Source organism: Saccopteryx leptura, chromosome 1, assembly GCF_036850995.1.
Source record: "Saccopteryx leptura isolate mSacLep1 chromosome 1, mSacLep1_pri_phased_curated, whole genome shotgun sequence".
NCBI lineage: Eukaryota > Metazoa > Chordata > Mammalia > Chiroptera > Emballonuridae > Saccopteryx > Saccopteryx leptura.
This window is the reverse complement of record NC_089503.1, coordinates 252,826,415-252,970,593: the sequence shown is the minus strand read 5'-3', so window position 1 is coordinate 252,970,593 and position 144,179 is coordinate 252,826,415. Positions and strand designations below refer to the sequence as shown.

The 144,179-nt window shown below is 41.9% G+C and overlaps 1 protein-coding gene across 1 annotated transcript; it reads right to left on the bottom strand.

Moving 5' to 3' along the window:
• Positions 1–64,120: 64,120 nt before the first annotated feature.
• On the bottom strand, positions 64,121–120,170 carry LOC136379542 (zinc finger protein 699-like). Its single transcript, XM_066346924.1, has 7 exons — positions 119,723–120,170; positions 76,283–76,377; positions 72,817–72,869; positions 71,472–71,598; positions 68,364–68,486; positions 67,430–67,613; positions 64,121–66,222 (listed from the first exon to the last, which is right to left on the bottom strand). Exons 3-7 carry the CDS (start codon positions 72,823–72,825, stop codon positions 64,260–64,262), a joined length of 2,406 nt encoding a protein of 801 aa, XP_066203021.1. The 5' UTR covers positions 72,826–72,869; positions 76,283–76,377; positions 119,723–120,170; the 3' UTR covers positions 64,121–64,259.
• Between the last annotated feature and the right edge of the window lie 24,009 nt (positions 120,171–144,179).

The following is a 144,179-nucleotide window of genomic DNA, read 5'->3' as shown; positions in this document are numbered from 1 at the left end:
CCTGACAATAAAAAATAAAACTTATTTAAGATATTTCCATATTGTTTCTTGATTGATGTCCACACTCGCAATATTTTTCACCTATGGACAGAATAAACATTACTACGGGCACTTAGAATATGCTGTTGAGTAAATAAATATTAAAAAAGAGTAAGAAATGTAAATATGTGATATCCACATTGGGAAGCTGCCCAGGCACTCAACTTAGAGAGAACCTTGATTACAAGTGCCATTTTAACAACCTGTTCACCAAATTCAACAAAAAAATTAGGTATTGGTTCTGCCAAAACAGGTGAGAACTGGCTGAATCCCACCACTGCCCAAAGCGATGTCTGAAACTCAGTCTTCCTTGCTGGGGTCCAGCCCCGGGGGGAATCCAGGGGTCCTACAGGAAGAGACGGCATCGGCACGAATCGAGTGAGAGAGCCAAATTCTTTTCATTCTCTTTATTCTCTAGTTAGCATTTACTGCCAGGCATCTCTGTCAAATGCTAGTATAGCTTCCTTTTTATACACACACACTAAATTACAATTACATGGTGTTAATTATTGCTTTTGTTTTGTTTTTTTTTTTAAATAAATTTTTATTAATGGTAATGGGATGACATTAATAAATCAGGATACATATATTCAAAGAAAACATGTCTAGGTTATTTTGTCATTAAATTATGTTGCATACCCCTCGCCCAAAGTCAGATTGTCCTTCGCCACCCTCTATCTAGTTCTCTGTGCCCCTCCCCCTCCCCCTAACTCTCCCCCCACCCCTGGTAACCACCACACTCTTGTCCATGTCTCTTAGTCTCATTTTTATGTTCCACCAATGTATGGAATCATGTAGTTCTTGTTTTTTTCTGAATTACTTATTTCACTCCTTATAATGTTATCAAGATCCCACCATTTTGCTGTAAATGATCTGATGTCATCATTTCTTATGGCTGAGTAGTATTCCATAGTGTATATGAGCCACATCTTCTTTATCCAGTCTTCTATTGAAGGGCTTTTTGGTTGTTTCCATGTCTTGGCCACTGTGAACAGTGCTGCAATGAACATGGGGCTACATGTGTCTTCCCGTATCAATGTTTCTGAGGTTTTGGGGTATATACCCAGTAGAGGGGTTGCTGGGTCATAAGGTAGTTCTATTTGCAGTTTTTTGAGGAACCACCATACTTTCCTCCATAATGGTTGTACTACTTTACAGTCCCACCAACAGTGAATGAGGGTTCCTTTTTCTCCACAGCCTCTCCAGCATTTGCTATTACCCGTCTTGTTGATAATAGCTAATCTAACAGGGGTGAGGTGGTATCTCATTGTAGTTTTGATTTGCATTTCCCTAATAACTAAAGAAGATGAGCATCTTTTCATATATCTGTTGGCCATTTGTATCTCTTCCTGGAAGAAGTGTCTATTCATGTCCTCTTCCCATTTTTTTATTGGATTGTTTGTTTGTTTGTTGTTGAGTTTTATGAGTTCTTTGTAAATTTTGGAAATTAGGCCCTTATCTGAGCTGTTGTTTAAAAATATCATTTCCCATTTAGTTGGCTGTCTGTTTATTTTTATATCAGTTTCTCTTGCTGAGCAAAAACTTTTTATTCTGATGTAGTCCCATTCATTTATCTTTGCCTTCACTTCTCTTGCCATTGGAGTCAAATTCATAAAATGTTCTTTAAAACCCAGGTCCATGAGTTTAGTACCTATGTCTTCTTCTATGTACTTTATTGTTTCAGGTCTTATATTTAGGTCTTTGATCCATTTTGAATTAATTTTAGTACACGGGAACAGGCTGTAGTCGAGTTTCATTCTTTTGCATGTGGCTTTCCAGTTTTCCCAACACCATTTGTTGAAGAGACTTTCTTTTCTCCATTGTGTGTTGTTGGCCCCTTTATCAAAGATTATTTGACCATATATATGTGGTTTTATTTCTGGGCTTTCTATTCTGTTCCATTGGTCTGAGTGTCTATTTTTCTGCCAATACCATGCTGTTTTGATTATCGTGGCACTATAATATAGTTTAAAGTCAGGTATTGTAATGCCCCCAGCTTCATTCTTTTTCCTTAGGACTGTTTTGGCTATTTGGGGTTTTTTATAGTTCCATATAAATCTGATGATTTTTTGTTCCATTTCTTTAAAAAATCTCATAGGGATTTTGATGGGAATTGCATTAAATTTGTATATTGCTTTGGGTAATATGGCCATTTTGATTATATTTATTCTTCCTATCCAAGAACAAGGAATATTTTTCCATCTCATTGTATCTTTTTCGATTTCCCTTAACAATGCTTTGTAATTTTCATTATATAGGTCCTTTACATTCTTTGTTATGTTTATTCCTAGGTATTTTATTTTTTTTGTTTCAATCGTGAAGGGGATTATTTTTTTGAGTTCGTTTTCTAATATTTCATTGTTGGCATAGAGAAAGGCTATGGACTTCTGTATGTTAATTTTGTATCCTGCGACCTTACTGTATTGGTTTATTGTTTCTAATAATCTTTTTGTGGAGTCCTTCGGGTTTTCGATGTATAGGATCATATCATCAGCAAAAAGTGATACCTTTACTTCTTCTTTTCCGATATGGATGCCTTTTATTTCTTTGTCTTGTCTGATTGCTCTGGCCAGAACTTCTAGCACCACGTTAAATAAGAGTGGAGAGAGTGGACAACCCTGTCTTGTTCCTGATTTAAGGTAGAAAGTCCTCAGTTTTATGCCGTTTAAAATGATGTTGGCTGATGGTTTATCATATATGGCCTTTATCATGTTGAGATATTTTCCTTCTATACCCATTTTGTTGAGAGTCTTAAACATAAAATTGTGTTGTATTTTATCAAAAGCCTTTTCTGCATCTATTGATAAGATCATGTGGTTTTTGTTCCTTGTTTTGTTGATATGGTGTATTACGTTAACCGTTTTGCGTATGTTGAACCATCCTTGAGATTCTGGGATGAATCCCACTTGATCATGATGTATTATTTTTTTAATATGTTGTTGTATTCGGTTTGCCAGTATTTTGTTTAGAATTTTAGCATCTGTATTCATTAGAGATATAGGTCTGTAGTTTTCTTTCTTTGTGCCATCCTTGCCAGGTTTTGGTATGAGGGTTATGTTGGCCTCATAAAATGTGTTTGGAAGTATTGCTTCTTCTTCAATTTTTTGGAAGACTTTGAGTAGAATAGGAACCAAGTCTTCTTTGAATGTTTGATAGAATTCACTAGTATAACCGTCTGGGCCTGGACTTTTATTTTTGGGGAGGTTTTTAATAGTTTTTTCTATTTCCTCCCTGCTGATTGGTCTGTTTAGGCTTTCTGCTTCTTCATGACTCAGTCTAGGAAGGTTGTATTGTTCTAGGAATTTATCCATTTCTTCTAGATTGTTGTATTTGGTGGCATATAATTTTTCATAGTATTCTACAATAATTCTTTGTATATCTATGATGTCTGTGGTGATCTCTCCTCTTTCATTTTGGATTTTATTTATTTGAGTCCTGTGCCTTTTTTCCTTGGTGAGTCTTGCCAAGGGTTTGTCAATTTTGTTGATCTTTTCAAAGAACCAGCTCCTTGTTTTATTGATTTTTTCTATACTTTTTCTGTTCTCTATTTCATTTATTTCTGCTCTGATTTTTATTATCTCCTTTCTTTGGCTGGTTTTGGGTTGTCTTTGTTCTTCTTTTTCTAGTTCCTTAAGGTGTGAAGTTAAGTGGTTTACTTCGGCTCTCTCTTGTTTGTTCATATAGGCCTGAAGTGATATGAACTTTCCTCTTATTACTGCTTTTGCTGCACCCCAGAGATTCTGATATGTCGTATTTTCATTTTCATTTGTCTGTATATATCTTTTGATCTCTGCGCTTATTTCTTCTTTGACCCATTCATTTTTTAGAAGTATGTTGTTTAGTTTCCACATTTTTGTGGGTTTTCCGCCCTCTTTTTTGCAGTTGAATTCTAGTTTCAAGGCTTTATGATCAGAAAATATGCTTGGTACAATTTCAATTTTTCTAAATTTGCTGATATTGTCTTTGTGGCCCAACATATGGTCAATTCTTGAGAATGTTCCATGTACACTAGAGAAAAATGTATACTCTGTCGCTTTGGGATGAAGTGTCCTGTAGATGTCTATCATATCCAGGTGTTCTAGTATTTCGTTTAAGGCCACTATCTCTTTATTGATTCTCTGTTTGGATGACCGATCTAGAGCCGTCAGCGGAGTATTGAGGTCTCCAAGTATGATTGTATTTTTGTTAGTTTTTGTTTTAAGGTCAATAAGTAGCTGTCTTATATATTTTGGTGCTCCTTGGTTTGGTGCATATATATTAAGGATTGTTATGTCTTCTTGATTCAGTGTCCCCTTAATCATTATGAAGTGACCATTTTTGTCTCTGAGTACTTTTTCTGTCTTGTAGTCAGCATTATCAGATATGAGTATTGCTACACCTGCTTTTTTTGGGGTGTTGTTTGCTTGGAGTATTGTTTTCCAGCCTTTCACTTTGAATTTGTTTTTATCCTTGTTGCTTAGATGTGTTTCTTGTAGGCAGCATATAGTTGGATTTTCTTTTTTAATCCATTCTGCTACTCTGTGTCTTTTTATTGGTGAGTTTAATCCATTTACATTTAGTGTAATTATTGACACTTGTGGGTTCCCTACTGCCATTTTATAAATTGCTTTCTGTTAGTTTTGTATCTAGTTTGATTCTTCTCTTTTGTTTTTCTATCATTTGTTTCTGTTTGTTTGTGTTCCATACTTCTTTCCTCTGTTGCTACCTTTTTTAAGTCATGTGTTTTTGTGGTGGTTTTTTCTAGGGTGGTTACCATTAAGTAATGAAAAGGGTACCTACCATATTCATTGTAGTACCCTATCTTATAAGTATTTCTGCACTTCATCGTCCTTTGCTACTGTTAATCTCCATTCTCTCCCCCCTTTTTTTTCCTTTGTTGTCACAGTTTAAGTTTGGTTTTATTGTGTTCTTGGTGGAGCTGTTACTTGTGGTGTTGTTTTCTTTTGTTCTTTGAATCTGGTTGGAAAACCCCCTTTAGTATTTCCTGGAGTGGGGGCTTTCTGGTGATAAATTCTCTCATCTTTTCTGTATTTGTGAATGTTTTTATATCTCCTTCATACTTGAAGGATAGCTTTGATGGGTATAGTATTCGTGGCTGAAAGTTCCTCTCTTTCAGGGCTTTAAATATTGGGGTCCACTCTCTTCTAGCTTGTAAAGTTTCTGCTGAGAAATCTGATGATAATCTAATAGGCTTTCCTTTATATGTTGTACTCTTCTTTTCCCTGGCTGCCTTGAGAATTTTTTCTTTGTCATTGGTTTGTGTCATCTTTATTATGATGTGCCTTGGAGTGGGTTTGTTGGGGTTAAGAAAACTCGGTGTTCTGTTTGCTTCTTGAATTTGATGCTTTAGTTCTTTCCACAGGCTTGGGAAGTTCTCGTCTATTATTTGTTTGAGTATATTCTCCATTCCATTTTCTTTCTCTTCTCCCTCTGATATACCTATTATTCTTATGTTATTCTTTCTGATGGAGTCAGATAATTCCTGTAGGGCTTTCTCGTTTTTTATTATTTTTGAGTCTCTTTCTTCTTCTCTCTGTTGTGCCTCAAGTTGTTTGTCTTCTATTTCACTAATCCTATCTTCAATCTGGGTTGTTCTGCTAGCTAAGCTTGTTACCTCGTTTTTCAGCTCGTGAATTGAGTTTTTCATTTCTGTTTGATTTGTTTTTATAGTTTCAATTTCCTTGGTAATATATTCTTTGTGTTCATTGAGTTGTTTTCTGATCTCCCTATATTGCCTTTCTGTGTTTTCTTGTATATCTCTGAGTATTTTTAAGTTTTCTATTTTAAATTCTCTGTCATTTAGCTCCAAGGCTTCCAATATGTTAAGTCTTTTCTCCATAGATTTTTCCACATCTATTTGTGTTACCTCTCTTTCTTTTGTATCCATAATATTCGATTTCCTCTTTCTTATTGGCATCTGAGGGTGGTCTTGTTGATAGCACTAATTAGAATTAATAAAGAGTAAAAAGTAAAAAAAAAAACAAAGGGTAAAACACCCCACAAAAAAAAGCAGTAATAATTTATTATTTCCTCCTTTTTTTCTTTCTTCTCTTTCCCTCCTCTCCCCTCCTCAGGGAAATATCATGCCTATAATGGAGGGCCTGGTTTGCAGTGAAGAGTTCAAGGGGCAAAAAAAAAGGGGAGTAGGGACCTACTAAATGCAAAAAAAAAAAAAAAAGGAAGAAAATCTTAGAGAAGCATAAGATGATCTGCCTGCGGGTGATGGTCAACTAAGAGATATAATGAGAGGGATAAGAGGGAGCCAGAAAAAAGGACAAAAAAAGGAGTAATAACGAAGAAAAAAAATAAAAATAATAAGTAAAAATCTGTTGTATTAAGTGGAGCGAAGACCAAATACAATGGAGACCTTGGGTTGGGAGGACCCAAAATGCCACAAAAATAAACAAACAAGAAAAAAACAAAAACAAAAGCGAAAAAGAAACATAAAGCCAAAAAAAGCCTTGAGTCCCAAATTAACTAATTTGTTCGTGATTGAGGATTAAATGGGAGGAAAGTAAAACGAGAAAAGAAAAGACGAATAGAAAGGAAAAAATAAGAAAAAGAGAAAAACGAAGGAAGAAATAAAAAAGGAAGAGAAAAAAACAAAATAAAGCAAAACAACAACAACAACAAAAAAAAAGAGGAGAGAGTGAGAGTTAAGTGTCCTGGAGTATAACCCCAAAGGAGGGTGAGGATGAAGAAGAGAAATAAAATGTAACACTTATGGGTAGTGTAGTTCAAGAAAAGGGAAGCATAAGATGGGCAGAGAATAGAAGGACCGAGGTGGAGGAAATAAAGGCAATAAGATAGAAGAAACAAACAACAACAACAAAAAAATAAATTAGTGGAACAAGTTGTAAAGTCTGTGGATTTTTCTTGATTTTGAGATGTTAACTTCTTCCTTTTTCTTTTCTCTCCCTCTTCCTGGTCGGTGACTCTGTACCCCAGGCTCTGCCCCTGTGTCACACTTAGGTAGGGATTTGCAGTTGATGGGATTCTATGGCAATGTCATATAATTGGATTTAGTCTTGCTGGTAGTCAAGGCTTGTTGGCGTTTGCAGGGTCCAATGATGAGAGAGTTTGCTTTCCTGGATTCTCTCTCCTAGTCCCCCCTTCCTGAATTAGGAGCCTGGTGATCCAGCTATAAGGCTGCCACTGCTTCTGCCTGGGGAGTAAGAGGCTCAAAGAGCTGGGAAATCCCCACTCTATCCCCACTCAGTGCAAGGCTTTGGGAAAGGCTCTGGCAGTCAGGGCCTCCAGTGTAATCAGGCGGGGGTGGGAGTCAGTTGTTGTCAAGGTGACTGTTCAGCGCCTAGCATTCAGTTGGACCTCTCAACCCAGGCTTTCCACACTTTGTAGCCTGTTTTGGCTGGGAAGAAGAGGCACTAGTCTCTGCTTGCGACTAGTGTAGTATAGATCTTATTATCTGCCAAGTCCTTCTTGTTAGCGTTTATCCCTGAATATGGAGGCTCTATCAATCAGAAGTTGCCCCCGCCCCTTTAGCGAGAGGCACTAAAAAATATCACGCCTCTTGTCTTGGGTCGGTGAACTGAGAGAGATCTTATCAATTAGAACCGAGGGTGCGCAGATTTCAAGGGTTAAGTTAATTTCAGTAATTGGGTCGCAGCTGTGCTCCCGAAGGTATTTCAGGCTGCCTGCGCGCGCCCCTCCCCCAACGCTTGATTGTTAGCTTGAATGGCTGGGTGAGGTGCCCCGCCCGCGGAGAGAATCTCCCAAGTAGGGAATACCGCCCTGGGGCCTCTCCCGCTCCCCGTGCGTGGGCCGCTGGGAACGTTAGCGGTGCTCGGTCTGCAACCGGACTGGGCGCTGCTCGCGCCTGCTCGCGGCGGCGGTGCTCGCTCTGCAACCGACCCGGGCGCTGCTCGCGGCGGCGGCTCGCGGCGGCGGCTCGCGGCGGCAGCTCGTGGCCTCCAAGTGCGGGCTGACTCACCACAGGCGCACTTCCTCGCGGCTTGAATGAACCTCCCTGTGGTAGCTTCCTCCACACCCTCGTCTCTCAGATTCAAGTGATAACAGTCCTTTCGCTTTCAGTTTGTGTGGAACTCCGGGATGCTCCGAAGATAAATTTTCCTGTTTCTAGTTGATAAATTTGTTGTGATTTTAGGGAGATCTGTCGGATGCGCTGCTCACGGCGCCATTTCCATGACGTCACTTATTGCTTTTGTTTTACTATGGTTACGCATTTCCAGATAACAGTTAATTTATATCTATAAACTATAAACCAGGTAGCAAATAATTCAAAGTACAACTACAAAATAACTTGAATAGTGATAACAACATTGGTAAAAGCTTTTAAAGTATTAGTATTAACAATTAACTCAACTTTACTGCTGTTGTGAGTCAAGGGGCAGAGAGAGATTAGCAGATGAAATCATTAAGGACTAACAAAGGACCACCACTTGCTCAGGTAAATGGCCTTGAGTTTATGCAGTGTCCTACTTTTTCTCACAAGATTCTAAAAGGCTTGCCCATAAGGAAATTGACATAACATTAAGAATAGCTTTAACCCAAAGATATACAGAGTGCACTTGCAAGATAGCCTAGTAGCAACATAATTTCAGAAGACATTAACTGTTATTACTTCCATGTATTCCCCCACATTCCTCTCATTATCAAAAAATCTTGGAAAGTACATAAATCTCATGAGAACATCTCACTGAGAAATCCCAGCAACTGCCTTCAGTCATAAAACAATTCTCTTAGCAAAACATTCTTTTCATGCCAACTGCACTCCCATCCTAGGCCACACAATGGGCCATTCTACTACACCTTACCTAAGATTCTATTGTCTAGTCAAATATTATTTATTTACTATATTTATACACTAGTTAAGTTCTAACTCTATTCTTCTCAGAGTGTACCACTATCTGCAGATCAGATAAGCAAGAAGAAAGGAATGTTTCTCTACTCTATCACATGAAAAGGCTAGGGAGGAAAGATGATGAATTAAGTGAAGGCTGAAAGGTGCTCTGTGCACATCCACTGCCTCCTACCCATTCACAAGTCACAATCTATTCTTTCTAGCATGATTAATAAGAAGAAATTCTCCTACAAACTTAACCCTTTATGAGGGATATTACAGCCAGCCTCTTATGTTTATGAGCCCAGTTCAAGGGGCTCACAGGATTTTCTGTGGAACTCACACCCTCTGTCTCATTTCCAAAGAAATTACTATGAATCTACAGGGAAAGCACGGTATCCCTGTGCCATGAATAATAGCACACACCCAGAAAAAGGGGGGAATATAAGGCCAGATTAATTCAAAAAGTCAAAGGGGGAAGTATTTTTGTGCCTCTCCTTTGGGTGACTTTGTCAACCCGCAGCCATTGGTCTTCACTGCAGTGACTCTGTCAACCAGCAGCCGTTGGTCTTCTCTGCTGTGACTTTGTCAATCAACAGTTTTTGATCTTCTTCTGCTGTGACCTTTTCAGCCAGCAGTTGTGGGTCTTCTCCTGCTGTGACCTTGTCAGCCAGCAGTTGTGGATTGGTTCCTGACACTTCCTAGCCTAGTTAAGAATGTTTTATGTCAAATCATCCTAATAAGAGAACCTACAGTTCTTCATATGCTAGGTCCCAGAGGACAACTTGAGACTGCCTTTCTCCAGGCAAGTAGCAATGGGAATTAATTTGAGAAAATGCAAAATGGAAAAGCACAGCAAATAATATAACAAAAGCTTGGACAATTTCTACATCATTAAAATAAAGATAAAAATAAAACCTACTTTTTAGGATTGTTGAAAGAAATTAAATTAAAGCAAATATAAACCAGTAGCTATCACTCCCAATTGGCCATTATAATCACCTGTGGATCTTTTAAAATCTACTGATGCTCTATCCACAGCCTAGAACCAGTTAAATTAGACTGCCTACATGTGAGTCAAATGGTGATCTAACGTGCAGCCAGAGCAGAGAGTCATTGCCTTAGAACATTTCCAGCCACTTAGTGAAGGTCTCATTAATAATATTTATTATTTAGGAAGACAAGATGGTGCTGGAGTAGGCGGATGTGCCAACATCCACCTTCTAGAACCAAAGTGGATTACAAACTAATTTTATGAACTATCATCTGGAAAAACCAACCTTGGACTAAATTAAGAGGACTCTTCAACCAAGGAACACTGAAGAAGCCACACCAAGACTGGTAGGAAAAGCAGAAATGTGGAGAGGGCTGCCCAGCTCCCCAGAGCGAACAGCAGCCAGGAGAGACTTGCATGGTGGGAAGTGAGTTTAGCAGAGAGGGGAGGGTCCTGAGCCCCAGGGAAAAAGCCCCAACCTGCAGCCCTAGAGCCCAGAAGAGGTATAAGGACAGTATTTAGCTGGAAACAAGTCAGGATACTGTTTGTGAGAAAGAGTCTGATTTCTCAGGCCCAGGATTCTTCTTAAAGGGACCACGCAGAACACCTCTCTCACAACCACTCACCCAGGGCTCTGAGGGTCTGGGAGAGAGGAGAATACCAGAGTAGCAGGAAGAGAGTGTAATCTAGGAAGCACAAGGAGAAACATTTTGGGAGACAGCCACCCTAACCCCTGGGTCAAGTCACTCCCGAAATCTGAAGTGAATATTTCCCCTGGAAACAGCAATACCAGCAAAGGGAAGCAGGAGAGCAGCAAAACAAGCTCCCCTGCGGCACTCAGAGCAGAGTTGCTTAGAAGGAGGGAGCTTTCGGTTCTACAGAAGTGAGTGTTAGGGTCTGAGCTGCAGCACCCGCACCCACATGGCTGAGGGTTCCCGGAGGGCGGGCAGCGGTGAAATGCAGAGGAATGGTTCTATTGGTGGGGTGGAAGCCTGCTGGCCACCACTGGGCTCACGTGTGAGCTCAGTCTTGCCCAGCTTGGGAGGAGTAGGAGTGCAAAAGCGGTCAAGCCCAGCTGCTGGCAGCCTGTAATCCAGCCCACGGGAGAAGGGAGGGAACCCTGGAAGGGGTGGAGACCAGCCCTTGAGCAAGGGAGCAGGAGCACAGCCTTGCCCCACCCATGGAACTGAGGCTTGTGGCTTGACTTGGGAGCCAGATCCTCCCAAAAGGGTGGAGCCAAAAGCCCAGAACAGGCAGAGTTCTGCTACTGAGCTGAGCATGGGCATGCAGTCCTGCCTGGCCAGTAGAGCCAAGGCTAGCAGCGGTTCCACGAGTGTGCTCCTCCTGCAAGGGCAGGGTGAAAGCCCAGAAACAGGCAGAGGCCTGCAGCTGAGCAAAGGTGCTCGCCACTGCCCTCAGGGCCAAGCATAATGCCAACCCATGGGGGTGGGGCATAGGCCAAGACCACCAAGGCTTGTGCTCCCAAGCACGTGAGCACAGCCACTCCCATGAAGGAGAGGTGGAAACCACAACAACAGCCCCAATGGGCAGGCACTGGCAACGCCAAAACCCAAACGCCCTAGGCAGCAACAGAAGAGGGGGTGGCGGGCCTACAGACAGACCATACCTAGGGAACACAGAGGCTACACACAGTGGACTCCAGGGGCCAAAACCTTTCTTTACACACAAAAAAAATGTGGAGGCAGAGAAATGCAACACAAATGAATGAGGAGAAATCCCCAGAAAAGTACCTAAATGAATCAGATATAACCAAATTACCAGATGCAGAGTTTAAAATAATGATTGTTAAGATGCTCAAAGATATTAGAACAAGAATAGATGGTCATTACGAAAACCTAAATAAAGAGATAGCAAATATAAAAAAGGACATTGAAATAATAAAAAAGAATCAGTCAGAAATGACAAATACAATATCTGAAATAAAGAACACAGTGGAAGAAATTAAAAGCAGGATGAATGAAGTGGAGAATCGAATCAGTGACTTAGAGGACACAATAAATAAAGGCACAAAAGCAGAGCAGAAAAAAAAGAGGCTCAAAAAGTCAAAGGAAACTCTAAGAGAGCTATGTGACAACATGAAGAGAAATAACATCCACATCATAGGGGTTCCTGAAGAAGAAGAGAAAGAACAAGGGATAGAGACATTGTTCAAGCATATCATAACTGAAAACTTTCCTCAATTAGGGCAGGAAAAGATCTCACATGTTCAGGAAGCACAGAGAACTTCATTAAAGAGAAATCCAAAGAAATCCACACCAAGACACATCATAATTAAAATACCAAAGCTAAATGATAAAGAGAAAATATTAAAAGCTGCTAGAGAAAAAAAGACTATCACCTACAAAGGAGCCCCCATAAGGATGACTTCTGACTTCTCAACAGAAATACTTGAGGCCAGAAAGGAATGGCAAGAAATATTCAAAGTAATGCAGAACAAGAGCCTACAACCAAGACTACTTTATCCAGCAAAGCTATCGTTTAAAATTGAAGGAGAAATAAAAAGCTTTACAGACAAAAAAGAAAAAACTCAAGGAATTTACTACAATCAAACCAAGGCTGCAAGAAATGCTAAGGAACTTCTTGTGAACAGATAAGAGGAGAAAAAGAATATAGCAAAAAAGAAATACAGTTTTAAATAATAAAATGGAAATAAACAATTACATATCAGTAATACACTTAAATGTAAATGGATGAAATGATCTGATCAAAAGACATAGGGTAGCTGCATGGATAAGAAAACAGGACCCATACATATGCTGTCTACAGGAGACACACCTTAAATCAAAAGATGCACAAAGACTTAAGATAAAAGGATGGAAAAAAATATTTCACGCAAATGAAAATGAAAAAAAAGCTGGGGTAGCAATACTTATATCAGACAAAATGGACTTTAAAACAAAGACTATAGTTAGAGATAAAGAAGGTCACTACATAATGATAAAGGGAGCAATCCAAAAGGAAGATATAACCATTATAAATAGCTACGCACCTAATATAGGAGCACCTAAATATATAAAGCAGACTTTGATGGATTTAAAGGGTGAGATCAACAGCAATACTATAATAGTAGGGGATTTCAATACCCCATTAACATCATTAGATATATCCTCAAGAAATAAAATTAACAAAGAAACAGCAGACTTAAAGAAATATTAGATCAACTCAATTTAATAGATATCTTTAGAACCTTTCACCCTAAAACAGCAGAATATACATTCTTTTCAAGCACTCATGGTACATTCTCTAGAATAGAACACATGTTAGGACACAAAAGTGGTCTCAACAAATTTAAGAAGATTGAAATCATATTGAGCACTTTCTCTGATCACAATGGCATTAAACTAGAAATCAACCACAACAGAAAAACTGAAAAATACTCAAACACTTGGACACTAAATAGCATGTTATTAAATAATGAATGGGTAAACAATGAGATCAAAGAAGAAATTAAAAATTTTCTAGAAATAAACGATAATGAGCATACATCAACTCAAAATTTATCGGACACAGCAAAAGCAGTCCTGAGAGGGAAGTTTATAGCATTACAGGCATACCTCAAGAAGCTAGAAAAAGCTCAAATAAAAACTTGACCCTACATATAAAAGAACTAAAAAAAGAACCGCAAGTAAAGCCCAGAGCTAGTAGAAGGAAGAAAATAAAAAGAATCAGAGCAGAAATAAATGACATAGAGGCTAAAGAAACAATACAAAAAATCAATAAAACCAGGAGCTGGTTCTATGAAAAGGTAAACAGGATTGATGAAACTTTAAAAAGACAAAAAAAAAAAAAAGAGAGAGGAATCAAATAAATAAAATTAGAAATGAGAGTGGAGAAATAACAACTGACACAACAGAAATACAAAATATTGTAAGAAAATACTATGAAGAACTGTACACCAAAAAACTAGACAACCTAGATGAAATGGACAAATTCCTTGAAACATATAATCTTTCAAAAATTTATCTGGAAGAATCAGAAAACCTAAACAGACCAATTACAACAAATGAGATTGAAACAGTTATCAAAAAACTCCCAAAAAAGAAAAGTCCTGGGCCTGATGGCTTCACAAGTGAATTCTACCAAATATTCAAAAAAGAACTAACTCCTATCCTTCTCAAGCTATTTCAAAAAATTCAAGAGGAAGGAAGACTTCCAAGCTTCTTTTATCAGGAGAGCATAATTCTGATTCCAAAACCAGGCAAAGACAACACACAAAAAAAAGATAATTATAGGCCAATATCCCTGATGAATTTAGATGCTAAAATCCTGAACAAAATATTAGCAAACCGGATCCAGCAATATATGAAAAAAAATCATACACCATGATCAAGTGGGATTTATTCTGGGGAGGCAAGGCTGGTACAATATTCGCAAATCAATCTATGTGATTCATCACATAAACAAAAGAAAGGAGAAAAACCACATGAAAATTTCAATAGATGCAGAAAATCATTTGATAAAATCCAGCACCCATTCATGATCAAAACTCTAAGCAAAGTGGAAATACAGGGAGCATACCTCATCATGATAAAGGCCATCTATGACAAACACACAGCCAATATAATACTCAATGGGCAAAAATTAAAAGTAAACCCCTTAAGATCAGGAAAAAGGCAGGAGTGCCCCCTTTCACCACTCTTATTCAACATAGTTCAGGAAGTCCTAGCCACAGCAATCAGACAAGAAAAAGAAATAGAAGGCATTCAAATTGAAAAAGAAGTAAAACTATCATTATTTGCAGATGATATGATATTGTATATAGAAAACCATAAAGTCACAGTCAAAAAACTACTAGACCTGATGAATGAATTCAGCAAGGTGGCAGAATATAAAATCAAAACTCAGAAATCATGGCCCTGGCCGGTTGGCACAGTGGTAGAGCATCGGCCTGGCGTGCAGAAGTCCCGGGATCAGTTCCCGGCCAGGGCACACAGGAGAAGCGCCCATCTGCTTCTCCACCCCTCCCCCTCTCCTTCCTCTCTGTCTCTCTCTTCCCCTCCCACAGCCGAGGCTCCACTGGAGCAAAGATGGCCCGGGTGCTGGGGATGGCTCCTCGGCCTCTGCCCCAGGCGCTAGAGTGGCTCTGGTTGCAACAGAGTGATGCCCCAGAGAAGCAGAGCATCGCACCCTGGTGGGCAGAGCGTCGCCCTCTGGTGGGCGTGCCGGGTGAATTCCGGTCAGGCGCATGCGGGAGTCCGTCTGACTATCTATCCCCGTTTCCGGCTTCAGAAAAAAAAAAAAAAAGAAATCAGAGGCACTTTTATACACTAACAATGAACTGTCAGAAAGAGAAATTAATGAATCAATCACTTTACCATTGCAACCAAATAAATAAAGTACCTAGGAGTAAATTTAACCAGGGAGATTAAAAACTTGTACTCAGAAAATTATAAAACATTGATAAAAGAAAACAGAAAAGAAAAAAACAAGTGGAGGCATATTCCGTGCTCATGGTTAGGAAGAATAAACATCATTAAAATGCCTATATTACCCAAAGCAATTTATAAATTCAATGCAATACCTATTAAAATACCAATGACTGACTTCAAAGATATAGAACACATATTCCACAAACTTATATGGAACCAAAAGAGAACACGAATAGCCTCAGCAATCTTGAAAAGAAAGAATAATGCGGGAGGTATCACACTTCCGGATATCAAGTTATATTATAAGGCCATTGTACCCAAAACAGCCTGGTACTGGCATAAGAACAGGCAAATAGATCAATGGAACAGAACTGAGAACCCAGAAATAAACCCACACTTCTATGGACAACTGATATTTGGCAAAGGCGGTAAGAGCATACATTGGAGTAAAGACAGCCTCTTCAACAAATGGTTTGGGAAAATTGGACAGCTACCTGCAAAAAAATTAAACTAGACCACCAACTTACACCATTGGCAAAAATAAACTCAAAATGGATAAAAGATTTAAATGTAAGCCATAAAACCATAAGCATCTTAGAAGAAAACGTAGGCAGTAAGCTCTCTGACATCTCTCGCAGCAATATATTTGCTGCTTTGTCTCCACAAGCAAGTGAAATAAAAGACAGGATAAACAAATGGGATTTTATCAAACTAAAAAGCTTCTGCACAGCTAAAGACAATAAGAACAGAATAAAAAGACAAACTACACAATGGGAGAATATATTTGACAATGCGACTGATAAGGGGTTAATAACCAAAATATATAAAGAACTTGTAAAACTCAATACCAGAAAGACAAACAATCCAATCCAAAAATGGGCAAAAGAAATGAATACACACTTCTACAAAGAGGACAGACATATGGCCAATAGGCATATGAAAAAATGCCCAACATCACTAATTATTAGAGAAATGCAAATTAAAACCAAAATAAGATATCACCTCACACCAGTCAGAATGGCACTCATCAATAAAACAACCCAGAGTTTTAAAGAACATTTTATGAACTTGACTCCAATGGCAAGAGAAGTGAAGGCAAAGATAAATGAATGGGACTACATCAGAATTAAAAGTTTTTGCTCAGCAAGAGAAACTGATATCAAAATAAACAGACAGCCAACTAAATGGGAACTGATATTTTCAAACGACAGCTCAGATAAGGGCCTAATATCCAAAATTTACAAAGAACTCATAAAACTCAACAACAAACAAACAAACAATCCAATAAAAAAATGGGAAGAGGACATGAACAGACACTTCTCCCAGGAAGAAATACAAATGGCCAACAGATATATGAAAAGATGCTCAGCTTCATTAGTTATTAGAGAAATGCAAATCAAAACTACAATGAGCCCTGGCCGGTTGGCTCAGCGGTAGAGCGTCGGCCTAGCGTGCGGAGGACCCGGGTTCGATTCCCGGCCAGGGCACACAGGAGAAGCGCCCATTTGCTTCTCCACCCCTCCGCCGCGCTTTCCTCTCTGTCTCTCTCTTCCCCATCGCAGCCAAGGCTCCATTGGAGCAAAGATGGCCCGGGCGCTAGGGATGGCTCTGTGGCCTCTGCCTCAGGCGCTAGAGTGGCTCTGGTCGCAACATGGCGACGCCCAGGATGGGCAGAACATTGCCCCCTGGTGGGCAGAGCGTCGCCCCTGGTGGGCGTGCCGGGTGGATCCTGGTCGGGCGCATGCGGGAGTCTGTCTGACTGTCTCTCCCTGTTTCCAGCTTCAGAAAAATGAAAAAAAAAAAAAAAAAAAAAAACTACAATGAGATACCACCTCACCCCTGTTAGATTAGCTATTATCAACAAGACGGGTAATAACAAATGTTGGAGAGGCTGTGGAGAAAAAGGAACCCTCATACACTGTTGGTGGGAATGTAAAGTAGTACAACCACTATGGAGGAAAGTATGGTGGTTCCTCAAAAAACTGCAAATAGAACTACCTTATGACCCAGCAATCCCTCTACTGGGTATATACCCCAAAACCTCAGAATCATTGATACGTAAAGACACATGTAGCCCCATGTTCATAGCAGCACTGTTCACAGTGGCCAAGACATGGAAACAACCAAAAAGCCCTTCAATAGAAGATTGGATAAAGAAAATGTGGCACATATACACTATGGAATACTACTCAGCCATAAGAAATGATGACATTAGATCATTTATAGCAAAATGGTGGGATCTTGATAACATTATACGGAGTGAAATAAGTAAATCAGAAAAAAACAAGAACTACATGATTCCATACATTGGTGGAACATAAAAACGAGACTAAGAGACATGGACAAGAGTGTGGTGGTTACCAGGGGTGGGGGGAGGGAGGACGCAGGAGGGAGGGAGGGAGAGCTTTAGGGGGAGGGGGAGGGGCACAGAGAAAACTATATAGAGGGTGACGGAGGACAATCTGACTCTGGGCGAGGGGTATGCAACATAATTTAATGACAAGATAACCTAGACATGTTTTCTTTGAATATAAGTACCCTGAATTATTAATGTCATCCCATTAACATTAATAAAAATTTATTTAAAAAAAATAATAAAAAAAATAAAACAACCCAGAATAAGTGCTGGCGAGAATGTGGAGAAAAGGGGCCCTGGCCGGTTGGCTCAGCGGTAGAGCGTCGGCCTAGCGTGCGGAGGACCTGGGTTCGATTCCCGGCCAGGGCACACAGGAGAAGCGCCCATTTGCTTCTCCACCCCTCCGCCGCGCTTTCCTCTCTGTATCTCTCTTCCCCTCCCGCAGCCAAGGCTCCATTGGAGCAAAGATGGCCCGGGCGCTGAGGATGGCTCCTTGGCCTCTGCCTCAGGCGCTAGAGTGGCTCTGGTCGCAACATGGCGACGCCCAGGATGGGCAGAGCATCGCCCCCTGGTGGGCAGAGCGTCGCCCCATGGTGGGCGTGCCGGGTGGATCCCGGTCGGGCGCATGCGGGAGTCTGTCTGACTGTCTCTCCCTGTTTCCAGCTTCAGAAAAATGAAAAGAAAAAAAAAAAAAAAAGAAAAGGGAACCCGCCCGCTGCTGGTGGGAATGCAGACTGGTGCAGCCACTGTGGAAAACAGTATGGAGATTCTTCAAGAAATTAAAAATCAAACTGCCTTTTGACCCAGCTATACCACTGTTAGTAATATACCCCAATAACACCATAGCACTGTTTGAAAAGAAGAAATGCCACCCCCATGTTTATGGCGGCATTGTTCACAATAGCAAAGATTTGGAAACAGCCCAAGTGTCCAACAGAGGATGAGTGGATTAAAAAGCTTTGGTATATATATATACTATGGAATACTACGCAGCCATAAGAAATGATGACATTGGATCTTTTACAACAACATGGATGGACCTTGATAACATCATACGGAGTGAAATAAGTAAATCAGAAAAAACTAAGAACTATATAATTCCATACATAGGTGGGAAATAAAAATGAGACTCAGAGACATGCACAGGGTAGGGGGAGGAGAGGGAGGCGTTTGGGGGAGGGGAGGGGTACAAAGAAAACCAGTTAGAAGGTGATGAAAGACAAATTTATCAATGTCGCCCCATCAAAATTAATAATAATAAAAAAAGAATGTGTCTCACGGCTAATTCAGGCAGTTAGAAGAATAGTATAAGGATGCTAATTCTGCTTCTCAGGCCACATCCTGCAAAAAAGGCCCCAAGCAAAGTGATGATTTGGCTCCTCTGATTTTGCCAATTGGATTTAAAAAAAAAAAAATAGGTCAGGAATGCACTGAAATGGGACTAACAATACATGAGCATAAATTTAAAGGACTTTTAGATACTGGAGCTGATGTGTCTGTTATTGCTAAGCTACTTTGGCCTCCTTCCTGGCTCACTCATGCAGTACCCACAGAAATACAAGGTATAGGGCAGAGTAAATCCCCTCAACAAAGTTCTAGTTTTCTACATTGGTAAGATTAAAAAGGTCATTCTGGATTTTTTTAAATTTTATTTTATTTATTTATTACAGAGAGAGTGAGTCAGAGAGAGGGATAGACAGGGACAGACAGACAGGAACGGAGAGAGATGAGAAGCATCAATCATTAGTTTTTCATTACGCGTTGCAACACCTTAGTTGTTCATTGATTGCTTTCTCATATGTGCCTTAACTGCGGGCCTTCAGCAGACCGAGTAACCCCTTGCTGGAGTCAGCGACCTTGGGTTCAAGCTGGTGGACTTTTTGCTCAAACCAGATGAGCCTGTGCTCAAGCTGGCAACCTCGGGGTCTTGAACCTGGGTCCTCTGCATCCCAGTCTGATGCTCTATCCACTGCGCCACCATCTGGTCAGGCCATTCTGGATTTTTTAAGCCTTATGTGCTCCCAGGATGGTCAGTTAATTTGTGGGGTAGAGATGTTCTAAAAAATATGGAAGCATTGCTTGTCAGTCCTAATGGTTTATTCAGTACTCAGATGCTTGATCGGGGATTTTTGCCCACCAAGGGACTAGGGAAAGAACAGCGAGGAATTCTCACCCCCATAGAAATGACACCCAATACCAGAAAGTGTGGATTAGGATATCAAAATTTAGCATAGGGGCCTTGGTAGCTCCTGCTACCTCAATAATGCATTGTGCAGACCCAATTACTTGGAAATCAAATAATCCTGTACAAGTAGACCAATGGCCTCTTTCTCAGGATAAACTTAGGGCAGCTGCTCAATTGGTACAAGAGCAGCTACAGCTTGGGCACATTGAACCATCTAATAGCCCATGGAATACACTTTCATATTTTGATCTTGTTGCCTCCTGGATTATCAAGGGGCATAGGCAACCCTTAGAGCTTATAGGTTTTGAGCCTCAAAATTATTGTTGTTCCTTTTTTCAAAGGATCAACAACAATGGCTCTGGGAAACTTCCATTAAATGGCAAATCGCTCTTGCAAATCAATGGACAACTTCATACTGAAACTGTCAACTTAAAATCATCTCAAAGTCTAGAATTATATGCCATGATCATGGCTTTTCAGCATTTGCCATATTCCCCCTTTAATCTATATACAGACAGCAAATATTTACTTATGGTTGTTTCCACTATAAAGACTGCTGTCTTAGGGACAAATGCTGATAAACTATTTCAGCAGTTACTCCTTCTTCAAAGACTTGTATGTCAACATAGAGCTCCATGTTTTATAGGACATGCTCGAGCTAACTCCATGCTCCCTGGAGCTTTAGCACAAGGGAATGTCCCCCCGCCCTTTTTTATTTTTGTATTATTCTGGGGTTGGAGACAGGGAGGCAATCAGACTCTCCAAATGCGCCCGACCGGGATCCACCCAGCACGCCTACCAGGGGGGGATGCTCTGCCCATCTGGGGTGTTGTTCTGTTGAGACCAGAGCCATTCTGACACCTGATGCAGAGGCTGCAGAGCTATCCTCAGCACCCAGGCCAACTTTGCTCCAATGGAGCCTTGGCTGCTGGAGGGGAGGAGATAGACAGAGGAGAGGGAGAGGGGGAGGGTTGAAAAAGCGGATGGGCCTTTCTCCTGTGTGCCCTGGCCGAGAGTCAAACCTGGAACTCCTGCATGCCAGGCTGATGCTCTACCACTGAGCCAACTGGCCAGGGCCTAGGAATGCGCTTGTTGATCAAGCTATCCAAAAGAAAATTATTTGGAGCAACCATCACAGATTGAGCAATTTAGTCTCATACTATTCATCACCAGAATGCTGCAGCCCTGTGTAAACAGTTTTAACTTTCTCAGGAAGCAGCACAGCAGATTTGGAAAATCCTGTCCAAGGGGTCCTATAATACAATCTGCCCCTTCATTTGGAGTTAACCCTCAAGGACCCATACCAGTACAACTTTGGCAAATGGATGTTACTCATATACCTACATTAGGCAAACAGTCCTATATCCACGTTACAGAGGATACATGTTCTGGATTTATAGTAACCTCTGTCAGAACAGGAGAGGCTGCTAAGTATGTTATAGCTCATTGTCTGTATGCATTGTTCTATTATTGGATTTCCTAAACTGGTTAAACTGACAATGCTCCTGCATATGGAGCAAAAGCATTCACTGTATTTTGTCATTCTTACAATCTTTAAAGTCAAGGTATTATTAAAGTGTACCCAGCAAATATTTTAAGGTCAATTTAAAAAAATTTAAAAGGGGGAGTCATATCCTGGAACTCCTTTTGGGTCTACCACATCATACTTTTCACTTAAAAATTTTTTAAATTTCTTTTGAATGCTAATGAACAGGAGACACCAAATCTTTTTCTCCTGCAAACTACTAACTTCTTTATTTGATCCAGCTAATAACACTGTTTTGTCTTTTTCCAAATAGCTCCAGATATATGGAAAAGATTTATATAGGCAGATGGGGATCCTCAAACCCCTCAGTGAGATCTTCTGACCATGGCCTTTAATACCAAGAGGCAGAAAAAACCCAATAGAGATCAGGGAAACTACCAGCTTTTAGGATATGCTGTTAAAGGCTCCAGTGCCCCAAAGGGGTCTCATAGGATGCCATCTGGGTCCTGCTTCAATAGTGGAAAGGAAGGTCATTGAGCTAAAGCCTGCCAGACTTACATGCCTCTGCTGTGAGGAAACAGGGACACTGGAAGGTAGGCTTCTCCCTCGCTTCTCTAAGAGAGGGTTCAGTCTCTTCCAGCCCTGCTCCAGCCACCTATGACCTAACCTTGTCCAGAATGCTGGGGTTTGCCACTGAAGGCTGAAGGTGCCCAGGGCCGTCAGCCCCATCTACAATACTGTGGATAAGCCTAGGGTATTTCTTCCAGAAAGCAGGTAAACTGATCTCATTTGCATAAGGGCCACGTAACTATGTTTTACCTGAATAGTCAGGTTTTTTATTCTTCCCTCGAAGATCTCTGTTGTGGGTGTTGATAGTCCTATTTTCTGCTGCTTTGTTTAATATATAGTGTTTCCTTTTTTTTTTTTTTTTTAATAATTCTTTTATTTATTTATTTATTCATTTTAGAGAGTAGAGAGAGAGGGAGAGAGAGACAGAGAGAGGGGGGGGAGCTGGAAGCATCAACTCCCATATGTGCCTTGACCAGGCAAGCCCAGGGTTTCGAACCGGCGACCTCAGCATTTCCAGGTTGACGCTTTATCCACTGCGCCACCACAGGTCAGGCCTAGTGTTTCCTTTATTCCTCCTACCTCAATGCCACACTCATATTTCAGGCAGGGACCTACTCCAAATTTAGAGCTCTCTTTCCCCCTTTTGCCAACTTCTATTATGAATCTACATTTGCCACCCAGCTTAGTGTAACCCAAGGTTCCCTTTACCACACCACATTCGCAGAGCTCCAGGGAAAAGCAACCTGGTCTCATCTCTCCAGGCAGAGGAGAACAGAAGCTCCATCTTCACACATGATGCAGATGGCTTTTCCAGTCTACCTAAATCATTACCAGCTAGAAGCAGCAGTCATTGGGACTTAAAACGTGAGCTGCAAATTATAGAATTGTGACAACAATTCCAGTGCCATGCAAACTTTTCCTGGATGTGGACTTTTCCTGGACTCCTGCTTCCTGTGACAGCTCCTAACAGCCTGAACTGTGGTTGGGTTGCATTTTTCAGGGATTTGGCATGGTGATGGGGCCAACTTGGACTTGGTGAACATGTTAAGGACACTACTCTTTTATGGATTCTTGCTGTATTGGCCAAGAGTTTGCTTAAAGGCTTTTAATCACTGTAAAAAAATATATAAGACTGGATAAAGAAGATGGGGCACATATACACTATGGTATATTATTCAGCTAGAAGAAAAGATGACATCAGATCACTTACAGCAGAATGGTGAAATCATTTTTTTTTATAATTTTATTTTTTTAATGGGGCGACATCAATAAATCAGCATACATATATTCAAAGATCAACAAATCCAGGTTATATTGTCTTTCAATTATGTTGCATACCCATCACCCAAAATCAGATTGTCCTCTGTCACCTTCTATCTAGTTTTCTTTGTGCCCCTCCCCCTCCCCTTTCCCTCTCCCTTTCCCCCCTCCCCCTGTAACCACCACACTCTTATCAATGTCTCTTAGTTTCACTTTTATGTCCCACCTACGTATGGAATAATGCAGTTCCTGGTTTTTTCTGATTTACTAATTTCGCTTCGTATCATGTTATCAAGATCCCACCATTCTGCTGTAAATGATCCGATGTCATCATTTCTTATGGCTGAGTAGTATTCCATAGTGTATATGTGCCACATCTTCTTTATCCGGTCATCCATTGACGGGCTTTTTGGTTGTTTCCATGTCCTGGCCACTGTGAACAATGCTGCAATAAACATGGGGCTGCATGTGTCTTTATGTATCAATGTTTCTGAGTTTTGGGGGTTTATACCCAGTAGAGGGATTGCTGGGTCATAAGGTAGTTCTATTTTCAGTTTTCTGAGGAACCACCATACTTTCTTCCATAATGGTTGTACTATTTTACATTCCCACCAACAGTGTATGAGGGTTCCTTTTTCTCCACAGCCTCTCCAACATTTGCTAATACCTGTCTTGTTCATAATAGCCAATCTAACAAGTGTGAGGTGGTATCTCATTGCAGTTTTGATTTGCATTTCTCTAATAACTAAAGAAGATGAGCATCTTTTCATATATCTGTTGGCCATTTGTACTTCCTCCTGGGAGAAGTGTCTGTTCATGTCCTCTTCCCATTTTTTTATTGGATTGTTTGTTTGTTTGTTGTTGAGTTTTATGAGTTCTTTGTATATTTTGGATATTAGGCCCTTATCTGAGCTGTTGTTTGAAAATATCATTTCCCATTTAGTTGGCTTTCTGTTTATTTTGTTATCAGTTTCTCTTGCTGAGCAAAAACTACTTAGTCTGATGTAGTCCCATTCATTAATTTTTGCCTTCACTTCTCTTGCCATTGGAGTCAAATTCATAAAATGCTCTTTAAAATCCAGGTCCATGAGTTTAGTACCTATGTCTTCTTCTATGTACTTTATTGTTTCAGGTCTTATGTTTAGATCTTTGATCCATTTTGAGTTAATTTTAGTACAGGGAGACAAATTATAGTCCAGTTTCATTCTTTTGCATGTGGCTTTCCAGTTTTCCCAGCACCATTTATTGAAGAGGTTTTCTTTTCTCCATTGTGTGTTGTTGGCCCCTTTATCAAAAATTATTTGACTATATATATGTGGTTTTATTTCTGGACTTTCTATTCTGTTCCATTGGTCTGAGTGTCTATTTTTCTGCCAATACCATGCTGTTTTGATTGTCGTGGCCCTATAATATAGTTTGAAGTCAGGTATTATAATGCTCCCAGCTTCATTCTTTTTCTTTAGGATTGCTTTGGCTATTCGAGGTTTTTTATAGTTCCATATAAATCTGATGATTTTTTGCTCTATTTCTTTAAAAAATGTCATTGGAATTTTGATGGGAATTGCATTAAATTTGTATATTGCTTTGGGTAATATAGCCATCTTGATTATATTTATTCTTCCTAACCAAGTACAAGGTATATTCTTCCATCTCATTATATCTTTTTCGATTTCCCTTAACAATGGTTTATACTTTTCATTATATAAGTCCTTTACATTCTTTGTTATGTTTATTCCTAAGTATTTTATTTTTTTCTTGCAATTGTGAAGGGAATTATTATTTTGAGTTCGTTCTCAATTGTTTCATTGTTGGCATATAGAGAGGCTATTGACTTCTGTATGTTAATTTTGTATCCTGCGACCTTACTGTATTGGCTTATTGTTTCTAGTAGTCTTTTCCTGGATTCTTTGGGGTTTTCGATGTATAGGATCATATCATCTGCAAAAAGTGATACCTTTACTTTTTCTTTTCCGATATGGATGCCTTTTATTTCTTTGTCTTGTCTGATTGCTCTGGCTAGAACCTCTAGTACCACATTAAATAAGAGTGGAGAGAGTGGACAGCCCTGTCTTGTTCCTGATTTAAGGGGGAAAGCCTTCAGTTTAGTGCCATTTAATATGATGTTAGCTGATGGTTTATCATATATGGCCTTTATCATGTTGAGATATTTTCCTTCTATACCCATTTTGTTGAGAGTCTTAAACATAAAATTGTGTTGTATTTTATCGAAAGACGTTTCTGCATCTATTGATAAGATCATGTGGTTTTTGTTCCTTGTTTTGTTGATATGGTGTATTACGTTAACTGTTTTACATATGTTGAGCCATCCTTGAGATTCTGGGATGAATCCCACTTGATCATGATGTATTACTTTTTTAATATGTTGTTGTATTCAATTTGCTAGTATTTTGTTTAGTATTTTAGCATCTGTATTCATTAGAGATATTGGTCTGTAGTTTTCTTTTTTTGTGCCATCCTTGCCAGGTTTTGGTATGAGGGTTATGTTGGCCTCATAAAATGTGTTTGGAAGTATTGCTTCTTCTTCAATTTTTTGGAAGACTTTCAGTAGAATAGCAACCAAGTCTTCTTTGAATGTTTGATAAAATTCGCTGGTATAGCCGTCTGGGCCTGGACTTTTATTTTTGGGGAGGTTTTTAATGGTTTTTTCTATTTCTTCTCTACTAATAGGTCTGTTTAGGCCTTCTGCTTCTTCTTGACTCAGTCTAGGAAGGTTGTATTGTTCGAGAAATTTATCCATTTCTTCTAGATTGTTGAATTTAGTGGCATAAAGTTTTTCATAGTATTCTATAATAATTCTTTGTATATCTACGGTGTCCGTGGTGATTTCTCCTCTTTCATTTTGGATTTTGTTTATATGAGGTTTTTCTCTTTTTTTTTTTTTTTTTGGTAAGTCTTGCCAAGGGTTTGTCGATTTTGTTTATCTTTTCGAAGAACCAGCTCTTTGTTCTATTAATTTTTTCTATAGTTTTACTGTTCTCTATTTCATTTATTTTTGCTCTGATTTTTATTATCTCCTTTCTTTGGCTGGTTTTGGGTTGTCTTTGTTCTTCTTTTTCTAGTTCCTTAAGATGTGAAGGTAAGTGGTTCACTTGGGCTCTCTATTATTTGTTCATATATGCCTGAAGTGATATGAACTTCCCTCTTATCACTGCTTTTGCTGCATCCCATAGATTCTGATATGTCGTATTGTCATTTTCATTAGTCTCTATATATCTTTTGATCTCTGCACTTATTTCTTCTTTGACCCATTCATTTTTTTAAAGTATGTTGTTTAGTTTCCACATTTTTGTGGGATTTTTTTTCTGCTTTTTGCAGTTGAATTCTAGTTTCAAGGCTTTATGATCAGAAAATATGCTTGCTACAACTTCGATTTTTCTGAATTTGCTGATGTTGTTTTTGTGGCCCAACATATGGTCAATTCTTGAGAATGATCCATGTACACTGGAGAAAAATGTATACTCAGTCACTTTGGGATGAAATGTCCTGTAGATGTCTATCATAGCCATGTGCTCTAGTGTTTTGTTTAAGGCCACTATATCTTTGTTGATTCTCTGTTTGGATGACCGATCTAGAGCCGTCAACGGTGTATTGAGGTCTCCAAGTATGATTGTATTTTTGTCAGTTTTTTTTTTAAGGTCAATAAGTAGCTGTCTTATATAATTTGGTGATCCTTGGTTTGGTGCATATATACTAAGAATTGTTATGTCTTTGTCATTCAGTGTCCCCTTAGCCATTATAAAATGACCATTTTTGTCTCTGAGTACTTTTGCTGTCTTGTAGTCAGCATTATCAAATATGAGTATTGCATGCCTGCTTTTTTTTGGATGTTATTTGCTTGGAATATTGTTTTCCAGCCTTTCACTTTAAATTTGTTTTTATCCTTGTTACTTAGATGAGTTTCCTGTAGGCAGCATACAGTTGGATTTTCTTTTTTAATCCATTCTGCTACTCTGTATCTTTTTATTGGTGAGTTTAATCCGTTTACATTTAGTGTAATTATTGACACCTGTGAGTTCCCTCTTGCCATTTTATAGATTGCTTTCTGTTAGTTTTGTGTCTTGTTTGATCCTTCTCTTTCGTTTTTCTATCTTTTGTTTTTATTTGGTTGTATTCCATACATCTTTTCTCTGTTGCTATCTTTTTATCTCATGTGCTTCTGTGGTGGTTTTTTCAATAGTGGTTACCTTTAAGTAATGTAAAGGGTTCCTACCCTGTTCATTGTAGCATATTATTTTGTGAGTACTTTTGCACTCCATCATCCTTTGCTACTGTTAATCTCCATCCTCTCCCCCTTTCTTTTTGTTGTTGTCACAGTTTAAATTTGGTTTTATTGTGTTCTTCTTGGAGCTTTTACTTGTGGCTTTATTTTTTTGTTGTTCTTTGTATCTGATTGGAGAACCCCCTTTAGTAATTCCTGGAGTGAGGGTTTTCTGATGATAAATTCCCTCATCTTTTCTGTATCTGTGAATGTTTTTATTTCTCCTTCCTATTTGAAGGATAGCTTTAATGGGTATAGTATTTGTGGCTGAAAGTTCCTTTCTTTCAGGACTTTAAATATTGGGGTCCACTCTCTTCATGCTTGTAGAGTTTCTGTTGAGAAATCGGATGATAATTTAATGGGCCTTTCTTTATATGTTGTATTCTTCTTTTCCCTGGCTGCCTTGAGAACTTTTTCTTTGCCGTTGGTTTGTGCCAATTTCATTATGATGTGCCTTGGAGTAGGTTTGCTGGGGTTAAACAAAACTCAGAGTTCTCTTTGCTTCTTGAATTTGAGGCTTTAGTTCTTTCCACAGACTTGAGAAGTTCTCATCTATTATTTGTTTGAGTATGTTCTCCATTCCATTTTCTCTCTCTTCTCCCTAAGACATACCTATTATTCTTATGTTATTCTTTCTGATGGAGTCAGATACTTCTTGTAGGGCTATCTCATTTTTTTTTATTTTTGAGTCTCTTTCTTCTTCTCTCTGTTGTGCCTCAAGTTGCTTGTCTTCTATTTCACTAATCCTCACTTCTATCTGGCCTTTTCTATTAGCTAAGCTTGTTACCTCATTTTTCAGCTCGTGAATTGAGTTTTTCGTCTCTGTTTGATTTGTTTTTATAGTTTCAATTTCCTTGGACATATATTCTTTGTGTTCATTGAGTTGTTTTCTGAGCTCCGTAAATTGCCTTTCTGTGTTTTCTTGTTTATCTCTGAGTATTTTTAGGATTTCTATCTTGAATTCTCTGTCATTTAGCTCCAAGGTTTCCAATATATTTAATTTTTTCTCCATAGATTTTTCCTCATCTATCTGTGTTACCTCTCTTTCTTTTGTATCCATGATATTCAATTTTCTCTTCTTTAATGGCATCTGAGAGTGGTTTTGTTGATAGTATTAATGAGATTTAATAAAGAATAAAAAGTTAAAAAAATAAAAAATCAAAAAAAGTTGTGTTTTTTTTAAAATTAATAATGAAATAAAGAAAAATAAAAATTAAAAAAAAGGAAATTATTCCCCCCCTCCTTTTTTCCTCTCCTCTCCTCTCTTTCTTGAGAAAATCTTGTGGTGAACTGTGAATTATATTGTATTTAATAGAACAAATAATGCCTGTAATGGAGAGCCTGAATTGGGGAAAAGTAATAAAGGGGCAAGAAAAAAAATAATAAAAAAATAAAAAAGGGGGGTATGGACCCACAAAAAGCAAATAATGAAAAAATTTGAATCAAGAATAAAATGATTTGCGTTTAGGTGTTGGATGACTAAGAGTTATGATGAGAGGAATAAGAGGGAAACAGGAAAATGGGGGGACAAATTAAAAAAATTACTATTGTATTTAGTGGAACAAGAGCTTGATAAAATGGAGAGCCACGGATGGAAGCACTGCTAGTGATTTAAAAAGGTGAAGTAAAAACCCCCCAAAATGCCACAAACATAAGTTTGAGTCCCAGATAAGATAATTTGTTCATTATTGAGGTTTGAATGAGAGGAGACGTAAAGAAGAAAGGAAGAAACTAATATAGAGGGAGAAAAGAAAGAGAGAGAGAGAAAAAAAAGAGGGAACCACTAAAAGAAGATAAAAGAAAAAAGAGGAGAGAGAGAGAGAGCGAGTTAAGGGTTTTGGAGTGCAACCCTCATAGAGAGAAAGGAAGAGGAAAGAAAAGATAATGGGAGATGTAACACTTATGGGTAGTGTAGTTCAAGGAGAGGAGAGAGTAAGACTGGTAGAGAGTTAAACGACCAAATTGGAGGAGGAAAAAAAATCAAAGATGAATCTAAGAGAAACAAACGAATAAATATAATAAAATGGGTTAGGTTATAAATTCTGCAGATTATTCTTGATTTTGAGAGGTTATCTTCTTGCTTTTTCTTTTCTCTCCCTCTTCCTGGTTGGTGACTCTGTACCTTGGGTTCTGCCCCTTTGGCACGCTCAGGTAGAGGTTTGCAGTTGATAAGTCTCTATGGCAGTGTCATGTATTGTGCTTCAGTCTCGTTGGCAGTTGAGGCTCATTAGCATTTATAGGCTCCGACAGTGAGAGTGTCCGTGTTCCTGGAGCCTCTCTCCTAGTCTTTCCTTCCTCAGTTAGTAGCCTGATAATCCAGCTATGGGGTTGCTGCTGCCTCTGCCTGGATAGTAAGAGGCTCAAAGAGCTGGCAACTCCCCACTCTATTCCCATGCAGCACAGGGCTCTGGGTAAGGCTCAGTCAGTCAGAGCCACTAGCATAATCAGGCGGGGCTTCTGCCCACTCAAAGACCTCTGGCTCTGCCACTCTCTCTGGTAACACCAGCGGGCACCCACTTCTGGGGCGCTTGGAGGAAACTCTCGCTCACTATCTGTGTGCACAGACCAGGATGTCAGACCGGAAGTCTCGCCCTCTGAGTGAAACCCCCCGCCCACAGTGAAAAGTTTCAGCGTTGGAATTGGCTCTTGCTCCGTCCCCGTGTGTGACTTTTTCAAGACGCTGGGGCGGCCTGAGACTCCGCCCTCAGCCCACACAAAGGCCCCCAACTTTGCCCCTCCATGGGACAACACTGGCTCCCACTCCCGAGGTGCTGGGAGGAGTCTCCTGCCCATTCTCCGTGCACGCAGACCAGGATGTCCGGCCAGAAGTCTTGCCCTCTGAGTAAAACCCCCCGCCCGCACTGAAAAGTTCCAGTGTTGGAATTAGCTCTCTCTCCCTTCCCGTGCGCAGCTCCCTCAGGGCGCTGGGGCGGCCTGAGATTCCACTTTTTGGCCCACACAAAGGCCCCTGACTCTGCCCTTCTGCGGGATAACACGGGCAGGCACTGCCGAGGCACTCGGAGGAATCTCTCGCTCACTATCTGCACGCGCAGACCAGGATATCAGACCAGCGGCCTCACCCTCTGAGTGAAAACCCCACCCGTACGGAAAAGTTCCAGTGTTGGAATTAGTTCTCGCTCCCTCCCCGTGTGCAGCTCTCCCAGGGCGCTGGGGCGGCCCGGAGGCTTTCGGTCCACACAAAAGCCTCTGACTCTGCCTCTCTGTGGGGTAACACAGGCACACCCTCCCGGGGTTTTGGAAGGAATCTCTCGCCCACTATCTGCGCATGCCGACCAGGAGATAGGGTAAAATGGCTGCCCCGCTTGTCTTTCTTTGTCTGGGTTTGGTGCGAGTGTTAGCTGTATTGCCCAGATTGTCACAGGAACAGTTTTTCCTCGGCTTGGATCTCTGTGCCACAGCCTGGTTCGGCCGTTTGTGCTGCAACCTGGATCTGTTCACCCCCTTTCCCCGCCTTAGTTTCTATATTCTCAGTTTCCAGTGAAAGCCGCCCTGTTTAGGTTAGTGAGGAAGGCGGAGCATTTCTTACTCCCTATTTCCTTCGGGGTTTGGTTATATATTTAGCCAATTTTTTGCTCGATCATACCTTTGGGTGTATTGCGAAACATATGGAGGCTCCAAGGATAGGTTTTTCTGTTTCTGGTTGAAGATCTTGTTGAGTTTTGGGGGAGATTTATTGGTATCGCTTCCTACCCCACCATGACTCTGATGCCATCTCCGTGAAATCTTGATAACATTATGCGGAGTGAAATAAGCAAATCAGAAAAAAACAAGAACTGCAGGATTCCATACATTGGTGGTACATAAAAACAAAATTAAGAGACATGGACAATAGTGTGGTGGTTACAGGGAGCAGGGACAGGAAAGGAGGGAGAGGGGGAGGGGGGAGGGGCACAAAGAAAACTACATAGAAGGTGACAGAGAACAATCTGACTTTGGGTGATGGGTATGTAACATAATTGAATGACAAGATAACCTGGACATGTTTTCTTTGAATATATGTACTCTGATTTATTGATGTCACCCCATTAAAATAAAAATTTATAATAAAAATATAAAAATTAAAAATAATTATAATAATATTTATTATTATCATTGACATCCACTTTCTGTATTAAAAATATGGCCTTTCAGTAATAGTTTTGCAGAACTTATATTTTATATTCGCAATATTACCAAAAAAATTTCAGTTTTGTTGCTATCCCTGTCCCACAGAGTCAACCACTGTCAGGGAATTTGGTGGGGATATTTTTCTGCTTATACTTTTATGGTGCTAGAATTGATTTTGTGCTCATAAACAGTGTTCGTGAAAATTTAACTGTAATACTACACATGCTCTTTTGAAATGTTCTCATTAAAACTTTATTTTTTATTCCTTCTATAAATTATAAGCATCTATTTTAAACATTTAAGCTGTTGCATAATATTGCCAGAGGGATAGACTTTATTTATTTATTTTTTCAATACTTTTATTTTTTTAATGGGGCGACATCAATAAATCAGGATACATATATTCAAAGATAACAAGTCCAGGTTATCTTGTCGTTCAATTATGTTGCATACCCATCACCCAAAGTCAGATTGTCCTCTGTCACCTTCTATCTAGTTTTCTTTGTGCCCCTCCCCCTCCCCCTTTCCCTATCCCTTTCCCCCCTCCCCCTGTAACCACCACACTCTTATCAATGTCTCTTAGTTTCACTTTTATGTCCCACCTACGTATGGAATAATGCAGTTCCTGGTTTTTTCTGATTTACTTATTTCACTTTGTATAATGTTATCAAGATCCCACCATTTTGCTGTAAATGATCCGATGTCATCATTTCTTATGGCTGAGTAGTATTCCATAGTGTATATGTGCCACATCTTCTTTATCCAGTCATCTATTGATGGGTTTTTTTGGTTGTTTCCATGCCCTGGCCACTGTGAACAATGCTGCAATGAACATGGGGCTGCAGGTGTCTTTATGTATCAATGTTTCTGAGTTTTGGGGGTTTATACCCAGTAGAGGGATTGCTGGGTCAAAAGGTAGTTCTATTTTCAGTTTTTTGAGGAACCACCATAGTTTCTTCCATAATGGTTGTACTACTTTACATTCCCACCAACAGTGTATGAGGATTCCTTTTTCTCCACAGCCTCTCCAACATTTGCTATTACCTGTCTTGTTAATAATAGCCAATCTAACAGGTGTGAGGTGGTATCTCATTGCAGTTTTGATTTGCATTTCTCTAATAACTAAAGAAGATGAGCATCTTTTCATATATCTGTTGGCCATTTGTATTTCTTCCTGGGAGAAGTGTCTGTTCATGTCCTCTTCCCATTTTTTTATTGGATTGTTTGTTTGTTGTTGAGTTTTATGAGTTCTTTGTATATTTTGGATATTAGGCCCTTATCTGAGCTGTTGTTTGAAAATATTATTTCCCATTTAGTTGGCTTTCTGTTTATTTTGTTATCAGTTTCTCTTGCTGAGCAAAAACTTCTTAGTCTGATGTAGTCCCATTCATTAGTTTTTGCCTTCACTTCTCTTGCCTTTGGAGTCAAATTCATAAAATACTCTTTAAAACCCAGGTCCATGAGTTTAGTACCTATGTCTTCTTCTATGTACTTTATTGTTTCAGGTCTTATGTTTAGATCTTTGATCCATTTTGAGTTAATTTTAGTACAGGGGGACAAACTGTAGTTCAGTTTCATTCTTTTGCATGTGGCTTTCCAGTTTTCCCAGCACCATTTATTGAAGAGGTTTTCTTTTCTCCATTGTGTGTTGTTGGTCCCTTTATCAAAAATTATTTGACTATATATATGTGGTTTTATTTCCAGACTTTCTATTCTGTTCCATTTGTCTGAGTGGGGATAGACTTTATTTTATTCTTTAATTCATTATACTGAAAATTCTACACAAACTTGTATGTCTTCATATCACACAAGTGAGAATGTCAGTAAGATATATGTGAGGTATAGTTGTTTGCATTGTAACAGTGCACATTAAATTTTACTAATATTTACCTAAATTTTTCTCCAAAAAATCAAATACAATCAATTACCTGCTCTTATTGCTGAAATCTAGAACAAGGATTTCCCTGAAGTCTGTCTGGTAATAGTCATGTCATGATAGCCCACTGAATTGCTCAATTTGTAGAGGAAATATTGCTTGCACATATCAGATTTCCAAAGTGAGATGGAAAAAAATGCTATTTATGGAAAAACCTATAAACCACAATATTTATTCCAGAAAGACCCCTGTAAATTACTTGTTCTGTTCCCTTATTCACAGTTACTTCACTGAGTCCCAATAGGAGGAACCAATGATTCTGCCTCTGTTTGCTCATCTTCAACAAAGTAGGCATGAAAAAAAATTGTTCAGCCCTAGTTGAGGAACAGAGTCCTGGGTCAGGACTCAGGGGCTGAACATTTCAGTCCCACATCTTTCACACAGCAAACTTAGAGTGTGTATAAACATCACAGCCTCTTTCTGATGACATTTTTACCTGGAAATGGGAAGAAAATAGGCCCCAAAGTTTGGCAATTAACATCCAGCTACCATATTGTAATCGGAATTAAACTGTTATTGCAGTAACCACTTATTGATAAATTTAACCTCAAGAAATATTTAATGACTTCTCTATAATTACATGGCAGAGAGATCAAAGCCTTTGCTGTCCCAGGAAACTTGAATGTGGAATGACATGACATCCTGAATGTGAAATCCTAAAAGTGTCTCAGCCTATGAAGTCAGATTGATCCTGCCCTTCTCCGTCCTTTAAATTTTTCATTATTTAAAATTAATACTATTTTTGGAAAGTGAATGATGCATGTCTTATAAAAGGAAAGTAAGAGGTTCAGAGGAAGTTCATGTCATAGACACACATAATCCCTTTTGCATCTTTTCTGTACTCCTGTGAAATATTGCTGGAAGGGATGAAAGGACAGGGAGAAAAGCAGCTCTGGGAGGGAAGCCTATTTTCTACTCTGCAATTGTGTGAATGAAGGGTCTATTTAAAGTTAAAAGAGATTTCTTTGTTTTTGTTTTTGTTGCCTACTCTGTGCAAAGGCATAGGCTCTGAGGAATCAGAAATTAAAGACATTCAGCCTGGCCAAGCAGCTCAGTTGGGTGGACCATTCTCCTGATACACCAAGGTTGTGGGTTCCCCCCCAGTTTTGGCATATACAAGAAGCAGCCAGTGAATGCACAACTAAGTCTTTGATTGTTTCTTTTCTTCTTTTCTCGTTGTATTTTTCTGAAGTTAGAAGCGGGGAGGCAGTCGGACACACTCCTGCATGTGCCTGACCGAGATTCACCTGGCATGCCCACCAGGAGGCGATGCTCTGCCCATCTGGGGCATCACTCTGTTGTAGCCAGAGTCATTCTAGCACCTGAGGTGGAGGCATGGAGTCATCCTCAGAGTCTGGGCCAACTTTGCTCCAGTGGAGCCTTGGCTGCACAAGGGGAAGAGAGAGATAGAGAGAAAGGAGAGGGGGAAGGTGGAGAAGCAAACGGGCACTTCTGTGTACCCTGGCTGGAAATCAAACCCTGGACTTTCACACGCTAGGCCAATGTTCTACCACTGAGCCACCTGGCCAGGGCTATTTTATTTTTTATTAAGTGACAGGTGAAGAGGCAGAGAGATAGACTCTTGCGTGAGCTCCAACTGAGATCTAATCTGCAAGCCCTCTGTGAGGCAATGCTCTGCTCATCTGAGGTCATTGCTCCATTGCTTGACAATAGAGCTGTTTTATCATCTGGAGCAAGGCCATGGTGCCATCCTCAGCACCCTGGGGCAATTTGCTCAAGTGAGCTATGGTTGTGGGAGAGGGAGAGACAGAGAAAGGGGAAAAGGAGTGGTGAAAAAGCAAAATAGACACTTCACTAGTGTGCCTTGACTTGAAATCAAACCTAGTTCTTCTACACATCAAGCTGATGCTCTACCACTTAGCAAACCATCCAGGGCCTGCACAACTAAGTCAAACTACAAATCAATGTTGCTTTCTCTCTCTCTTTTTTTCTCTCTCTCTTCCTTCACCTCTCTCCCTAAAATCAATAAAAAATTTAAAAAAATTAATGAGATTCAGTCATTTCTTGTTCATATACTCAGTATCTACTTGCATAAGGACAGAATAGAATGTCCCATCAGAGATCCAGTGAAATGCATACCTTCAAATCACACAATATTTTATTCAAAGTGCATAAAGAGAGACTGTTAATATTAATAATAATATCTAAAATTTATTTTGAACTTTCTATGTACATTGATCACATATGAAATTTCCACTATATTTAATCTTTGCAAAAGTGCAGTTGTGGCAACAGGAATCAACTAAGATGAAAATGTTGAGGTTCAGAGACATCAGAACTTGTCCATTATTGTACAAGATTATATAGCAGACAAAATTAAACTAAATTGTAGGACTCTGCTGCTTATATGTTAAACTTCTTTACTGTTTCCCAACACTTCAGGAAGTTTAAAACAGAAGTTCAGAGGCCTTAACTGAATGTACAGCTGAGATATATGCTTTAACTGATTTTTGGTTTTTTGTGTTGTTTTTTATAAATAAAATTTTATTTTAATGGGGTGACATCAATAAATCAGGGTACGTACATTAAAAGAAAACATTTTCAGGTTATCTTGTCATTTAGTTCTGTTGCATACCCATCACCCGAAGAGAGATCGTCCTCCGCCACCCTCCATCCAGTTCTCTCTGTACCCCTCCCCCTTTCCTCTCCCTCCTTCTCACCCCCCACCACCCGTAACCACCACACTCCTGTCCATGCCTCTTAGTCTCGCTTTTATGTCCCACCAATGTACGGAATCCTGCAGTTCCGGTTTTTTTCTGATTCGCTTATTTCACCCTGCACAATGCTACCAAGACTCCACCATTCTGCTGTAAGTGATCCGATGTCATCATTTCTCCTTGCTGAATAGTATACTATGGTGTATATGTGCCCCATCTTCTTCATCCAGTCATCTATTTTTTTTTTACAGTGATTAAAAGCCTTTAAGCAAACTCTTGGCCAATACAGCAAGAATCCATGAAAGAGTAGTGTCCTTAACATGTTCACCAAGTCCAAGTTGGCCCCATCACCATGCCAAATCCCTGAAAAATGCAACCCAACCACAGTTCAGTCTGTTAGGAGCTGTCACAGGGAGCAGGAGTCCAGGAAAGTTCCCCACATGAAAAGTCCGCATGGCACTGGAATTGTTGTCACCATTGTATACTTTGCAGCTCATGTCCAAGTTCCAATGACCGCTGCTTCTAGCTGGTAATGATTCAGGTAGACTGGAAAAAGCCATTTGCAGCATGCGTGCATATGGAGCTTCTGTTCTCTGCCTGGAGAGTTGAGACCAGGTTGCTTTTCCCTGGAGCTCTGTGACTGTGGCGTGGTAAAGAGAACCTTGGGATACACTAAGCTGGGTGGCAAAGGTAAATTCATAATACAAGTTGGCAAAAGGAGGAAAGAGAGCTCTAAATTAGGAGTAGGTCCCAGTCTGAAATATGAGTGGGGCATTGAGGTAGGAGGGATAAAGGAAACACTATATATTAAGCAAAGCAGCAGAAAATAGGACTATCAACACCCACAACAGAGATCTTTGAGAGAAGAATAAAAAACCTGACTATTCAGGTAAAACATAGTTAAGTGGCCCTTGTGCAAATGAGATCAGTTTACCTGCTTCTTGGAAGAAATACCCTAGGCTCGTCCACAGTGTCGTAGATGGGGCCAATGGCCCTAGGCACCTTCAGCCTTCAGTGGCAAACCCCAGCATTCTGGACAAGGTTAGGTCATAGGTGGCTGGAGCAGGGCTGGAAGAGACTGAACCCTCCCTTAGAGGAGCGAGGGGGAAGCCCAACTTCCAGTGTCCCTGTTTCCTCACAGCAGAGGCATGTAAGTCTGGCAGGCTTTAGCTCAATGACCTTCCTTTCCACTATTGAAGCAGGACCCAGATGGCATCCTATGAGACCCCTTTGGGGCATTGGAGTCTTTAAGGGTGTATCCTAAAAGCTGGTAGTTCCCCTGATATCTATTAAGCTTTTTCTGCCTCTAGGTATCTTAAAAGCCATTCTCAGAAGATCTCGCTGAGGGGTTTGAGGATCCCCATCCACCTATATAAATCTTTTCCATATATCTGGAGCTATTTGGAAAAAGACAAAACAGTATAATTAGCTAGATCTAATAAAGGAGGTAGTAGTTTGCAGGCGAAAAAGATTTGGTGTCTCCTGTTCATCAGCATTCAAAAGAAATGTAAATTTTTTTTTAAGTAAAAAGCATGATATGGTAGACCCGTTGGAGTCATTGGCCTGGTGTGCAGGATTCCCGGGTTCAATTCCCGGCCAGAGCATACAGGAGAAGCGCCCATCTACCTCTCCACTTCTCCCCCTCTCCTTCCTCTTCGTCTCTCTCCTCCCGCCCGCAGCCAAGGCTCCACTGGAGCAAAGCCACCCCAGGCACTAAGGATGACACCTTGGCCTCCACCTCAGTTGCTAGAATGGCTCCAGTTGTAACAGAGCAACACCCCAGATGGGCAGATCATTCCCCCCTGGTAGGCATGCCAGGTGGATCCCAGTCAGGCGCATGCAGGAGTCTGTCTGACTGCCTCCCCATCTCCATCCTCAGAAAAATACAATAAATAAATAAATAAATAAATAAATACTAAAAGGGGGGGGCATTCCCTTGTGCTAAAGCTCCAGAAAGCATGGAGTGACCTTGAGTATGTCCTATGAAACATGGAGCTCTATGTTGACATATATGTCTTTGAAGAAGGAGGAAATGCTGAAATAGTTTATCAGCATTTGTCCCTAAGACAGCAGTCTTTATAGTGGGAACACCATACATAAATATTTGCTGTCTGTCTATAGATTAAGGGGGAATATGGCAAATACTGAAAAGCCATGAACTTTGTGCCCCTCCCCTCCCCCAAACCCCTCCCTCTCCTCCCCCTACCCTGTATCCCCAACACTGTTGTTCATGTCTTTGAGTCTCATCTTTATGTCCCCCCTATCTATGGAATCCTATAGTTCTTAGTTTTTTCTGATTTACTTCTTTCACTCAGTATAATGTTATCAAGGCTCATCCATGTTGTTGTAAAAGATCATATGTCATCATTTCTTATGGCTGAGTTGTATTCCATAGTGTGTGTGTATATATATATATATACCAAAGCTTTTTAATCCACTCGTCCTCTGATGAACACTTGGGCTGTTTCCAAATCTTTGCTATTGTGAACAATGCTGCCATAAACATGGGGGTGCATTTCTTCTTTTCAAACAGTGCTATGGTGTTCTTGGTTATATTCCTAACAGTGGTATAGCTGGGTCAAAAGGCAGTTCGATTTTTAATTTCTTGAGGAATCTCCATACTGCTTTCCACAGTGGCTGCACCAGTCTGCATTCCCACCAGCAGTGCAGGAGGGTTCCCTTTTCTCCACATCCTCGCCAGCACTTATTCTGTGTTGTTTTATTGATGAGCGCCATTCTGACTGGTGTGAGGTGATATCTCATTGTGGTTTTAATTTGCATTTCTCTAATCATTAGTGATGTTGAACATTTTTTCATATGCCTGTTGACCGTCTGTGTGTCCTCTTTGGAGAAGTGTCTATTCATTTCTTTTGCCCATTTTTGGATTGGATTGTTTGTCTTCCTGGTATTAAGTTTTACAAGTACTTTATAAATTTTGGTTATTAACCCCTTATGAGACGCTATGTCAAATATATTCTCCCATTGTGTACTTTGTCTTTTTATTCTGTTCTTATTGTCTTTAGCTGTGCAGAAGCTTTTTAGTTTGATAAAGTCCCATTTGTTTATCCTGTCTTTTATTTCGCTTGCCTGTGGAGACAAATCAGCAAATATATTGCTGCGAGAGATGTCAGAGAGCTTACTGCCTATGTTTTCTTCTAAGATGGTTACGGTTTCACGACTTACATTCCAGTCTTCTATCCATTTTGAGTTTATTTTTGTGAGTGGTGTAAGTTGGTGGTCTAGTTTTATTTTTTTGCAGGTAGCTGTCCAGTTTTCCCAACACCATTTGTTGAAGAGGCTGTCTTTACTCCATTGTATTGTCTTACCTCCTTTGTCAAATATCGGTTGTCCATAGAGCTGTGGGTTTATTTCTGGGTTCTCTGTTCTGTTCCATTGATCGATGTGCCTGTTCTTATGCCAGTACCATGCTGTTTTGAGTACAATGGCCTTATAATATAACTTGATATCTGGAAGTGTGATACCTCCCGCTTTTTTCCTCCTTTTCAAGATTGCTGAGGCTATTCGTGTTCTCTTTTGGTTCCATAGAAATTTTTGGAATATGTGTTCTATGTCTTTGAAGTAAGTCATTGGTATTTTAATCAGTATTGCATTAAATTTATAAATTGCTTTGGGTAATATAAACATTTTAATGATGTTTATTCTTCATAACCATGAGCACGGTATATGCCTCCACTTATTCGTATCTTCCCTGATTTCTTTTATCAATGTTTTATAATTTTCCGAGTACAAGTGTTTAATATCCTTGGTTAGATTTATTCCTAGGTACTTTATTTTTTTGGTTGCAATGGTAAAGGGGATTGATTCCTTGATTTCTCTTTCTGACAGTTCATTATTAGTGTATAAAAATGCCTCTGATTTCTGAGTATTGATTTTATATCCTGCCACCTTGCCAAATTCATTTATCAAGTCTAGTAGTTTTTTGACTGAGACTTTAGGGTTTTCTATATACAATATCATGTCATCTGCAAATAATGATAATTTTACTTCTTCTTTTCCAATTTGGATGCCTTTTATTTCTTTTTCTTGTCTGATTGCTGTGGCTAGGACTTCCAGAACTATGTTGAATAAGAGTGGTGAAAGGGGGCACCCCTGCCTTGTTCCTGATCTTAAGGGGATTGCTTTTAATTTTTGCCTATTGAGTATGATGTTGGCTGTAGGTTTGTCATAGATGGTCTTTATCATGTTGAGGTATGTTCCCTGTATTCCCACTTTGCTGAGAGTTTTGATCATGAATGGTGCTGGATTTTATCAAATGCCTTTTCTGCTTCTATTGAAATTATGATGTGGTTTTTCTCCTTTCTTTTGTTTATGTGATGAATCACATTGATTGATTTGCAAATATTGTGCCAGCCTTGCCTCCCAAGAATAAATCCCACTTGATCATGGTGTATGATTTTTTCCATATATTGCTGGATCCAGTTTGCTAATATTTTGTTGAGGATTTTTGCATCTAAGTTCATCAGGGATATTGGCCTATAATTTTCTTTTTTTGTGTTGTCTTTGCCTGGTTTTAAAATCAGAATTATGCTCACCTCATAAAAGGAGTTTGGAAGTCTTCCTTCCTCTTGAATTTTTTGAAATAGCTTGAGAAAGATAGGAGTTAGTTCTTCTTTGAATATTTGGTAGAATTCACTTGTGAAGCCATCAGGCCCAGGAATTTTCTTTTTGGGGAGTTTTTTGATAGCTGTTTCAATCTCATTTGTTGTAATTGGTCTGTTTAGGTTTTCTGATTCTTGCAGATTGATTTTTGGAAGATTATATGATTCAAGGAATTTGTCCATCTCATCTAGGTTGTCTAGTTTTTTGGCATACAGTTCTTCATAGTATTTTCTTACAATATTTTGTATTTCTGTTGTGTCAGTTGTTATTTCTCCACTCTCGTTTCTAATTTTATTTATTTGAGTCCTCTCTCTTTTTTCTTGGTGAGTCTCGTTAAAGGTTCATCGATCTTGTTTACCTTTTCAAAGAACCAGCTCCTGGTTTCATTAATCCTCTGTATTGTTTCTTTAGCCTCTATGTCATTTATTTCTGCTCTGATCTTTATTATTTCCTTCCTTCTACTAGCTCTGGGATTTACTTGCTATTCTTTTTCTAGTTCTTTTAGATGCAGGGTTAAGTTGTTTATTTGAGCTTTTTCTGACTTCTTGAGGTATGCCTGTAATGCTATAAACTTCCCTCTCAGGACTGCTTTTGCTGTGTCCCATAAATTTTGAGTTGATGTATGTTCATTATCATTTGTTTCTAGGAATTTTTTAATTTCTTCTTTGATCTCAATGATAACCCATTCATTGTTTAATAACGTGCTATTTATTTTCCAAGTGTTTCAATGTTTTTCAATTTTTTTATTGTGGTTGATTTCTAGTTTAATGCCATTGTGATCAGAAAAAGTGCTCGATATGATTTCAATCTTCTTAAATTTGTTGAGAACACTTTTGTGCCCTAACATGTGGTCTATTCTAGAGAATGTACCATGAGCGCTTGAAAAGAATGTATATTCTGCTGTTTTAGGGTGAAAAGTTCTGAAGATATCTATTAAATCGAGTTGATCTAATATTTCTTTAAGTCTGCTGTTTCTTTGTTAATTTTATTTCTTGAGGATCTATCTAATGATGTTAATGGGGTATTGAAATACCCTACTATTATAGTATTGCTGTTGATCTCGCCCTTTAAGTCCATCAAAGTCTGCTTTATATATTTAGGTGCTCCTATATTAGGTGTGTAGATATTTATAATGGTTATATCTTCCTTTTGGATTGCTCACTTTATCATTATGTAGTGACCTTCTTTATCTCTAACTATGGTCTTTGTTTTAAAGTCCATTTTGTCTGATATAAGTATTGCTACCCCAGCTTTTTTTTTATTTCCGTTTGCGTGAAATATTTTTTTCCATCCTTTTATCTTCAGTCTTTGTGCATCTTTTGATTTAAGGTGTGTCTCCTGTAGACAGTATATGTATGGGTCCTGTTTTCTTATCCACGCAGCTACCCTATTTCTTTTGATCAGATCATTTAATCCATTAACATTTAAGGTTATTACTGATATGTAATTTTTTATTGCCATTTTTTTTCTTTAAAACTGTATTTCTCTTTTGCTATATTCTTTTTTTCCTTTGATCTGTTTACAACAGGTCCCTTAGCATTTCTTGCAGCCTTGGCTTGGTTGCAGTGAAATCCTTGAGGTTTTTTTTGTCTTTAAGCTTTTTATTTCTCCTTCAATTTTAAATGATAGCCTTGCTGGATAAAGTAGTCTTGGTTGTAGGCTCTTGTTCTGCATTACTTTGAATATTTCTTGCCATTCCCTTCTGGCCTCAAGTGTTTCTGTTGAGAAGTCAGAAGTCATCCTTATGGGGGCTCCTTTGTAGGTGATAAGTCTTTTTTTCTCTAGCAGCTTTTAATATTTTCTCTTTATCATTTAGCTTTGGTATTTTAATTATGATGTGTCTTGGTGTTGGTTTCTTTGGGTTTCTCCTTAATGGAGTTCTCTGTGCTTCCTGAACATGTGAAATGTTTTCCTGCCTTAATTGGGGGAAGTTTTCTACTATAATATGTTTGAACAAAGTCTCTATCCCTTGTTCTTTCTCTTCTTCTTCAGGAACCCCTATGATGCGGATGTTATTTCTCTTCATGTTGTCACATAGCTCTCTTAGAGTTTCCTCAGACTTTTTGAGTCTCTTTTCTTTTTTCTGCTCTGCTTCATGCCTTTATTTATTGTGTCCTCTAACTCACTGATTCGATTCTCTGCTTCATCCATCCTGCTTTTAATCCCTTCCATTGTATTCTTTATTTCAGATATTGTATTTGTCATTTCTGACTGATTCTTTTTTATTATTTCAATGTCCTTTTTTATATTTGTTATCTCTTTATTTAGGTTTTCTTAATGACCATCTATGGTTGTTCTAATATCTTTGAGCATCCTAACAATCGTTATTTTAAACTCTGCATCTGGTAATTTGGTTATATCTGATTCACTTAGGTCCTTTTCTGGGGATTTCTCTTGGTTTATTTGTGTTGTATTTCTCTGCCTCTGCATTTTCTCTTCACGGGAGTGGCTGTGATCACGTGCTAAGGTGCACAAGGGTTGGTGGCCTTGGCCTTTTCCCCGCCCCCGTGTGTGACGTTATGCTTGGTCCTGAGGGCACTGGCAAGCACCTTTGCTCAGCTGCGGGTCTTCACCTGTTTCCAAGCTTTTGCCCTGCCCTTGCAGGAGGATCCCGCTCAAGGAACAGCTGCTACCCTTGGCTCTACCGCTGGGCAGGGCTGTGTGCCCAAGCTCAGCTCTGTAGCGGAACTCCGCCTCTTCTGGGCTTTTGGATCCACCCCCGCAGGAGGAGCTGGCTACCAAGTCAGACCGCAAGCCTGGGTTGCACGGGCGGGGCAGGGCTGTGCTTCTCTGCCCTTGCTCCAGGGTTGGTCTCCACCCTTTCCGGGGTTCCCGCCCTTCTCCCGGAGGCTAGATTACAGGCTGCCGGAAGCTGAGCTTGACCACTTTTGCACGCCCCCTTCTCCCAAGCTGGGCAAGATTGAGCTCACACCTGAGCCCAGTGGTGGCCAGTCGGCTTCCGCCCCTGCCAGCAGAACTGCGCTTTTGTCTCCCACTGCCACCCGCTCTCCAGTGTGCCCTCAGCCGCGTGGGTGGGGGCGTTGCAGCTCGGACCCTAAGACTCACTACTGTAGACCCAAAAGCTCCCTCCTTCTATACGACTCTGCTCTGAATGCCGTGGGGGAGCTTGTTTGGCTGCTCTCCTGCTTCCCTTTGCTGGTATTGCTGTTTCCGGGGAAAATATTCATTTCAGCTTTGGGGAGTGACTCGTCCCAGGGGTTAGGGTTGCTATCTCCCAAAATGTTTCTCCCTATGCCTCCTAGATTACACTCTCTTCCTGTAACTGTGGTCCTCTCCTCTCTCCCCCCATCCCCAGGAGCCCCAGGTGATTGTTTTTGAGAGAGATGTTCTGCACGGTCCCTTTAAGAAGGATCCTGGGTCTGAGAAATCAGACTCTCTCACAAACAGTATCCTGACTTGTTTCCAGCTAAATACTGTCCTTACACCTCTTCTGGTCTCTGGGGCTGCAGGCTGGGGCTTTGTTCCTGGGGCTCAGGACCCTTTCTCCTCTGCTAAACTTACTTCCAGCCACGCAAGTCTCTCCCTGCTGCCGTTCACTCCGAGGAGGTGGGCAGCCCTCTCCGCGTTTCCACGTTTCCGCTTTTCCTACCAGCCTTGGTGTGGCTTCTTCAGTGTTCCTTGGTTGAAGAGTCCTCTTAGTTTAGTCCAAAGTTGGTTTTTCCAGATGATAGTTCAAAAAATTAGTTTGTAATCCACTTTGGTTCTGGGAGGTAGATGCTGGTATGTCCGCCTACTCCAGCACCATCTTGTCTCGCCTGATTTTTGGTTTTTAAAAATGAAAACCAACACCCGTAATAGGTCTCTTTTAGACTGAGAAGAGCTAAGATTCAGAAATGAAGGAGGAAGAAGACAGTTCAAGAAAAATCTAGGAGTGGGGGCAAGCAAAAGTTCTGCCCTAAATTATAAACTGCTGATTTGCCTATGCTTAGCACCATGAACTCAGCTAACCTTCCTTCAGTCAGTGCAGCAGGAGGCATCTATCACTCTCCACTGAGGTCTCCTGGGAACCCTCACAGGGAGAAGGACAGTGAACAGGGGGTCTGTCTGGAGTAACCTGGCAAGTAAAATGATGAGTTATGTTTTCAGGAAAGAATACTAGCCAGGCATCTTATGTGTGGAGTCTGGATGCCTGTATTCCAACTTGAATTCACTCCCACTACAGCAAGCACTAGTTCAAGTTATGTTTGAATGCTGTGCTCCTGTATTCATACGTAAAATAAAGAAATGTGCATTCCTTTTTGGGGGGGAGCAGTTATGCAGATGAAATGAAACAAGGTGTAGAACACTCAGCTGAGGGCCTGGTATATACAAGGTCCTCAGTGACTGTTCATGACTTCGAGATCACTTTCATTTTCTACCTCCTCCTCCTCCTCTTCATCATCATCAACACCTCTTGATTTTGGAGTGTTTAGGAGACCATTTGAAGAGGCCTATTTTCTGTTAACATGGGAGTAATTTCTATGGGAGCTAGAACCATTGTGAGAGAAAAGCAGAACTGTGAATGAAAGTTCTTGGACTCCCACCAGAACCAAAAACATAAACTTCATAATGCTTGAAATAGAAACCACATTTGGTGCCCTGTAACCTGCCTACCCCAAATGTCCTGCTTGTCCTGACAATAAAAACAATGCTCCAAGTCCTTTTTCCTTCAGTGTCTCCCATGGCATTCACTGGGCTGGGCTGTGACTCTGCTGCTCCGTGACCAAGAAGGGCCAGTCTGCTGCCCCTCTTCTGCCTCCTGAGCATTGACTGCTGAGTCTCTGTCCCTGGTATTGGCAGATTGAGATTCAGGCCAGACCTCCTGACAGAGATGACCTTTGAGAGATGAGGCACAGGTGTGAATCCAGCTGGACAGGGACCAGCACCCTGAAAGCCTGGAGACACACTGATCATTTATGGTAGTCTAGCCTTGAGCACTCAATGCACAGAGCTCACAATCAGCCAGATTGATCCATGACCTCTATTCCCTGAAGACTTCACAATTTTAGACATGGGAGGAAAAAGCCAATGTCCTTGGTCCAGATCAATTATTCTGAGACCCACTCCATCTCAGGTGAAGGTCGCTTGCCTGCCTTGAGCCATGTACCAAAACAAAGGCTCGCCCCATAAAGATTATTTCCAGTTAAAAATTCACTTAAAATTGAAATTTTCTGGAATGATATTGGTGATGAAATATGCATTATCAGAAATTTGGTATATTTTATTCAAACATTTCTCATGATAGAACATGAAAATATTTTTTTTAATATTTTTATTTTTTTAATGGGGCGACATCAATAAATCAGGATACATATATTCAAAGATCAACAAGTCCAGGTTATCTTGTCTTTCAATTATGTTGCATACCCATCACCCAAAGTCAGATTGTCCTCTGTCACCTTCTATCTAGTATTCTTTGTGCCCCTCCCCCTCCTCCTTTTCCTCTCCCTTTCCCCCTTCCCCCCGTAACCACCACACTCTTATCAATGTCTCTTAGTTTCAATTTTATGTCCCACTTACGTATGGAATAATGCAGTTCCTGGTTTTTTCTGATTTACTTATTTCACTTCATATCATGTTATCAAGTTCCCACCATTTTGCTGTAAATGATCCGATGTCATCATTTCTTATGGCTGAGTAGTATTCCATAGTGTATATGTGCCACATCTTCTTTATCCAGTCATCTATTGACAGGCTTTTTGGTTGTTTCTATGCCCTGGCCACTGTGAACAATGCTGCAATAAACATGGGGCTGCATGGGTCTTTACGTATCAATGTTTCTGAGTTTTGGGGGTACATACCCAGTAGAGGGATTGCTGGGTCATAAGATAGTTCTATTTTCAGTTTTTTGAGGAACCACCATACTTTCCTTCATAATGGTTGTACTGCTTTACATTCCCACCAAGAGTGTATGAGGGTTCCTTTTTCTCCACAGCCTCTCCAACATTTGCTACTACCTGTCTTGTTAATAATAGCTGATCTAACAGGTGTGAGGTGGTATCTCATTGCAGTTTTGATTTGCATTTCTCTAATAACTAAAGAAGATGAGCATCTTTTCATATATCTGTTGGCCATTTGTATTTCTTCCTGGGAAAAGTGTCTGCTCATGTCCTCTTTCTATTTTTTTATTGGATTGTTTGTTTGTTTGTTGTTGAGTTTTATGAGTCCTTTGTATATTTTGGATATTAGGCCCTTATCTGAGCTGTTGTTTGAAAATATTATTTCCCATTTAGTTGGCTGTCTTTTTATTTTGTTATCAGTTTCTCTTGCTGAGCAAAACTTCTTAGTCTGATGTAGTCCCGTTCATTAATTTTTGCCTACACTTCTCTTGCCTTTGGAGTCAAATTCATAAAATGCTCTTTAAAACCCAGGTCCATAAGTTGAGTACCTATGTCTTCTTCTATGTACTTAATTGTTTCAGGTCTTATGTTTAGATCTTTGATCCATTTTGAGTTAATTTTAGTACAGGGGGACAAACTGTAGTCCAGTTTCATACTTTTGCATGTGGCTTTCCAGTTTTCCCAGCACCATTTACTGAAGAGGCTTTCTTTTCTCCATTGTGTGTTGTTGACCCCTTTATTAAAAATTATTTGACTATATATATGTGGTTTTATTTCTGGGTTTTCTATTCCGTTCCATTGTTCTGAGTGTCTATTTTTCTGCCAATACCATGCTGTTTTGATTGTTGTGGCCCTATAATATAGTTTGAAGTCAGGTATTGTAATGCCCTCAGCTTCATTCTTTTTCTTTAGGATTGCTTTGGCTATTCGAGGTTTTTTATATTTCCATATAAATCTGATTATTTTTTGCTCTATTTCTTTAAAAAATGTCATTGGAATTTTGATGGGAATTGCATTAAATTTGTATGTTGCTTTGGGTAATATGGCCATCTTGATTATATTTATTCTTCCTAACCAAGTACAAGGTATATTCTTCCATCTCATTATATCTTTTTCGATTTCCCTTAACAATGGTTTATAGTTTTCATTTTATAAGTCCTTTACATTCTTTGTTATGTTTATTCCTAAGTATTTTATTTTTTTGGTGCAATCGTGAAGGGGATTATTCTTTTGAGTTCGTTCTCAATTGTTTCATTGTTGACATATAGAAAGGCTATTGACTTCTGTATGTTAATTTTGTATCCTGTGACCTTACTATATTGGCTTATTGTTTCTAGTAGTCTTTTTGTGATTCTTTGGGGTTTTCAATGTATAGGATTATATCATCTGCAAAAAGTGATACCTTTACTTTTTCTTTTCCGATATGGATGCCTTTTATTTCTTTGTCTTGTCTGATTGCTCTGGCTAGAACCTCTAGTACCACATTAAATAAGAGTGGAGAGAGTGGACAGCCCTGTCTTGTTCCTGATTTAAGGGGGAAAGCCTTCAGTTTAGTGCCATTTAATATGATGTTAGCTGATGGTTTATCATATATGGCCTTTATCATGTTGAGATATTTTCCTTCTATACCCATTTTGTTGAGAGTCTTAAACATAAAATTGTGTTGTATTTTATCGAAAGACGTTTCTGCATCTATTGATAAGATCATGTGGTTTTTGTTCCTTGTTTTGTTGATATGGTGTATTACGTTAACTGTTTTACATATGTTGAGCCATCCTTGAGATTCTGGGATGAATCTCACTTGATCATGATGTATTACTTTTTTAATATGTTGTTGTATTCAATTTGCTAGTATTTTGTTTAGTATTTAATCTGTATTCATTAGAGATATTGGTCTGTAGTTTTCTTTTTTTGTGCCATCCTTGCCTGGTTTTGGTATGAGGGTTATGTTGGCCTCATAAAATGTGTTTGGAAGTATTGCTTCTTCTTCAATTTTTTGGAAGACTTTGAGTAGAATAGGAACCAAGTCTTCTTTGAATGTTTGATAAAATTCGCTGGTCTAGCCATCAGGGCCTGGACTTTTATTTTTGGGAAGGTTTTTAATGTTTTTTCTATTTCTTCTCTACTAATAGGTCTGTTTAGGCTTTCTGCTTCTTCTTGACTCAGTCTAGGAAGGTTGTATTGTTCTAGGAATTTATCCATTTCTTCTAGGTTGTTGAATTTAGTGGCATAAAGTTTTTCATAATAGTCTACAATAATTCTTTTTATGTCTATGGTGTTCGTGGTGATTTCTCCTCTTTCATTTTGGATTTTGTTTATATGAGTTCTTTCTCTTTTTTCCTTGGTGAGTCTTGCCAAGGATTTGTCAATTTTGTTGATCTTTTCAAAGAACCAGCTCCTTGTTCTATTAATTTTTTCTGCAGTTTTTCTGTTCTCTATTTCATTTATTTCTGCTCTGATTTTTATTATTTCCTTTCTTCGGCTGGTTTTGGGTTGTCTGTTCTTCTTTTTCTATTTCCTTAAGGTTTGAAGTTAAGTGGTTCACTTGGGCTCTCTCTTGTTTGTTCATATATGCCTGAAGTGATATGAACTTCCCTCTTATCACTGCTTTTGCTGCATCCCATAGATTTTGATATGTCGTATAATCATTTTCATTAGTATGTATATACCTTTTGATCTCTGCACTTATTTCTTCTTTGAACCATACATTTTTTAAAAGTATGTTGTTTAATTTCCACATTTTTGTGGGATTTTTTTCTCTTTTTTGCTGTTGAATTCTAGTTTCAAGGCTTTATGATCAGAAAATATGCTTGGTACAACTTTGATTTTTCTGAATATGCTGATGTTGTTTTTGTGGCCTAACATATGGTCAATTCTTGAGAATGATCCATGTACACTGGAGAAAAAAGTATACTCAGTCACTTTGGGATAAAATGTCCTGTAGATGTCTATCATATCCAGGTGCTCTAGTGTTTTTTTTAAGGCCACAATATCTTTGTTGATTCTCTGTTTGGATGACCGATCTAGAGCCATCAGCAGTGTATTGAGGTCTCCAAGTATGATTGTATTTTTGTCAGTTTTTGTTTTAAGGTCAATAAGTAGCTGTCTTATATATTTTGGTGCTCCTTGGTTTGGTGCATATATATTATGAATTGTTATGTCTTCTTGATTCAGTGTCCCCTTAGCTATTATAAAATGGCCATTTTTGTCTCTGAGTACTTTTGCTGTCTTGTAGTCAGCATTATCAGATATGAGTATTGGTATGCCTGCTTTTTTTTGGATGTTATTTGCTTGGAGTATTGTTGTCCAGCCTTTCACTTTGAATTTGTTTTTATCTTTGTTACTTAGATGAGTTTCCTGAAGGCAGCATACAGTTAGATTTTCTTTTTTAATCATTTCTGCTACTCTGTGCCTTTTTATTGGTGAGTTTAATCTGTTTATATTTAGTGTAATTATTGACACTAGTGAGTTCCCTATTGACATTTTATATATTGCTTTCTGTTAGTTTTGTGTCTTGTTTGATCCTTCTCTTTCGTTTTTCTATCTTTTGTTTTTATTTGGTTGCATTCCATACATCTTTCCTCTGTTGCTATCTTTTTTATCTCATGTGCTTCTGTGGTGGTTTTTTCAATGGTGCTTACCTTTAAGTAATGAAAAAGGTTTCTACTCTGTTCATTGTAGTGCTATATTTTGTGAGTACTTTTGCACTCCATCGTCCTTTGCTACTGTTAATCTCCATCCTCTCCCCCCCTTTCTTTTTGTTGTTGTCACAGTTTAAATTCGGTTTTACTGTGTTATTTTTTGAGCTTTTATTTGTGGCTTTATTTTTTTTGTTCTTTGTATCTGATTGGAGAACCCCCTTTAGTAAGTCCTGGAGTGGGGTTTTCTGATGATAATTTCCCTCATCTTTTCTGTATCTGTGAATGTTTTTATTTCTCCTTCCTATTTGAAGAATAGCTTTGATGGGTATAGTATTTGTGGCTGAAAGTTCCTCTCTTTCAGGACTTTAAATATTGGGGTTCATTCTCTTCCAGATTGTAGAGTTTCTGCTGAGAAATCTGATGATAATCTAATGGGCCTTCCTTTATTTATTGTATTCTTCTTTTCCCTGGCTCTCTTGAGAATTTTTTCTTTGCTGTTGGTTTCTGCCATTTTCATTATGATGTGCCTTGGAGTAGGTTTGTTGGGGTTAAGAAAACTTGGAGTTCTGTTTGCTTCTTGAATTTGAGGCTTTAGTTCTTTCCACAGGCTTGGGAAGTTCTCATCTATTATTTTTTTGAGTATGTTCTCCATTCCATTTTCTTTCTCTTCTCCCTCTGACATACCTATTATTCTTATGTTATTCTTTTTGATGGAGTCAGATAATTCTTGTATGGCTATCTCATTTTTTTTGATTTTTGAGTCTCTTTCTTCTTCTCTCTGTTGTGCCTCAAGTTGCTTGTCTGCTATTTCACTAATCATACCTTCTATCTGGCCTTTTTTATTAGCTAAGCTTGTTACTTCGTTTTTCAGCTCGTGAATTGAGTTTTTCATCTCTGTTTGATTTGTTTTTATAGTTTCAATTTTCTTGGAAATATATTCTTTGTGTTCATTGAGTTGTTTTCTGAGCTCCCTAAATTGCTTTTCTGTGTTTTCTTGTATATCTTGGAGGATTTTTAGAATTTCTAACTTGAATTCTCTGTCATTTAGCTCCAAGGTTTCCAATATATTAAATTTTTTCTCCATAGACTTTTCCTCATCTAGCTGTGTTACCTCTCTTTCTTTTGTATCCATGATATTCGATTTTCTCTTCTTTAATGGCATCTGAGGGTGGTTTTGTTGATAGTATTAATGAGATTTAATAAAGAATAAAAAGTTAAAAAATAAAAAATTGAAGAGTTGTTTTTTTAAAAAATTAATAATGAAATAAAGAAAAATAAATAAAATAATATTAAAATTTAAAAAAAAAGGAAATTATTCCCCCGCTCCTTTTTTTCTCTCTTCTCCTCTCCCCTCTTTCTTGAGAAAATCTTGTGGTGAACTGTGAATTATATTGTATTAAATAGAACAAACTATGTATGTAATGGAGGGCCTGAATTGCAGAGAAGTAATAAAGAGCCAAAAAAAAAATAGTAAACAGAAGGGGGGGCCCTGGCCATTTGGCTCCGTGGTAGAGCGTCGGCCTGGTGTGCAGAAGTCCTGGGTTTGATTCCCGGCCAGGGCACACAGGAGAAGCACCCATCTGCTTCTCCACCCCTCCCCCTCTCCTTCCTATCTGTCTCTCTTCCCCTCCCGCAGCCGAGGCTCCATTGGAGCAAAGTTCGCTCTGGCACTGGGGATGGCTCCTTGGCCTCTGCCCCAGGCGCTAGAGTGGCTCTGGTCACGACAGAGCGAAGCCCCGGATGAGCAGAGCATCTCCCCCTCGTGGGTGTGCTGGGTGGATCCCGGTCGGGCACATGCAGGAGTCTGTCTTACTGCCTCCTCATTTCCAGCTTCAGAAAAATACAAAAAAAAAAAAAAAAGGGGGGGGTATGTACCCACAAAAAGCAAATAAGAAAAAAATTTGGGTCAAGAATAAAATGATTTGCTTTTAGGTGTTGGTTGACTAAGAGTTATGATGAGAGGAATAAGAGGGAAACAGGAAAATGGGGGGACAAATTAAAAAATTACTATTGTATTTAGTTGAAGAAGAACTAGATAAAATGGAGAGCCAGGGATGGGAGCACTGCTAGTGAGTTAAAAAGGTGAAGTAAAAACCCCCAAAATGCCACAAACATAAGTTTGAGTCCCAGATAAGATAATTTGTTTGTTATTGAGGTTTGAATGAGAGGAGATGTAAAGGAGAAAGGAAGAAACTAATATAGAGGGAGAAAAGAAAGAGAGAGAGAGAGAGAAAGAGGGAACCACCAAAAGAAGAAAAAAGGAAAAAGAGGAGAGAGAGAGAGAGAGAGTTAAGGATTTGGAGTACAACCCTCATAGAGAGAAAGGAAGAGGAAAGAAAAGATAATGGGAGATGTAACACTTATGGGTAATGTAGTTCAAGGAGAGGAGAGAGTAAGATCAGCAGAGAGTTAATCAACCAAATTGGAGGAGGAAAAATTATATATCAAGAATGAAGATAAGAGAAACAAACAAACAAATATAATAAAATGGGATAGGTTATAAAGTCTGTGGATTATTCTTGATTTTGAGAGGTTATCTTCTTGCTTTTTCTTTTCTCTCCTTCTTCCTGGTCGGTGACTCTGTACTCCGAGTTCTGCCCCTTTGGCACGCTCAGGTAGAGGTTTGTAGTTGACAAGTCTTTATGGTGATGTCATGTATTGTGCTTTAATCTCGTTGGCAGTCGAGGCTCATTAGCATTTATAGGCTCTGCCAGTGAGAGAGTCCATGTTCCTGGAGCCTTTCTCCTAGTCTTTCCTTCCTCAATTAGTAGCCTGATAATCCAGCTATGGGGTTGCTGCTGCCTCTGCCTGGATAGTAAGAGGTTCAAAGAGGTGGCAACTCTGCACTCTATTCTCACTCAGCACAGGGCTCTGGTTAAGGTTCAGTCAGTCAGAGCTGCTTGCATAATCGGGCGGGGCTTCCACCCACTCAAAGACCTCTGGCTCTGCCACTCTCTCCGGTAACATGGGCGGGCGCCCACTCCCGGGGCACTTGGAGGAAACTCTATCTGCGCATGCAGACCTGGATATCAGGCTGGCAGTGTCACACTCTGAGTGAAACCCCCACCCGCATGGAAAAGTTCCAGCGTTGGCATTGGCTCTCGCTCTGTCCTTGTGCGCAGCTTTTTCAAGGTGCTGGGGCAGCCCGATATTCTGCTTTTGGCCCACACAAAGGCCCCTGACTCTGCTCCTCTGTGGGATAACACGGGCAGGCACTGCCGAGGCACTCAGAGGAATCTCTCGCTCACTATCTGCGCACGCAGACCAGGATATCAGGCCGGCCGCCTCACCCTCTGAGTGAAACCCCCACCCATATGAAAAAGTTCCAGCGTTGGAATTAGTTCTCGCTCCCCCCCCATGCGTGGCTTTTTAAGGGCGCTGGGGCGGTCCAGAGATTCCGCTTTCGGCCCACAGGAAGGCCTCTGACTCTGCCTCTCTGTGGGATAACATGGGCGCCCACTCCCGGGGCTTTGGAAGGAATCTCTCGCCCACTATCTGCACGTGCCAACCAGAGGATCGGGAAAAATGGCTGCCCCACTTGTCTTTCTTTGTCTGGGTTTGGCGCGAGTCTTAGCTTGTATTGCCCAGGTTGCCACAGGAACAGTTTTTCCTCAGCTTGGATCTCTGTGCCACAGCCTGGTTCAGCCGTTTGTGCCATGGCCTGGATCTATTCACCCCCTTTGCCCGCTTTAGTTTCTATATTCTCAGTTCCCAGTGAAAGCCGCCCTGTTTAGGTTAGTGAGGAAGGCAGAGCATTTCTTACTCCCTATTTCCTTCAGGGTTTGATTATATATTTAGCCAATTTTTCGCTCGACCATACCTTCGGGTGTATTGCGAAACATCTGGAGGCTCCAAGGATAGGTTTTTCTGATTCTGGTTGAAGATCTTGTTGAGTTTTGGGGGAGATTGATCAGTATCACTTCCTACCCCGCCATTACTCTGATGTCATCTCCCGAAAATATTTTCATATGTGAACATGCTTATATCTGCAAGGAGACCTTCATGTTTTTCTTAAATTAGTTTGTTTGTTTTTTGTTTGTTTTCTCTTTACAGAGACAGAGATTCAGAGAGAGGGACAGACATAAAGAAAGGGAGAAAGAGATGAGAAGCACCAATTCTTTGTTGCGGCACCTTAGTTGTTCAATGATTGCTTTCTTATATGTGCCTTGGTAAGGGGGCTACAGCAGAGTGAGTGACCCCTTGCTCCAGCCAGCAACTTTGGCTCAAGCCAGTGACCATGGGATCATGTCTATGATCCTATGCTCAAGTCAGCAACCCGCATTTAAGCTCGTGAGTCTACGCTCAAGCCAGATGAACATGCACACTCAAGCCTACATCCTCGAGCTTTTGACCCTGTGTCCTCTGCATTACAGTCCGACACTCTATCTCAGGGGTCGGGAATCTTTTTGCTTAGAGAGCCATGAATGCCACATATTTTAAAATGTAGTTCCATAGAGCCATACAATGATCCGTGTACATTACGCATTATCCAATAAAAATTTGGTGTTATCCTGGAGGACAGCTGTGATTGGCTTCAGCCACCCACACAACCATGAACATGAGTGGTAGGAAATGAATGGATTGTAATACATGAGAATGTTTTATATTTTTAATGTTGTTGTTTTTTTTTTACTAAAGATTTGTCTGAGAGCCAGATGCAGCCATCAAAAGAGCCACATCTGGTTCGCAAGCCATAGATTCCCAACCCCTGCTCTATCCATTGCACCACTGCCTGGTCAGGCCTTTGTGCTTTTCTCTTTTTTTCCTTGTGACAGAGATAGACAGACAGACAGAGGGACAGATAAGGACAGATAAACAGGAAGAGAGAGATAAGAAGCATCAATTCTTTGTTGCACTACCTTAGTTGTTTATTGATTGCCTTTTTTTTTTTTCCTGAAGCTGGAAACGGGGAGAGACAGTCAGACAGACTCCCACATGCGCCCGACCGGGATCCACCCGACATGCCCAGCACGGGTGATGCTCTGCCCACCAGGGGGCGATGCTCTGCCCATCCAGGGCGTCGCTCTGCCGCAACCAGAGCCACTCTAGCGCCTGGGGCAGAGGCCAAGGAGCCATCCCCAGCGCCTGGGCCATCCTTGCTCCAATGGAGCCTTGGCTGCGGGAGGGGAAGAGAGAGACAGAGAGGAAGGAGGAGGGGGTGGAGAAGCAAATGGGCGCTTCTCCTATGTGCCCTGGCTGGGAATCGAACCCGGGTCCCCCGCTCGCCAGGCCGACGCTCTACCGCTGAGCCAACTGGCCAGGGCTTGATTGCCTTTTTATATGCACCTTGGCCAGGAGGCTACCACAGATCAAGTGACACCGTGCTCAGCCAGATGAGCCTGTGCTCAAGCCGGTGACCTCAGGGTTTCAAACCTGTGTCCTCTGCATCCCAGTCCAGCACTCTATCCACTGTACCACTGCCTGGTCAGGCTGTGCTTTTCTTAATATGAGTTCTCATTTCTTATAGAGTGCATTCTTTGCTAATTTTTTTGTTACTAACTTAAGTGATATCATTAGTTTTATGTACTCCTAATTGATTTATATTGACATATTAGAAAATAATTAAATTGTGTATTTTCATTATCTAGCACTCTTCTTCAGGTGTTTTAGGTTGTTTTTCTTGAGTACAATTTTATTTTCTTAATATTCATTTTTCTGGTATTGTGTGTGTGTGTCTGTGTCCTAATGCATAGGCTACATCTTCCATAAACATAACAGTGATAAAATCAACTTCTATATTTGTTCACTATGAGGAAAATGACTCCAAGTTCCCAGCATTAAAACTCATACTAGTTCTAGTTAGTATATACATTTTGTTTTCTATATTCTTGTTCTGCCTAAATTTTAATCTAGAACGAGTTATAATTTACCAAATGCCTGTTTAAAAAAAAACTAGAATATAGTCTATTGTTTCCCTTTACCCTCTTACTGTGATAGTCAGAACGTCCACTTATTGATGCTTTACTGTGTGCCAAACAGTCCTAAGCACTTTAAATATATTTAGTTTTCTCCTCATATTAACCCATAAAGGAAACAATTTTATCAATAGCACCAGGAAAGGGTCAGCAAATCTTCCCAGTAGTAAATATTTCAGGCTTGGTAGCCCATGTGGTCTTTATTATAACTACTCAGCTCTGTCATCATAGCACAAAAACAGCCATCGACAACACATATGTCAACGAGCAAGGTTATGTTTCAATAAAATTTTATTTATGAAAACTGGTGCCAGGTTAGATTTGGCACAAAGATTGTAGTTTGTTAGAAGTCAGATAAAATGCTCAACATCACAGCTTGACCCAGATCATAAAGATGGCAATATCAAATTAATTTTTGGCCCTGGCCGGTTGGCTCAGTGGTAGAGCATCAGCCTGGTGTTCAGGAGTCCTGGGTTTGATTTCTGACCAGGGCACACAGGAGGGGCACCCATCTGCTTCTCCACCCCTCTCCCTCTCTTTCCTCTCTCTCTCTCTTCCCCTCCCACAGCCAAGGCTCCAGTGGAGCAAGGTTGGCCCGGGTACTGGGGATGGCTCTGTGGCCTCTGCCTCAGGCGCTAGAATGGCTCTGGTTGCAAAAGAACGACACCCCAGATGGGCAGAGCATCGCCCTCTGGTGGGCATGCTGGATGGATAGTGGTCGGGCGCATGCGGGAGTCTGTCTGACTGCCTCCCTGTTTCCAACTTCAGAAAAAAAAAAAAATTTTTTTTAAAATTCTGAAATCTTGTATTAAATAGAAATATATGGAAGTTATAAAAATGGATATCACATATGATGTAAACTTGATATATAACTGATAGACTTTATCATATGTCTAATCTTCATAACAACCTTGGATAAAATTAACCAATTAAAATACAGGATACCCATTTAAAATAGGATTTCATTTGAACACTTGAAACCTGTATAGTTTGGCAAACCATATCAACCCATTGAATTAAAAGAAAATAAATAAATAAATAATAGAAGTTGAGGTTGACAATGAAAATTTGTTTGGTACAAGTGAGTCCCAAATGCAGTGTTTGTCTGCAATTCCAATTTGGGCATGATATTTTTACTACCCAATTTAGCAGCTTTAGTTTGAAGGTAAATGCAAATAATCCCAATTTTCTGTTGGAAATTTGGGTCTCAGAGAAAAGAAGAGCTTTTTGCACACTCATGTTTATTGCAGCATTATTTACTACAGCTATAGAGTGGATACAACCTGAGTTCCCACTGACAGATGAATGGATAAAGATAATGTGGTGTCTACATGAATAGAATATCACAGGTACATAAAATAGGAGATGCTTTTATATCTTGCAACATGGATGAACCTTGAGAACATAATGCTAAGTGAGATAAACAGGTCACAGAAAGACAAATACTGCATGGTTTTACTGGTGCAAGGATTCCCAAGTAGATAAACTCATAGAAACAGAAAGTAGAATGATGGTTACCAGAGCTGAGAGGTGGGGCTGTTGGTGTGTAATTTCAGTCAGGAAGGGTGGGGACGCAGGGGTCTGGGGATTTGTTGCACCAAAATGTGCATGTGATTGACATTATACTATATACACTTGGACCCTGGGGAAGGGTGAAAGCAATGTGGTTTTTCTGTCAGAATAAAAAAAAATAAAACAAGGGAAAACAAGATAGAGCAAAGAGAGGCTTACTGCAGGAAGACAGTCAAGTGGAAATCAGAAGTAATCTGGTCATAAAATTAAATTTTCAAAGTAATTTTTTAATGTTTATGTTTTTATATAAAGAAAAGTACATAATGAACAGAGGATTCATGAGTATGTGACAAATGGAAATGTGTTTAAATGGTAACTATTCCAAATTACTCTTCAGAAGTTGTTCTTTGAGTTGGATATTGAAGTTCAAGAATGTCAGTATTCAATACTACGCCACAAATCTCTCTTTTGAACAAGGACATGTGCTGGTTATAAGGGTTGTGGGAAAATGGCCTGAGAATAGAATGTTGCCTTAAACAGGTATCATTTGTGCAGACTCAGTAATGTCGGGTCCCTGACATGATTATCTGCACAAAAAGCTTCTGTCCTGTTTGCCATTTCCTATCTCTCCCGAGTAAGTGCTTACAAACAAGCATGCCCTGATGTGCCAGAGGATGATTACCTCGTGTACTGGAGCTTTATAATAAGCAGATAAAGCAAACAAATAAATACAATGAGGACTTGCATATCAGGGTTCTCAGTCCTTGAGGCTGGGAGATCCCTGGTCCCATCTTTGCTGCATCTTGTGTCTGGAATTTCTTTCAAGTTTTGTGGCACCTTCTACTCGGGACTGTCCTTGGCAGAGTCGGTCTCTGCAAAGCGTGAATTTTTTTATTTTTCTAATGAGACAGAGACAAGGAAGGATGAGACATGAGAAACACTGACTTGTAGTTGCAGCACTTTAGTTGTTCACTGATTGTATCTCATACATGCCTTGATGGGGGGGGGGGGGGGGCACTAAAGCCCGGCCAGTGACTCTTCTCAAGACAACTATCTGGTCTCAAGCCAGCATCCATTAGACCATGTCAATAATTCCATGCTCAAGCCAGGACCCCATGCTCAAGTTGATGACCTCATGGTTTCAAACCTGGGTCCTGAGCTTCCCAGGACAATGCTCTACCCACTACACAACCACTGGTCGGGCACTAGTATGAATTCTGAAACCAGGCAGACTTAGCTTCTTACAAGCTATGTGACCTGGGACAAGCTATTTCTCTGTCTTTTTCTTCATCTGTGAAATGTGGTTCTGACAGCACATTTCTCAGAATTTTTTTTAAGAGTAAATTCATTATAGTCATAAAGTACTCTAAATGGTGCCAGATACAGAATAAGCACTCAATAAACCATAGATATTTTGGTCAAACTATCAATTTATAAAATAACAATGGGTGTCTTATACTTTGTTGACTGAATTATTTCCTTCCTTTTTAACACTCCTTCCATAACACTGGGAGCCCATATGATGTGAATGGTAGAAAAGATATCTGGTGCTTGTCTAACAGATGCCATTAACTATGAAAAACTTCCAGCTATTATTATACTTAAAGGAGTGTTATAGAACACTTTCCCCTAAGATCAGAAGCAAGGCAATGATGTTCATTTTCAGGGTTTTTTTCCATTCAGTGCTGTAAAGCAATGAGGCAAGAAAAATGAAAGATAAGGATTCGAATTTTTTTATTGATACTGTGAAGACTGTATACACAAAATCCAAAATAAGCCATAGATATCTGAATAATAAATTGAATTTATAAAGGCAACTGGAGAAAATAATCAATATACAAAAAGAAATTGCAATTCTATGTACTAGCCTAAAAAAATCAAAAAAGAAAATAAATAACTTTGGTGGTGAACACACAATAAAATATAGAAGTGTATTATAGAATTGTACAAATAAAACCTATGTAATTTTATTAACCAATGTCACAATAAATTCAATAAAAAAATTTTAAAATAAAAATATTTACAAAGTAAAATACAGTATGCACTTAGTAATAAATTAAAAATATTCAATACCTATACAATTGAAACTACAAAACACTGTTAAAAGAAATTAGATGACCTAGGAAAATGGACAATTATATTGTGTTCAACAACTGGAAGACTTACTATTATACAGATGTCAATTTTATTCAGGTTATTTTATAAAAATCAATGCAACTCCAAGCATACTCCCAGCTTTATTTTTGAAACTGATAAGGAAATTCTATAACTAATACAAAAAGAAATGGTGAATAGAGAAGACACATATAGACTCTACTCTGGTTTGTGGATGAGTGTGTCAGTACCAAGCAAATCAGTGTCTTACATTCCTGTGGATAACAATGGGCAAGTCAGACAATCAGATTCAATTACAATAATTACATTGAAATTGTCCCAAAAGACCATCACTTTATTCGCCCTGAGAATTCAATCAGGAAAGAAAGTAGTGTGGAGGTCCTGGGGCCACCATGAAGAGAGACAGCCTTCAAGAATAGCTAATGCAAGAAGATGAATAGCCAAGACATTGAGACAGAATTTACCTAGATAATACATTTTCAGTCTGAGGATCCAGCCATGCCTGAAGACAGTTACACCCAAGGACTTTCCAGTAATAAAACCAATACATTCCTATTATAACTAACAAATATGGAAACAGTGACAGACAAGCCAGAGACTAGAAAGTTTTCTGCAATATATATATATGTATGAAATACACATTATTACATATATATATATATATATCATACATGGCATATGGAACTATAGAGATGCTCATACATAAAGTAAAGAACAGGTAATAGAAGGAAACTCTTCAAATTGTAACAAAAGTAGGTAAAATACTTTAAAAAGTACCCTCATAAAAGATACCCAATCGACCAACAAGCACATGAAAAAGTATTCAACTCTGGTCGGGTGCCAGTTGGTTAGTGTCATCCTGATATGCCATGATTGTGTGTTCAATCTCTGGTCAGAGCACATGCAAGAATCAACCAATGACTACATAAATAAGTGGGACAATAAGTCTATGCTTCTCTCTTTCCCTCTCTCTCCTCTCTATTCCTTTCCCTCCAAAATCACTAAATAAATTTTAAAACATTTTTTAAGTATTCAACATCATTACACATCACATAAATACAAATTAAAACCAAAACAATATATTGCCACATTTTCGGAATGGCTAAAATCAGAGTGTGGGGGCCAAGTATCAGGACCAACTATAAAGTTCATGCATTGCATCTAGGATTGTAGGTGCAATCAGCCTTTCTGAAATAGTGAAATACCTACCGAAACTACACCCGAAGCCTACCCTGATCCACTAACCATATTCCCACATACAGAGCATTTACCAAGAGAAATAAGTGTGTATCTGCCAAAAGGACAATGGAAAGGCAGACAGACATTAAGTAGACAAGCCAAACACAGAACTGTACATGTTATATTTTAACATTTATATAAAGATCAAAGCTCTGGCCGGGTAGCTCAGTTGGTTAGAGCATTATCTTGATACGCCAAAGTTGTGTTTGATCCCCAGTCAGGGCATATACAAGACTCAACCAAGAAATGCATAAATAAGTGAAACAAGTCAATGTCTCTCTCCCTCACTCCTTTCCTTTCTCTCTACAATCTATAAATAAAAATTACAATAAAAGTAAATCAGAAAGAAGCTAATAAATTATACTAAAATTCAAAATTGTGCTTTCCTCTCTGGAGCAATTACTGAGAAGGCAGATGAATAATCTTTCTGGAGTGATGGAAGTGTTCAGTTACCAGCGTGTAAACATTATGTGCAATTCCATCAAGCTGTACACTTGGGATTAGCACACTTCTGTACAGTAGTGTACATATTCCTTAATAAAACAATAGAAAACAATGATGGGAAGTGCTATAGGTATTCAGTGTGGCTCCATGTAATGACTGGGATACATTCGGAGAAAGAAATCATTAGACAATTTTGTCATTGTGCAAACATATTAGAATTTATAGGCAATAGAAATGTCTCAGCTCATTATAATCTTCTGGGACAACCATCATCCATTGCTGATTTACGTGCTGTATGCAACACAGGACTGTACTTTTAGAGATGAGGGAAAATATAATAGAAGGAAAAAGTGCGGCAAAACGTACCTGTAGCAAAATGAATAAAGCATCATCTTAGGGAAAAAAAAAAGGTAAAATATTGTTTGAAGATGTCAAATATAAATCTTTCTCCACTAAAATGGGATGATACCATATCTGATGCTTGTCTCATTTATACCAAATTTTCCTCACAGTCCACAGCTCTTTTTGTTTTGAGATCACAGTGAACATACATAGATGTATCTTTCCACTTGAGTAATGATATCATGGGACTGGATTGTGGAAATGACAACAGTCCAGCTCCAAACTGGGGCCAAATCTATATAATCAGTTGATGTGTCAGGGGGAGTGTAACATCTGCAGGATGACAATGCTAAAACTTGTCAAAGTCTAAGAGGCTGAGTATGGTCATAATGGAGAAACTTATAGGGAAGTTTATGGAACCACTGCTTCCAAGGTAACTAACATCAAGGACTTAATGTTCTTGAGCCAGTACTGATAGGTGAGGCCAACGATCAGGGAAATGAGCTGGAAACTAGTCCACCAGGAACCTGTGAATCTGTCTCCCAGTGTCATGGCCTTACTAAACTCAAATAAGGGATTCTATCCTCTGCCTTCCAACTCACATACAAACTCTCTGTTTCAGACAACTCCAACCAGAAACTGTATAAAAACTTGGTTCTGGCCTGACCAGGCGGTGGCGCAGTGGATAGAGCATCGAACTGGTATGCAGACGACCCAGGTTGGAGACCCCGAGGTCACCAGCTTGAGCGTGGGCTCATCTGGTTTGACCAAAAGCTCACCAGCTTGAACCCAAGGTCACTGGCAAGGGATTACTTGGTCTGCTGAAGGCCCACAGTCAAGGCACGTATGAGAAAGCAATCAATGAACAACTAAGGTGTTGCAACATGCAATGAAAAACTAATGATAGATGCTTCTCATCTCTCTCTGTTCCTGTCTGTCTATCCCTGTTTATCCCTCTCTCTGACTCACTCTCTGTCTCTGTAAAAAAACAAAACAAAAAAAACCTTGGTTCTGGAAAATGGAGTCCCAGCCATGCTCAAATCAACACACAGAAGTAAACTGACTTTATTCCAGCTTTCTTATCACAAGGTCTTTTATTCTCAAAACATGAGGTGTTCCATTATCAGCCAGGAGCAAGGACAAAGAATGAAATACAAAAACATCAGATGAGACACTTCTTGAAGACCTATACACTTAACAATTTCTGCTGAAATTATTTATTAGACAGGTAAAGCTTTGAATAGTAAAAACTGATAACTTCAAAAAGAATAAAAGAAGTGAAGAATATTGAGTATGCAATTTCCAGTATCGACCATACTATGTCAAAATGAAATGACCAATTACAAAAGCAAAATACAAAAGAAATTATAAATACTCAAGGGTACATACAATGATCACTGCACACATAGCAATGAGTTAATCAGAAACAAAAAATAAAGGACCACCCATACTTGGATATGAAGAAACACACTCCCTCACTTAGTGACAGAAACATTTACATCTAAACCCAAATAAAAGCACCTCAGAATAAAATAATGGACAAGTATTAGAGGGAAAATTATTACCTTAATTATTCATATCAGAAAATAGTAACCAGACACCATTGAGCCAACTTTCCATTTTAAAGGTGAAACACTGATATTTGCTTCTGGAGCAAATATTCTTATACACTTATTTCTTAAAAATTTTTTGTGTGTGACAGAGACAGAGAGAGGGACAGAGAGGGACAGACAGGAAGGGAGAGAGATGAGAAGCATCAAGTCTTTGTTGTGGCATCTTAATTTCTCATTGATTGCTTTCTCATATGTGCCTTGACTAGGGGGCTATAGCAGACCAGTGACCCCTTGCTCAAGCCAGCGAACTAGGACTCAAGCTGGTGAGCCTTGCTCAAACCATATGAACCTGTGCTCAAGCCAGCAACTCAGCAAATCAAACCTGTGTCCTCCACATCCCAGTCCAACACTGTACCTACTGCAACACCAACTGGTCAAGCTCTTAGGAATTTTGAGTTGCAATAAGCAATATTTTTGAAGATATTACCACATGGTTTATTACACAATTGAGAAAAATTGCAAGGGGTTTCTCTCAATTGTGAGTTCTCGGGAGTCTTCAAAAAAAATGAGGAAGAATTACCTACTTTGTTAAAATCATAGGATGTTTCCACTGTATGAGATCTCACATGTTGTATAAGATTTGAAAAGCTTTGCAGATATTCCCATAGTCCTTATATTTGCATGTTTTCTCTAGTGTTAATTTTCACATGTGTTAGAAAGTAGACAAGACAAAGGCTGTCCCACACACTCATACGGCTTCTCCCCAGTGTGCGTCCTCATGTGAATCATAAGAACTGAGGAACAGATAAAAGGCTTTCCCTCATTTCTTACATTCATGAGGTTTCTCCCCCGTGTGAGTCCATCCATGTACTGTAAAGTGGGAGGAACTAATAAAGGCTTTCCCACATTCCTAGCACTAATAGGGTTTCTCCTCCATGTGGTTTCTTACGTGTCTTCGAAAGGATGGAAGAGAACTGAAGGCTTTTCCACACTCTACACAGTCAAAAGGCTTCTCTCCAGTGTGCATTCGGGTAACATGTAGAGTCAGATTTGAAGAGAGACTAAAGGCCTTCCCACACTCCTTACATTCATAGGGTTTCTCCCCAGTGTGAGTCCGTCCATGCACTGTGAGGCTGGAGGAACGAGTAAAGGCTTTCCCACAGTCCTTACATTTATAGGGTTTCTCTCCGGTATGTGTTCTGACATGTACAGTGAGTTTCGAGGACTCCCTGAAGGCCTTCCCACATTCCTTGCATTTATAAGGATTCTCTCCACTGTGCTTTCTCAAGTGTGCAGTGAGGGATGAGGGATGACTAAAGACCTTCCCACACTCCTTACATTCATGGGGTTTCTCCCCAGAATGAGTCCGTGCATGCACTGTAAGGTACGAGAAATGAGTAAAGGCTTTCCCACATTCCTTGCATTTATAAGGATTCTCTCCACTGTGCAGTCTCAAGTGTGCAGTGAGAGATGAGGGACGACTGAAGGCCTTCCCACACTCCTTACACGAATAGTGTTTCTTCCCAATGTGAGTCCGTCCATGCCGTGTAAGGTGGTAGGAACGAGTAAAGGCTTTCCCACATTCCTTGCATTTATAAGGATTCTCTTCACTGTGCACTGTCAAGTGTGCAGTGAGGGATGAGGGAAAACTGAAGGCTTTCCCACATTCCTTACATTCATAGGATTTCTTCCCTGCATGTGTCCTCATGTGAGTCCTAAGAGATGAGGCATAAGTAAAGACTTTCCCACACTCCTTACATTCATGAGGCTTCTCCCCAGTGTGAGACTGTCCATGCACTGTAAGGTAAGAGAAGTGAGTAAAGGCTTTCCCACATACCTTGCATTTATAAGGATTCTCTTCACTGTGCAGTCTTAAGTGTGCAGTGAGGAATGAGGGATGACTGAAGGCCTTCCCACACTCCTTACATGCATAGGGTTTCTCCCCAGTGTGAGTCCGTCCATGCAGTGTAAGGTAGAATGAAGTAGTAAAGGCTTTCCCACATTCCTTGCATTTATAGGGTTTCTCCCCAGTGTGGCTTCTTATGTGTCTTCGAAAGGTTGGGAGTGAACTGAAGGCTTTCCCACAGAGTACACAGTCAAAAGGCTTCTCCCCAGTGTGCATTCGGGCGACGTGTAGAGTCAGGTTTGAAGAGAGACTAAAGGCCTTCCCACACTCCTTACACTCATAGGGTTTCTCCCCAGTGTGAGTCTGTCCATGCCGTGAAAGGTGGGAGAAACTAGTAAAGGCTTTCCCACATTCCTTGCATTTATAGGGTTTCTCTCCAGTATGTGTTCTGACATGTACAGTGAGTTTTGAGGACTCACTGAAGGCCTTCCCACATTCCTTGCATTCGTAAGGCTTATTTCCACTGTGAATTCTTTTATGTTTGGATAGTGAGGAGGAGCAACTCAAGGCCTTCCCACATTCCTTGCATTCGTAAGGCTTCTCTCCACTGTGAATTCTTTTGTGCTCTGTGAGGGATGAAGAACAGCTGAAGGTTTTGCCACATTGCTCACATTCACACTTTGTCTGTCCAGAGTGAAGCTCCATATGCGCCCTGAACAATGAAGAACAGCCGAAGGCTGTGGTACACTGCTGACATTCGTAGGGTTTGTCTTCCTCAGTTTTCATATGCTTCCTGAAATAGGCGAGGAACTGGAAAGCCTTCCCACACTCCCTGCACTGGTGGGGTTTGCTTCCTGTGTGCGAACTGACGTGGGTCTTCAGGGAAACATGATCCCTGAAGACCTTTTTACATTCACGGTATTCATAGGATTGTACCTCAGCAGTTCTCTGGAGTATGTTAAGATTGGAAATTTGGCATAAGTTTTTTCCAGGCTGCTTTTCTTGGTTATATTCATAGATGTTCTCCACATTTCTTTTAAAAATAAAAAGCATAATATTAGCAATAATTACATTTTTACCATTAACAGTAACTATACATGTTCTGCAGCCTCTGGGGCTGTAAGCTGAAACTCCTCACAGAGGGCCCTACAATAGCTGGTATTTATCAGAGTTGGTTGGATTTTTAAAATTCTTTTCCAAGTAAGTGAACGGGAATAGACAGACTCCTGCATGTGCCCTGACTGGGATCCACTAGGCAATCCCATCTGTGGCTGATGCATTGCCCATCAGGAGCCATGTTCGCAACTGAGCTATTTTTAGTACCTGAGGCAGAGGCTTCACAGAGTCACATCACTTCCCAGGGGTGATGCACTCAAACCAATGGAGTCATAGCTACAGGAGTCTGAGAGAGAGAGAGAGAGAGAGAGAGAGAGAGAGAGAGAAAGAGAGAGAGAAAGAGAGAGGGGAAAAAAGAGAGGGAGTGATGGAGTAGCAGATCATTGCTTCTCCTGTGTTTCCTGACTGGGAATTATACCTGGGACATCCATACACCAGGCCGACACTCTACCACAACACCAGAGATTTTTTAAATTTTTTTCTTTAATTAAATTTAATGAGATGACACTGATCAATACACACATGGATTTCACTGAACATCTCTATAACATTTTAACTATTAATTGCATTATGTATCAGTGACTTTTTTTTTTACAAAGACAGAGAGTCAGAGAGAGGGATAGATAGGGACAGAAAGACAGGAACGGAGAGAGATGAGAAGCATCAATCATCAGTTTTTCATTGCGACACCTTAGTTGTTCATTGATTGCTTTCTCATATGTGCCTTGACCGTGGCAGACTGAGTAACCCCTTGCTCAAGCGAGCGACCTTGGGTCCAAGCTGGTGAGTTTTGCTCAAACCAAATGAGCCCACGCTCAAGCTGGCGACCTTGAGGTCTTGAACCTGGGTCCTCCGCATCCCAGTCCGATGCTCTATCCACTGCGCCACTGCCTGGTCAGGCTGTATCAGTGACTTTTTGACTTATTGTATTTTTCTCATAACTGTGTACAACGGAATTATCTCAAACATCGAACATCAGTCTCATTTGTACAAGAAAATATCTAATAAAAATTCTTTATGAAATCACAACTTTTGACAAGTTTTGTACATGTGTTCTTTATATTTTGTGACATTTTAAGATGCTCTTTTGGGGCACTTCTTACCTGTATAGGAATGGAACTCACCTCAAATGTTTCTCATGGTTTTTGTTTTTACAGTCAATACCATGGTATTCCCACTTTTTGTATAAAGTAGATGACTGTGCATCATTCCTCTTGAATCTTACTATTTCCTGTTCATTGGATACTGTTTCTTCATAAATATCTTGCAAAATGACTGATTTATTAGTCTTAAGTTGAGTGTCAGAATCTGAAATGAAAGGTAAAGGCACGTTTGAACAAAGAGCTTTTGCAGTGTGGCTATTTCAAGACTCTGCTTCTAAGCACAGGGTCAAATGATAATCAACTGAATAAGAAATATTCCATGTAGATTTTGATGGATGGTAAAAACAACAAGGTATTATAAGGAGAACAAACAAACAAAAAAAAAAACAGAAACAGGCTCTCGCCAGTTGGTTCAGCAGTAGAGCGTTGGCCTGGCATGTGGAAGTCCCAGGTTTGATTCCCGGCCAAGGCACAAAGAAGAAGCACCCATCTGCTTCTCCACCCTTCCCCTTTCTCATTATCTCTCTCCTCCCCTCCCGCAGCCATGGCTCCATTGGAGCAAAGTTAGCCTGGGCACAGAAGATGGCTCCATGGCCTCTGCCTCAGGCACTAGAATGACTCCAATTGCATTGAAGCAACACGCCAGAGAGGCCGAGCATTACTCCCTGGTCAGCATGCCGGGTGGATCCTGCTCAGACGCATGTGGGAGTCTGTCTGTCTGCTTCCCTGCCGCTTCTCACTTTGGAAAAATTAAAAAAAGAGGAACAGGGTAAAATGTACATGACCAAATACCAACTTACAAAAATAAAACAAGAAAAGTCTTTTAAAAAACAAGGAAGACTGTTAATAAAAAGTCAAACAGTAATCAATGGTGTATGGGGAAAATCGTATCACAGACAAAACAGCTGTGTTTGGCTTTCACTTGATTTTTCCAAATGAATACCCCCCAACCTACACAGTTCCTCCCAAGAACTCTTGCCTTCCTGGCGCTTCCCCTGGACAGACACTCTCTTTGTCATCTCCAGGTCCTCCTCCTGCTTCCACTGGAAGGTCAGCCAGGGTGTATGCAGTGTGTACCCTGTTAAACAGAAAGGCATGTCACATTCAGGAAAACAATAAGGAACCACAAACATTTCCAGGAGACAAGGCTGACACTTTGGTCTTCTATCCTGCAAACTTAGCTCCAACTGTGACTTTAATTGCAACAAAATGTTTAACAACAATATGTTTATGGAAGAGAAGTAGCAACAAAGCCTCTGAAGTCTAAAACTGATCTGAACCCTGGCCAGATAGCTCAGTTGGTTAGACCAGTGGTAGTCAACCTGGTCCCTACCACCCACTAGTGGGTGTTTCACCTTTCATGGTGGACAGTAGTAAGTTGTTTTATAAAGATTTATTCTGCCGAACTTAGCGAAAATTCGACATAAACTTTTTGGTAAGTAATTATTACTATATGCTTAACTTGCTGTAACTCTGCTTTATAAATTTTATAAAGTAAAGTTATTTCCCAACTTTATAAATCACTATTACCATGGAACCAGTGGGCAGTTAGAACATTTTACTGCTAACAGAGATACAAAAGTGGGCAATAGGTATAAAAAGGTTGACGACTACCCCTGGGATAGACCATAGTCCAAAGCACAGAGTTTGCAAGTTTGATCCCTGGTCAGGGGACACATAGGAATAGATTGATGTTCCTGCCCCTTTATCTCTCTCCATATTCCACTCTCACTGAAGTCAGTAAGAAAAAATTAAAAACTGATCTGACAATCATATCTAATGCTCAATATTATTAGACTGGCCTAATACAGTGTGTCCGTAAAGTCATGGTGCACTTTTGACCAGTCACAGGAAAGCAACAAAAGATGATAGAAATGTGAAATCTGTACCAAATAAAAGGAAAACCCTCCCAGTTTCTGTACAATGATGTGGCCGCATGTGTGCATGTGCAGACGATGACGTAACACCGTGTATACAGCAGAGCAGCCCACAGCCATACCAGTCGAGATGTGGACGGTACAGAGGAAAGTTCAGTGTGTTCTGTGGTTCACTAAATTCAAATCCATGACCAAAGTGCAGCGTGAATATAAGTGCATTTATAATAAACCGTCACCACATAGAAATAACATTACTCGGTCGGATAAGCAGTTGAAGGAAACCGGCAGTTTGGTGGAAAAACCCCGTTCTGGTAGGACATCAGTCAGTGACGAGTCTGTAGAGGCTATACGGGATAGCTACCTAAGGAGCCCTAAAAAGTCTGTGCATGAGCCCACATCAAACTGCATTGAATAGGTATAGGGAGAGTTTTCCTTTTATTTGGTGCAGATTTCACATTTCTATCATCTTTTGTTGCTTTCCTGTGACTGGTCAAAAGTGTACCATGAATTTACGGACACACTATACTTACAGCCAGGATGTTTTGTACTCCTGCTGAACACGAGTAAATCTCACAGAATACCAATCTTACACAAAGTTACTCTGAGACCTGGTAGAGTGAAAAACAAGGAAAAGGTCCACCCATATGGCCGGACAGTCATTCTCTTTAGAATTTATCTGAAGAAGTTGGAAACATGCCCACACAACACCTGCACACACATTTATAGCAGCTTTATTCAAAATAGCCAAAACTTGGCAGCAGCAAAGATGTCCTTCTATAGGTGAATGGATAAATAAAAACCTTGAAAATTGAATAAAAGGCATGAAAAAACCTTAAATGTGTTACTAACAGAACAAAACCAATGCAAAAAGAATACATACTGTAAGACATCAAATAGATGACTTTCTCAAAAAAAGAAAAAGATGGACACAGTAAAAAGAGCAATAGTTGCCAGGGGATACAAGGGAAGGAGGGATGAGTCAGCCAGACAAAGAGGACTTTTAGGACAGTGAAACTATCTGCATGATATTACAGCAGTGGGTATACGTCATCGCATATTTGTTCAAACAACAAAGGTACAACACCAAGAATGAAGCCTAATGGAAGCTATGGACTCTAGGTGATGATCATGTGTCAGTGCAGGCTCATCAACTGTGACAAATGCAGGACTCTGGTGGTGTGTGCTGACAGTGGGGAGGCTGTGCATGGGGTGGTAAGGGGTATATGGTAAATCTCTGTATCTTCCATTCAGTTTTGCTGTGAACCTAAAACTGTTCTAAAAATAAATAAACATATTTGTTAAAAACTTTATGTCTACCTAGAATCTCAGAATGTTGCTTTATTTGGAAACAGGGTCACTGCAGATGTAATCAAGTTAAGAGGAAGTTACACTGGATTAGGGTGAGCCCTAAATCCAATGACTACTGTTCTATGAAGAAGGAGAGACTTAGAGACAGAGAGAAGTCTGTGTGAAGATGGAGGCAGATTTAGAGAAATGCAGCTGCAAGTCAAGAATACCAGGACTGCTGGCCACCACCAGAGCTGGGAAGAGACAGGCAGGATGTTTTCCATAGAGCTTCAGGAGCATGGCCCTGCTACCACCTTGGTTTCACACTTCAAAGTTTCTTTTGTATTTAGTCACCCAGTTTGCAGTACTTTGTTACAAAAGGTCTCAGAAACTAATACAGCTTGATCCACAGATCCATCCTCCAATCACTCAACCAAAGTTCAAATCCTGTAAAATGTACCAACACCCTCTGACTGTGACATTCTTGGCTTCCTGTGTCATGTGTTTTTCTCATTTGACTGAGTAATAAACCCAACTTCTTTAACTTTTATGTTTTCCTGGTGGTCCTTCAGGAAAGGGCATTGAAGTCAGCAAAATTCTCAAGAGGTCCCAAACCATAAGCCCCCCTGTGTCCTGCAGTGACCCCTAAAGTCTATGCCCACACTTTCAATGCTCAATAAGCCTTGAGGCTTTCAATCACAGTAAAAAGGCAGTTCAACATAGATGTTTATTTTCATGGTCAAGCCACTACACTATACATTTTTTGGGGTTCCTGACTGTGTCCCTCATATTTATCAATGTATTCTTATTTCTCAGCCCAAATCCTAAAAAAAGAAATAAGGTCAATTTGTCAGATTTGATTTCTAAACAACTGAACCTAGGAATATTGCCTTTCTTACCTAGTGAGGCCAGGTTCCGGAAGGTCTCCAGCATCACATCTCTGTAGAGGCTCCTCTGAGTGAGATCCAGCAAAGCCCACTCCTCCTGGCTGAAGTCCACAGCCACATCCTCAAAGACCACTGGGTCCTAAAACATCCCAGACATTCATTTCAGAATGGTACCAATTTTGAGTTCAGACAATACTGACAATACCAGGCACAGTGAATCCATTTACATGATATTTGAAGATTGTATGGTCTCCTAACATCAACCCCGGGAATCTGCCATCAGATAGATCTCTTTCTCTTTCCCCCTCACATGCTCCTGACTGATCAAGTCCTGTATCACAGACATCACAACACTCCTAAAAAACACAATTACTATCTCCAAAATGTGGTGGTCAGCAATTCCAGTCTTATCATGATCCAGAAGAGACCAGAGCAGATAGTAAAAAGTAGAGAAAACTATATAAATGAAACAACAGGTCCTCAAATGTCTTCTTTTTCTTACAATGTTAATGAGATGCTGTGGAAACTTTACTCTTATTTATATCAATTAGTCTATGGTGAAATTGGTTTCATTATCTGCTGTTTTTCTTAAAGACACAGAACTTATCAATAATGTTAAGTAAGGACTTAGTTGTAATTTCTACCCTGACACCAACATTTTCTTGTTTCAGAAACAATTTCATCTTCTTCCTTATCTCTCACTGTAGCAATTAGTGCAACATGAAACACTGGGTCAAGTCTGGATGAGGTTTTAATGAATAAAAATATAATGTGGAATGCACAAAAATAAATTCACAATGGAATAAACATTTAAATATAAAATATTTGACTTGAAACCCTATTATTCCAGAAGAAAACACAGGTACTAAAATTTTGGGTATTTTTTATAGCAGTATATTTTTTGATCTATATTCTTGAGCAAAAAAACACCTTAAAAATAAAACCACATCAATTAAAAGTTTTTCACAGCAAAAAAAAAACCATCAACAAAATGAAAAGCCAACCCAATGAATGGGAGAACATTTTCGCCAATACTTTGATAAGGAATTAATATGCAAAAATTATAGAGAACTTATAAAACTCAACATAAAAAGAATAGACATACATTCGAGTCCTAGCCAGGTGGCTCAGTAGATAAAGAGTCAATGTAGAGTGCCAGAATATCATGAGTTCGACCCCAAGTCTGGGCGCATATGACAAGCAATGAATGAGTACACAACTAAATGGAAAAACTAAGTGACATACTTCCTATGTAGACTAACACAGAAGCAGGTTGCTGATTCCTGCTCTAAACAATCAGATCAATGAGCTGGTGAAATGTGGATATTCTCTTGGGAAATTATTAGCTCTTACCAACCTGTGTCATCTTTTCCTGGAACTCGGCAGCGTTTTTTTACTCATCCGTGTTCCCTTTATGAAGAAAGACAGAATGTTGAGAGGTTACAGCTGAGTCAGAAGAGTCATGATCCCCATAATTCGCACAATCATGAGCCTGGATGCTGCAGCACACTATAAGGGACCACTCCCCTCAAACACCACCACCTCCACCCCCACACACAATACTCTCACAGATACATACACAAGCCCAAGACACTGAAGCAAACACACACTGGTCCTGTAAGAAGGTGGTGTAATCTTACCTCATCTAGAACTAGAAAACTATTATCTGGTTCTTGTTGAGTTGTTTTTTTTTTAAGAGTTCCATTTAGCAAGTTAAGTTAAGTTCACTGCAGTCTAAAAGTTTAACTGGCACTTTGCCCATGATATTGAGAAGCATAAAAAGTATCAGGCAATACCTTCAACCTTCAGAATATACTGAGAATACACACAGCCTAAAACCCAAGAAAGCACTGACTTAAATACCATTTTGGGTGCTCCATTCCCAATATTTCTTACTTCTGCACCCCTTGGCTAACACACATTACTGCTCAGCCCATGATCAATGGGCTCCCCCCATGGGCTACAGGGTCCCTGAAACCTGGTTTTTGAAAAAGTGTATCAATTGCCTAAATTCCACACATAGGAGGCAGAGAAGACTGCCTTGCTGTAATTCTGCTGCAAAAGTTTACCTGTACAGAAGCAGCAACAGAAGAATACCTAAGTTGGCAATGTGGGTCATCTGATAGTAATATATACAAATTTCAAATAATGAAAACACAAGTGTTCCTTCTACTGCAGTGGATCAAGTATGTATTTTAAAGCCAATAAATACTGTGATATTCTTTACTATATTAATAACATGTCCCATTTGAGCAACCGTGATGGGAGAATGACTGTGAAGAGATGCCCATACCGTTGCATAGAAATTACTTATTTTTCATAGGAACTCTGCAAGTCATATTATTACTACTAATACATACTTCAGAAATCTTACAGTCAATTAACTACACACTCAATGTTACCCAGAGAGCCACTCTATCAGGTGTGTATGCAGGTTTATTTATCTTCAAAGCAGAAATGCCCAGTGAGTATATTTCTGAACATACACTTATAATTTCAAAGTTAGTGAGGACATTATTCCCTAATATTACAAAGGTCTGGCCTAGAACTTTGTTGGGAGCACTATGCAGAATAGACAAATAAATTATTCTATTCAAATGTTTTATCTTTGAATACCTTCTCTTGGCTAAGACCTATGTCTAGAACATGGTAGCTTCCCTTAAGGCCCCTACCTCCTTCTCCTTCATTTCATATTCACTTAGGTAACATCTCCCCTGATGATACCACATGCAGTCATAGGGGATATAGCACTAAACAAAACAGAAGAACCCTGAAACACATGGACTTCATTATTTCTTGAAGGAAGGCAGTAAATTAACAAACTCTCAGATGGTTGCAGATACTATATATAGTGACGCACATTATAGGGATAAGGAGCATACATATTTTACTTCAGTGAGTCAGAATTACTCAAATGGCAGGACAGAAACAGAAAATTAAAATAACTGTTTCATATAGCACTGGAAATCCACAGCTGGGGTTGTGTACATATGTTTATAGACCTATAAATATCATAAAATCCCAGAGAAAAAAGTCAGTAAAAATGGGCTAACCACGGGAGGCTGGGGAAAGAATGGTATAAATGGTTAGAAAGAAAAGTGGAAAACAAGGCACAAATAATGATACTTTAAAACTAATGAAGAGCCTGACCAGGCGGTGGTGCAGTGGATAGAGCGTCAAACTGGGATGCAGAGGACCCAGGTTCGAGACCCTGAGATCGCCAGCTTGAGCATGGGCTCATCTGGTTTGAGCAAGGCTCACCAGCATGGACCTAAGGTTGCTGGCTCATGCAAGGGGTTATTCAGTCTGCTGAAGGCCCGTGGTCAAGGCACTTATGAGAAAGCAATCAATGAACAACTAAGGTGTCGCAACAAAAAACTGATGATTGATGCTTCTTATCTCTCTCCATTCCTGTCTTTCTGTCTCTATCTAATCCTCTCTCTGACTCTGTCTCTGTAAAAAAAAAACCCAAAAAACAACTAATAAAGAAAATCAGAAAAGCCACCAATGTGTCCTTTGAAAACTAATAAAGTCGACAAACCTGTAGCAATTTTCTTTAGGAACAGAGCCCAGACAAAAGGAGATATATTGAATAAATTAATTATAATTTAAATATGTTACAGAAAGATGACAACAAAAAAAGTTAAGAGAACAGATATGAAAATGTACAAGTAATGAAGTAATTTTTGAGAGAGATATACAACTTTCCAGCAATGATCTAAAATAAACACACTTGATTATATCCAGTCATTAAAGAAAAAAATATTCAGCACTTTAAAACATACCCACAAACAAAACAGAAGTTACAAATTGTTTAACCAGTTGGCTCACCAAATAAAAAAAATTTCAACATTCCATTATAGGGGCGAAAACACTGTTTTTATGACTATTTCCAAAAACAGAGAAGCTGGTTTCTTTGGGATTTGATATTTATAGGTCTATAAATATATGTACACAACCCAAGCTATGGATTTCCAGTGCCATATGAAAGTTACAATATTTAAATTTTCTGTTTCTGTCCTACCATTTGAGTAATTCTGACTCACTAAAGTAAAATATGTGTACTCCTTATTTCTATAATGTGCTTCATTATATACAGCATCTGCAATTTAAAAAATTTATACACATTAGTACAAATATTAGTGTAGTCGACAAATGAATAATAAAGATATTAATCACAAACCTTGTACATTTTATCCTAAGAATAAAATGTGGTTAAAATGGAATCATTAATTAATAATTCACTTTATTAACAGAAAAAGATCATATCACTTATCCCCTTAGATACAAAGTAGTGACTGATCTATAATAATGTTCATTGGTGATAACAATTTAACTCACCAGAGCTAGAAGAGAACACGTTTTACTAGAAGATAAAAATCTACAAACACATACAATAAACATCATATTTAATGGCAAAATGGTAGAATAATTCCCTCTGGGATTGGGAACAAGGCAAGGATATAAATTCTATGCTATTCAACATGAACTTGATGGAGGTCCTGGCAAGTGCACTAAAGAAATACAAGGTACAAGGTAAAAAACAGCTAAAACTGGCAGATGATCATACTTTATGTGTGAAATTCAAAAAAGATCTACACACAAATGATCACAATGGATAGCTGCGTTCAGCGACGACTGTTACAAATATACTTAATAATTAGTTCACTTGTATGCATCTGGATATGATGTAGCAAATGGGTGCCCACAGGCAGGGTAACATAAAGATTAACTAGTATCTCCTGCACCAGACGGGAAGTGTGTGTGTGTGCGGGGGGGGGGGGGGGGGTCTTAGTGGAGCCGAATGCCAGCCCCTTGCTCACCGAACACGCTGAAATCCGCAGATCGGCGCAGAGACGACCAGGTGAGGCTGCCGTCCCCGGGACGGAAAAGGCAGAGATGCTTTTTTGTTGTTGTTCTGGAAAGAGAGCAAAGGACGCGTCTTGAGGGGAATTATAAATATAAGGGCTGTTCTCCACTTCCCTTTACTCTCACCCGACTGGACCCAGCTTAGAATGCCCGATTCAGGTAGTTGGGGACGAGTAACAGCCAAGGTGGAGCGGACCAGAGCTCTGAGGTAACGGCCCGCGATCGGCAATGCGGGGTCCCTGCGGCAGCCACCCTCTAATCTCTGGCTTCCCCAAAGTGGAGCTTTCCACCTCTGCCACGAGACCTGAGACAGGACCCACCCAAGCCAGGAAGATTGCGAACCCAGGTGAAAACGAAGCTCAGAGGCAAGTGACGGTGAGGCGAGAGCCAGCTCACAATTTGCGCACGCGCAAAAGCACACTTTTGCTTTGGCTTTTGCGCCACGCCCAGCGAGGGGGGCGGGGCCTCGCGAGCTGGGAAATACAGTTAAGAGTGCAAGGCGCGGAGGGACAGTGAAAGGGGCGACGGAGTGAAGTAAGAAATGGCTGGCTTCCTCCAGGGAGAGATACGGTATGGTCCTGGGGCCAGATCAGCGCCATTGAGATTGGATGGAAGTGAGACGGAACTAGGGCGGAGGTTTGATTGACTAGTCTTGTGGGGCGGGACTTAGTTGAATATTCAGCGAGGCAAGGCTAGGTCCAGGGGTGGAACTCCAGAAAATTGGTGCTACAGGCGGGGTTAGGCTTAGGGCCTCCTATCCAGGCTCTTAAGAGTCAGAGATAGAACAAAAAAAACTTAAGCCTGGCCTGACCTGTGGTGGCACAGTGGATAAAACATTGACCTGGAACGCTGTCACCGGTTCAAAACCCTGGGCTTGCCAAGTCAAGGCACATATGGAAGCTGATGCTTCCTGCTCCTCCCTCCCCCTTCTCTCTCTCTCTCTCTCTCTCTCTCTCTCTCTCTCTCTCTCCTCTCTAAAAATTAATAAATAAAAAAACTTAAGCCTGTACCAGCCCCTGAGATCTCCGTTCCATTTACTCAGTTCTTTCATTAGACCTTTAGTGTTCCCTTTCATTGCTTTGTTGATAACTGCTCATATAGAGGAAGGCAATTGATAATTATTTATGTAGGTTCATTTACCTGGAAACCTTGATGACCTTTAACGTTGTCCTTTCCTAAATTTGGATTTAATAAATAAATAAAATGTTCTGTACAGATTTTTTTTTCTAATAATTTTTTTCTTGTTTGTGTAGTGTCTCTTAAAGTAAGAAAGAAATAAAGGATTCTTTTCTTAGTAACAATTATCAATCTATTTGCTTTAGGTTGTGGCCTTTATTGAGTTAATAACGTCGCTTTTAAATCTGGTTTATGTGTACATGTTATCAATTGTTGATTAATTCTATCAAATGGTTTTGTATCTATTGAATTGATAACTTTGCTCCTTTAACTTACTTTATGATATCTGTATAAAATCTTTAATTTTATATAGTCTGAGTCTATACTTTTAAAAGAATGGTTTCTGACCTCCCATCAAGATGGCAGTGTAGGTAAACACAGTACTTGCATCCTCTCACAACCATATCACAATTACAACTAAACTACAGAACAACCATCATGCAGAGCTGCTGGATATTTAGCTGAATAGAAATCCTACAAGTAGAAATCCTACAAGCTCAAATTTCAAATAATGAAAACACAACTGTTCCTTCCACTGCGGTGGATCAAGTATGTATTTTAAAGCAAATAAAAACTGATATTCTTTAAGATAGATACGTGAATTCCAAACTGCCCTCTTGATGTTCCACTTATCTATCAGACCTCACCCTTACTGGACTATCACCCCTGAGGCAGAGGAATTTTAAGAAGCTAGCAAGCCCCCCCCCTAGGAGAAGCATTCCAGACATACCAGGACTTTTGATTCAACACTCACTTGTTCGAGACTCTCCTTGTACACTATAAATTTGTCCCCCTAGCTCAGGGGTCCCCAAACTTTTTACACAGGGGGCCAGTTCACTGTCCCTCAGACCGTTGGAGGGCCGGACTATAAAAAAAACTATGAACAAATCCCTATGCACACTGCAAATATCTTATTTTAAAGTAAAAAAACAAAACGGGGACAAATACAATATTTAAAATAAAGATCAAGTAAATTTAAATCAACAAACTGACCAGTATTTCAATGGGAACTATGCTCCTCTCACTGACCACCAGTGCCCCTTCCAGAAGTGCAGTGGGGGCCGAATAAATGGCCTCGGGGGGCCGCATGCAGCTCGCGGGCCGTAGTTTGGGGACCCCTGCCCTAGCTTATACTGATGCCCTTCTTCCCAGAGAAGTGCCCTGGCAGGTCTTTCTCCTCTAATAAAGCCTGCACACCTGGTGTTTGAGTGCCGCCTCATTCTTACATCTGGTGCCTAAACCCGGGACAGGGTACCGACTGCCTGGACAACCCCTTGCCGGCCGATCTTACAACCAGGGAAGCAGTGGACAGCAGCAGCTCATCCGGGCTAACTCCCTGATTCTGTTAGGCTGTGTGAGCACAGTTGAGTGACCGGGCAGTCAGCCCTGTCCTGAACCCCTGCTGGACCAGAAAGATAAGGAGTTTCTCCCTCCCCTTCCCCGGTTGGCCTCCAAATTTCTCTCCAAAAACACCCCTTCCTGGTCAGACGGTTTTGACTTCGGACCACATATTTACGAGTGGTCTGCCTCTACTCCTTCACTGGACTTCTACAAAAGTCTAGGCGCGCCTAGCCAGGCCACTCTCCTAAGTCCTATGTCCTGGGATCTCAGCCTTGTGGTGATGACCTCCTGTCTGAGACTCTCTTTCTACGGAGATTTTCTCCTCTCTGAAGGCAGGGACGCCCCCTTCTCTTATCAGTCTCCTCTATTATGGGCTTCTTCCAATCCAAACCATCCAGCCAGACTCCCCTTAGCTGTGTCCTCAAAAATCTTGCCAAACTTGGCCTGTCTGACCTCAAAACAAAAAAACTCATCTTCCTCCGTAATACAGCCTGGCCTCAATATAATTTAGACAATGACTCCCACTGGCCAGTGAATGGAACCCTTGATTACAATATCCTAAGAGATCTTGACAATTTTTGCCACCAGATGGGGAAGGCATCAGAAATCCCTTATGTGCAGGCCTTCTTCTATCTCCAGTCTAGACCTTCTCTTTGCTCTTCATGCTCTACCTAAGTTCTTCTGGCCAGAACTTCTTCCTCACATTCCACCCACTCTCCTCTCTCTGACTCTCCATCTGATAATTTTGACCCTCAAGACCACTCTGGGATCCCTTCCACTCCTACTCCTCCATCTCCCTCTGCTACTGCTCCACCTCCCTATCAAACATAATCACCTGAAAACACTCTATTACCTCCTTCTCCTAATTTCTCTCCTCCAATTTCTCCCCCTCATCTACGCCCACATAAGTCACCCCAGCCAGGCATGTACCCTCTCTGGGAAGTTGCAGGAGCTGAGGGAATTGTTAGGGTCACCATCCCTTTCTCCCTCTCTGACCTTGCCCAAATTGAGCGCCACCTAGGGTCATTCTCCTTAGACCCGGACACCTACATAAAGGAATTCAAATACCTTACCCACTCCTATGACTTAACCTGGCATGATTTAAGTATTATTCTCACCTCCTGTTGGCCAGTGACAAGGACCGAATATGGACCACTGCCCAACAAACTACAGATGAGGCAAACATAGGAACCACCTCCCCATGTGTCGTCTAGCTATTTCCTCGGACGATCCCAATTGGAATTACCAGCTCAATCATGCCGATCAAAAACTCAGAGATCAAATGATTACCTACAACAGGCCCTCAGCAATCTTGCCAATAAGGCCGTCAATTATGACAAAATTAAAGAAATAATTCAAAGGCCCCAAGAGAACCCTGGAGAATTCCTAGAACACCTTTCACAGGCCTTCCAAAGGTACCCTCGCCTAGACCCAACAACTCCAGCAGGAACCACACTCCTACACTCCCACTTTATCTCACAATCTGCTCCAGATATCAGGCACAAGCTTAAGAAACTTGAGAATGGGCCTGAGACTTCCCAGAGAGACCTCTTAAATCTAGCCTTTAAGGTCTTCAATAATCGGGAGGAAACGGAGAAGGAACAAGAAAAGAGGAATCAGGAGAATTACCTAATGCTAGTGAAGGCCCTAAAAGGGAACCCTACTGTGGGCTCAAAAACCAAACCCTTCCAGGTCAATCCTCCAAATCCGAGCCACCGGGTCCCTGCTTTAAGTGCCGCCAACCTGGACACTGGGCTAAGCATTGCCCTAATCCCCCTCCAACGCCAGGGCCTTGCCTCCTTGTCACCAGGAGGGTCATTGGGGAATTGATTGCCCCAGTCACCAGAGAGGGATAGGGTCAAACCTCCACACTAATACCCAGTCAGTGATTGATTTCCTAGGTCTGGCAATGGAGGATTGAGGAGGCTCTGGGACACCGGCCTCGGTATGGATCACCAACAGTGATCCCAGAGTAAAACTTCGGGTAGCAGGTAAGAAAATCTCCTTCCTCATTGACACTGGGGCCACCTACTCCACCTTCCCTGAATTCAGAGGACCTCTAAGTCCATCTAATACCTTTATAGTTGGGTTCTCAGGTCTACACACTAGCCCTCTTATAACTCTACCACTTACTTGCATACTAGGCCAGACATCATTCACACATCAATTTCTAGTTATTCCACAATGTCTCACTCCATTACTAGGATGGGACATCCTAACTAAATTCAATTCTACAATCCAATTATTTCCATTTAGCTCTACTCAGACATCACAACAACAAACTTCCAATATTCTCTCCAATATTCTCCTTTTGTTGGCCAGTGGTTTATCACCCCAACATGCCGACTCCCAACTTCTTTCTCCTCCCCTTCCTTCCTCTTTAGTAGACCCATTGGTTTGGGATATTCAACACCTATCCATAGCTAGACATCATACCCCTGTCCAAATCTCCCTAAGGACCCGTCCCTCTTTTCTAACATACCCCAATATCTCATTTCCCACAAACACTTCCTAGGACTAAAACCACTCATCACTAAATTTTTTAATGCAGGACTTCTTATCCCTACCAGTTTGCCATACAACACTTCTATCCTTCCAGTAGTCAAACCCAACAGCACTTATAGGTTTGTACAGGACCTGCGAGCCATTAATTCAGCAGTTCTTCCCATCACTCCCATAGTTCCTAACCCCTACACTATCCTTTCTACCATACCCACCAATACTACACACTTTACAGTGTTAGATCTTAAGGATGCTTTTCTTACTATTCCCTTACATCCCAACTGTCAAAACCTCTTCGCATTTACTTGGACCGATCCTGACACTTGACATTCACAACAGCTAACCTGGACAATCCTACCTCAGGGCTTCCAGGATAGCCCCCCACTTTTTTGGACAGGCATTAGGTAATGATGTCAAATCACTAACTTTGTCCCAGAGAACCATCTTACAGTATGTGGGTGATCTCCTTCTTTGCAGTCCATCCTTGGAAAGTTCTAAATCAGACACCATTCAACTACTCAATTTCTTAGCTCACCTAGGCTGCTGGGTAAGCTCCTGCTAAGGTACAGCTCTCCCTATCACAGGTCACATATTTAGGGCTACAGTTGATCCCAGGACAGAAGGCCATCACCACTGATAGAAAACATCTAATATCCTTCATACCAACACCTTCTACCAAAGAGGAGCTTCTCTCCTTCCTAGGAATTGCGGGTTTCCTGAGATTGTGAATCCCTAACTACAGTCTGTTAGCAAAACCTCTCTATGAGGTCACAAAAGGGGACCTCACTGAGCCCCTAGATCCTAAATTCCCAATACAAACACCCTTCACCAAACTCAAACAGGCTCTCCTTCAAGCACCTGCCCTACAGCTTAAACTAAGAATTCATATTCTAGGTTACAGAAAAACAAGGGCTTGCCCTTGGAGTCCTTGGACATCAAAAGGGACCCCCTTTGCACCAGTTGCTTATCTCTCTAAACAGCTTCACCCCACTTGCAAAGGATGGGCACCCTGCCTCAGAGCTCTGGCAGCCACTGCCCTATTAGCCCTTGAGAGCAAAAAGCACTCATTAGGACAAAAAGTCATCATCAAATCTCACAACCTACAGGACCTTATTACTCATAAGGCCTTAGCCCATTTATCACACTCTCAATTACAATTTCATATCACCTTTCTTGAAAATCCTGAATTCTCTTTACAGCCCTGTTCTAGTCTAAATCCGGCCACACTTCTTCCTTCCTCCTCCTTACACCCAGCACATTGCTGCATCAAAACTCTCACACGTTTCGCTACTCCCTTCCCGCACCTCTCTTCTACATCTCTTTCCTCTCCAGACCTCACCCTCTTCATTGAGGGGAGCGCACTTAAGACCAGACAACAGTCTACTCAGGCAGGCTATGCAATCATCACCGACCAACACCTCATCCTCGAGGCTCAGCCCCTACCACAGGGTACTACCTCACAACAGGCTGAGCTTATAGCTCTTACAGGAGCACTAACTCTCAGCTCTGGCAAAATGGCTAACATTTACACAGACTCAAAATATTGTTATCACATTCTTCACTCAGCTGCAGCCATTTGGAGGGAGCGCAGATTCCTTACTACCAAAGGCAATCCCCTCCAAAACCACACTTACATACAAAATCTTTTAAATGCAGCTCTACTTCCCAAGCAAGCAGCCATTATTCATTGCAAGGGACATCAAAGAAGCACCTCTCCTATTGGAAATAACTTAGCCAATCAGGTAGCCAGAAAAGTTTCGACCCAGCCTCCTGATTCACAAATTTACTTCCTCACCTCACTTACTCCACTTATTCCACTAAGGAGAAAACTATCTACTCCTCTCTGCCACAAAAGGAGGAATGGTTTCTCAAGGATGGAAAACTCCTCCTTCTGCAGTCCCAGACTGAGACCATCTTACAGTCCATACACGAGTCTTTCCACATAGGTTACCAACCTCTTCTAATCTACATCTCCTCCTTCCTCACGGGCACTAGTATTTCTGCCACCCTTAAATGCACAACCTCATCTTGCCATATCTGTACCTCTTGCACCTCACAGGAAGGAATACATTCTAAATCTTTCCCTGCCCACCAGGCTCAGGAACAACTACCAGCCCAAAACTGGCAAATAGACTTTACACATATGCCTAAATATAAGGGATTCAAATACCTCCTCACCATAGTAGATACCTTTTCAAAGTGGATTGAGGCATTCCCCACTAAATGGGAAGATGCTAGCACCGTTGCCACCATCTTTTTTTTTTTAATATTTTTTTTTTTTTAGTTTTATTTTATTTATTCATTTTAGAGAGGAGAGAGAGAGAGAGAGAGAGAAGAGAGAGAGACAGGGGGGAGGAGCTGGCAGCATCAACTCCCATATGTGCCTTGACCAGGCAAGCCCAGGGTTTCGAACCGGCGACCTCAGCATTTCCAGGTCGATGCTTTATCCACTGCGCCACCACAGGTCAGGCCGTTGCCACCATCTTAACTGAGCACATTATTCCCCGATTTGGTCTCCCTTCCGTACTCCAATCTGACAATGGCCCTGCCTTCATTTCTCACATCACCCAATCTCTCTCTTCCTACCTAGGACTCAAATGGCAGTTACACACTCCATACCACCCTCAATCCTCAGCGAAGGTCGAACGAGCAAACAAGATCCTCAAAAATCATCTCATAAAACTCATCCTAGAACTACACCTACCTTGGCCTCAGCTTCTTCCCTTAGCCCTCATGAGAATTCGAGCTATGCCCAGGAAACCCTTAAACTTAAGCCCCTTTGAAATTATGTATGGTAAACCCTTTGTTCTGAACTCCAGTCCCCTTGCACCCTCGGATCCTGCTATGGGGTTCTACTTTCCTGCTCTGGCCCACATGCGAGCCAACCTACATGCTGAGGTCAACAAGCTACTACCCCAACATTTCCCAACAACTAAGACACATTTTCCCCTCCTACCCAGAGACCAGGTATACAAGAAGACCCGAGGAAAGACACCTCTCCAACCAGTTTGGACAGGACCCCACAGTCATCCTGAGTACTCCAACAGCTGTAAAAATAGAGGGAGATACCCATTGGACTCACCTCTCTCATATCAAACCCTATATCAGCAAACCTCCTAAATCCTACCTTTTAACCCCTACAGGTCCCCTAACCCTAAAGCTCTCCCATATCCCTGAAGAACTAGGAGAATGAATAGCATTTACCTCTTAACGCTTCTCAGTCTTTTTACCCTTCACATAGTAAGGGGACAAGATCACTGGGTCTTCTTGGCTGAAGAAGAGCCTACAAATGGACATGAAACATTTCTTTTAGCTCAAGCTTAACTGCTCTCTCCAGGGCTGCCAGGAAAGAATATCTCTAACTTTACCATGGAAGAACTTTCTCTCTCTCTCACACACACACACACACACACACACACGCACGCACACACACACACCTGCTATACAATCCTCCTTATCTCTGCATTCCTGATTTCCAAACTAAACCCAGTTGTAAAGATAAGTACACTGATGGTCAGTTCTTTAAATATTGTCTCTTTTTTCATTTGACCACCTTCTCTAATCCTTGGATCTTTGATATCTGAAACCCCTGGGATAATAAGAGGTAACACCATATTTAGTGTCTCTCTATTCATCAAACTTTGGTCTTCCAGACAGAAAACTAAAAATATATCAAAAATGGGTAAGAGAAACACCCCCCTCCAAGGTTCTTGAAGAATTAACCAATTCTATCCTTACCTATGAAGATGAACTTAAAACTCAAGCATCTAATCTCTACTCTCAACCTTTTTCATGGATAGAACTCATCAAACAGGGCATCCAAGTTCTCAACCTCACTTCTGTATATAACATTTCTCACTACTTCTCTGTGCCTTCCTTAATAAGCCTCCCATCACTGCAGTTTCTTTACCCTATCCACTCAACATCACCAAAAATCCAGACCCTTTTTCTCTTTCTGGAGTTTCTCTCTTCCAAAAAGACCCCACCTTAAACCTCTCAATTTGCTACACCAATCGGCCTACCCTGTTATGTAATAAGGCTATCCCAATGAAAACTTCTCTAACCAGCCCTAACAAAACTCATTTCTGGTGCAATAGAACCATTCTAAAATCCTTAAACACCTCTTCCCCCCTGCCTTGTGTCCGGGTAATAGTTGAACCACAACTAACATATTATGGAGAGAAAGAATTTTCAAAACAGCTGAGAACAATCAGGAATAAAAACAAGCTGCCTTCTCCCTGGTCCTTCTTGGCCTTACCCTTGCCACCTCTATAACAGCTGTAGGGATAGGCGGGCTGACTTAGGCCATAGTATATGCACTACTAACCAACTGAAGGCAGACCTAGAACAACCCCTTGATAATTCAGCTATATCTCTAGCCTTCCTCCAGAGACAACTGACCTCTCTAGCTCAAGTCGCTCTACAAAACCGAAGGGCTTTAGATCTACTAACAGCCGAGAAAGGTGGTACTTGCCTCTTTTTACAGGAACAGTGTTGCTATTACATTAATGAGTCTGGCCTGGTTGAGAAGAATATCAACTCTCTCCGAAAACTTCAAGAACAAATCCGCAGTGGCCAGGCCAGTACTGACCCCTACTCTGAACAATGGTGGAAAAAACCCTTGTTCTCCATGCTAGCACCAATTATAGGAACAATATTAATTCTGTGCCTAATTTTAATGCTTGCCCCCTTCTTTATGAAGTTCCTACAGGCCCAGATGACAGAAATCTCTAGAATTACCTACAATCAAATGCTCCTACACTCCTATTCCCCAATACCCCAAGGAGAACTTCATGAGGGAAATATCAAATAGGTAGGGATGACAGCAGGAAGAAGCCGCCCCTCAGCCTCAGAAGTTCCCTCCTGAATGTTCTCTAAAACCCCTTCCTTTTTTGTTTTTTTTTTCTTTATATAATTTTATTTTTTTAATGGGGTGACATCAATAAATCAGGATACATATATTCAAAGATAATAAGTCCAGGTTATCTTGTCGTTCAATTATGTTGCATACCCACCACCCAAAGTCAGATTGTCCTCTGTCACCTTCTATCTTGTTTTCTTTGTGCCCCTCCCCACCCCCTATCCCTCTCCCATTCCCCCCTCCCCCCCGTAACCACCACACTCTTATAAATGTCTCTTAGTTTCACTATTATGTCCCACCTACGTATGGAATAATACAGTTCCTGTTTTTTTCTGATTTACTTATTTCGCTTCTTATCATGTTATCAAGATCCCACCATTTTGCTGTAAATGTTCCGATGTCATCATTTCTTATGGCTGAGTAGTATTCCATAGTGTATATGTGCCACATCTTCTTTATCCAGTCGTCTATTGATGGAAACCCCTTCCTTTTAAACCACACATATTAAGTCCTTATAAAAACTTACCCCAACAGGTTACCTGTCTCTAAAAATCTCCACATGTCCTCCCATTTGAGAGGAACCAGACCAGCATGTCTTATGAGGCTCATCCAGGAGACCATGTATCACCATGTCACTCTGTCCACTCAGCACTCACAACAAGCAATTCACAATTATTACCTCACAAGAATTTTTACTTCCTCACTCAGGTTTTTGAAGACATCGCCTGGTTCAGACCTCACAGCATAAAAACTGACAACCTCCTTAACTGGATAAGGGACTTGGCTTGACAAGGTTCTTTTCTTGAGTTCTCTCCAGAAAAAGCAATAATTTTCAAATTATTCTACCTCTTTCTCCTCATCACTCCTCACCGAATACTATAAAATTAATAACTGATAGATATGTAAATTCCAAACTGCCCTCTTGATGTTCCACTTATCTGTCAGACCTCACCCTTACTGGACTATCGCCCCTGAGAGAAAGGAATTCCAAAAAGCTGACAACCCGCCCCAAGGAGGGGCTCCGGACATACCAGGACTTTTGATTCAACACCCACATGCTCGAAGCCCCCCAAGGAGGGGCTCCAGACATACCAGGACTTTTGATTCAACACCCACATGCTCAAAGCCCCCCAAGGAGGAGCATTCTGGACATACCAGGACTTTTGCCTTGGTATCCCCTCAGGCTCTCCCAAACACTATATAACTCACCCTTAGTCTGTAACCTGCGCTCTTCTCCCCCAGGAGAAGTGCCGGGCAGGGTTCCTTTCTTCCTTTCAATAAAGCCTGTTACTCTGGTCTTTCGGACTCCCATGGATTCCAACATTTGGTGCCAAAACCCGGGACAGGGTACTAACTGCCTGGACAATCCCTCTTTGCCGTCCAAACTTACAACCAGGGAAGCAATGGGCAGCAGCAGCTCGTCCCGGGCTTACTCCCTGATTCTGTTTGGACGTGGAATTGTAGGTCCATTGGCCGGCAGTCTAACCCTGTCCTGAACCCCTGCTGGACCAGAAGGTAAGGAGTTTCACCCTTCCCCTTTCTCGGTTGGCCTCTAAATTTCTCTCTAAAAACATCCCTTTCTGGTCCCACGGTTTTTTCTGACATGCCTCACGTTTTGAGGGGTTTGATTTTCAGTCTCAGTGGACTGCATGGAAGACTAGGCACCTAGCCAAACCTCTCCACTCTCTCGGACTTCTTGTCCTTGGAGCTCCCTGACAGGTGGTGACGACCTCTATCAGGGACGCCTCCTCCACACGGAGATTCTCTCCTCTTGGGACAGTGACAAAAGGTGGGGATGCCCCCTCTTGCTCACCTGTCTCCACTATGGGCTCTTCAGAGTCTAAGACTTCTGACCAGACCCCTCTAGGATGTCTCATAAAAAACCTCACCAAACTCAGTCTCTCAGACCTCAAACCGAAGAAATTAATCTTCTTCTGTAACACGGCATGGCCTCAGTACAGACTAGACAATGACTCCCATTGGCCTAAAAATGAGACATCCGACTACAATATCCTAAGAGATCTTGACAATTTCTGCCACCGGACAGGGAGGGCATCAGAAATTCCTTACATGCAGGCTTTTCTTCTCCCTTCTCTCCTGTCCTTAATTTCTGTGCCTTCTGTTCTATACGCAGGCCGTTTTTGGCCAAAGAAACCTCACCTAAAACCTCTGCTCCTAATCTTTTCTTCTCCATGGTCTCCCAACTCTCTCCTTCTCCTGCCTGACCCCTGGGGGCACCCTTCTCTCGGGACCCCTCTCTAGCCTCTCAGCAAATCTTTTTGCTGGAGTCTCTTCCCTCCAGAAAGCCTCTTCCCTTCACTAAATCCTGTTTTCTCATTCACCAGTCTCTCTTTCTCCTCCCCTGCTGGCCGGGGGCCTCTCCCTTCTCCACTGTGTTCTTTGTCCCCTCCCCCCTCCTTAGAAGCTGTGGCTCTGGCTGCGGAGCCTGTCTCATATCTGACCTCGCTTCCCTCCTTACAAACTGCAGTTCTGTCTGTCTCCTCTCCGACCCCTCCTCCTTCCTTACAAACTGTGACTGTGCCTCTTTCCTCCTCATCCTCTCCCCTCTCCGCAGAGCTCTAAATCCTTTTGACTCCTCTGACCAAGTGGTGCCACACCAGTACTTTACCCTCTCCCTCCTCCTCCTGCAGATTCTGACTCTCCTTCTTTCCATCCAGCTGCTCACACTGTCCATCCGTCTGCTTTCTCTCTTCCTCCCCTCTTTGCTGGCTACTCCCTGCCATCTCGAAAAACTTAAAAAACAGAATTGTATATTAAGCTATGTGAGTAAGTAATCTGTCTTGTCTCATTGTTTGTCAGAAAATATTTCTAGTGAATTGAAACAAGTAAAGCGCGCTCATTTAAATTCCTTTATTCATAATATGTGAAGTCTTTGTTTAATGTGTAACTGTGTCTGTTTCTAAGGCCTTAAACCAGTAATTACCCACCTCATAAACATCCCCACGGAATCTCACTGCAATACCCCCACCCTTCCTGTTCGAAAACCTTCAGGGGTTTATCTACTTGTACAAGCCTTACACCTAATCAATGAGGCAGTAATTCCCCTCCATCCAGTAGTCCCTAATCTCTACAAGTTACTGTCACACATTCCCTCAAACACCACTCACTTCATGGTCCTAGACCTCAAGAATGCCTTCTTTACCATTCCTCTACACCCTGACTCTTACTTTCTGTTTGCCTTTACCCAGACACTAATGCAGCCCAGCAATTTACATGGACTATTTTACCCCAGGGGATCAAAAACAGCCCACACCTGTTTCGGCAGGCACTAGCTCAGGATTTAGCAGCATGCAATCTCAAAACTACTACTCTCTTACAATATGTAGATGACCTACTCCTCTGCAGCCCCCCCCCCCTGCCTGCCTCAAGGAGACACATTAGCACCCTTCTTAACTTCCTTGCTATGAAGTGATATCGTGTCCTCTCTGCTAAGGCTCAACTTTATTCTCAGTCCCTAGTCTATCTAGGCATCACCTTAACCCCCACCACCTGAGTCTCACTCTAGATCAAACTCAGACCCTCCACAGTCTCCAATCACCTACCACCACAGATCAAATCTTTTCTCTCAGTCTAATAGGCTTCTGTAAACACTGAATTCCCAATTTTGCTCTCTTAGTCAAGCCCCTCAGTGAGATCTTCTGAGCATGGCTTTTAAGGTCTATAATGACCAAGGAAGTAACAGAAAAGGCAAATAAGGCCCAAAAGAAGTCAGGAAATACCAGCTTTTGGCTCCAGCGCCCTAAGGGGTTTCATAGCATTCCATCAAGGCCCTGCTCCAGAGTGGAAAGAAAGGTCATTAAACTGAAGCCTGCCAGGCTTCCCAGCCCCAACGGTGACACATCTGTGCTGTGGAAAGAGGGACACGAGAAGGTAAGCTGCCCCTTTGCTCCATGGAGGGAGGGTTCAGTCTCTTCTAGCCCTGCTCCAGCTACCTGTGACCTGACCTTGCCCAGCATGCTGGGAATTGCCACTGAAGGCCCAAGGACATCGTTCAGGAGCCTAAGGTATTTCTTCCAAGTAGCAGATAAGCTAATCTCATTTCTTGTAAACACAAGGGCCATCTACTATGCCTTGCTTGAATACTTAAGTTTTATTTATCCCTCAAAGATCTCTACTGTGGGTATTGACAGTCTTATTTTATTGCTTTATTTAATGTTTAGTATCTCCTTTGTTCCTCTTATCTCAATGTCCCATGCCTATTATAGGCTGGAACCTGCTGGTAATTCCAACTAGAAGCAGTGGTCACTAGGACTTAAACTCGAACTGCAAAGTGTAGAAATGTAACACCCTTTCCCTAAGTACTTGTAGGTTTTATAGGTTTCTCAGCAAACTGTTCAAAGACTGTCCAAGAGGCACTTCCAGCATTACATCATCCAAGGACTGACGTTCACATGGACAGGTCCACACACCGTAATCCTGACAACTCACTCCCACTGCACCTTTCAACCTACCTCACCAAATCAGGAACTTTCTACTCGTGTGGGACCAACACCTATTGGTGTCTCCATACTAATTAGACAAAAACCTGTACCCTAATCTATCTCACCCTAAATATCAACCTAATCCCACCCCATGAGCCTCTTCCAATTCCTAATACACTATCCATCAATGTAAGGACCAAACGAGCTATACAGGTAATTTCTCTTCTTATTGCTTTAGAAATCTCTACAAAAGTAGATCTAGGGGCAGGGGGACTGGCCATTTCCTTGTCTTATTCCTACTCTCTCTCTATCTCTGAAGCCCAGCGAATTCGTAAACATGGAATCAGGGGTTTCACACAAACTGGGCATCTTACTATTGCCTTTCATTAGTCCAATCACTCTCCTATTTACTTTTCTAACTTTTAAACCCTGCCTCTTATGTTTGTTTACTAGTTTTTTACAGAACTGCATGCAGACCTTTGCCAATCAGACAACTGGAAAAATCTACCTAACTGTTGGGCAGATAAAATGTATTATGCTCACTTTGTTAAAGATGGCGCTGCCCGTGGAGGCTGTTGCCCAGGTGATATTAATGTGTGTTGGGGGCTGGCTGTGGGCAGGCAGAATCATTGTAGCTTGGGGCTTGGTTTTGGGATTAAGCCTTTCCCACCCTTTTTGATGTGGGGTGGTACAATCCAATCATGCCTCAGAGAAGTGACTGTATTAGAGACTTCCCTATTTTGTATATTGGATTAAAGGTTTTGAATCTACACTATAAAATGGGGGCAGAACGAGAGCTTGTGCTCTTGGTTCCTGAGATTAGCATGAGAGAGCAGAGAGAGCAGAGCAGAGAGCAGAAAGAGGCCATGTGGCCAGGAGAAGCAGCCAAGATGGCGGAGTGTTGAGTGGGAAGCCAGTTTGTGCAGAGTTTGTGCAGGGAGAAGGAAGGAAATGGGGAACATAGGTGAATAAGTCTGGTGAGCTAGAAACCTTTGATTCTAGGAAACTCGGATAAGTCAGTAGCTTTGTGAGCACTGAATGTGAGTGGGTTTTGGAGCGCAGTGTGTGTTTTACTTGCCCGCTGGGTGCAAGCTAGGATTAAATGTGGTGGCCCACCAGTTTTTGGCTCCTTTGTTTCTTTACCAACTGTCCGAATCCAATGCGAACCTGCACAGGCCGGGCTGCTGTGATGGTAGCCCTGCCTTCTGGCTTTACACTAACCCTACACATCAACCCTGAAACCTGCCCTCGTGAAACAGAAAAATCTGAAACCCTATGTCAGCAAACCTCCTAAATTCTATCTTTCAACCTCTACAGGTCCCCTAACCCTAAAGCTCTCCCGTATCCTTGAAGAACTAGGAGAATAAATAACATTCACCTCTTAATGCTTCTCGGTCTTTTTACCTTTCACATAGTAAGAGGACAAGACCGCTGGGTCTTCTTGGCTGAAGAAGAGCCTACAAACAGACATGAAACATTTCTTTTAGCTCAAGCTAACTGCTCTCTCCAGGGCTGCCAGGAAAAAATATCTCTAACTTTACCATGGAAGAACTTTCACACACACACCCCTATATAACCCTCCTTATCTCTGCATTGCTAATCTCCAAATACCTGCCTCTTTCTTTATTAAGTTCCTACAGGCTGGGAGGAGAGAAATCTCTAGGATTACCTACAATCAAATGCTCCTACATTCCTATTCCCCAGTAGAACTTCACGAGGGAAATATCAAATAGGTAGGGATGACAGCAGGAAGAAGCTGCCCCTCAGCCTGAGAAGTTCCCTCCTGAATGTTCTCCAAACCCTCTTCCTCTTTACCACACATATTCAGTCCTTCTAAAAAAACTTACACCAACAGGTTTCCTGTATCTTAAAATCTCCACATGTCCTCTCATTTGAGAGGAACCAGACCAGCACGTCTCATGAGGCTCATCCAGGAGACCATGTATCACCATGTCACTCTGTCCACTGGGCACTTGCAGCAAGCAACTAACAATTATTACCTCGCAAAATTTTTTTACTTCCTCACTCAGGTTTTCAGAGACATTGCCTGGTTCAGACCTTACAGCATGGAAATTGATGACCTTCTGAACTGGATGGGGAACTTGGCTTGGCAAGGTTCCCTTCTTGAGTTCTCTCCAGAAGAAGCGATAATTTTCCAATTTTTTCTCCTCTTTCTCCTCATCACCCCTCATCATATATTATAAAATTAATAACTGCCTTTCTTTTATATGTAACCACAGAGTTGAGAAATGATAGATATGTAAATTCCAAACTGCCCTCTTGATGTTCCGCTTATCTGTCAGACCTCACCCTTACTGGACTATCGCCCCTGAGAGAAAGGAATTCCAAAAAGCTGACAACCCACCCCAAGGAGGGGCTCCGGACATACCAGGACTTTTTTTTTGTATTCTTCTGAAGCTGGAAATGGGGAGAGACAGTCAGACAGACTCCCGCATGCGCCCCACCGGGATCCACCCTGCACGCTCACCAGGGGGCGACGCTCTGCCCACCAGGGGGTGATGCTCTACCCCTCCAGGGCGTCGCTCTATTGTGACCAGAGCCACTCTAGCGCCTGGGGCTGAGGCCAAGGAGCCATCCCCAGCGCCCGGGCCATCTTTGCTCCAATGGAGCCTCGCTGCGGGAGGAGAAGAGAGAGACAGAGAGGAAGGAGAAGGGGAGGGGTGGAGAAGCAGATGGGTGCCTATCCTGTGTGCCCTAGCTGGGAATCGAACCCGGGACTTCTGCACGCCAGGCTGACGCTCTACCACTGAGCCAACCCGCCAGGGCCCCATACCAGGACTTTTGATTCAACACCCACATGCTCAAAGCCCCCCCAAGGAGGAGCATTCTGGACATACCAGGACTTTTGCCTCGGTATCCCCTCAGGCTCTCCCAAACACTATATAACTCGCCCTTAGTCTGTAACCTGCACTCTTCTCCCCCAGTAGGAGTGCCCGGCAGGGTTCCTTTCTTCCTTTCAATAAAGCCTGTTACTCTGGTCTTTCGGACTCCCATGGATTCCAACAATAACTGCCTTTCCTTTATATGTAGCCACAGAGTTGAGAAATGATAGATATGTGAATTTACCAGGAATTCCAAACTGCCCTCTTGATGTTCTGCATATCTGTCAGACCTCGCCCTTACTGGACTATCACCCCTGAGGCAGAGGAATTCCAAGAAGCTGGCAAGCCACCCCAAGGAGGAGCATTCCAGACATACCAGGACTTTTGATTCAACACCCACTTGCTCAAGATTTTCTTTTTACCCTATAAATTAGTCCCCCTATCTTGTACTGGTGCCCTTCTTTTAGAGAAATGCCCTGGCAGGTCATTCTCCTCTAATAAAGCCTGCATGGCTGGTGTTCGAGTGCTGTCTTATTCTTACACTTTACTATATTAATAACATGTTTCATTTCAGCATCCATGATGTGAGAATGACTGTAAAGAGATTCCTATATCTTTGCAAAGAAATTATTTATTTTTTATAGGAACTCTGCAAATTATATTATTATTACTAATTAATAATTCAGGAATCTTACAGTCAGTTAACTACACACTCAATGTTATCCAATTAGAGAGCCACTCTGTCAGGTGTGTATGCAGGTCTGTTTATCTTCAAAGCTGAAATGCACTATGTGTATATTTCTGAAGATATACTTTTAACTTCACTGTTAGTGAGGACTTTATTCCCTAACATTTACCACAGTGTGGCCTAAAATCCTGCTGGGCATACTACACAGTGCAGACAAATGAAGTTTTCTATTCAAATGTTTTATCTTTGAATACCTTCTCTTGACTAAGACCTATGTCTATCTAGAACAAGGTAGCTTTCCTTAAGGCCCCTACTTCCTGCTCCCCATTTCATATTCACTTAGGTAACATTTTCCTGATCCTACCACATGCAGTCACAGGGGATATGGCACAAAACAAAACAGAAGAACCCTGAAACACATGGACTTCATTTTTTTTTTCAGAGAGGGCAGTAATTAACAAACTATCAGGTGTTAACATGTTATATAAAAAATGAAGTACATTATTGGGATAAGAAGATGCACACATATTTCTCTTTAGTGAGTCAGAATTACTCATATGGCAGAACAGAAACAGAAAATCAAAATAACTGTTTCTTATAAGACTAGAAATCCACAGCTGTTGTGGTGTATATACAGTGTGTCTGTAAAGTCATGGTGCACTTTGGACCAGTCACAGGAAAGCAACAAAAGATGATAGAAATTTAAAATCTGCACCAAAGAAAAGGAAAACCCTCCCAGTTTCTGTAGGATGATGTGGCAGCATGTGCTCATGCACAGCTGATGACGTAACACCGTGTATACAGCTGAGCAACCACAGCCATGCCAGTCGAGATGTGGATGGTACAGAGAAAAGTTCAGTGTGTTCTGTGGCTTGCTAATTTCGAATCTGTGACCAAAGTGCAATGTGAATATTGGTGTGTTATATAACTAAGTGCCATGACATTAATCACTTAAAACAGAGAATCACAGACGTTATTCACTCTGTTATACCAGACGTCCTTACCCGTGTGTGGCATGAACTTCACTATCGTTTGGATGTGTGTAGGGCAACAAATGGAGCCCACATCAAACTACACTAAATAGGTATGAAATGAAAAGAGTTTTCCTTTCATTTGGTGCATATTTCACATTTCTATCATCTTTTGTTGCTTTCCTGTGACCGGTCAAAAGTGCACCATGACTTTATGGACATACTGTATATTTATAAATTTAAAAATATCATCAAATCCTTGAGAAGAAAAATATCAGTATCAATGAGCTAACCACTGAAGATTGGGAAAATAACAGTATATATAGTTAGAAAGAAAAGTGAAAACAAGGCCCAATTAATGACACTTTCAAAACTAATAAACCTTAGGTTTCATTTCTTTAACCTTGCCAGCATGAGTTTTGTTTCAGGGCTGCGGCAGATGACCAACCACAAAGAAATGTTCGATGAAGTCATGGACATTTGAAACTGCTGACTGAAAATGCACCAACACCCATAATTGGTGAAAAGCACCCCTCATCCAGCGATAGCGACAGCCAATCAGCAAATGCCCCACTATCCTTACTTCCCTATCCTTACCCTTAAAAGTGGCCTAAACACTGTAGCCATGGCTGCTCTCCCATATGAGACAGCCCAGCAGGTTTCCTTTCATTAAAGCCTGTTAAAGTGGTCTTTCAGACTCCAATTGAATCATTTGGTGCTAAAACCCGGGACAGGGTACTAACTGCCTGGACTATCCTCTTTGCCATCCAAACTTATAATCAAGGAAGCAGTGGGCAGCGGCATCTCATCCCGGGCTTACTCCCTAATTCTGTTTGGATGTGTAATTTTAGGTTGATTGGCCAGCGGTCTGACCCTGTCCTGAACCCCTGCTGGACCAGAGGTAGGAAATTTCTTTGAGTTCTTCCTTTTGCTGGTAGACCCTTGTGCCTCCCATCCATCCCACCCATCCCAGGCCCAGGGTCGTGCTTTGGGAGGACTCTCATTTAAGTGTCCTGTCTCATTTCTTGTTTTCCCAGAAATCTAGATGCCTAGTCAGGTCACTCCCGGTCCTTAGACCTCTGGACTCAAGACCTTTGATAATGATCGATGGTCTCTTGTCTCCTGTTTTCTCTCTACAATAAGGAATCAGGACAGGGACGCCTGTCTCCTCCTTTGTTGCTCACCCAGTATGGGTTCCTCCCAATCACGACCCTCTGAGGCTACACCCCTAGGCAGTCTCTTAAAAAATCTCAGCAACCTCAGTCTCTCGGACCTTAAGCCAAAGAAACTAATCTTCCTCTGCAATACAGCCTGGCCCCAATACAAACTCGACAATGATTTGCATTGTCCCAAAAAGGGCACATTTGACATAAACATTCTTCAGGACCTAGACAATTTTGCCACCGGAGAGGGAAGGCCTCAGAAATTCCCTATATACAGGCTTTCTTCTTTCTCCAACTTCTACGCTCCCTCTGTTCCTTTTACTCGACCTACCAAATACTTTTAGCAAAAACCTCTTCTCCCCCATCCTCCTCCAACTCTCTTCTAAGCTCTGATCCTTTTGACCCTCTAACCGTGTGGCACCACCACCAGCACCTCAACCTCTTCCTCCTCCTCCTCCTCCTGCAGATTCAAACCCACCTGTAAGGTCAGTGGATAATGGGGGACGGTCACATGAGGAACTCAGACCTGGGACCTTTGGCTAGAACCGCCCACAATCAAACGTGCCAAAAAAAACTTCCCAGGAGCCCTTGGGAAAAAAGTGACTGTCCATCAGCCAGTGAGATTTCACCACGTCATATTGGCTCACCCATTCTAGTTGACCCCTTTAAATATCCCTCACATGGTTTAATCAAGTGACTCCTCTGGCCTCTGTACCTCAGGACCAGATGACCTTGTCGGGCAAGAAGTGCTCTGTACTAAATAAAGCCTTTACTATTCCATATTTTGTGGCTCTGGCCCCTTCCTTTCTTCTTTCTCGGTGGGGAAAATACTTTACATTTTGGTTCCAGAAACATGAGAGGAGTTGAAGTCTGCAAGGACCACTCCTCTTCCCTTCCTTTCTGAGAAAGAACCAGGATCTCTGACCTCCCACCCACTTCATTGCACAGTACGGTAAGTCCCCTACCTCCAGCCTTCCCCTCAATTCTTTTTATCAAGACTCCCTGCAATACAGAGGTCCCTTCAAAACCATAGCTTTGTCAGGGACCTCTTTCCATCTGAGTGTGTGTGCCTGTGAAGACGTCCCGAGCACATCCACTTTCCCTATCTGTCCATGGCCAGAGCTGGAGTTTTGGGATGCCAATTCTCATCTCTGACCACTCCAAGGACTGAGGGTGGCCATGGGGGCACAGGAATCTAAACCTCATCCAAAACCACTTCGGGAGTTGCCTTACCAAAATCTCTCCCTCCCTAAAGAAGAGGAAACTGTTCTAATTCTTCACTGTGGCCAGGCCACAGAACCCACTGGATAATCAGACCAGGTAGCCTCCTGAAGGGACTTTTGGTTTTAACACCCTCACCAATTTAACTATCACCAAAAAAGCTGGGAACTGATTAGAGATCTCTTACATACAGGGCTATTATTTGCGCACCCATCCTTAATCTCTGTGTCGCCTGTTCTATATGCAGGCCTTTTTTGGCCAGAGAAACCTCACCTAAAACCTCTGCTCCTAATCTTTCCTTCTCCGCAGACTCCCAACTCTCTCCTCATGCTGCCTGACCCCAAAGGGCGTCCCTCTCTCGGGACCCTTCTCTGGTCCCTTTGCAGTTCTCTTCCGCTTGAGTCTCTTCCCTCCAGAAAGCCCCCACCCCTCGCAAATCCTTTTTCTCATTCACCTGCAAATACCAGTCTCTCTTTCTCCTCCCCTGCTGGCCAGGCGCCCCTCTTTTCTTCACTGTGTTCTTAAGCCCCCCCTCCATCAGGCCATTCATAGCCTGCCATTAGCCCTTATGCCGGTTTGCACTGACCTCCACTGCCCAACCCTAATCTACTTGCAGGAAGTTCTGGCCCTGTCCTGCCTCTGGCTCCAGTGTTTCCAGCTGGATCTGGGTGCCAGGCTCCCCAGGAGCCTTTCTCTTCTTATTCTCACCCCCAAACCTTTATCTGAGACCTGTGAACATGGTGTTTAAAGTTTTCAATGGTTACAGCTAATAGGAAAAGGCCAAGGCTGTCTGCCAAGCCCACAAGCAGCAGAAGGTAACACTCCAAACCCAGGCTCTTGTGGCAGCCCTGAGGCCAGCAAAGCAACAGGGGCAAGGCACAGGAGGTGCCCAACCCAAGTTCAGACCGCAAAGAGGAATCCCAGCAGGAGCTTGCTTTAAATGTAGTAAGCTGCCCTGGCCAGTTGGCTCAGCGGTAGAGCATCGGCCTGGCGTGCGGTGGACCCGGGTTCGATTCCTGGCCAGGGCACATACGAGAAGCGCCCATTTGCTTCTCCACCCCCCCTTCCTCTCTGTCTCTATCTTCCCCTCCCACAGCCAAGCCTCCATTGGAGCAAAGATGGCCCAGGCGCTGGGGATGGCTCCTTGGCCTCTGCCCCAGGCGCTAGAGTGGCTCTGGTTGCGGCAGAGCGATGCCCCGGAGGGGCAGAGCATCGCCCCCTGGTGGGCAGAGCGGCGCCCCTGGTGGGCGTGCCGGGTGGATCCCGGTTGGGCGCATGCGGGAGTCTGTCTGACTGTCTCTCCCCTTTTCCAGCTTCAGGAAAATAAATAAATAAATAAATAAATAAATAAATAAATAAATAAATACATGTAGTAAGCAGAGTCACTGTACCCAACAGTGTCCCTGACCATGGCTGCCCACTGAGCCCTGCCCTGATTGCAAGCAGCCTGGTCACTAGTGGAGCTATTGTCCCTTTGGGCAACAGGCTTTTCCTCAGTATCTCTATGTGGAGGATGAGCCACCCAGATGGGAGGCCAGTCCAGCCAGATGGGCCTATTGCTCAAACTCCTAGGACTGACGGCCTGGACTCAGAAAACCCCATCATCCTCACTCATGCTGAACCAAGGGTATGCTGCAATTAGCGGGTAAGTCCATCTCATTTCTTGTGGACACAGGAGCTGCCTCCTATGTTTTGCCATTACACTCTAGACCTCTCATTCCTCACAGGTCTTGGTTATGGGAATGGATGGGACCCCTTCTTTTCCCCTTCGCGCACCACTCCTGACAGGTAGTTTGAACAGAATCCCCTTTTTTGCATTCCTTCTTCGTTATGCCATTGTGCCCTTTACCCCTTCTGGGTCGAGACATTCTACACCGTCTCAGAGCCACTATTCAGCTGATAGCATCTTTCCACTTACTCCTACCATTCCTCAATACCAAGGGCTCCCCCATAATCAATGCTACCCTCATTTCTAACCTTGTCTCTCACCTCAAGTTTACCCTCATGCAGGATCGCTGGCAGTTTGGAACCACTAAGCCCTACCCATCTCCGGCTCACTAAAAGGCTAGACCCTGCAAATCCTCCTATTACTTCTTTTTTTTAAATCCTTACAAGAACGCATTTGTGAAGTTTTTCCAGTCACAGCCAAAGAGATGTTTCTCCTGACACTTCTCAAAGCCGCCACCTGCCAATCTCCCCCTCCCCATGACACTCCTAATCAGCAGAAAGTAGCCAAATGGATAAATGGCACCCCTATTCTTTTTAACAGAAAAGGTCAGAATGTAAGGTCGGTGGATAATAGGGGATGGTCACATGAGGAACTCAGACCCAGGACCTTTGGCTAGAACCATCCACAACCAAGTGCACCAAAAAAACTTCCCAGGAGCCCTTGGGAAAAAAGCGACTGTCCATCAGCCAGTGAGATTTCACCACATCATATTAGCTTGCCCACCCTAGAGGACCCCTTTAAATATCCCTCATGCAGTTTAATCTGTGTGACTCCTCTGGCCTCTGTACCCTGGGACTAGAGGACCTCATCAGGCGGGATGCGCGGTACTTAATAAAGCTTTTGCTTATTCACACTTTGTGGCTACGACCCCTTCCTTCCTTCTTTCTCAGCAGGGAAAATACCTTACCCCTCCTTCTTTCCATCTAGTTGTTCACACTGTCCATCTGTCTGCTTCCTCTCTCCCTCCTCTCTATGCTGACAACATTTTGCCATCTCAAGAAGCTTAAAAGAGCAAAGTTGTTTATTAAGCTGTGTGAGTAAGTAATTTGTTTTGTCTCTTTGTCAGAAAATATCTTTAGTATAATTTTAATTAAAACAAGTAAAGCACGCTCATTTAAATTTCTTAATTTAAAAATTAGAAGTATGTGAAGTCTTTGTTTAATGTGTAACTGTCTGTTTCTAAAGCAGGGGTTGGGAACGTTTTTGGCTGAGAGAGCCATGAACGCCACATATTTTAAAATGTAATTCCATGAGAGCCATACAATATGTTTAACACTAAATACAAGTAAATGTGTGCATTTTATGTAAGACCAACACTTTTAAAGTACAATAAGTCTCTGAATTATTTTTAATAATGTTGTTATGCTGTTCCTAACCAGTGATGAGTAAAGTACTTCTTACAATTAATGCGACTTCTGGTGTTGCATCATTTTGCTGATGGCTTTGTAGTCTGGTTGATATGTGGTGAGATTAAGCTTTATGCAGGCGTTGAGACTTCCATCCACTAAATGTGATCATAGGTTGGTCTTAACGTTCTTATATGTGAGAAAGACTGCTCACATGCATAAGTAAAGCAAACATTGTCAGTACAGCAATACTCACATGCATCTTGAACTCACAATGACCCATGTACATTATGCATTATCCAATAAAAATTTGGTGTTATCCTGGAGGACAGCTGTGATTGGCTCCAGCCACACAACCATGAACATGGGCAGTAGAAAATGAATGGATTATAATACATGAGAATATATAACTGTATTTAACAAACCAAAAACTATTTATTTCTAATGGTGGGAAACAGCACCCATAGCACATGCCCTCACCTCTCCCAGCCTACCCCTCATTTATCTCAGTGATGATGGTCAATTAGAAATCCACGACACCCCAGAACAGTAGATTGGATCATGGTTGCTATGGTTATGTGGTTGCTGGTAATGGTGATCACAGGGCCCCCAGAGATGTGTCCCCCATGGCATTCTGCTGCTCCCTGCTCTGCCCGACCCAAAGTGAGGTCAAAGATCCCTTAATGGCCTAAATGGAAATCCTATAACTAGATGCTCTGTGCTGGAGTTCTGTTGTTTTGGCCTACAGACCTCCAGAACAAAGTGTCTACATTACAGCAAATGTTTTATCCTTGGCTACTGCACTTGGCCATTCAGGAGCCGAGGATGAAACATTCTTCTCGGCATGTGGCCCCATACTTCTCTGGTATGCAGCCACGTGTCATCCAAAATGGCTACATGCATCAGTGCTGACACACGTGTCATAGGTTTGCCATCACAGCCCTAATCTCTACATGTTACTTGTTGGAAGCCGATCAACGACTGCTGGTTGACAAAGTCACAGCAGAGAAAAGGCACAACAATACTTCCCCCTTTAACTTTTTGAATTAATTTGGCCTTTTATCCCCCCTTTTCTGGGTGTGTGTGCTATCATTTATGGCACAGGGATAATAGCACTGTGCTTTCCCTGCAGATTCATAGTAATTTCTTTGAAAATGAGACAGAGGGTGTGAGTTCCACAGAAAAGCCTGTAAGCCCCTTTGCCTGGGCTCATAGACATAAAAGTCTGGCTATGATATCCCTTGAAAAGGGTTAAGTTTGTAGGAGAATTTCTTCCTATTAATCATGTTAGAAAAAATAAATTGTGACTTATGAATAGGTAGGAAACAGTAACTATACACAGAAGCACCTTTCAGCTTTCACTTAATTCATTACTTTACCTCCCTAGCCTTTTCATGTGGTAGAGTAGAGAAACTTTCCTTTCTTCTTGCATACCTGACCTGCAGGTGGTGAAACACTCTGAGAAAAATAAAGTTAGAACTTAACTAGTGTATATAAATATAATAGATAAATAAAATTTGACTAGACAATAGGACATTAGGCAAGGTAGAGTTATTAATCAGTACTGATCTTTTAGAAGTTTGTACCAATATTGTTATTGCTGTTCAAGTTATTGTATAACTATACTCAGAATGACTTACCACCTGATTTATAGCTTATAGAAATGAATTAACTGTTGCCTAAAAATATGTAAACATAGTGAAACAAAAACAATTATTAATCAATAAATTCTGAATACCATGTGATTGTAACTTAGTGTGTGTGCATAAAAATAAAGCTAGACTAGCCATTGGCAGAGATGCCTGGCAGTGAATGCTAATAAAGAATTCGGCTCTCTCACTCGATTTGTGCCAATGCCATCCCTTCCTTGGGACCCCTGGATTTCCCCCAGGGCTGGACCCCGGCATTTGGCGCTCGACATGGACCCACAGGTAAACCCCCTCATTGTCACGGGATGGCTAGGACTCCACTCAGGGTGCTGCAGACCCCCCTGTAAGGAAGACAGAGTGAGGATAGGTGAATTACAGAACTTAAGATTTTGAGAAGTCATGGGCCATACTGAGTCTAAAGAAAGAAGATTCTTTATAGGAATTATTCAATATACACTTTCTCTGAAAGGAGTTAGTGTTTCCCCTCAACAAGTAGCTCATTTTCTGCATTTTGTACAAGAATGTTCTCCATGGTTTCCAGATGAGGGGATGCTGAGTCTCGAGACATGGGCTAAGGTTGGAGAAGATTTAAAACTTTATTATGAGCTACATGGGTCAGAAAAGGTCCCAGTCGATACATTTGCATTATGGAGCTTGATTAAAGATGCCTTAGATCCAGAACATGAGATGCATAAATTTTCAAAAGCAACTGATCCTCCAAAAGAAGAGACTCCATTGATTAGAAATATAAAGCAGTCTCAAGATAGTGCAGATTATGGAATGGCCTCTTTAAAATTAAGTAAACATCAGGATGATAATGAAGATCATTTATCGCCATTTGATGAGGCTGAATTAGAAGAGGAGGCAGCCAAATATAATAGAGACAATGAGAATTGGGGTTCAAAAACAGTCTTGCCCATATTATATTCCCCCAAGACTGACAAAAAGAATAAAAATAAGGTTATTAGAATGCCTTTGCCTCTACCAGTACAATCACCAGATGTTAATAAAAAGAAAAAATTATCAGGGTTAACAGGGTTGCAGAAGACAATTCAAGCTTCTTGCGACCAAGGGGAAACTGGTCTGGTATTATGCTTCCCTGTGGCTGTGGATGATGAATTTGATGATGAGGGGGTTCCTACATGGGAGCTGCTTCCTTATAAATTATTGAAAGAGTTAAAAATGGCTTGCAGTCAATATGGACCCACCTTTCCTTATACTATGTCCTTGGTGGAAACAGTTTCTCATAATTGGATAACTCCTTATGATTGAAAACAAGTCGCTAAAGCCTGTTTATCTGGAGAAAATTACCTGCTTTGGAATGCAGAATATGAGAAGCAAGCCTTTTGCGGGGGTTGAAATGGAGGAATTTTGGCTGCCAGTTATAGCAGCTATCAATATTAAAATTTAAGAATGATTAGAAGACTGAGATGAGTTTTAAAGTTGTGTTATTATCTGATTTTCTTTAGTAAATAGAAAAACTTAAGAGTTTGGGAAAATTACAGTTTTTTGTTCTCCTCTTTCTCTCAACTCATTTTATTTCTTTCCTGTTCTATGCCTGAAAAGAGGGCAAAGGGAACACCTGTTTGGATGTGGCTAAACAGAATTTCATAAACGGCCATTCTCAAAACTTTTTGAGAGAGAGTTCTGTTTGGTTTCTATCCTTTATGTTCCAATCAAAATACCCCTGTGTAAAAATCAAGCAGGCCATGTTCTAATCTCTAAAATCCCAGGTTTCTCTCTAATTGGTCTACTTTGTCTGATTTTTGTTTGTGCTTGGTCTTTGTTTAACATTGTCTAAATGTGATTTTTTAAGTTCTTGCATGCAAAAATTAAATATGCTGACTCTAATATAAAATATCATCCCTACAAATTTACAATTTTAATTGAAACAAGTAAAGCACGCTCATTTAAATTTAAATAAAATGGAATATGAATCCTAAAGACTTGTTAATTTTGACTAAACTGCTCCAGGCTGCTTGCTGCCTCTGCAGAGCTTGAAGTGGAGTAGATTTACCTAATAAAGGTGGGTGTAGATTTTTTTAATATAGAAAAATAATAAAAGCCACACTAAAATTTTCCAGCTTTAATGTGTTCTTTTTTTTTTTTTTTTTTTTTTGTATTTTTCTGAAGTTGGAACTGGGGAGGCAGTCAGACAGACTCCCGCATGCACCCGACCAGGATCCACCCGGCACACCTACCAGGGGGCGATGCTCTGCCCATCTAGGGCATCGCTCTGTTGCAAACAGAGCCATTCTAGTGCCTGAGGCAGAGGCCACAGAGCCATCCTCAGTGCCCGGGCCAACTCTGCTCCAATGGAGCCTTGGCTGCGGGAGGGGAAGAGAGAGACAGAGAGGAAGGAGAGGGGGAGGGGTAGAGAAGCAGATGGGTGCTTCTCCTGTGTGCCCTGGCCGGGAATCAAACCCGGGACTCCTGCACGCCAGGCTGATGCTCTACCACTGAGCCAACCAGCCAGGGCCTAATGTGTTCTTTAAATTGCCTGTTAATTAATGGAGTAGAAATGTTTTTATGAATATAGGAAAGTCATATACTGGAACTCCAGCAAATCTTCTTTATCATGCTTCTTACTTTAAAAAATTTCTTTTGAATACTCATATACAGGATTATTTAACAGCTGAGAGACTCTGGAATCCTACAGAAGATGCTGAACCTGTTTCTCCAGCAAACTTTTAACCTCTTTTGTTTGATCCAGCTAATAACACTGTTTTGTCTTTTTCCAAATAGCTCCAGATATACGGAAAAGATTTATGTAGGCAAATTAAGAACCCTCAAACCCCTCAACAAAATCTGAGCAAGAGTGAAAAGAAAGGTCATTTCAGCTAAAGTCTGACTTTAAAAGGTCATTTCAGCTAAAGTCTGACTTTAACATTTCACATATTACTGGCATCCCTTACAATCCACAGGGACAAGGTATAGTAGAAAGGACTCATCAGACCCTGAAAATGCAGATTCAAAAACTACAGGGGCCCTGGCCGGTTGGCTCAGTGGTAGAGCGTCGGCCTGGCGTGCAGAAGTCCCGGGTTCGATTCCCAGCCAGGGCACACAGGAGAAGCACCCATCTGCTTCTCCACCCCTCCCCCTCTCCTTCCTCTCTGTCTCTCTCTTTCCCTCCCGCAGCGAGGCTCCATTGGAGCAAAGATGGCCCGGGCGCTGGGGATGGCTCCTTGGCCTCTGCCCCAGGCGCTAGAGTGGCTCTGGTCGCGAAGAGCGATGCCCCGGAGGGGCAGAGCATCGCCCCCTGGTGGGCAGAGCGTCGCCCCCTGGTGGGCGTGCCGGGTGGATCCCGGTCAGGCACATGCGGGAGTCTCTGACTGTCTCTCCCCATTTCCAGCTTCAGAGAAATAAAAAAAAGAAAAACTACAGGAAGGGCCCTGGCTGGTTGGCTCAGTGGTAGAGCATTGGTCTGGTGTGCAGGAGTCCCGGGTTCGATTCCCGGCCAGGGCACACAGGAGAAGCACCCATCTGCTTCTCCACCCCTCCCCCTCTCCTTCCTCTCTGTCTCTCTCTTCCCCTCCGGCAGCCGAGGCTCCATTGGAGCAAAGTTGGCCCGGGCACTGAGGATGGCTCTGTGGCCTCTGCCTCAGGTGCTAAAGTGGCTCTGATAGCAACAGAGCGATGCCCTGGATAGGCAGAGCATCGGCCCCTGGTGGGCGTGCCAGGTGGATCCTGGTCGGGCGCATGCGGGAGTCTGTCTGACTCCCCATTTCTGGCTTCGGAAAAATACAAAAAAAAAAAAAAAAAAACTACAGGAAGGTGAGTTAAAATATAATTTCCCACATCAGCTTTTAAATCACACTTTGTTTGTTATTAACAATCTTAATTCAAACTATTAAGGTCACACTTGCATGTTCAGAGACTGGAATCCAGATCTGGATAAGCCTAAACCAATGGCAAAGTGGAAGAATTTATTAACAGGTCAATGGAAGGGGCCAGATGTAATTCTAACCCAGGGGAGAGGGTATGCTTGTGTATTTCCACAGGACGCTGACTCTCCTCTCTGAATCCTAGACCGGCTGATTCTCCATGTCTCATCAGAGACCTCCACTGCTGCCGCTGCCCCTTCCTTATCTCCATCCTCCTCCTTATATGTCCAGCCCGGAGGGGACTCCTGTGCCACCCATGTCACTGGTGACTTCCCAGTAAAGGCCATCAAGGAACTCCCCATATAATCCTGTTACTCGAGCGATGCAACGACTGTCACTACAGAAAGCTAGACAACCTTCCTATCTTGGTCAAATGGCTGGCTCACTCTACTCGAACTGTCAACCCACCAACCTGGGACCAGTAGAAGATGTTGTCTGAGAGGGCTGATTTAATTTGTGACCAACAAAATATACATCATGACCCTACTACTATGTTTATTACTATGCTAGCTGTACTTTCAATTCAGGTACTTACTGTTGAGGCTATTGGACAAAACAAATCTTATTGGGCTTATATTCCAAATCCACCATTGGTTAAGCCTGTTACTTGGGGAGGAGATGATATACCTGTATTTAATAATCATACTAAGTTTTTAGGAGGATCTAGTTCTTTTATTATGCATAAAACTAATTCAAATTTCTCATTCCATGAAAAAACGGATAATGTACCTATATGTTTTATGTTTAATAATACTTGCAAGATTTCTGGGTGTTTTCTTACTACACTTAAGACTATTTTGACTGACTCTCCTAAAAGTAATAAACCTGGACACATTACAAGAGACTTATGGTCTCTCACAATTTTAATGCCTGGAGGCCCTGACCCCCATGAGTATAATCCTGTTACATTGCCTCCCTAAGGGATTTCACCCATGTAAACTTTTCCTCCAAATAAGGCAACTCAAGAGCCTTACTGGTGGTCTGTGGAGATAGACTTGGTTTCCCCCCATGGCAAGAATGTGCATATTCCAATTATATGAATTATACTGCATGTGCTGTTAATTTCACTGTACAAGATTGATCTGGTCCTTATTTTGAACATGATTATAGAAAATTAGTACAGGAAATAAAAGATGTTTACAATTGGACAAATACATATAATCCTTTAAATAAAAATATCACTCGTTGGTAGTCTAATGGATGGATACCTGCACAACTGACCTATCAGGATGAATCAACCACCAGATATCAAACAAAGCTTTGGCAGCTAATTGCAGCTGCTGCACCTGCATATATGGTTAGGCCTCACCCTTATCCTGTTCAGAATATTTTTGCTCAGGCTTGTGTACAGGCTCCTTATGTACTCTTGATTGCTATTATGGACAGTAATCTTTCTGTTAGTACTTATAATTCTACGTTTAGCATTTCCTGTGCTCACTGTGTTTTAACAAACTGTCTATCTTATGACACAAAAGCTCAAGCCATGTTTATTTTGCAGCAGCCACCTTATGTGATATTACCTGTTAGTCTGTCTCAGCCTTGGTATGATGACCCAGGGTTGCATGCATTACAGGCTACTTCTGAAGCACTTGCTCGCCATCGAGGAAAGCGATTTATTGCAGAATTAATTTTGGGAATTACTGCTCTTATTGCTATTATAGGACCTGTAGCTGCTTCCACCACCACTTTAGCTCAATCAGTTCACACTGCAAAACATGTAGATAGTTTATCTTATAATATATCTCTTGCCTTAGCAGTACAGGAGACTATAGATAGGAAGTTAGAAATAAAAGTGAATGCTTTAGAGGAAGCTTTTATTCACATAGAAAATGAGCTGTTAGCTATGAAGGTTAGGATGACTCTTAGATGCCATGCAGGATTCAAGCGGATATGCGTGACTCCTCTAGAATGCAATCAGTCTATCATAGCATGGAATAATGTACAGAATCATTTATTAGGTGTATGGAATAATAGTGATATTAGTTTAGATTTGAAGGAATTACATCAGCAGATACAAAATTTAGGACATTCAGGCTCTTTAGTCTGTGCCTCAGAAGTAGCTGTTCAATTTGTTGAAAATATTAAAAGTATGTTTTCTATGCAAATCCTGACCTCTTTGGCTACTGATATAGGCATAATAATAGCTGTGGTAATTTTCGCTCTTCTTGTCCTTCCAATCATATTCTGACTCTTAAACAATGGTCTCTGGGAAACAGCGGCGCAAATACAAAAGCTTTATTTAAAAAATAAAAAAGGGGGAGATGTCGGAAAGCCGATCAATGACTGCTGGTTGACAAAGTCACAGCAGAGAAAAGGCACAACGATACTTCCCCCTTTAACTTTTTGAATTAATTTGGCCTTATATCCCCCCTTTTCTGCGTGTACGTGCTATCACTTATGGCACAGGGATAATAGCACCGGGCTTTCCCTGTAGATTCGTAGTAATTTCTTTGAAAATGAGACAGAGGGTGTGAGTTCCACAGAAAAGCCTGTAAGCCCCTTGAACTGGGCTCATAGACATAAGAGGATGGCTATGATATCCCTTGAAAAGGATTAAGTTTGTAGGAGAATTTCTTCCTATTAATCATGTTAGAAAAAATAGATTGTGACTTATGAATAGTTAGGAAACAGTAACTATACACAGAAGCACCTTTCAGCCTTCACTTAATTCATTACTTTACCTCCCTAGCCTTTTCATGTGGTAGAGTAGAGAAACTTTCCTTTTTTTTTGCAAACCTGACCTGCAGGTGGTGGATCACTCTGAGAAAAATAAAGTTAGAACTTAACTAGTGTATGAATATAGTAGATAAATAAAATTTGACTAGACAATAGGACATTAGGTAAGGTAGAGTTTTTAATCAGTACTGACCTTTTACAATAGAAGTTTGTACCAATATTGTTATTGCTGTTCAAGTTATTATATAACTATACTCAGAATGACTTACCATATGATTTATAGCTTATAGAAATGAATTAATTAACTATTGCCTAGAGATATGTAACCATAGTGAAACAAAAACAATTATTAATCAATGTATTCTGAATACCATGTGATTGTAACTTAGTGTGTGTGTATAAAAATAAAGCTAGACTAGCCATTGGCAGAGATGCCTGGCAGTGAATGCTAAAAAAGAATTCGGCTCTCTCACTTGATTTGTGCCAATGCTGTCTCTTCCTGTAGGACCCCTGGATTCCCCCTGGGTCTGGACCCTGGCATTTCACCACTCACTTCACAGTCCTAGACCTCAAAAATGCCTTCTTTACCATTCCCCTACACCCTGACTCTTACTTTCTGATAGATACATGAATTCACCAGAACTTCCAACTGCCCTTTTCTTGTTCCACTTGTCTATCTGATCCCACCCTTGCTTACTTACTATCGCCCCTGAAGCAGAACAGTTCTAGAAAGATGGTCGACCGCCCCAAGGAGAAGAGTTCCAGGAAGCCAAAATCATAAAATTGCAGAAGGGAGCATACCAGATTGCTGACTCAACGCACACTTGCTCAAAGCTCTCCCCTACCTTACTATATTTTTGCCTCAGAGTCTGTTTCAGTGCCCTTCTCCTGGAGAAGTGCCTGGCAGGTCTTTCTCCTCTAATAAAGCCTGCACACCTGGTGTTCGAGTGCCGCCTCATTCTTACATCTGGTGCTGAAACCCAGGACAGGATACTAACTGCCTGGACGATCCCTCTTTGCTGTCCAAACTTACAACCAGAGAAGCAATGAGCAGCAGCAGCTCATCCCAGGCTTAGCAGGCACTCCCTGCCATTCCAGAGGCCACTCAGTGATGCAAGCCTAGCTTCCGGGATGTTCGTTCATCCTCCAGTCGCAGCTGCCACCTTTTACCTTCTGGAGTCTGCAAGTCGCAACTCTGGCCCAATTCTCCTCATCCTCCAAAGATGAATTGAAAACCCCAGCTTGTGCTACCAGAATCCAGCCTGGGCTGCTGCCGCCTTCTGCTCCATAGGCTTTGCAGCCCTAGCTCCTGTCTCAGCCCCAGCCTCCCGCCGCTACTGGCTCTCCACAATGTCCAGGGCAATCTGCAACTCACAAACCTGTGAATTCTCCTCCAGCAGCTGCTCCATTTCCAGGAGAATCTCTCAAACCTGGTAGGCCTCCCCCTCCCTTGCTTCCTCCAGCTCCTGGGTAAGCATCTGTTTCTCCCACATTTGCTCCAGCTCCTTCCACTTCTTGGTTTGCAGGACCAGGCAGCTTCTTCCACAGAACTCTTGGTTTCCTCAAGTATGGCTGTAAAAGTAAGCCAGCCTACAGCCCCCAAAAGGACAACCATGGGGAACCATAACAGCAGCCAGTCCTCTACCATGAACATCAAAGGTGATGGCTCCATACCAATCTCCAAATCCTGCCACAGACTATGCCAAATGTAAAGCTAGTATCCAAGGTCACCATCACAGCAGCCTGGCCCATGTAGGTTCGCATTGGATTCGGACAGTCGGTAAAGAAACAACAAGGCCACAAACTGGTGGGTCATCATCTTTAATCCTAGCTTGCACACACACACTGGGCTCCAAAACCCACTCATTCAGTGCTCACAAAGCTACTGACTTATTCCAGTTTTCCTAGGATCAAAGGTTTCTAACCTCACCAGTCTTATTCACCTCTGTTCCCCATCTCCTTCCTTCTCCTTGCACAAACTGCACAAACTGGCTTTTTCTTCAGCACTCTGCCATCTTGGCTGCTTCTCCTGGCCTCCTCCAAGTGGCCTCTCTCTGCTCTCCTCTCTAGTGCTAATCTCAGGAACCAAGCAAGCAAGCTCCCGGTCTGCCCCCATTTTATAGTGTAAAAATCATAACCTTTAATCCAATATACAAAATAGGTAAGTCTCTGATACAAAGTCACTTATCTGAGGCATAATGGGATTGCACCACCCCACATCAAAAAGGGTGGGAAAGGCGTAGTCCTAAAACCAAGCCCTAGGCTACAAGAATCCTGCCTGCTCACAGCCTGCCCCCAACACACATTAATATCACCTGGGCAGCACCATCTTTAACAAAGTGAGCATAATATATTTTATCTGCCCAACAACAAGTAATCCCACTTCTTGTTGCTTTAGGAATCTCTATAGAAGTAGGTCTAGGGGCAGGGGGACTGGACACTTCCCTGTCTTATTCCTACTTTCTCTCTCTCTCTCTCTCTGAAGCCCAGCAAATTTGTAAACATGGAGTCAGTAATTTCACAAAAACTGCGTGTCTTGACTATTGCCTTTCATTGGTCCACACCCTCTCTTATTTATTTTTCTAACTTTTGAACCCTGCCTCTTAGGTTTGTTCACTAGTTTCTTACAGAACTGCATGTAGACCTTTGCCAATCAGAAAATTGGAAAAATCTACCCAACCCTACACACCAACCCTGAAACCTGCCCTCACAAAACAAAAAAATCTGGAACCCTATAAAAACACCCTTATTCCAACTGCCCCAGGGAGAGGTTCACGAAGGAGACCCCAATAGGGATAACAGCAGGAAGTAGCTCCAGAAGATGGCCGGTCTGAGACAAACATCCTTCCTAAACCCCATACCCTTTTCTTCTCCTCACCTCTTTTTTCTTTTATCATACCACAGAGTTGAGAAAAGATACATGAATTCACCAGAACTTCCAACTGCCCTTTTGCTGTTCCACTTGTCTATCTGACCCCACCCTTGCTTACTTACTATCACCCCTGAAGCAGAACAGTTCTAGGAAGCTGGTTGACTGCCCCAAGGAGAAGCATTCCAGGAAGCCAAAATTGTAAAACTGCAGAAGAGAGCGTACCAGAATTGCTGACTCAACGCACATTTGCTCAAAGCTCTCCCCTACCTTAATGAATTTTTGCCTCAGTCTGTTTCGGTGCTCTTCTCCTGGAGAAGTGCCTGGCAGGTCTTTCTCCTCTAATAAAACCTGCACACCTGCTGTTCGAGTTCGGTCTCATTCTTACACTTTCTGTTTGCCTTTACTTGGACTGACCAGGACACTAATACAGCCCAGCAACTTATGTGGACTGCCTTACCCCAGGGGTTCAGAGACAGCCCACACCTGTTTGGGCAGGCACTAGCTCAGGATTTAGCAGCATGCAATCTCAAAGCTAGTACTGTCTTACAATATGTAGATCAGTGGTCCCCAACCCCCGGTACCAGTCTGTGGGCCATTTGGTACTGGTCCGCAGAGAAAGAATAAATAATTTACATTATTTTTGTTTTATTTATATTTAAGTCTGAATGATGTTTCATTTTTAAAAAATGACCAGATTCCCCGTTATATCTGTCTAAGACTCACTCTTGACGCTTGTCTCGGTCACATGATACATTTATCCGTCCCACCCTAAAGGCTGGTTCATAAAAATATTTTCTGACATTAAACTGGTCTGTGGCCCAAAAAGGTTGGGGACCACTGATGTAGATGACCTACTCCTCTGCAGCCCCTCCCTGACTGCCTCAAAGAGACACACTGCCACCCTTCTTAACTTTCTTGCCATGAAGGGATATCATGTCTTCTCTGCTAAGGCTCAACTTCACTCTCAGTCCGTAGTCTATCTGGGCATGCCCTAACCCCCACCACCTGAGGTCTCACCCTAAATCAAACTCAAACCCTCCGCAGTCTCCAACCACCTACCACTGCAAATCAAATCCTTTCTTTCCTCAGTCTAATAGGCTTCTTTAGACACTGGATTCCCAATTTTGCTCTTAGTCAAACTCCTCAATGACATCTCCTGAGCATGGCTTTTAAGGTCTCAGGAGAGGCAAGGAATTGAGAGGAACAGAAGGCAGACAGCCCAAAATAGATCAGGCAAAATACCAGCTCTTGGCGGCTGCTCTTAAAGTCTCCAATGCCCCTAAGGGCATTGTAAAACTCCACAAGGGTTCTGCTTCAAGTGTGGAAAGAAAAGTCATTGGGCAAAAGCCTGTCTGGCTCCTCAGCCCTCACCAAAGTCTTGTCCTCACTGTGGGAAAAAGGGACACTGGAATGTAGACTGCCCTCTCACTTCTCTGGTTCAGTCTCTGGTTCGCTCCTCTGGTTCAGAGATGGTTCAGTCTCTTCTAGTCCTACCCAGCCACCTGTTACCTACCACTATCAAAGAGCCTAGGGTAGCCATCCAAGTAGCAGGTAAGCTGATATCATTTCTTATAGACACAGGGGCCACTTACTCTGCCTTGCCTAAATATTCGGGTCCTGCTCATCCCTTAAAGATCTCTGTTGTAGGTGTTGATGGTCTTATTTCCTCCCTATTAGCCATAGATCCACTGCCTTCTCTAACTAATACATGGTGTCTCCTTTGCACACTCTTTTCTCCTCCTATTGTTGGGCAGATAAAATATATTATGCTCACTTTGTTAAAGATGGCACTGCCCACATGGAAGCCTGTCACCCAGGTGATATTAATGTGTGTTGGGGGCAGGGTCCTTGTAGCCTGGGGCTTGGTTTTAGGACTAAGCCTTTCCCACCATTTTTGATGTGTGGTGGTGCAATCCCATCATGCCTCAGATAAGTGACTGTGTTAGAGACTTCCCTATTTTGTATATTGGATTAAAGGTTATGATTTCTACACTATAAAATGGGGGCAGAACAGAAGCTTGCTCTCTTGGTTCCTGAGATTAGCATTAAAGAGCAGGGAGCAGAGAAAGGCCACGTGGAGGAGGCCAGGAGAAGCAGCCAAGATGGCAGAGTGCTGAAGGAAAAGCCAGTTTGTGCCGAGTTTGTGCAGGGAGAAGGAAGGAGATGGGGAACAGAGGTGAACAAGTCTGGTGAGCTAGAAACCTTTGATTCTAGGAAACTCGGATAAAGTCAGTAGCTTTGTGAGCACTGAATGAGTGGGTTTTGGAGCCCAGTGTGTGTTTTTACTTGCCTGCGAGGTGCAAGCTAGGATTAAAGATGATGGCCCATCAGTTTTTGGCTCCGTTGTTTCTTTACCAACTGTCCAAATCCAATGAGAACCTGCAAGGGCCAGGCAGCTGTGATGGTGGCCTTGGCTACTGGCTTCACACCTATATACCTATTTTAGGCCGAGACCTACTCTCCAAATTCAGAGTCTCTCTTTCCTTTTACTTCCCATACTCAGAGTTGGTTCTATTACTGCTTCTCAACCAGCCAGATTTGCTGAATTCTGTTATAAATTTTCCTCTACCATACATCATAGTGAATCCCAAGGTTCTCCTCACCACCCCCACAATGGCAAAACTCCAGGGAAAGGCCCCTTTGTTTCATGTTTCCAGGTTAAAGAAAATGGAAGCTCCAATTCCACACATGCCTACAAGTGACCCTTCCAGTCAACCTGAATTATCACCTAGATACACCTGCTCCCCCTTAGAGCCCACTAAGGTCAGTCTGAGCCATGCGAACTATGATTACTCCCTGATAACAGACAGGATAGAGATTCCAGCTTGCTCTATTCTTTCTTATCTCCTTACCCTTAAAGGCATACTCTGCTCCCGTACCCTCCCCCTCTTGGAATCCTCTAATCTAGAAAGCTCTCTTAATCTTATTTAAAATCTCATAATCAAGACTAACTCCACCTATGCAACCAACTGCTGAATATGTCTGTCCATGTCATCTTCAGCTTACTCAGCTCTCCCTATTCCACTTAATAATACTCATCTCCTTCACACCACTCTTATGTACAAGATTCAGAAAGGGGCCACCTTCTTTGAGAGGGCTAGCATTCTCATAGGAGATTATTCCACCTCAGCTGCAAACTGAGCAAAAAGCTATACTAAACCTACTATTCCCAGCTTGACAAGCTCCTTCCACAGCCCTTTCCAACCAGACTCAGACCTATCAATCCTCCCTGGGGACCAGTTCTACAAGAGGACACAGTAAAAAACCCCTCTCCAGCCTACCTGGACAGGGCTCCATACTGTTATTCTGTCCACCCCTACCGCCATCAAAGTGGAAGGAGACTCACACTGGACTCACCTCTCCCACATTAAGCTTTATCCCACCAATACCCCTAAAACCTACATCTCCACACCCACAGGTCCTCTGTCTCTCAAAATCTCCACATGTTCCCCTATCCAAGAAGAACCAGACCAGCCCATCTCATAATGCTCCTCCAAGAGGCCATATCCCGCCATACCGCCCAGTCCAGCAGGCACTCACAGCAGGCAACTGCCAATTACCACCTTGCCAGATTCTTCTACTTCCTTCTTCAGGCCTCTGAGGACCTCTCCTGGTTTAGGTCTCACTCCAGTGAAATTGACAGACTGCTCAACTGGATGCAGGACTTGGCCTGGCAAGGTTCTCTACTTGAAGTTTCTCCAAAAAAAACCCAGCGGCTTTTCAATTTCTTCTTCTCTTCCTCTTAATCACCCCTAAGCCCAACCACCATGCCCCCAGTTCTTGATCTCCTAACACCAGTTCTACTTACTCTCTTACTGGGCGCCACATATGCCGCCCCATCTCCTCTCTCCTAGAGGCCACATATATAGAACGCTCTCTTAACCTCACTCAAAGATTTTTAATTGAAGCTAATTCTTTCTATGCAGTTAATTGCTGGATGTGTCCTCCTCAGCCTACTCTGTCCTTTCTATCCCAAACAACAACACCCACCTTCTATGGACAGTTCTCATACCAATCCCAAAAAGGGGATTCCTTCTTTAAGAGAGCCAACACTCTTATACGGAATTATTCCACTTCAGCTGCCAACCGAGCAACTAAGCTATATATCAAACCTATTATTCCCAGTTTAAAAAAATTAAAACCCCAAATTCCTCCTGCTCGGGGACCAGTCACCCTAATACTCCCCTGCTTTCACCTGCCCCTTTTTGCTTTACTGCTCAAGGTACTGTCCCAATGGGTCACCTCCCTTCTAACCTTTGCAATAAATACCACAAAAACTATCCAATTTCCCAAAGACCATCAGAACCATCGAGTTAACTAGCAAGTCTCTCCAGAAGCAAACGGATTATTTTCTAACTCCCTACCCGTATGGCTCAATCTTATAAATACTCCTATCCCACGAACCAACTCTATTCCTGGCTTTCCACAACAGCTTCAACTACCTGAAAATGCTCAAAACAATCACCTACTCATATCTCCCCACTTATTGGGATGGCTCTTTCTTCCACCCTGACCAACTTGAGCTCAGAAACAGGAAACAAAACCAATCCATTGTCCTTCTATTCTCTATTCACCTCTCAGCCTGCCTCACCCAATCAGGGGCTTTCTATTTCTGTGGGACCAACACCTATATGTGTCTCCCTACTAACTGGACAGAAACCTGTACCCTAATCTATCTCACCCCAAATATCAACCTAATCCCACCCCATGAGCCTCTTCCAATTCCTAATACACTATTATTCTAGCTTTTAGACAAGGGTCCCCAAACTATGGCCCGCGGGCCACATGCAGCCCCCTGAGGCCATTTATCCGGCCCCCGCCGCACTTCTGGAAGGGTACCTCTTTCATTGGTGGTCAGTGAGAGGAGCATAGTTCCCATTGAAATACTGGTCAGTTTGTTGATTTAAATTTACTTGTTCTTTATTTTAAATATTGTATTTGTTCCCGTTTTGTTTTTTTACTTTAAAATAAGATATGTGCAGTGTGCATAGGAAGCATAGGAATTTGTTCATAGTCTTTTTTTATAGTCTGGCCCTGCAACGGTCTGAGAGACAGTGAACTGGCCCCCTGTGTAAAAAGTTTGGGGACCCCTGTTTTAGACCCTGCCTCTTATGTCTGTTCAGTATTTTTTTACAGAACCTCATGCAGGCCTTTGCCAATAAGAAAATTGGAGAAATCTACTTAGCCCTACAAACCAACACCGAAACCTGCCTTCATAAAACAGAAAAATCTGAAACCCTGTAAATACACCCCTACCTGGCATGAAGTCATCCATGCACCTCTCTATCCTATAAACCCCCACTGAGAGTAATCCTTAGAGAGGCCATAACCCTTCACCACCCCTACTCAGCAGGAAGAAGTTACAGAAGATGATGACCTTCGTCCCCTTTCCCTTCAGCCTCTCTAGAAATCATTCTCTTTCCTTTTTATATAAATATATCAAATAGTCAGGAATCTTAGGTTTCATTTCTTTAACCCTGCCAGCATGAGTTTTGTTTCAGGGCTGCGGCAGGTGACCAACCACAAAGGAATGTCCGATGAAGTCATGGACAAGTTGAAACTGCTGACTGAAAATGCACCAACATCCATAATTGGTGAAAAGCACCCCTGCACCCAGCAATAGTGACAGCCAATCAGCAAATGCCCCACTACCTTTCTTACTTCCCTATCCCTACCCTTAAAAGTGGCTTAAACACTGTAGCCATGGCTGCTCTCCCATATGAGACAGCCGGCAGGTTTCCTTTCATTGAAGCCTGTTAAACTGGTCTTTCGGACTTTGATTCATTCTGTCAACAAACAGAATCAGAAAAGCCAGCAATGCATCCTTTGAAAATTATTGAGGTCAAGAAACCCATAACAATTTTCTTTAGTAACAGAGCACTGACAAGGAGTTATGAATTAGTCATCATTACACATTACAAAAAGACTGCAAAAAGAAATAATAGAGATATGGAAATGTACAAGTAATTTATTAATTTTGAGAGAGAGAGTACAACTTTTCAGCATTGATCTAAAATAAATACAACACTTGATTATATCCAGTCATTAAAGAAAAAAACTCAGCAGTTTAAAACACACCCACAAAGGAAACAGAAGTTTCAATTGTTTTATCAGCTGGCTCACCAAATAAGTAAAAATTTTAATATTCCATTATAGGGGTGGAAATACTGTTTTCTCAAGTATTTCCAAAGGCACAAAAGTGCAATTAATAAAAATCTTTTACACATTAGTGCAAATAATATAATATCACTACAGTCAACAAATGAAGAATAAATATATTAATCACAAACAACATTCATTTTGTCCTAAGAATAAAATGTGGTTAAAAATGGAATCATTAGGCCCTGGCCCATTGGCTCAGCTGTAGAGTGTCAGCCCCATGTGTCAACTTCAGTCAGCACACAGGAGAAGCAACCACCTGCTTCTCTACCCCTTGCCCCTCCCCTCTCCTTTCCAGCAGCCATGGCTCAATGGTTAGAGTCAGTTGGACCCACTGCTGAGGATGGCTTCAAGGCCTCACCACAGGCACTAAAATAGCTCAGTTTTCCCATGGAGCAGTGGCCGCAGATGGGCAGAACATCACCCCTTACTGGTCTGGGGTTATGCAGGAGTCTGTTGGTCTGCATCTCTATCTCTCACTTAATAAAAAAAGAAATGAAATGTTATAAAAATGGAGTCAATTTATATAATTCACCTTATTAACAGAAAAAGGTCACATGACTCATCCCCTTCGATACAAAGTAGTGACTGTCTATATTAATATTTATTAGTGAGAACAATTTAACCCACCAGAACTAGAAGGAAACATGTTTTACTAGAAAAAAAAATATCTACAAACATATAATAAACATCATATTTAATGGTGAAATGGTAGAGTAATTCCCTCCGGGATCGGGAACAAGGCAAGGATATAAATTCTATGCTATTCAACATGAACTGGATGGAGGACCTGAAAAGTGCACTAAAGAAATACAGGGTACAAGGTAAAAAACAGCTAAAACTGGCAGAGGATCATAGTTTATGTGTGAAATTCAAAAAAGATCTACACACAAATGATTACAATGGATAGCTGCATTTGGTGACGATGGTTATAAATATACTTAATAATTAGTTCACTTGGACTAAGAGACATGGACAGGCGTGGAGTGGTTACAGGGGGTGGGGGGAGGAGAGAAGGGAGAGGGGGAGGGGGAGGGGGGGGAGTACAAAGAAAACTGGATAGAGGGTGACGGAGGACGATCTCTCTTTGGGTGATGGGTATGCAACAGAACTAAATGACAAGATAACCTGGAAATGTTTTCTTTGAATATATGTACCCTGATTTATTGATGTCACCCCATTAAAATAAAAATTTATTTATAAAAAAAATAAAATAAAATAATTAGTTCACTTGTATGCATCTGGATATAATGTAACAAACGGGTGCCCACAGGCAGGGTAACGTCAAGATTAAATAATATCTTGTATGGCCAGTAGTCCTCCCAATCGTGGCCATGCAGATGCAGGTTCCCATTGGATTTGGGCAGTCAAGAAACAGTGGAACCAAAAAATGGTGGGCCATTTCTTTACTAAAGTCGCGCACCAGCCAACGAGCAACACACACAGGGAACACACTTCCCTTTCGCTCAGGGCTCCCAAAGCCACTGACACATTATCCGGTTCCACACCCAGGAGAATCTTCTCCAGTTCCTTCTAGAATCAAAGGCCAAACCAGTCTCAGCGGAGCTCACAAAAGCCCCTCACCTTTGGTTCCCATCTGCACACTTTCATTCTCTGTTCGCACTCTGCAAACAGGACTTCTCCTTCTGCCTCTTCTCTTTCTTCAAAACTTTCTGGCGCGAAAACTGCTCCTCCAGCAAACATTAGCAAAACACTGCTAACTACGCAGGAAGGTATTCTGCAATTTCACAGACCACATATACCTGTTGCTGCCCAGTGCCCAATGCAAGCTATAAGTGAGCAAACATAAAAATCATATCTTAGAAACTTATTTGACCAACATAGAGGACGCAGTGGAGCCCCTTGCTCACCGAACACGCCGAAATCCACAGATCAGCGCAGAGACGACCAGGTGAGGCTCTCGTCCCCGGGACAGGAAAGGCAGGGGTGCTTTTCCTCTCTGGAAAGAGCAAAGGACGCGTCTAGAGAGGAATTATAAGTATAAGGGTTGCTCTCCACTTCACTTTGCTCTCACTGGACTGGACCCAGCCTAATTCCAGGGAGTTGGAGACGAGCAAAAGCCACGGGCGAAGCGGGCCGGCCAGGGCTCTGAGGTAACGTGCTGGCGAGTGCGGGGTCCCGGCAGCGGCCACGCTCTGATCTCTGGCTTCCCCAAGGCCGAGCTCTCCGCCTTCACCACTGGACCTGAGGCAGGGCCGACCCAAGCCGGGAAGATTGCAGACGCAGCTGAATACTGAGCTCAGACAAAAGTGAGGACGCAAGAAGACAGAGCCCTCAGTGCCCAACGAGAGAAAGCACTTTAGCTTCCGGGTTTGAGGTGGTGCTTAGCAAAAGGGGCGGGGCCTCGGGAGCTGGAAAGTGAAGGTACCAGGGCGGGAGGGACAGGGAGGGGCGGAGGAGTGGGGAAGCAGCCACTTCCAAGGTAGAGTGGAGACCTGTTAGTTTCCTCCCGGGAGAGATGAGCTGTTGGAATTGGATGAACTTGGCACTGAACTAGGTCAGTGGGTGAGGTTTGATTGACCAGCCCTATGGGGTGAGACTTACTCAGATATTCAGAGAGGCAAGGCGAGATCTGATAGAATCAATCGAAGTCTAAAAGACCAGTGTAACAGGCTTTAAGGCTTTAATGAAAGAAAACCTGCCGGGCTGTCTCATAAGGGAGAGCAACCCTGGCTACACTTTTATGCCACGTTTTAAGGGTTAGGTTAGGGAAGTAGGAAGGGTGGGCATAGAAGTGCTTTCCCTTAATTATGGATGTTGGTGCATTTTCAATCGTCAACAGTTTCAACCGTCCATGTCTTCTCGGAATTGTGACATCGGACAGTCCTTTGTGGTTGGTCACCTGCCACAAGCCCTGAAACAAAACTCGTGCCAGCAGGGTTAAAGAAATGAAACCTAAGATTCCTGACTATTTGATATATTTACATAAAAAGGAAAGAAAATGACTCCCAGAGAGGCTCAAGAGAAAGGGGACAGAGGTAATCATCTTATGTAACTTCTTCCTGCTGAGTAATGATAGTGAAGGGTTATAGCCTCTCTAAGGATTACTCTCAGTGGGGAGTAGAGGGGTGCAGTGATGGCTTCCTGCTGGGTAGGGGTGTATTTACAGGGGTCCAGATTTTTTTGTTTCTCGAGGGCAGGTTTCAGGGTTGGTGTGTAGGGCTAGGTAGATTTCTCCAATTTTATGATTGGTGAAGGCCTGCATGCGGTTTTGTAAGAAACTAGTATACAGATGTAAGAGGCAGGGTCCAAAAGCTAGAATAATAAATAGGAGAGTGAGTGGACCAATGAAAGGCAATAGCCAAGACACCCAGTTTGTGCGAAACCACTGATTTCACAATTCAGTTTGTATTTCATGAATTTGCTGGGCTCCTTCCTTTAATTTGGTCTCCATGTCTCTAAATAGCCCTAATTGGTTAAGGTAAAAGCAACACTCTTCTTCTAGAAAGACACAAATACCTCCTTTTTCTGCTGTCAAGAGATCAAGTCCTCAGCAATTTTATAGCGTGACAGCAGCTAGGGAATCAATTTGATCTTGGAGTTTTACTAAGGTGGAGGCAATTTCTTCCATGGAGCTTTGGAGGTCTTCAGAGAAAGAATGGTAATAAGATAGTACCCCTGCCCCTAGACCTACTTCTGTAGAGATTCCTAAAGCAACAAGAAGAGGGATTACCTGTACAGCTGTTTGGTCCTTATATTGACGGGTAGTGTACTAGGAATTGGACGAGGCTCATGGGGTGGGATTAGGTTAATATTTGGGGTGAGATAGACAAGGGTACAGGTTCCTGTCCAATTAGTAGGGAGACACATATAGGTGTTGGTCCCACACAAGTAGAAAGCCCCTGACTGGGTGAGGCAGGCTGATAGGTGAATAGAGAATAGATAGACAAGGGGTTGGTTTTGTCCATCTCTGAACTCCAGATGGTCAAAGTGGAGGAAAGTGCAGCCCCAACTAGGGGGGAGACATGGTTAGAGGCCTGCTTTGAGCATTGCAACCGTGTGGTACAGGAAGTAAGCCAGGGATATAGCTGAGTGGTGGGATAGGAGCATTTCTGTTGTAAAGCTGTAAGAGTAGGGGGTCCTGTGAATCAAACAGGATTAGAAAATAATCTGTTTGCTTCTAGAGAGACTTGATAGTTAACTCAGTGATTCTGATGGTCTTTGGGAAATTGGATAGTTTTTGTGGTATTTCAGAGTTTAGAAGGGAGGTGACCCACTGGGACAGTACCTTGAGCAGTAAATCATAAAGGGTCAGGTGAAAGCAGGGTGACTGGTCCCCGAGCAGGGGGAATTTGGGGTTTTAATTTTTAAAACTGGGAATAATAGGTTTGATATAGCTTAGTTGCTTGGTTGGCAGCTGAAGTGGAATAATTCTGTATAAGAGTGTTGGCTCTCTCAAAGAAGGAAGCCTCTTTTTGGGATTGGTATGAGAACTGTCCATAGAAGGTGGGTGTTGTTGTTTGGGATAGAAAGGACAGAGTAGGCTGAGGAGGACACATCCAGCAATTAACTGCATAGAAAGAATTAGCTTCAATTAAAAATCTTTGAGTGAGGTTAAGAGAGCGTTCTATATATGTGGCCTCTAGGAGAGAGGAGATGGGGCGGCATATGTGGCGCCCAGTAAGAGAGTAAGTAGAACTGGTGTTAGGAGATCAAGAACTGGGGGCATGGTGGTTGGGCTTAGGGGTGATTAAGAGGAAGAGAAGAAGAAATTGAAAAGCCGCTGGGTTTTTTTTGGAGAAACTTCAAGAAGAGAACCTTGCCAGGCCAAGTCCTGCATCCAATTGAGCAGTCTGTCAATTTCACTGGAGTGAGGCCTAAACCAGGAGAGGTCCTCAGAGGCCTGAAGAAGGAAGTAGAAGAATCTGGCAAGGTGGTAATTGGCAGTTGCCTGCTGTGAGTGCCTGCTGGACTGGGCGGTATGGCGGGATATGGCCTCTTGGAGGAACATTATGAGATGGGCTGGTCTGGTTCTTTTTGGATAGGGAAACTTGTGGAGATTTTGAGAGACAGAGGACCTGTGGGTGTGGAGATGTAGGTTTTAGCATTATTGCTGGGATAAAGCTTAATGTAGGAGAGGTGAGTCCAGTGTGAGTCTCCTTCCACTTTGATGGCGGTAGGGGTGGACAGAATAACAGTATGGGGCCCTGTCCAAGTAGGCTGGAGAGGGGTTTTTCCCTGTGTCCTCTTGTAGACCTGGTCCTCAGGGAGGATTGATAGGTATGAGTCTGTGGTTGGAAAGGGCTGTGGAAGGAGCTTGTATACTTCCTGTTGCATATTAGCTCGCATGTATGCCAGTGAAGAAAAGTATGAGCCCATTGATGGTTTGGAGGTGGTAGGTTGGAATTTAGTACAAATGGGCAGCCATACATGATTTCAAATGGGCTAAGGTTGCAGGGGTCTCCAAACTTTTTACTCAGGGGGCCAGTTCACTGTCCCTCAGACCGTTGGAGGGTCGCCACATACAGTGCTTCTCTCACTGACCACCAGTGAAAGAAGTGCCCGTACAGGAAGTGCAGCGAGGGCCAGATAAATGGCCTCAGGGGGGCCGCATGCAGCCTGCGGGCCGTAGTTTGGGGACACCTGGTTAGAAGCTTTTGTGGCATGGCTCTGATTCTCATTAAGGCTAAGGGAAGAAGCTGAGGCCAAGGAAAGTTTAGTTCAAGAATAAGTTTTTAGGTGGTGTTTGAGGATTTGGTTGGCCCTCTCTACTTTTCCTGAGGACTGGGAGTGGTATGGAATGTGTAGTTGCCATTTTAGTCCTAAGTAGGACGTGATGAATTGAGTGATTTGAGAGATAAAGGCTAGTTCATTGTCTGATTGGAAGGAGGAAGGTAGCCCAAGTCTAGGGATAATGTGTTCTGTTAGAGCTGAGATAACTGTGTTAGCATCTTTTTTTCTGGTTGGAAAAGCCTTGATCCAGCCAGAGAAGGTATCTATAAGAGTAAGAATGAATTTGTTTCCTTTAGAGCGGGCATATAAGTGAAGTCAATTTGTCAATCCTGACCAGGGAGGGTTCCCTTCGCTTGATGAGCTGGAAATAATTTTGGATGTATTCCTCCCTGTGAGGAGCATGGGGTACAGATAGAACATGAAGATGTGATGCTTTTTAAGAGAGTAGGTAGATTGGGTCCCATTAGGAAAGTGGAAATGTAGATGAGAAGGGGTTTGTAGCTTATGTGGAAGGAGTTAAGAATGGTTTGAAAGATGTCTTCTGCCTAAATTTGGGGAAGGATGATTTTTCCTCCCTGGGTGTACCAGTCCCCTTGTTTTGGGAGGGTTTTATAAGAGATGGTTTCTTTTGTGGAGTATTGGGGTTGGTAGAATAATAGAAAGTAAATATTAGAAGTGGGAGGTTGGGTAGCAATCTTCTTTGCTACTTGATCTGCCAAGTTATTTCCAATGTTGATGGAATTTGAGTTTTTTGATGGCCCTTGCAATGTATTATGGCTGCCTGTTTTGGCAATAAAACTGCATTTAAAAGATTTTGAATAAAGGTATGGTTTTGAAGTGAGCTTCCCTTGGTTGTGAGGAAACCTCACTCACACCAAATGGTGTCTGATGAATGGAAGATATGGTAACAGTATTTAGATTCAGTGTAAATATTAACCGATTTATTGGCAGTGAGGGTGAGCACTCTAGTGAGTGCTATAAGTTCAGCCTGTTGGTAAGTGGTGTTTTCAGGCAAGAATTAAGCTTCAAGTATGTGATGTGGGTCAGTTATGATGACATAGCCTGCTAGAATGGTTCTGTGTTTTGTCTTGATAGCACTACCATCTACAAATAATGTAGAATCAGATGAAAGGGGGTTTGAGGTTAAATGCAGGAAGGGTGAGTTGAAGTGAGTTAGGACTTCAACACAAGGGTGTTTGGGTGGTTGTGGAGTATGGGGGAGCAGTGTGGCTGAATTTAGATTGGAACAGAGTTGAAAGGAGAATTATAAATTTTTGAGGAAGATAATATAAAATTGCTGAAGATGAGAGTGAGAGAGATGATAGGTAGCCTTATTGGAGACTAGGTCTTGTAGGTTATGGGGTGATTTGATAATAACTTTCTGTCGTCGGGAGAGTTTTTTGCTTTCAAGTGCTAGGAGGGACACAGCCGCTAGGGCCTGCAAGCATGGTGCCCAGCCCTTGTAGGTAGGATCAAGTTGTTTGGACAAGTAGGCAACTGGGCAAAGGAAGGTCCCTTTTGGTGTCCTAATACTCCAAGGGCGAGACCCTGTTTCTCATGTACATATAGGAGAGGTTCAGACTGGATGTCAGGAAGGTATAAGGCTGGCGCCTGGAGTAAGGCCTTTTGTAACTTAGAAAATGGTGTTTTAATTGGGTATCTTGGATCTAGGGGTTTGTTAGGGTCCCCTTTGGTGGCCTCATAGAGTGGCTTGGCCAGAAGGCTATAGTTTGGGATCCAAGACCAGAGAAAGCTGGCAATTCCTAGGAATGAAAGTAGTTATTCTTTATTGGTGGGGGTAGGGACTGAGGCTATAAGATGCTTTTAGTCTGTGGTGATGGCTTTATGGCCTGGTGATAATTGCAGTGCCAGGTAGGTAACAGTTGCCTATGAAAGCTGAACTTTGGAAGGGGATACTCTATAGCCTTTTTGTGCTAAGAAGTTTAGTAGTTTGTTTGTGTCTGCCCTGGATGCTTCCAATGTAGGACTACAAAGGAGGAGATCATCTACATATTGTAAGATAGTACTTTGGGGAAGAGAAAAAGATTTAAGGTCTGTAGCTAGGGCCTGACAGAAGAAATGCGGGCTATCCCTGAATCCCTGAGGGAGAACCCTCCAGGTCAGTTGTTGAGAGTGCATAGTATCTGGGTCAGTCCAAGTAAAGGCAAAGAGCTTTTGGCATTCCAAATGGAGGGGGGTGGTAAAGAAGTTGTCTTTAAGGTCTAAGACCGTGAAGAAGGTGGTATTTGAAGGAATAGTGCAGAGAATGGTGTAGGGGTTTGGTGCCACTGGGGTAATGGGTAATACTGCTGCATTAATAGCCCACAAGTCCTGAACTAGGTGATAGGTACCATTGGGTTGGACTACTGGTAGGATGAGAGTGTTGTAAGGGGAGTGGATAGAGGTAAGAATACCGGTTTGAATGAATTTAGTGATGAGGAGCTTAAGACCATGTAGATGTGTTTGGGAGATGGGGTATTGAAAGATTGATGGATATTTGGATGGGTTCTTTAGAGAGATAATAATGGGGGGGGGGTGTGTTGTGATACAGGGCTAATCCGTATTCCAGACAATGGGATCCACTTGGACTGGGGGAAATGGGGGAGAGAGGGATGGGGTATTGGAGAGGATGGATCAGGATCACTGGCCAACAAAATGAGAATATTAGAAGTTGGTGTTGAGGATTTGGGAAAAAGGTGAAGGGTGGAGCCAAACTTGGCAAGAATGTCTCTTCCTAGTAGGGGGGTGGGACATTGTGGTATAACCAAGTATTGGTGTGTAAATTGTGTTTTGTCTAGGATACAGGTGAGGGGAGGTGTGATTAGAGGGTTATTTTTGATGCCTGAAACTCCCACTATTGAAGTGTTAGAGGGTGAAAGGGGGCCAGCAAATTTAGGAAGGGTAGAGAAGGTGGCCCTGGTGTCTATGAGGAAGGAAATTACCTTACCTACTACGTGAAGCTTTACCTTGGGCTCACTGTTGGTAATTCATACCAGGGCCTGTGGCCCAAGGCTTCCTCAGTCTTCCATTGCTAGGCCAAGAAAGTCAGCCACAGGTATAGAGGGGTTATTAGTAATGGGAGTGGTTGGCCCAGTTCCTCTCTGGCAGCTGGGACAATCAACCCCCCAGTGTTCCTCTTGGCAGCAGTGAGGGCATGGACCTGGTGGTGGATGAAAATTAGGGCAATGTTTAGCCCAGTATCCTGTCTGCTTGCATTTAAAACAGAGTCCTGGTGGCCCAGAAGATGGGAACATCCTGTTGGGGTTTTTTATTTTAGAGCCAGCTGGTGAGTTCCCCTGCAGGGCCTTAGCGAGCATGAGATAATTATCCTGGTCCCTCTTTCATTGGTCCTCCTTCTCTTGTTCCTCCCTGTTATGAAAGACCTTAAAAGCCAGGCTTAAGAGATCTCTTTGTGGAATCTCAGGACCATTTTCTAGCTTTTTAAGTTTTTTTCTGATGTCAGGAGCCGATTGGGAGATGAAATGTGAATGGAGGAGAATGGTCCCTGCTAGAGTGGTGGGGTCTATTCGGGAGAATTTTTGCAACACCTGTGAAAGGCGTTCCAAGAATTCTCCTGGGTTTTCTTGTGGACTTTGAATGATTTCCTTGATTTTGTCATAATGAAAGCCTTGTTAGCGAATTTATTTAGGGCCTGTTGTAAATAATCTATCATCTGATCTTGAGCTGCCCAGCTTTGATGGCCTGTTTGGTAAGTCAGAGGTGGGGACTGCTGTAGTGCCTATTGGGTTGGCATTGTTCCAAGTGTGGGCCTCATCTGTGATTTGTTGGGCAGTGGTCCAGACCCTGTCTTTGTCTGAGGGGGAAAGGAAGGAGGTGAGGATAATGTAAAGGTTGTGCCAGGTTAGATCATAAGACTGGGTGAGGTATTTAAATTCTCTTATATATGTATCAGGATCAGAGGAGAAGGAGCCAAGACAGCACTTGATTTGGGATAAATCAGAGAGTGAGAAGGGGATAGCAACTTGGACTATTCCCTTAGCTCCTGCCACCTCCCAGAGGGGGTACATACCAGGTTGGGAGTAGACAGGAGGATCCTGATGGCGGGGATGAAGATGGAAAAGAGAAATAGGGGGGAGGAGGTTGATCTGCAGGCCCTGGAGGGTTGAGGGAGGAAGGAGGAGGTGGATCATGTGATGGATTATAAGGAGGAGGTTGAAAAGGAGGTTCCGGGGCTCGAGGGTCTCGAAGGGCGGAGTGGTCTGCTGGGTCAAATAAATCAGGAGAGAGAGAAGGGGGTAGAGGATCAGGCATTTTGGCAAGAGGAACCTGATAAGTGGAACAAGTAGCATAGAGTGAAGGACGAGAGCAAAGATAGAAGAAAGTCTGAACATAAAATATTTCTGAGGCCTTTCCAGTCTGGTGGCAGAAATTATCCAAGTCTTGGAAAATGTTAATGTCAAAGTTTCCATCTTCAGGACAATGGAAACCATTATCTAATTTATATTGGGTCCCAGCCATATTACAAAAGATTAATTTTTTTGGTTTAAGATTCACAAGGCCGAGTTTGATGAGATTTTTTAAGAGGGAGGCATCTCATAAAAGTAGTCTCTGAGGCCTGAGATTGGGAGGAGCCCATGTTAGGCTGAGAATAAAGAAAGAAAAGAGCGTCCTCAAACTCTTTCAATTATTCTGAGTAGAGTGTGTGGGACGTGAGAAAACCAATTATCACTGGAGACCTCAGTTTCAGAGAAGAAGAAAGCAACCTAGCTAGGCGCCTAGACTTTGAGAAAGTCCATGGAAGCAGGCTGCTCGGAGTAGAAGCCTCCCAAACTGTGAACCTCAGAGAGTAGAGTGAGAGTGAGGGAAGGAGAGGAGCCTACCAGAGATTGGGAAAGCTTCAAAAAATCTCCTACCTCTGGTCTGGCAGGGGTTTGGGACAGGGTCAGATTGCCAGCCAATCAACCTACAATTACACATCCAAATAGAATCAGGGAGTAAGCCCAGGACAACCTGCCACTGCCCACTGCTTCAATGATTGTAAGTTTGGATGGCAAAGAGGATAGTCCAGGCAGTTATACCCTGTCCGGGTTTCAGCACCAAATGATAGAATCAATTGGAGTCCAAAAGACCAGAGTAACAGGCTTTAATGAAAGGAAACCTGCCAGGCTGTCTTGTAAGGGAGAGCAGCCCTGGCTACACTTTTAGGCCACATTTTAAAGGTTACGTTAGGGAAGTAGGAAGATTGGCGGGGCATTTTGCTGATTGGTTGCCACTATCACTGGATGTAAAGGTATTTTCCCTTAATTATAGATATTGGTGCATTTTTAATCGTCAGCAGTTTCAACTGTCCATGACTTGGAATTGTGACATCGGACATTCCTTTGTGGTTGGTCACCTGCCACAAGCCCTGAAACGAAACTCATGCCGGCAGGGTTAGAGAAATGAAACCTAAGAAGGTTGAGGGGTGGAACTCAAGGAGATTGGGGCTACAGGTGGGTTAGGTTTATGGCCTATTCAAGCTCTGAAGAGTCACAAACTGGACACAAAACTTAAGCCAGTAGGAATCCATGAGATTGCCTTTCCATTCACTCAGTCCTCTCATTAGGCCTTTAGTGTTACCTTTCATTGCTTTGTTGATAACTGGTCATGTAGAGAAAGGCTACTGATAATTATTTATATAACTACATAAATAATGTATCTTAGGCTTTATTACTTTAAAATAGTTTATCTTAGGTTTCCTTTCTTTAACCCTGCCAGTGGGTCTTGTTTCAGGGCTTGCGGCAGATGACCAACTGCAAAGGAATGTCTGACATCACAAGCCGAGAAGTCCTGGCAAACTTCCATAAAAGACTATCCTTGGCCCAGTAGCCAATGGGCTAAATGCCCCACAACCCTTCCCATTCCCCCTCCCCAAAAACCCTTAAAAGCCTGGTCCTAGGCTGTGTCTGGCACTCGACTCTCCCTTACAAGTTAGCCCAGCAGGGTTCCTTTCTTCCTTTCAATAAAGCCTGTACACTGGTTTTTTTGGACTCTGATTAATTCTAACATCTGGTGCCGAAACCCAGGACAGGGTACTAACTGCCTGGACGATCCCTCTTTGCCATCCAAACTTATAATCAGGGGAGCAATGGGCAGCGGCAGCTCATCCCGGGCTTACTCCCTGATTCTGTTTGGAAATGTAATTGTAGATTGACTGGCCGGTGATCTGTCCCTGTCCTGAATCCCTGCCGGACCAGAAAGGTAAGGAGTTTCTCCCTCCCCTTCCCTGGTTGGCTCTTAAGTTCTACCTACATTATCTCTTCTGATCAGATAGCCTATTGTGCACGCCTCACACTGAGGGTTTTGCTCACCCCGGCCCCAGTGGGTCTCAGTCAGAATCTAGGCACCTAGTAAAAACACTTCACGCTCTTGGATTCTTTGACAGGTGGTGACAACCTCTGTCCAGGTCTCCTCAGTCTCGAAGATTTTCTCCTTTGAGACAGTGATCGGAGATGGGGATGCCCTCTCTTGATCACTTGCCTCCACTATGGCTCTTCAGACTAGACTCCTCTGGGATGCCTCTTAACTTCTTCTGTAACACGGCATGGCCTCATTACAGACTAGACCTTGTTACAGACTAGATAATAGCTCCCACTGGCCTGAAAATGGAACCTTTGATTACAATATCCTAAGAGATCTTGACAATTTCTGCCACCAGACAGGGAAAGGCTTCAAAAAGTCTTTACATGCAGGCTTCCTTCTACCTTCGCTCCTGTCCTTAGTTTCTGTGCTGCTTGTTCTACACACAGGTTGTTTTGGGCCAAAGAAACCTCACCTAAAAACCTCCACTCCTAATCTTTTCTTCTCCATGAACTCCCAACTCTCTCCTCACCTCAACCCCTTCCCACAGGCAACTATGCCTTCCTCTGCTTCATCCTCTCCCCTCTCTTTAAAGCTCTAATCTTTTGACTCCTCTGACCACGTGGCACCACCACCAGCACTTGAACCTCCTCCCACTCCTCCTGCAGATTCTGACCCTCCTTCTTTTCATCCAGCTCTTCACGCTGTCCATCTGTCTGCTTTCTCTCTTCCTCCCCTCTATTCTGACAAATCCTTGCCATCTTGAAAAGCTTAAAAAGGCAGAGTTGTCTATTAAGCTGTATGAGTAAGTAATCTATTTTGTCTCTTTGTCAGAAAATATCTCTAATATTAATTGAAACAAGTAAAGCATGCTTATTTAAATTTTTTAATTTATAATTTATATGTAAAATCTTTGTTTAAGGTTTAACTGTCTGTTTCTAAGGCCTTAGACCAATAATTAAGCCACCTCTTAAATCAAGGTATACTCACCCCACCGGACTCTCCCTGCAATACCCTCATCCTTTCTGTTTGAAAACCTTCAGGGGCTTATTACCTTGTACAAGACTTACACCTAATCAATAAGGCAGTAGTTCCCCTCCATTCAGTAGTCCCTAATCTCTACAGGTTACTGTCACACATTCCCTCAAATACCACTTACTTCACAGTCAGAGACCTCAAAAATGCCTTCTTTAACATTCCTCTACAACCTGACTCTTACATTCTGTTTACCTTTATTTAAATTGACCACCTACCACCACAGATCAAATCCTTTCTTTCCTCAGTCTAATAGGCTTTTTTAGACACTGGATTCCTAATTTTGCTCTCTTAGTCAAGCCCCTCAGTGAGATCTTCTGAGCATGGCTTTTAAGGTCTATAATGGCCAAGGAAGTATAGTGTTTTGGAGAGCCTAAGGGGGTACTGAGTCAAAAGTCCTAGTATGTCCAGAATGATCCTTCTTGGGGTGGCTTGCCAGCTTCTTGGAATTCCTCTGTCTCAGGGGCAATAGTCCAGTAAAGGTGAGGTCTGACAGATAAGTGGAACATCAAGAGGGCAGTTTGGAATTAACGTATCTATCAGTAATGAAACAATGAAGCCAAGAACTGGTGCATCATTACCTTTAATCCTAGCTTGCACCTGGCGGGCAAGAAATACAGACAGTGGGAAATCACTTCCCTTTTCATTCAGGGCTCCCAAAGCCACTGACTTATCTGAGTTTCCTAGAATCAAAGGTTTCTACCTCACCAGCCTTATTCATCTCTGTTCCCCATCACCTTCTTTCTGCACAAACTGGCTTTTTTTTTTTTTTCAGCACTCTGCCATCTTGGCTGCCTCTCCTTGCAATGCTAATTTCAGGAACCAAGCTCAAGCACGCCCCAGTCTGCCCCATTTTATAGTGTAGAAATCCAAACCTTTTAAGCCAATCTAGAAATAAGGAAGTCTCTGATACAAACTCACTTATCTGAGGCATAATGGGATTCCTCATAAGAGTACACCAGCCCACATCATGCAACAGTCAAGAGTGTGGGGGAAAGCTTAGTTTTGAAAAAATCTTAGTACTCAAAGGGCAGGAAAGGCTTAGTCTCAAAACTATTATAGCCTTAGGCTATAATAACTTTGCTGGCTTATAGCCTGTCCCTCACACCCAATGCAAACTATAAGTGAGCAAACAAATACATCACATTTACATACTTGTTTGACCAACAGCTATAACGTCAGAAAGAAATAAAGAATTCTTGGCTTAGTCAGTAATGATTATCAATCTATTTGCTATAGGTTGTGGCTTTTATTAAGATAATTAAGTCCCTTTTAAATCTGGTTTACGGAGAGGAGACAAGATGGCGATGGAGTAGGCGGATGTACCAACTTCCACCTCCCAGAACCAAAATGGATTACAAACTAATTTTAAGAACCATCATCTGGAAAAAACAACTTTGGACTAAACTAAGAGGACTCTTCAACCAAGGAACACTGAAGAAGCCACACTGAGACTAGTAGGAAAAGTGAAAATGCAAAGAGGGCTGCTCAGCTCCCCAGAGTGAATGGTAGCCGGGAGAGGCTCACATGGCAAGAAGTGAGTTTAGCAGAGAGGGGAGCATCCTGAGTCCCAGGAACAAAGCCCCAGCCTGCAGCACCAGAGCCTAGAAGAGGTGTATGGACAGTATTTAGCTGGAAACAAGACAAGATACTGTTTGTGAGAAAGAGACTGATTTCTCAGACCCAGGATACTTTTTAAAGGGACCGCGCAGAAAACCTCTCTCAAAACCACTCACCCAGGGCTTCGGGGGACAGGGAGAGAGGAGAGGACTGGAGTAGCAGGAAGAGAGTGTAATCTAGGAGGCACAGGGAAAAACATTTTGAGAAACAACCACCCTAATCCCTGGGCTGAATCACTTCCCAAATCTGAAGTGAATATTTCTCCTGGAAACAGCAATACCAGCAAAGTGAAGCAGGACGCCAGCCAAACAAGCTCTACCTCGGTACTGAGAGCAGAGTTACTTAGAAGAAGAAATCTTTCAGGACTACAGTAGTGACTGTTAGGGTATAAACTGCAGCACCCCCATCCACATGGCTGAGGGCTTGCCCAAGGGCAGGCGGGTGGCAAAAGGACGAGGAAGTGCGGTTATGTCGGCAAGGGCAGAAGCCAGCTGGCCACCACTGAGGCCCAGGTGTGAGCTCAGCCTTGCACGGCTGGGGAGGAGGAGACGTGCAAAAGTGGTCAAGTCTAGCTGCGGGCCATCTGTAATTCAGCCTGTGCGGGAAGGGCAGGAGCCCCAAAAGGGGTGGAGACCCTCCCTTGAGCAAAAGCACAGGAGCACAGCCCTTCCCCACCCACAAAACCCAGGCTTCTGGCCTGATTTGGGAGCCGGCTCCTCCTGCAGGGGTGGAGACAAAAGCCCAGAACAGGCGGAGTCCCACTACTGAGCTCGGGCATTCATTCCCAGCCAGCCTGAGGAACCAAGGCTTACAGCCCTCCCATGAGCAGGCTCCTCCTGCAAGGGCAGGGCAAAAGCCTAAAACCAGGCGGAGACCTGCAGCTGAGCAAAGGTGCTCATCCCTGACATCAGGGCCGAGGATAAGGCCACCTGAGGGGGCGGGGTGAAGGTCAAGTCCACCGAGGCTTGTATACCTGAGCACGTGATCACAGCCACTCCCATGAAGGAGAGGCGGAAACCACAGCATGTACTTCACAGTGTGAAGGTACCGGCAACACCCATATCTGAATGTACTAGGCAGCAAGAGCAGAGGGGGTGGTGGCCCTGCAGACAGACCACACCTAGGGAACACAGAGGACACACCCAATGGACTCCAGTGCCAAAACCTTCTTTTAGACAGACAAAATGAGAAAGCAGAGAAATGCAACACAAATGAATCAAGAGAAATCCCCAGAAAAGGACCTGAATGAGTCAGATATAATGACATTACTAGATGCACAGTTCAAAATAACAATTTTTAGGATGCTCAAAGATATTAAAACAACAATAGATGGTCATTATGAACACTTAAATAGATAGCAAATATAAAAAAAGACATTGAAATAATTTTAAAAAGTCAGAAATGACAAATACAATATCAGAAATAAAGAACACAATGGAAGGAATTTAAAGCAGGATGGATGAAGCTGAGAATCCAATCAGCAAGTTAGAGGACAAAATAAATAAAGGCATGGAAGCAGAGCAGAAAAAAGAAAAGTGACTCAAAAAGTCGGAGGAAACTCTAAGAGAGCTCTGTGACAACATGAAGAGAAATAACATCCGCATCATAAGGGTTCCTGAAGGAGAAGAGAAAGAACTAGGGATAGAGACTTTGTTCAAACATATCATAGCTGAAAACTTCCCTCAATTAAGTCAGGAAAACATCTCACAAGTTCAAGAAGCACAGAGAACTCCACTAAAGAGAAACCCAAAGAAATCTCCACCAAGACATATCAAAATTAAAATACCGAAGCTAAGTGATAAAGAGAAAATATTAAAAGCTGCTAGAGAAAGAAAAGACTATCACCTACAAAGGAGCCCCCATAAGGATGACTTTTGAAATCTCAACAGAAACACCTGAGGCCAGAAAAAAATGGCAAGAAATTTTCAAAGTAATGCAAAACAAGAGCCTACAACCAAGACTACTTTATCAAGCAAAGCTATCATTTAAAATTGAAGGAAAAATAAAAAGCTTTCCAGACCAAAAAAACTCAAGGAATTCACTACAACCAAACCAAGGCTGCAAGAAATGCAAAAGGGCCTGTTGTAAACAGATCAAAGGAGAAAAAGAATATAGCAAAAGAGGAATACAGTTTTAAAGAATAAAATGGCAATAAACAATTACATATCAATAATAACCTTAAATATAAATGGATTAAATTATTTGATCAAAAGACACAGGGTAGCTGCATGAATAAGAAAACAGGACCCATACATATGCTGTCTACAAGAGACACACCTTAAAACAAAAGATGTACATAGACTGAAGGTAAAAGGATGGAAAAAATATTTCAAAAAGTATAAATAAAAAAAATGCTGGGTAGCTATAGTTATATCAGACAAAATGGACTTTAAAACAAAGACTATAGTAAGAGATAAAGAAGGTCACTACATAATGATAAAGGGAGCAATCCAACAGGAAGATATAACCATTATAAATGGTTATATCCACCTAATATAGGAGGACCTAAATATATAAAGCAGACTTTGATGCATTTAAAGGGTGAGTTCGACAGCAATACTATAATAGTAGGGGATTTCAATACCCCTCTAACATCACTAGATAGATCCTCAAGAAAGAAAATTAACAAAGAAACAGCAGATTTAAAGGACACACTAAATCAACTCAATTTAATAGATATCTTCAGAACCATTCACCCTAAAGCAGCAGAATATACATTCTTTTCAAGTGCTCATGGTACATTCTCTAGGACAGACCACATGTTAGGGCACAAAAGTGGCCTCAACAAATTTAAAAAGATAGAAATCATATCGAGCACTTTCTCTGATCATAATGACATGAAACAAAAAATCAACCACAACAGAAAAACTGAAAAATACTCAAACACACTAAATAGCATGTTATTAAATAATGAATGGGTTAACAATGAGATCAAAGAAGAAATTTAAAAATCCCTAGAAACAAATGATAATGAGTATACATCAACTCAAAATTTATGGGACACAGCAAAAGCAGTCCTGAGAGGGAAGTTCATAGCATTACAGGCATACCTCAAGAACCTAGAAAAAGCTCAAATAAACAACTTGACCCTGCATCTAAAAGAACTAGAAAAAGAACAGCAAGTAAAGCTCAGAGCTAGTAGAAGGAAGGATATAATAAAGATCAGAGAGGAAATAAATCACATAAAGGCTAAAGAAACAATACAGAAGATCAATGAAACAAGAAGCTGGATCTTTGAAAAAGTAAACAAGATGGATGAACCTTTAACCAGACTCACCAAGAAAAAGAGAGAGAAGACTCAAATAAATAAAAATAGAAATGAGAGTGGAGAAATAACAACTGACACAACAGAAATACAAAATATTGTAAGAAAATACTATGAAGAACTATATGCCAAAAAACTAGAGAACCTAGATGAAATGGACAAATTCCTTGAAACATATAATCTTCCAAAAATTAATCTGGAAGAATCAGAAAACCTACACAGACCAATTACAACAAATGAGATTGAAACAGTTATCAAAAAAACTCTGAAAAAAGAAAAGTCCTGGGCCTGATGGCTTCACAAGTAACTTCTGTCAAATATTTAAAGAGAAACTAACTCCTATTCTTTTCAAGCTATTTCAAAAAATTCAAGAGGAAGAAAAACTTCCAAGCTTCTTTTATGAGGCAAGCATAATTCTGATTCCAAAATGAGGCAAAGACAACACAAAGAAAGAAAATTATAGGCCAATATCCCTGATGAATTTAGATGCTAAAATCCTCAACAAAATATTAGCAAACCAGATCCAGCAATATATGAAAAAAATCATACACCATGATCAAGTGGAATTTATTCTTGGAAGGCAAGGCTGGTACAATATTTGCAAATCAATCAATGTGATTCATCACATAAACAAAAGGAAGGTGAAAAAACACATGATAATTGCAATAGATGCAGAAAAAGCATTTGATAAAATCCAGCACCCATTCATGATCAAAACTCTCAGCAAAGTGGGAATACAAGGAACATACCTCAACATGATAAAAGCCATCTATGTCAAACCCATAGCCAACATTATACTCAATGGGCAAAAATTAAAAGAAATACCCTTAAGATAAGGAACAAGGCATGGGTGCCCCCTTTCACCACTCTTATTTAACATAGTTCTGGAACTCCTAGCCACAGCAGTCAGACAAGAAAAAAAGTAAAAGGCATCCAAATTGAAAAGAAGAAGTAAAGCTATCATTATTTTCATATGATATGATTTTGTATATAGAAAATCCTAAAGTCTCAGTCAAAAAACTACTAGACCTGATAAATGAATTCAGCAAGGTGGCAGAATATAAAATTAATACTCAGAAATCAGAGGCATTTTTATACAAGAACAATGAACTGTTAGAAAGAGAAATTAAGGAAGCAATCCCCTTTTCTACTGCAACCAAAAAAATAAAGTACCTAGGAATAAATTTAACCAGAGAGATTAAAGACTTGTACTCGGAAAATTATAAAACATTGATAAAAGAAAACAGAATGATACAAACAAGTGAAAGCATATACGGTGCTCATGGTTAGGAAGAATAAACATCATTAAAATGTCTATATTACCCAATGCAATTTACAAATTCAATGCAATACTGATTAAAATACCAATGACTTACTTCAAAGATATAGACACATATTCCAAAAATTTATATGGAACCAAAAGAGAACACGAATAGCCTCAGCAATCTTAAAAAGGAAGAATAAAGTGGGAGGTATCACACTTCCGGATATCAAATTATATTATAAGGCCATTGTACTCAAAACAGCCTGGTACTTGCATAAGAACAGGCATATAAATCAATGGAATAGAACAGAGAACCCAAAAATAAACCCACAGCTCTATGAACAACTGATATTTGACAAAGGAGGTAAGGAAATACAATGGAGTAAAGACAGCCTCTTTAATAAGTGGTATTGGGAAAATTGGACAGCTACCTGCAAAAAAATGAAACTAGACCACCAACTTACACCATTCACAAAAATAAACTCAAAATGGATAAAAGACTTAAATGTAAGCTGTGAAACCATAAGTATCTTAGAAGAAAACATAGGCAGTAAGCTCTCCGACATCTCTTGCAGCAATATATTTACCGATTTTTCTCCACAAGCAAGTGAAATAAAAGACAGTATTAACAAATGGGACTATATCAAACTAAAAAGCTTTTGCACAGCTAAAGACAATAAGAACAGAGTAAAAAGACAAACTACACAATGAGAGAATATATTTGACAATACGTCTAATAAGGGGTTAGGAACCAAAATTTATAAAGAACTTGCAAAACTCAATACCAGGAAGACAAACATTCCAATAAAAACATGGGCAAAAGAAATGAATATACACTTCTCCAAAGAGGACATACAGATGGCCAATAGGCATTGAAAAAATGCTCAACATCACTAATCATTAGAGAAATGCAAATTAAAACCACAATGAGATATCTCCTCACACCAGTCAGAATGGTGCTCATTAACAAAACAACACAGAATAAGTGCTGGCGAGGATGTGGAGAAAAGGGAACCCTCCTGCACTGCTGGTGGGAATGCAGACTGGTGCAGCCACTGTGGAAAACAGTATCGAGATTTCTCAGGATATTAAAAATTGAACTTCCTTTTGACCCAGCTATACCACTTTTAGGAATATACCCCAAGAACACCATAGCACTGTTTGAAAAGAAGAAATGCACCCCCATGTTAATGGCAGCACTGTTCACAATAACAAAGATCTGGAAACAGCCCAAGTGTCCATCAGTGGACGAGTGGATTAAAAAGCTTTGGTACATATGCTATGGAATACTACTCAGCCATAAGAAATGATGACATTGGATCATTTACAACAACATCCATGTTATCATGGATGGACCTTGATAACATTATACTGAGCGAAATAAGTAAATCAGAAAAAACTAAGAACTATATGATTCCATACAGAGGTGGGACATAAAAATGAGACTCAGAGACATGGACAAGAATGTGGGGGGTGGGGCACAAAGAAAACCAGTTAGAAGTTGACGGAAGACAATTGGACTTTGGGTGACAGGAATGCAGCATAATCAAATGTCCAAATTATGTAGAGATGTTTTTCCTGAACAAATGTACCCTGATTTATCAATGTCACCCCATTAAAATTAATTTTAAAAAGTAAAAAATAAATCTTGTTTTTGTATACATCTTATCAAATGTTGATTAATGTTTTTGCATCTATTGAATTGATAACATAATTTTGCTCCTTTAACTTATTTTGTGATATTATATCTTTATAAAATCTTTAATTTTATATAACCTGAGTCTATACTTTTTGTGATATGGGTTGACGATGGGGAAAGGTCACATGAGGAACCAGATCCGGGGACTTTGGCTGGAAGCACACACACCCATGCCTGCCAAAAGAAACAACCCAGGAGCATTTTGAAAAAGAACTGTCAGCCAATCAAATTTTACCACGCACCACCACCCTACCAACCCTATGAATTACCCCTCAGCAGGAGAACCTGTGCAACTTCCCTGGCCCCTGTCTTGCAGACCAGTGAACTTTGCCCAGGATATGCTCTAAATAAAGCGATTGCTTTTCCACACTTGGTGGCTACACCCTTCTTTTTTCATCAATGGAAAATACCTTACATTTGGTACCAAAACCTGGGAGGAGCTTGAAGCCCACTAGGGCTGCTTTTCTCCCCTTCCCTTCCAAGGAAGACCAGGGACCTTTGACCTCCCACCCACTTTGGCACATGGTGTGGTAAGTCCCCTGCCTCTGGCCTCCTTTTAGTTCTTTTTGACTCTGAGACTCCCTGTCCATAATTGCAGCTGTGTCTGGCACCTCCTACTGTTTCTGAGAGTATGTGTGTTCATGGGGATGTCCCAGACACTCCCACTCTCCCTGACTGTCCGGTGGCTAGAGATTGAGTTGTGGGATGCCAATTTTAATATCTGATCACCCCAAGGCTGAGGGCTGCCATGGGGGCACAGGAATCTAAACCTGGCTCAAAAACACTCCTGGGGTGCCTTATCCAGAATCTCTCAAACACTGATCCCTCCCTAAAGAAGAAGAAACTGATCTTCTTCTTCACTGTGGCCAGGTCACAGTACCCACTGGATAACTAGACCAGGTGGCCTCCTGAAGGAACTTTCAACTTTAACATCCTCACCAATTTACAGAACTATTGCCAGAGAACTGGGAAATGGTCAGAGATCCCTTACATTCAGGGCTTCTGGTATTTGCACTCCCATCCTAATCTCTGTGCCTCCTGCTCTACAGCACAAGTCCTTTTAGCCAGAAAAACCTCAGCTAAACCCTCTGCTCCTGATCTTTCCTCCTTTGCCAACACCCTTGAGGAATACTTTCTCCCTCCTGCATGAGCCCCTCCATTCTACCAGGGTCCTCCTTTCCCTTTGCCGGATCCTGTTTCTCACTTCCTGCAGATAACAGTTCCTCTCTCTCCTCCCTTGTCAGTGCTCACACCAGATCTTGCTCTAGCCACAAGAGGGAGAAAACCTTCTCTGCCCTCTCTGTAAGGTGGCCAGAGCAGAAGGAGTTTTTCAGGTTCGGGTTCCTTTTTTCCTCTCTGACCTGTCTGCAATCAAAAAGCGTCTAGGCTCCTACTCTTCTAATCCTACCGCCTCACTGATGCTATGGTCCTCCATACTCATTTAGACCCTACCTCCAAGGCTGGGGCCACTGTATTAACCACCCACTTTATTTCCCAATTGGCCCTGGACATTCGGAAAAAACTTAAAAACGTGGAAGAGGGCCCCCAAACCCCTATTTGAAACCTGATGAATATGGCATTTAAAGTTTTTAATGGTCAGGAGGAAAAGGCTGAGGCTACTCACCAGGACCACATGCAGCAAAAGGTAACACTCCATACCCAGGCTCTGTGGCAGCCCTGAGGCCAGCAGTGCCCCTTCTTAAGGCCACCCACTAAGCTCTGCCCTGACTGTAAGCAGCCTAATTACTGGTGGAGCAATTGCCCCCTTCGGGTAACAGGCACTTCCTCGGCGTCTCCACACAGAGGACAAGCCACCCAAATGGGAGACTAAGCCAGCCAGGTGGGCCCATCGCTTGAACTCCTCAGCCTCATGGACGACTAACGTGGCCCAGCCTTGAAGACCCCCATCACCCTCGCCGAGCCCAGGGTAATGCTTCAGGTAGCAGGTAAGTCCATCTCATTTCTTGTGGACATGGGGCTACCTTCTCTGTTTTACCATCACACTCTGGACCTCTAGTTCCCTCACAGGTCTTGGTTATGGGAGTGGACGGGACCCCATACAGAACAATGCTGTTACTACATCAAGGAGACTGGCCTGATGGAAGAAAACATCAATGTCTTCAACCATTTGCAAGAGTAACTGCACAGGAATTCTCTTCCTACAACCTGCTTAACTCCTGGTGGGAGTCACCAATCCTCACCTGGGTTGCCCTTATCCTAGGTCCTCTTCTAATTATCAGCATATCACTCATATTTGTTCCTCTTTTTCTTAGATTCTTACAGGGCCGCATCCACAAGATTTCTTGAGTCATGATCAACCAGATGCTCCTACACCCATACACGCGACTCCCCTTAGAGCCACCACCACATTCCTACCTCCCTTCCCCACGATGCCCCTAACCAGCAGAAAGTAGCCAGATGAATAGCAGCGCCCCTATCTAACATAAAAGGTCAGAATGTGAGGTCAGTTGGCAGCAATGGGGGAAGGTCAGATGAGGAACCAGGTCCGGGACTTTGGCCAGAACCACCCACACCCCTTACCGCCAAAAAAAAAAAAAAAAAATGCACACCCATGCCTGCCAAAAGAAATGGCCCAGGAGCATTTTTATTTTTTTTTTATTTTTATTTTTTTAAATAAATTTTTATTAATGGTAATGGGATGACATTAATAAATCAGGGTACATATATTCAAAGAAAACATGTCTAGGTTATTTTGTCATTAAATTATGTTGCATACCCCTCGCCCAAAGTCAGATTGTCCTTCGCCACCCTCTATCTAGTTCTCTGTGCCCCTCCCCCTCCCCCTAACTCTCCCCCTGTCCTCCCTCCCCCCACCCCTGGTAACCACCACACTCTTGTCCATGTCTCTTAGTCTCATTTTTATGTTCCACCAATGTATGGAATCATGTAGTTCTTGTTTTTTTCTGATTTACTTATTTCACTCCTTATAATGTTATCAAGATCCCACCATTTTGCTGTAAATGATCTGATGTCATCGTTTCTTATGGCTGAGTAGTATTCCATAGTGTATATGTGCCACATCTTCTTTATCCAGTCTTCTATTGAAGGGCTTTTTGGTTGTTTCCATGTCTTGGCCACTGTGAACAGTGCTGCAATGAACATGGGGCTACATGTGTCTTCACGTATCACTGTTTCTGAGGTTTTGGGGTATATACCCAGTAGAGGGATTGCTGGGTCATAAGGTAGTTCTATTTGCAGTTTTTTTGAGGAACCACCATACTTTCCTCCATAATGGTTGTACTACTTTACAGTCCCACCAACAGTGAATGAGGGTTCCTTTTTCTCCACAGCCTCTCCAACATTTGCTATTACCCGTCTTGTTGATCATAGCTAATCTAACAGGGGTGAGGTGGTATCTCATTGTAGTTTTGATTTGCATTTCCCTAATAACTAATGAAGCTGAGCATTTTTTCATATATCTGTTGGCCATTTGTATCTCTTCCTGGGAGAAGTGTCTATTCATGTCTTCTTCCCATTTTTTTATTGGATTGTTTGTTTGTTTGTTGTTGAGTTTTATGAGTTCTTTGTAAATTTTGGAAATTAGGCCCTTATCTGAGCTGTTGTTTGAAAATATCATTTCCCATTTAGTTCCAGGAGCATTTTTAAAAAGAACTGTCAGCCAATAAAATTTTGCCACCCACCACCACCCTACCAACTCTATAAATTACCCCCTGGGCGGAAAAAGCTGCATGACTTCCCTGGGTCTTGTGGACCAGTGAACCTCGCCTAGGATGTGCCCTATATAAAGCTGTTGCTTGTCCACAGTTGGTGGCCATGTCCTTCTTTCTTCTTAGCCAAAAATACCTTACACGTTTATTTTTATTTATCTATTTTTTTTGACAGAGACAGAGAGAGAGTCAGTGAGAGGGACAAATAGGAACAGCCAGACAGAAAGGAAAAGCAATGAGAAGCATCAATTTTTTTTTTGTTGCAGCACCTTAGTTGTTTATTGATTGCTTTCTCATATGTGCCTCAACTGGAGGGCGACAGCAGAGCAAGTGACCTCTTACTCAAGCCAGAAACCTTTGGGCTAAAGCTAGTGACCATAGGTCACTAGGTCAAGCCAGGGTCATGTCTATGATCCCATATTCAAGCTGGTGAGTCTGTGCTCAAGCTGGATGAGCCCATGCTCAAGCCAGAGAATACTGGGTTTCGAACCTGGGTCCTTCGGATCTCAGTCCAATGTTTCATTCACTGCACCACCGCCTGATCAGATAAGTATTTTAAAAGAATGGTTTCTGACTTCTGGTCAAGATGGCAGCATAGGTAAACGCAGTACTACCATCCTCCCACAACCATATCAAAATTACAACTAAATTACAGAACAACCATCATTCAGAACTGCTGGATATTTAGCTGAATAGAAATCCTACAAGGGAGGATTGAAAGAAGAAGGCTCATCAAAACTGGTAGGAGGGGGTGGAGATGTCAAACGGGCGGGTTCCACACTCAAGATAAACATAGGGAGAGCTATGTCTGCTTCAGAGGTCCCCTCTGGGAAGCTAATAGTCCAAGTTTCACAGCAGGCTGCTCAGCCCAAGGATCCAGTGCCAAGAAGAAAAGTCCCTATAACATCTGGCAGTAAAAACCATGAGGGATAATGGCTGAGTGAGATGGAGGGCTGCTGGAGTTCCAGGCAGTTTCTCTTAAAGGATCCACAAACAGACTTAATCTTTGTGACTCACTCTTTCGGAGTTCTGGTGCTGAAATAGTAATTCAAAACGCAGTAGAAATATATGGGAAGAAAATAAAGTGGCTGGCAACAGCATGGGACCTAGGGTTGGCTTTCCCCCGGACAGAAGTGGGGCAGCGCCCATTGTTCCTATCATGAACCCTCCCCCCACAGAGACGACAGGCAGGAGCCTTATCTGAGTTTCCACCAATATGGCTGTTGCTGTTTATCCGCAGATCAGAGCAGAGAGGACCAGGTGAGGCTCTCGATCCCAGGACACAAAATGCAGGGATGCTTTTACTTTCTGGGAAGAGAGCATAGGATGTGTCTAGAGCAAAGGATGCGAATTATAAACATAAGGGTTGTTGTCCACTTCCGTTTGCTCTCACCCGGCTGGACCCAGCGAGAGTGCTCGATTCAGGGAGTTAGTGACGAGCATCAGCCACGGGCGGAGCGGCCGGGGCTCTGAGGTAACGCCTTGGTGATCGCAAGCCCTGGGTGCGGGATCCCGGCGGGCGCTTCCACACGGCGGAGCTCTCCGCCTCCGCCACCAAACCTGAGGCACCGCCGACCCAAGCCGGGAAGATTGCGGACTGACCCAGGTGAAAATGGAGCTCAGAGGAAAATGACGGTGCAGCGAGAGCTGACTCACAACTTGCCCACGTGCAAAAGCACACCTTTACTTCCGGCTTTTGTGCCACGCCCAGCGAAAGGGGCGGGGCCTCGGGAGCTGCGAAATACAGAAAATACAGTCAGGG

Bases quoted from the DNA above. Each gene is read 5' to 3' on its own strand.
- LOC136379542 (XM_066346924.1), bottom strand. The intron at 68,487-71,471 runs GTAAGAAAGGCA...TCTGTTTAACAG, and splicing joins CCGGAACCTGGCCTCACTAG to GGTACACACTGCATACACCC. The intron at 66,223-67,429 runs GTGAGTTCCATT...TATTTTTAAAAG, and splicing joins AACCATGAGAAACATTTGAG to AAATGTGGAGAACATCTATG.